This window comes from Hemibagrus wyckioides, linkage group LG25 (genome assembly GCF_019097595.1).
Source record: "Hemibagrus wyckioides isolate EC202008001 linkage group LG25, SWU_Hwy_1.0, whole genome shotgun sequence".
In the NCBI taxonomy this organism is placed as follows: Eukaryota; Metazoa; Chordata; class Actinopteri; order Siluriformes; family Bagridae; genus Hemibagrus; species Hemibagrus wyckioides.
This window is the reverse complement of record NC_080734.1, coordinates 20,377,793-20,519,638: the sequence shown is the minus strand read 5'-3', so window position 1 is coordinate 20,519,638 and position 141,846 is coordinate 20,377,793. Positions and strand designations below refer to the sequence as shown.

The window sequence follows — 141,846 nt, the reverse complement described above, 5'->3', positions numbered from 1 at the left end:
TCTAAACTAGTGCTGTGCAACTGTTTTTTTTTTAATATCTATCTATCTATCTATCTATCTATCTATCTATCTATCTATCTATCTATCTATCTATCTATCTATCTATCTATCTATCTATATATATATATATATATATATATATATATATATATATATATATATATATACCTTGCATGTGAAAGAAAGAAACACAGAAAGACAGAGAAGTGTGTGTGCTGTGTCGTTGTGTGTGAGAGCTGTTGTTCTGGTGGCTGTCTATTTATCTCTGTTGATCTGATACTCCACAGAGGGTCAGTACATCACTTAGCCTACATGACCCATAAACCAGGAAGGTCATGCTACCCCCCCCACCCTCTCTCTCTCTCTCTCTCTTTATCTGTTGTTCTGTATCTATCTCACGCTTTCTTTCTTCTACTGTAAGGTAAGGGAGACCTTGGCAGCCGAGACGGGCTTGAGTGTACGAGTCGTCCAGGTCTGGTTCCAGAACCAAAGAGCCAAGGTAACATGATGCCTGTCATACACACACACACACACACACACACACACACACACACAAACACTCAAAAGCAACATTTAATTTCTCCCTCGCCAGTGAAGAAGTAGTTAGTGTTAATGGATCATTCAGGAAATTGATGACATGCCTGATCTCCTGCATTTCTTTACATGGGAATGTAATTCTACAGGTACATGGTTTCTTGGTTGGACACGTGGTCAAAGTGTAAAGTAAATTCAGCTGAATTGAGAGAATTTGAATTTGAAAACTAAATATGGATTTTTTTTTTTTATTATTAAACTGTAGATGAAGAAACTGGCCAGACGACAGCAGCAGCAGCAGCAGTGTCAGTCCCCTCAGGAGGAGAATGACAGCCAAACACACACCACCGGTATGAACACACACACACACACAGCATTATGGCCTGGATCTTTAAACACTAGAGCTCTGTTGAAACTCGGGGATGTTGATGGTGTAGGACTGTGGGTAAATCCAGGATGTAAAAGTTTGTAGTATGTAAGCTTTCAATTGCCTTTTTAATCCTGATGATACAGCGCCCTCTGCTGGAGGATTTTCGGCCGAGCTGGAGAGCTTGAGCTCATTTTTATCTGCAGCTCAACAGCAGGAAACCCACAGCTTTAAGATGGACCTCAGACAAGGTCTCACACCTCCTCAGATGCCTGGAGATCATATGAACCCATATGGTACTCAAATCCATAGATTTCTGTGTGTACAGACATTGTGTAAATATTGCTCACATTCTTTGTCTAAGCCTTGTTCCTCTCTCTGTAGATGTTACTGATGGTTGGTACACTGACATGGACAGTGACCTGCTTCACCCACACAGAGACTGTCTATCATCTGGGGAGACATCCATCCTGACCCCCATTGACCGACTATATTCCATGCAGGACTCTTATTTTGCCACCTGTGTGTAATAGTGTGTGTGTGTGTGTGTGTTAATAGTGGCTGTGATTTGGTAACTTCTCTGTCTAATTTATATTTAATCCTGCGATTTCCCTAATTCTTTTGGATCAATAAACTCATTTGAATGAAATAAAAAAATGAGGCCATTGTAGACCAGGTGTGAGGATTTATCTGTGTGGAGTTTCTCTTTCCTCCTGTGGTCACTTAATTCCCTAGATGTGAAATGGGAGAGAGAGAGAGAGAGAGAGAGAGAAAGAAAGAAAGAAAGAAAGAAAGAAAGAAAGAGAGATTGTGTGTGTGTGTGTGTGTGTGTGTGTGTGGGATTTGAAACCCAGTATGTGTTAACTGTTAATAGAAAGTTAGAAAAACATTTGCACATCACTACGACTGACATGACTTTCAAATCAATATTTCTTTATGTACAGAGATATAAACAGTGTTCTCTGTCCCATCAATACTATCCTTTTAATATCATATTTATCAGGAAAACAAAAAAACTAATAGACAATTAGCCAGGTTTAACCTGCACCCCATACTTATAATTAAAAACTGCTGATCCAAATTCTCAGCTGTGTGGCCCTCACATTCCTCAGCTTAACAGGTCAGCATCGAGTAATGGACACAGTGCTTAATAAATGCCACTATTGTGCTCTTTTCATTCACACTTGGGCCAGTTCAAAATTCTTCTGCTTTCTTTTGTATGCCCAGACCACCCAGTAAACTGGAATGTTCTGGATCTGGGAGGAGGGACTAGAACTATGGCTGGTTGGGTTATGGGTTCAGTTCACTGCCATGTCAGGAGAAAATATTTGGCATGCCAATATCGATATGATCTGTGTGGCCATCTTGCCCCAGTGGTGAACCCTCGCTCCTCACAACCCAGAAGCTCACATTTCTTGAGGCTGAAATCAGAGCTTGATATGCAAGAGCTGGTCAAGAACAATCGAACTGTCTGTCACCGAGCGCTTGACCTGCCAAGTGAGAATACAGGACGAAAGCAAAGATGAGCCGAAGTTTAGACATGGATGTGTCATTTTAAAGAAAGACACCAGACTGATGGCTCCAGACTTCTACTCTGAACTCTAATAACTACACACACACACACACACACACACACACACACATTCATTTAATGCTAGTTGCTAAGTCAAATATACGACATAACATACTATTTTACTGTGATTTCCTGAAGTGTTTAAAGAGTTGTTTACGTTCGACTATAACAGCCATTTCTGCTTTTCCAAATATAAAACGACCAAACCAGTAGACCCAGTGATTGTTAGAACCCAGGACTATATTGCACACCTGCTTGCCCGTTCCTTCCAGTCTCTGGTGCATTCCTTGGCATAGGAAGGCCAGTTGGCTTGCTTGTTATGCAAGGCAAAGGAAAAATAATCAAATGGCTATCATGCGGACACAGCAGGCACCAATAGCCTCGTTATTATTCTTATAGCAGCCAAGAGACTTGCAGTCAGCTGATCGGTTATTTATGACTCTGACTGTGCCAGGACAGGCAGCTAACCCTCTGTCTACTAACCGATATAATTGGCATCATGCTGAGAAACTGCAACGACAGATGCATCGGCTTTGTTCAGGAAAACCTTTTTTTTTGCCAAATATTTTGAAACACTGAAGATGTGTTGAGAGCAGCTTAACTGATCTGCTTTTCTTTTGTTGCTCTTTAATTTCTTAATTTGCTGCCTGGGGAATTTGTCCATCACTGAGGATTGAGAGGTTTTCCTTGACATGTGGAGCTGCAAAAGAAATTTTTATGACATATATAAACATTTCTGTTCAAATATCTTGTGCTGCTGCACCAGTCAAGCAATCTAAACTACAAATGAATTACAACTTAATATATCTTTTTATTAATAACTTTTTTATACATCTATAAAAGACTGTAAAAGACTGCTGTATATCACGGTTATTATCTGACTTTAAAAAAAAATCTAAATACAATTTCATTATCAGATCTGTCCATCACCCCACTCCAGAGGAAAAAAGAAACATCCCCAGACCCTTTGACCTCAAGAGTCTCCTACTCAGAGAGCAAGGTGAACGGGCAGAGGTCAGTCTGCGGACAACGAGCAGGCGACGGCGGGCACCGAGCCCGGAGCCAACGGGCTCTGGGCTGCATGCCCACTCTAGGGCGATGGAGTCTGCGGCGAAGATGGAAGAAGCCGTGGGTGTGTGAGCGATCCCACTGTGGGGAGCCACAGCAGGACTCACTCTTTATCCTCCCCAGCAGAGAAATAGAGAGAGTGAGTGAGACAGCAAGGGAGATACCCAGACATTGAGGAATAACACCTACCCAAGTCGCTGGCAGGAGACCAGCCAGAATGCGTCTGCTATTGTTGTATAATATTTGTCTTTAAGAGATATTAGACCTGATGCACATATAACCTGAGTAACAGATGATTTATGAGGACTGACTGAGATAACCCAGCAATTTCACGTTATTCAAACGTGATATAAAGGTAACTTCACTATGAAGGGTCATATATTATTAGTAAATGCTTACATAATGTGTGCACAGGTACACAGTGAACACAGCAGATATTTGACAACATTAGCAGATTATTGGTGCTTTTTTTATTCTTACTTTACTCTCTGTGTTATCTGCTTCTCCTTAATCTCTCTCTGGAGCTCTTCTGGAAATGTTTACAGTAACTCACTGTGTTACATTTGAAGTGTTTGTGAAACACTTATGAAATTGTAATGTATCTGAATATTCAGTTCGCTTCATTTGTGGTAACGTTTCCAAAATATACACAACCTGACAGGCATTTTTCTACATAACTGAGTCGGACTGTCTCAGTACATACCATGTTTTTACCTGAGTAATTTACTGTGCACTATAAACTACATGCAATTAAAAAATAAACAATATGACTATTTAACCTGCACAGAAACATGATGACAACATATAATGACTTGATGAGATAGTTAATGATTTAAGTCTACATATTTCCTGCCATTACCAGTCCGAATTCCTCGAGACAGAGCTGAATGTGAGTTACTGTAACACCTCTGTTAAAGTGACTTACAGACACATCACATTATTTTTTTGTCCCCTAATAGAATAATCATCTTCTTTCTTTCACATAAATATTCTGGCTAAAAAGGTATGTATAGGTGTAGTGATTAAAGCACCACTTGTTAAATTATTATTATTATTATTATTATTATTATTATAAATTAAAATATAATACCTAATCCATTAACATTATGTTACTACCTGTAGAAAAACAGAAAGACACGGTTTCATGGATGACTTTATTTATAAAATCAAAACCTCTGATGAAAATATTGCCCTTTAGTCATATTTCAGATGCACATAAGACAGTCCATCAATTTATCTAATCATTATTACAAAAAATTATGTTTTGTCCTAGTACATAATAAAGAACTGCATGCTTTCCTTAAAATGGTTAAAGGCCTTCAAATGCTGGATTTAGAGCTCCATCCCAGGCTGAGTAATCCGGAGTGAACTTATCTGGAGCAGAGGAAATATACAGATATATGAACAGTTTGTTTCTGTCATGGAAAAATAACATTAAAGGACTGTCTGTGTTCCTTTTCTGAGACCGAAATGTGTAAGAAAAGCACATCTCTTACCCTTGCTGAACTGCCGCACCATCAGCATGACCAATCCCCCCATCAGCAGCAGGCCAAGTGCTGATGCTGCGCCAACTGCACCATAGACAAGAAAGCCAGTGCCTACTGTCATGCCCTCCACTGAAACACACACACAATTCACTTTATTCTTTAGTATCTCTAATCTTTATTATCTCTTATTCGTCATTATCTCTATTATCTAATCACTCAATAATTCATTATATATTAATTTTTCTTTTATATATTTATCTACTCTCTCTCTCTCTCTCTCTCTCTCTCTCTCTCTATATATATATATATATGCTATTTATAATTATAATAGCCTATAGCATAATTATGGCATTTATATACCATAATTATGCTTAGTGAAGCCATTCTCTGGACTGGACAGCAAAGGGCACTGTCGAGCTACAGAGAAGGATGAGCACAAAATTAATGTCAACAAAAAGTGCTCACACAGTCCCAGTTACCAGAAACAAGGGACAAAAAAAGTCTCTAGCCTACCTACATAACAGCTTACCTTAGGGGCGAAATGGCTAATGTCACCTAAAACACCTTTAATCACAAGTGTTTAAGTAGTCTGGACTCTTAACTCTGTTAAAGACAAATCTAGAACTACACGTAGATTACTTTAATAATCTGAAGGAAACATCCAGAAAATCCATTTAAGCAGCTGTGTAACATTAGTCTGAATACAAGAAATTTTCTTCACAATAACATTGATTTTGAATCTCTATGTTATATGTTTGTTTTTTATGTTTCTCTCTCTCTTTACAATATAGTTCAGAATATAGTCATTGTAAATGAGTCTATATCTGCAGTGAAACTAATAAGAAAAAAAATGTAGGTGTTGTACATATATATATATATATATATATATATATATATATATATATATATATATATATATATATATATATATATATATAGGAATATAAACCTCACTGGTTTCCATTGGTGCACCATGCATTTCACACCTTCACACCTAGGTCTTCACTGGTGTCCTTCCTGAATTAATCCACCTCTACAGCATCATGCCATGGCAATAGATACTAATCACCCGTTAAATAACAAAGTAAGAAAGAAATTAGTCTACAGTATTTCACACCTCACAAGGAATAGTCCATTTTATTACGGTTACTTTTCTCAAAAAAGACATTCTTGATGCCGTATGCAGCAAACTGCAATCTCTGGAGGACGCAACATAAAAAAGAAAACCCAGAAAAAAAAAGAAAACCCAAAAGCATAAATGGTTCTTGAAAAAGCTTACCAACTATTTTGAAGAATCAAAAGGATTTTCTTGAAAAGTCCGCCTATAAAATGCATTTGTAAGGATGTCCACGACCAAATCGATTTCCTCTCCTCTGTCAGCCATTGTGAGTTAAAATATATATATATATATTATTTAGTGTGTGCGGGTCGCTGCCTCTGACCACTCCAATTATCCAATCAAAAGACGGGAAATTGGTGATGTAATCCCATGCCTGCTAGATGGCCCCAGTGACGCCAACTCGAAATCTGATTGGTTAATGGAACAGTTTCATTGCCACTTATTTTAAGCTCCGGGCGCCTGCACTATTGATTCTGAAGGCCTTAAGGTCGGGTAACACATGATGTCAGCCACTGGCTGAAATATGATTGGATAAATATTCTTATCATAAATATACACTACTGGAAGCAGCGCAACTGAGAGAGAAGCTATGAAATGTAGAGAATAAACTATTGGGAATAATTTAATACACATTCGTGGAAAAATATATTAAATATATTAAAATGCAAGTCAGAGATTCAGATCACTGCTGTTTAGGCCAGCAGAGACGGCCTTACTGTCCCTGACGGTCCGCCACTGCTGGTTTCTGATTTCCAAATTGTACTCAATGTGTTTCAGAAATAAAAGACTGACATTCCTTCAGCTGGTCAGGATAAAGTTATTTCACAGAATCATTTATTATCAGGCCATGACAAGCTGTATTTGTACCTTTGCAAGTGGGGGTCTTGGGTGTCCACTGTCCAGTGTGATCACACTGAGTTTTATTGGATCCTATGAGTTGAAAGCCCTCATCACAGTTAAACACACAGGTGGACTTGTAGCTGTTGGTGGAGAGGGGATGAGTGCAGTTCATTTTCCCGTCACTGAAGTGAGCAGATAGAGGAGAACACTGTACCGCTGTGGATCCACACACACATACAGTCTATTAATACAAGTCAAGGCAGTGAGGTATGCTTTAATATTCTATTAAAAACACTCTATCTTAAGGCATGTGAAATTAGCCAGGCCTTTAAGGACTTCAGCAGCACTGGTCATGTGTATACCGGGAGCCAGGGTTCCAGACATTGCAGGTAATAGTGTCTTATGAAAGCATATGTTCTGAAGGTATATTGTCTATATGAATTATCTGTCTATTTTGTCATCTGTTTATTGTGGTTTTATTGCATCCCTACTGTGATTTGGCCAACAAACAATTTAAAAGGGGCATGCTGCTGTGCCCCCAATATCTTACAGTGGACTATTTGCACATTATTTGTGTTATTTGTTTGGGAGTGGAGCATGCATGGTCAGCTCTCAAAGGTGCTGGTGGTGTACATTGTGAGAGGTTCTCTATCAGAAAGCTCCGTCTCCACCTGGCTTTATTTCCAGGTCAGGCACCCGCTCCGTGTGGTTTGGGCACAATTTCTGCATTTTACATAGGTGCACAGAGCATGAAGTAATTATGGCCATGTTACACAATGATTAAAAACTGTTTCACAAAAACAGAAGGGGGGGGTGTCTTTCACTTCCTGCTGGAGTTACAGCGATAGAACAAAGACATTTCAGTGATAAATATGCCAATTAAACTGTGCCAGTGATGGTATATTATAATAAAATTTTGTTAAATATAAATATGAATCAGTCTCTGTGCAGGTCAGGGTGTTGTGTGTCCACTGTCCAGTGTGATCATACTGTGCTGATTGTGAGCTTCTCAATAAGCTATTACCTCTAGTGCATTACATTTTATCACGTACAAAATTTGTTTAAACTCTAGCTACTTTACCATGCCACCATTGGTATCTTCAGTGCATCTCACCTCCTGAGGAAAAACTGTACCTTCACATGCTGGTGTTTCTGCTGACCAGTTTCCAGTCTTGAGGCAGGTGAGGTTGTTCTCTCCTCTCAGTTTGTATCCTTCCTCACAGCTCACATCACACGATGAACGGAACGAGAACTTTCCCAGTGGATCAGTACAGTTCATGGTACCCTTCTGAGGCCTCACAACAGGATCACAGGTCACAGCTGGAACAGGAATCATTATAGAGTGTGTGGTGTGAGGTGTGGCACAGATTGTGGTGTAACATATACAGCTTACTGTAATGATGTAAGCTTGATGTAATTGGAACTAATGATGTTAGAGGAACAACTGAACTTACTTAATTCACATTGTAGACCTAATTTTACACCTATATTCTGGTGCTATATTCAGAATTTTGCAGCAGCTACATTGTCACTACAATAACCTTGCTGTAAAGATTTTATTGTAATTTAAAAAATAAACTAATTTTATTTTTATTTTAATATTTTGACTACTATAACACATTTCTTTGGAATTTTTGGTGATGAATGAACTGAATGTAGACAAATCTGATTCTACTGACCCACATGTAACTTGTAGTAAGGGATTGTTGAGTCAAGAAATGAATTGTAGGGATATGGTTTTAAATGCTGGAATGACGGCAGCACCTGGAATTCTGAGCCTACATAGAAAAATTAAGTTGCTGTAAACTGCAATGCTGTACTTTGTACCTTTGCAAGTGGGGGTCTTGGGTGTCCACTGTCCAGTGTGATCACACTGAGTTTTATTGGATCCTATGAGTTGAAAGCCCTCATCACAGTTAAACACACAGGTGGACTTGTAGCTGTTGGTGGAGAGGGGATGAGTGCAGTTCATTTTCCCGTCACTGAAGTGAGCAGATAGAGGAGAACACTGTACCGCTGTGGATCCACACACACATACAGTCTATTAATACAAGTCAAGGCAGTGAGGTATGCTTTAATATTCTATTAAAATCTTACCGGGAAAATCTTTGTTATAGTCGTAACTGGACATTAATCTGTGACATCTGAATCTTAAACAGAGCCCAATTCTAACGGTCAATTCAATGTTAGTGTACCTTGACACACTGGAAGACTGTGGCTCCAGTTCCCCTGTGAGCTACAGTGGGTGTAGTTTGAACCCATCAACAGAAAGCCGACGTCACACTCAAACCCACAAACGGAGCCATAAGCGAATTTTCCCAACGAGTCCGTACAATGCATGGAGCCATGAGGAACAGCATTGAGAGCGCTGCACCTTACAACTTCAATATAAGCACAAAAAGATACTAAAATGCTAACACACATCCTGCTGTTAAATCTAACTTTAAGCAGTAATACATCTTAACTGTAATCATGGACTACATGTATTAACACTGTACCTTCACATGCTGGTGTTTCTGCTGACCAGTTTCCAGTCTTGAGGCAGGTGAGGTTGTTCTCTCCTCTCAGTTTGTATCCTTCCTCACAGCTCATATCACACGATGAACGGAACGAGAACTTTCCCAGTGGATCAGTACAGTTCATGGTACCCTTCTGAGGCCTCACAACAGGATCACAGGTCACAGCTGAACAAAAGCAATGTTAGTTATTAACACACTACATGTGATCAGAATTGCAAAAATCAAAAGCTTTTAACAATCACAAATGATTGTAGAGGAAATAGATGTCGAAATTTTTTAATGTGTAGCTCATATTCAGCTAATATTAAAGGTACGTAAAGACGTAAGTATGGGAAGCATTCAGCTTGTCCAGTGTGTTAGCTGCAGGATGTTTCCTCCGTCATTAGCAGTAATTTTACCTGTGATAAGTGTATTTTTGTTAGCTCTCTGTTGGAGAAGATTGCAGAATTACAGGTGCAAAGGTACCTTTGCATTGTCTTGACTTGTATTAATAGACTGTATGTGTGTGTGGATCCACAGCGGTACAGTGTTCTCCTCTATCTGCTCACTTCAGTGACGGGAAAATGAACTGCACTCATCCCCTCTCCACCAACAGCTACAAGTCCACCTGTGTGTTTAACTGTGATGAGGGCTTTCAACTCATAGGATCCAATAAAACTCAGTGTGATCACACTGGACAGTGGACACCCAAGACCCCCACTTGCAAAGGTACAAATACAGCTTGTCATGGCCTGATAATAAATGATTCTGTGAAATAACTTTATCCTGACCAGCTGAAGGAATGTCAGTCTTTTATTTCTGAAACACATTGAGTACAATTTGGAAATCAGAAACCAGCAGTGGCGGACCGTCAGGGACAGTAAGGCCGTCTCTGCTGGCCTAAACAGCAGTGATCTGAATCTCTGACTTGCATTTTAATATATTTAATATATTTTTCCACGAATGTGTATTAAATTATTCCCAATAGTTTATTCTCTACATTTCATAGCTTTTCTCTCAGTTGCGCTGCTTCCAGTAGTGTATATTTATGACAAGAATATTTATCCAATCATATTTCAGCCAGTGGCTGACATCATGTGTTACCCGACCTTAAGGCCTTCAGAATCAATAGTGCATTTTCCCGTCACTGAAGTGAGCAGATAGAGGAGAACACTGTACCGCTGTGGATCCACACACACATACAGTCTATTAATACAAGTCAAGGCAGTGAGGTATGCTTTAATATTCTATTAAAATCTTACCGGGAAAATCTTTGTTATAGTCGTAACTGGACATTAATCTGTGACATCTGAATCTTAAACAGAGCCCAATTCTAACGGTCAATTCAATGTTAGTGTACCTTGACACACTGGAAGACTGTGGCTCCAGTTCCCCTGTGAGCTACAGTGGGTGTAGTTTGAACCCATCAACAGAAAGCCGACGTCACACTCAAACCCACAAACGGAGCCATAAGCGAATTTTCCCAACGAGTCCGTACAATGCATGGAGCCATGAGGAACAGCATTGAGAGCGCTGCACCTTACAACTTCAATATAAGCACAAAAAGATACTAAAATGCTAACACACATCCTGCTGTTAAATCTAACTTTAAGCAGTAATACATCTTAACTGTAATCATGGACTACATGTATTAACACTGTACCTTCACATGCTGGTGTTTCTGCTGACCAGTTTCCAGTCTTGAGGCAGGTGAGGTTGTTCTCTCCTCTCAGTTTGTATCCTTCCTCACAGCTCACATCACACGATGAACGGAACGAGAACTTTCCCAGTGGATCAGTACAGTTCATGGTACCCTTCTGAGGCCTCACAACAGGATCACAGGTCACAGCTGAACAAAAGCAATGTTAGTTATTAACACACTACATGTGATCAGAATTGCAAAAATCAAAAGCTTTTAACAATCACAAATGATTGTAGAGGAAATAGATGTCGAAATTTTTTAATGTGTAGCTCATATTCAGCTAATATTAAAGGTACGTAAAGATGTAAGTATGGGAAGCATTCAGCTTGTCCAGTGTGTTAGCTGCAGGATGTTTCCTCCGTCATTAGCAGTAATTTTACCTGTGATAAGTGTATTTTTGTTAGCTCTCTGTTGGAGAAGATTGCAGAATTACAGGTGCGCATCCAGACGCTAGAGAGGGTTAGTGATACTAAGAACAGTGTAGTGTCTGTAAGGGAAAGTCTAGATGCATTATGTGGAGTGAGTAGCCCCCCAACTAGGACATTAGAGCCCTCACAGTGGGGTGAATGGGCGATGACTAGGTGGCATAGTCACAAAGCTAATGCTAAGGCTAGCCCATGAGAGTATCACTCCTCTTCAATTCACCTGTCCAAGAGGTTTGCTCTCCTCATTAAAGCACCTGCAGAGAAACCTGAAAGAGCTCTGGTTATATTAGACTCTATCTTAAGGCATGTGAAATTAGCCAGGCCTTTAAGGACTTCAGCAGCACTGGTCATGTGTATACCGGGAGCCAGGGTTCCAGACATTGCAGGTAATAGTGTCTTATGAAAGCATATGTTCTGAAGGTATATTGTCTATATGAATTATCTGTCTATTTTGTCATCTGTTTATTGTGGTTTTATTGCATCCCTACTGTGATTTGGCCAACAAACAATTTAAAAGGGGCATGCTGCTGTGCCCCCAATATCTTACAGTGGACTATTTGCACATTATTTGTGTTATTTGTTTGGGAGTGGAGCATGCATGGTCAGCTCTCAAAGGTGCTGGTGGTGTACATTGTGAGAGGTTCTCTATCAGAAAGCTCCGTCTCCACCTGGCTTTATTTCCAGGTCAGGCACCCGCTCCGTGTGGTTTGGGCACAATTTCTGCATTTTACATAGGTGCACAGAGCATGAAGTAATTATGGCCATGTTACACAATGATTAAAAACTGTTTCACAAAAACAGAAGGGGGGGGTGTCTTTCACTTCCTGCTGGAGTTACAGCGATAGAACAAAGACATTTCAGTGATAAATATGCCAATTAAACTGTGCCAGTGATGGTATATTATAATAAAATTTTGTTAAATATAAATATGAATCAGTCTCTGTGCAGGTCAGGGTGTTGTGTGTCCACTGTCCAGTGTGATCATACTGTGCTGATTGTGAGCTTCTCAATAAGCTATTACCTCTAGTGCATTACATTTTATCACGTACAAAATTTGTTTAAACTCTAGCTACTTTACCATGCCACCATTGGTATCTTCAGTGCATCTCACCTCCTGAGGAAAAACTGTACCTTCACATGCTGGTGTTTCTGCTGACCAGTTTCCAGTCTTGAGGCAGGTGAGGTTGTTCTCTCCTCTCAGTTTGTATCCTTCCTCACAGCTCACATCACACGATGAACGGAACGAGAACTTTCCCAGTGGATCAGTACAGTTCATGGTACCCTTCTGAGGCCTCACAACAGGATCACAGGTCACAGCTGGAACAGGAATCATTATAGAGTGTGTGGTGTGAGGTGTGGCACAGATTGTGGTGTAACAGATACAGCTTACTGTAATGATGTAAGCTTGATGTAATTGGAACTAATGATGTTAGAGGAACAACTGAACTTACTTAATTCACATTGTAGACCTAATTTTACACCTATATTCTGGTGCTATATTCAGAATTTTGCAGCAGCTACATTGTCACTACAATAACCTTGCTGTAAAGATTTTATTGTAATTTAAAAAATAAACTAATTTTATTTTTATTTTAATATTTTGACTACTATAACACATTTCTTTGGAATTTTTGGTGATGAATGAACTGAATGTAGACAAATCTGATTCTACTGACCCACATGTAACTTGTAGTAAGGGATTGTTGAGTCAAGAAATGAATTGTAGGGATATGGTTTTAAATGCTGGAATGACGGCAGCACCTGGAATTCTGAGCCTACATAGAAAAATTAAGTTGCTGTAAACTGCAATGCTGTACTTTGTACCTTTGCAAGTGGGGGTCTTGGGTGTCCACTGTCCAGTGTGATCACACTGAGTTTTATTGGATCCTATGAGTTGAAAGCCCTCATCACAGTTAAACACACAGGTGGACTTGTAGCTGTTGGTGGAGAGGGGATGAGTGCAGTTCATTTTCCCGTCACTGAAGTGAGCAGATAGAGGAGAACACTGTACCGCTGTGGATCCACACACACATACAGTCTATTAATACAAGTCAAGGCAGTGAGGTATGCTTTAATATTCTATTAAAATCTTACCGGGAAAATCTTTGTTATAGTCGTAACTGGACATTAATCTGTGACATCTGAATCTTAAACAGAGCCCAATTCTAACGGTCAATTCAATGTTAGTGTACCTTGACACACTGGAAGACTGTGGCTCCAGTTCCCCTGTGAGCTACAGTGGGTGTAGTTTGAACCCATCAACAGAAAGCCGACGTCACACTCAAACCCACAAACGGAGCCATAAGCGAATTTTCCCAACGAGTCCGTACAATGCATGGAGCCATGAGGAACAGCATTGAGAGCGCTGCACCTTACAACTTCAATATAAGCACAAAAAGATACTAAAATGCTAACACACATCCTGCTGTTAAATCTAACTTTAAGCAGTAATACATCTTAACTGTAATCATGGACTACATGTATTAACACTGTACCTTCACATGCTGGTGTTTCTGCTGACCAGTTTCCAGTCTTGAGGCAGGTGAGGTTGTTCTCTCCTCTCAGTTTGTATCCTTCCTCACAGCTCATATCACACGATGAACGGAACGAGAACTTTCCCAGTGGATCAGTACAGTTCATGGTACCCTTCTGAGGCCTCACAACAGGATCACAGGTCACAGCTGAACAAAAGCAATGTTAGTTATTAACACACTACATGTGATCAGAATTGCAAAAATCAAAAGCTTTTAACAATCACAAATGATTGTAGAGGAAATAGATGTCGAAATTTTTTAATGTGTAGCTCATATTCAGCTAATATTAAAGGTACGTAAAGACGTAAGTATGGGAAGCATTCAGCTTGTCCAGTGTGTTAGCTGCAGGATGTTTCCTCCGTCATTAGCAGTAATTTTACCTGTGATAAGTGTATTTTTGTTAGCTCTCTGTTGGAGAAGATTGCAGAATTACAGGTGCGCATCCAGACGCTAGAGAGGGTTAGTGATACTAAGAACAGTGTAGTGTCTGTAAGGGAAAGTCTAGATGCATTATGTGGAGTGAGTAGCCCCCCAACTAGGACATTAGAGCCCTCACAGTGGGGTGAATGGGCGATGACTAGGTGGCATAGTCACAAAGCTAATGCTAAGGCTAGCCCATGAGAGTATCACTCCTCTTCAATTCACCTGTCCAAGAGGTTTGCTCTCCTCATTAAAGCACCTGCAGAGAAACCTGAAAGAGCTCTGGTTATATTAGACTCTATCTTAAGGCATGTGAAATTAGCCAGGCCTTTAAGGACTTCAGCAGCACTGGTCATGTGTATACCGGGAGCCAGGGTTCCAGACATTGCAGGTAATAGTGTCTTATGAAAGCATATGTTCTGAAGGTATATTGTCTATATGAATTATCTGTCTATTTTGTCATCTGTTTATTGTGGTTTTATTGCATCCCTACTGTGATTTGGCCAACAAACAATTTAAAAGGGGCATGCTGCTGTGCCCCCAATATCTTACAGTGGACTATTTGCACATTATTTGTGTTATTTGTTTGGGAGTGGAGCATGCATGGTCAGCTCTCAAAGGTGCTGGTGGTGTACATTGTGAGAGGTTCTCTATCAGAAAGCTCCGTCTCCACCTGGCTTTATTTCCAGGTCAGGCACCCGCTCCGTGTGGTTTGGGCACAATTTCTGCATTTTACATAGGTGCACAGAGCATGAAGTAATTATGGCCATGTTACACAATGATTAAAAACTGTTTCACAAAAACAGAAGGGGGGGGGTGTCTTCCTGCTGGAGTTACAGCGATAGAACAAAGACATTTCAGTGATAAATATGCCAATTAAACTGTGCCAGTGATGGTATATTATAATAAAATTTTGTTAAATATAAATATGAATCAGTCTCTGTGCAGGTCAGGGTGTTGTGTGTCCACTGTCCAGTGTGATCATACTGTGCTGATTGTGAGCTTCTCAATAAGCTATTACCTCTAGTGCATTACATTTTATCACGTACAAAATTTGTTTAAACTCTAGCTACTTTACCATGCCACCATTGGTATCTTCAGTGCATCTCACCTCCTGAGGAAAAACTGTACCTTCACATGCTGGTGTTTCTGCTGACCAGTTTCCAGTCTTGAGGCAGGTGAGGTTGTTCTCTCCTCTCAGTTTGTATCCTTCCTCACAGCTCACATCACACGATGAACGGAACGAGAACTTTCCCAGTGGATCAGTACAGTTCATGGTACCCTTCTGAGGCCTCACAACAGGATCACAGGTCACAGCTGGAATAAAACAATGACAGCCTAAAATGTAAATTGGATTAAAAAAATTAAATACTTTAATTAACTAGCTATGATCATAAGATCACGACAGATAACTATATGAGATATTAGTTACTTCTGGTTTCCCCACAGCTCTAGTCCTCCAAGCTAACTTTTAGTATTAAATGCAGTGAGAAAGTTAACTAAAGACTATAGACTAAGTTAACAAAGACTATTAGCTAGGTGAGGTCAGTGGGGTTCCCCAGTAACCTAGTGAAAACTCTGACTGAAGACATCTGAAAATACATAATTATTTATTTTTTGACACATATCCTAAATAAAAGTCCTAAATATTCTCGTAATAAATACTTTCACATATTTTGAGGCAACATTGTGAATGACCTTGATATAAAATAAATATTAGTTTTTCTATGTAGGCATGCATGCTATCTTTGGTCATATATTTTTAGTAAAACCGAACATTTCAGTTCATGCAAGTTCATGAAATGAAAGCATTGTCATGTTGTGCAATGTCTTGTTTCACAAAAATAGGAAGGGAGGAGCTTTAACTTCCTCCTGGAGTCACTGCAATAATGCAAAGACATTTATAGAAATAAGCATGTCATTATGTGTGAACCAGAGAAGCTCTTTTGCTTTTTTTAAGAATTTTTTTAAAAGAATTTTTATGAAAATAAAGAATCCATGGATGCTTTAACATGCAAACAGATACATACTGATCTGAATAAGTACCTGTGCAGGTAGGGGTGGTGTGTGTCCACTGTCCAGTTTGATCACACAGGGTTGTGTTTGACCCTCTCAGCTCAAAGCCCTCTTCACAGCTGAACACACACGTAGAGGTGTAGCTGTTTGTACGCAGAGGATGACTGCATGTCATATTCCAACCACTGGTTCTAGTGGTAATTGGAGGACATTCAACAACTATAAATATCAGAAGAAGAAACAAGTTATGAATCACCTATGCAGTGAAGATGTTATACATAGAGATAACAGAAGGACAAACACAGTAGATCATTCCCTGGCACAGGAGAATCACTATCCCATTTCCCTGATGACAAGTGATGTAGTTGTTGTGAACCCTTTTATTATTTAGCCACAAACACAGTGGAAGTGGCAGAAAGAACTGAAATGAAAGTCTCCATAAACATTACACAAAAGTGTGCAGCTTAAAACTATGATTTTCAACCATACCACACTCTACAGCTGCAGAGAGAGAAAGAGACTACAGCATGCAGAACACATACTTCAACACAATCTTGAGGTTTGGAATATTTACAGTACCTTCTTCACAACGGGGTCCCGTGAACCCTGCATTGCACTTGCATGTGTAGTTTCCAATGTTCTCCACACACTCGCCATGCTCACTACATGACCACTCAAAACATGATGCTGCACACAAACACATAACCAAAATATGCTAATAAAAAATCGCTCAAATCAGTAGTGTTTTATTATCTTGTGTGTAAGTAATACAAAAAACGCTTCTGTATTTGGTCAAATCTAATTACCACAAATAAGTACTGTATCACTCATTATATCTTTTCCTTTTACAAAGCTAGTCCTTCACTGGTCATTTAAGTTTAATATCCCATGAGTTTGATCAAATGAAAATGAAGCACTCAAAATTGCTATTAACAACAAAGTAGGATTTCAGGATGTTACAGGTCTTTGAGTACTTTAAGAGCAGCACCAATAAGACAAATCTAAAATTATAAATTCTACCTGTGAAACAAAGCGCTGCTTTCTTTTTGCTGCATCTGTCATCATTCCACATGCCCGAATCCTTGGACCTTTTGATGTAGATCTCCACGCAGTCCTCATTGGTTCCCTGGTCATTTGGTTCTCCTTCAGCCCAGCTGGCTGCCTTGGGTGCCAGGGGCTTCATGGTTCCCACCCACGTCCACTGGCCAGCCAATTTTCTAAGGCCAATCCAGTAGTACGAGCTACGGAAGGGCAACTTCTGGTCCAGGTGCCTGACCTCATCCTTGTTCTGGATGGCCACAATGTCAGTGTGATGCTGCCTGCACCACTGGCGAGCTATTTCCCACTCCATGCTGTTTGTGCTGTAATGGTATGTCCAGGCCTGGACTCCTAAATGGCATGTTGTCAAATTATTAATGAGAAAATTTAATTTACTTACTGATTCAGTAAAGTCTGAATGAACTTTAATAGCATTGCCTTGAGTTTAATTGCTTTCCAAATTTTGAGGCAGAATATAAATATATTTTATAATCTGAAAATATAGATTTTAGATTTTTAGATGACCATTAAGAATTGAAACAAATGGCTTATTGTTGATAGTAAAAACATACCATTATTCACCATGATCATAAGCACTGTCCATCCAAAATACAACCCTATATGCTTCCCCAAGAACATCTAATGGACAAAAGACAAGTTGAAAGAAGTCAAATTGTTAAATTTACTAGGCATAATTGTGTGTCTTTCTGTCACTACTATTAGAAGCTGTCAGTAATAAAGCTTACCTTCTCAGCATCTCCACAGTGAGACTCTTCTCAATCTTCTCAGGTTACAACAGTATATCTGCTTGATTGGGGTTGTACTTGCTGTGCCAACCTGAATTACGCCTATTAGGAAATGATGTAACTCGTGGTGTGAGCTTGGTGCAACCAACCAACCGTCTTAATTATAATGGAAATAAAAATTAAAAAAAAAATCTGCCACTGGCAAAAAGAATGTAAAGTCAAAAATGTACCAGGATGAATGTGATTAGGAGAACAATATTTATTTGGCTGAGGAAAAGCAAGACACAAGTCAGACAGCTGAGATGGGAACTTTCCCAAGTCTTTCACTTTAGACTTTTTCACACACTGCATTACAAAACAGTTGTGATGTTTGGAAGTCGGGTCAAACTTTCAGGTTTAATGGTAAGCCTTGTGTTTATTTTAATGTGATGAGATCTATGGCACACAGACAGCTCAGCAAGCTATTAACATACAGCAGGATTTAAATGTGACATTGAAAAGAGAACCAACTTCATCTGCTGAATCAAGTCAGGAAACATCTATTTTGAGTTAAACCTCTTTCCCTGCAGTGCTGAAGCGTTAGGGACTTTTTTCGGCAAACAAGGAAATGTGAAATGTTTCAGTAGGCTCTTGCTACATAAGAGATATGAAATGCATTTCACGCTAAGATATAGCTGTAAATAATTAGAGCAGTATCTTATATGAGGCTGTATACATGTGTTGTTTTATCTGGGTTCTGTGTTAAAATAGCTGAAGTCTTATCATTTCTGCTTTCCTTCATATTTTTTCAGTTCTTCTTTCCCATTGTTCATGCACAGTTTAGTGCAAATGTAAATTAAAAAAATGTAAATGTAAATTAAAAATACACACACACTATTGATGAACCATGTAATTGATGTGTTGAGCTGGTGGATTTGCGGAATGTCTTGGGTTACAGCAACATGGTATTTGTTTCTTGGGTATCTTGCATTGTGCTTATCTCCTTTATTGAGACACTTGCAGTTATTTTGCTTATCATTCTTTTATTTTTTTTTTTATTATAAATTGAATCTTTTCCATTGCATGTGACTCTCTCTCTTTCAAAAACTACTGGGACAATAGCCTCCCAGACCACCAGAGGGGGTGCTAGCAGGTATATTGCTATACCCTGTGGACTGTCATGTGGTGATGGAGTCCTGTCACCTGGGTCCAGTTTGCTCCTGTGTTGCCTTAGTTATACCTGCCCTCTTTGTCAAGTCATTGTTTGTTGTTGCGTTTGGTTCCTTGAATTTGTGTTAAGTTTTTATCGGTTGTGTCTTTGATTTCAGTGACATTTTCAGGTATTTGTGTTTTGTTTATTTCATGTTATGTTAGTTATATCGTGCAGTTTATGCTATTTTTAGTTAATAAACATGACATCATTCATGTTCTGTGCTATTTTTACTTTCTATGCTTGTTTACTAGTATTTTTTAATTTACTTTCACTCTCTCTGTATTTCTTTGCTCAGACACAGAGGGGTGTTCCTTGTTATTGTAGTTTATAGACACTTTTGTGGTACTGCAAGCCTTGCTTTTTTCTGATAGAGCTGGTTGCCTGTCATTTTGAATGTTTAAGTCTAAAATAAAGGTTCACACTCAGGAGCCGCCATAACCCTGAGCCCACTGATTTTCTGTCTTGGAATTGGAATCTAATCCTGATTGTGGTTCTCCACAGTGGTGGTTTTGACTGCAGCCCTATTTAATGGTCTGTAATGTATTTATTTGTAAGCAAGCTAAATTTGATTCATATGTGCAAATGCAGTACCACTATATATGTATACGACCACAAAAAGGAACATTTAAAACTGGACTCCAGATGTTTGTACAAAGCCTGTGTTTTTTAGATTAAATCCATAGGAGCGTTATCTGATCACATGTTTCAACAGTGAGATTAGACATGAGGAAAATCACTTAAAGCAGTTAACACGCTAAAATCATACATTTCCCTGCATATAAATATAGACTTACAAATAGTGCAGAATCATAAATATTAAATATTACAATATTTACCTTCTTTGTGATTAAATATTTAAACCTTTGTTTATTTCCAATTAAAATAAATCCCAGATTTTCAGTGTACTTTCAGAATTTTGGACGCATTTTTCAATACATTTTGGGGTGTACATAACTGATAACTGTTTGCTGTTGCTTTTGTTAATATTGCCCAGGTTCCTCAGTTCCACACTAATATATCATCAACAGTGGCTGAATTTGTTAACAATTGTTAACATGAGAGAAAGAGACAGATGCAGGCGTGAGGGGGTGGGGGTGGTTGGGGTGGTGGGTGTTTGACTGTTCATGCATTTTCTTGCTCTGTTTTCATTTAACCAAAGCATTTTCCTTGATTTCCAGAAAGTTCTTCAGCTAAATGCTGCTTACATTTGGGCATGTTGAAGTGGCTGGTACAGACAGACACATTAATTTAATTCAAATTAATTTAAGTCAAACAAACAGTTATATTGCCATCTGAATTGTCACACTGATCTCAGTGGGTCCTCCGGTGGTGCATCACCTCCATCATATACTGGATTCATCACCTTCTCTTGATCACTGATGATGTAGAAGAAAATCAGATCAGTTCTACTGCCTTACATTACAGACTGCAGAGGTAGTTTACTTTGAAAGCAGTGTCCTTCTGTCTGTGAGTTACTACTCATTTACTACTGTTACTACTTAATAGCTTATGACTTGTTAAACTTTTTCAACTGGGCCGGGATGGCCAGTGGAATTTGATGGATGCTGAACATGTTTGGATTTTAAAAAACTACTTTTAAGAAAAGTTCTCATTTCAAAATTCAAGCAGAATCTGGATCAAAGAAGCCTAAAGATCTTTTACAAAGACCTTTCATTCATAATATAACGCATAATAGATATGTTGAGTAGTGAACAAACACAGCTGTATTGTGGCCAAAGACTGGGGTGGGGGGTGGGGGGTTACTGTTACAGTTACTGTTCTTCTGCTTTAAAATAAGCTGGGAAATGTAAAGCATGTGAATACAAGCAGCCTTAGTGCCCTGATTAAGGTCCTGATCTCTTATGTGGAAGCACTATGATTAGGAGATTTGTCTCTTTTGCTCACTTCATCGACATGTGACTAAACATGCATGCTTTACATGTGTATTTTATGTAAAGTACAAAGTCAATAGAATTATGATGCAGTCATTAAACAATATCTGGCTTGAATGTTAAGAGCAGTAATATGTTCAGGAACCTGAAAAGTGGGTCATACATATGAGTGTAGAGAACACATCAACCACCAAGAGGGAGCAAAACTGCAAGTTATTCAGAAGGTTAGCAAACTTCATTCAGATATCAGACATATTGTACTGGCAGGTTGATAAAGGAGTACTTGGACTGGATCATTTAAAACAACTATTGCAGTGTGAAGGTCGACCTCTTTACAACACACTATCCAAGACGAGGTACAGATGATAGGCTGGCATACACTAGTAAAACAAATTTGTTGTAGAATTTAGTGCCTCCAACTGACTATGGGAGGCTGGTCCCAACCAGTGTTGTGGATATCTCCATTCTGGATGGTGTGCTTGTTACTACAAACACTTGGCTTACTACAAACACTTACACACACCAAGAAATTGTGGGTTTAGTCCCTGGGAACTTGCCCAGCATACTGTCATGCTCACAATGAATTTTCTGAGTCAGCTAGAGGTGTCTTCAGATTGTTTGCCATGAGAATGCATGAACTAGTCAAAACTGTGAACATGGAATATTACTGACCTCCCAGCGGTTGGGAATGGCCATGACGCTAAGTATTTGATTGCTGATCATAAACATCACCAGATGAGTTGGTGTATGATCAGTCAGACCAAGCATTCATGCCTAAGGAATTAGAGAGCCACCAAAATAACAAACCTATAAAGAAACATGGAGCTCTCTGTCTATCTGCATGACATTTTATAGGCTGAATTTTGCTTCATTACACTTTTTTTAAGTGTTGTAAATTGAGTGAGTCTTCTCCTCAGTCAAGAATAGTATCATCATCATGAATGATCCCCATAGTCAAATAAAAAATGTTATCAGCACTATTCATATGCTCTGTCTATTATAGTCTTGAGAATGCACTATGATATGATGTCTCCACTAGTTCCAAAGGAAACTGGTGATCTGGAAGGTAAGGACATAAACTGGAAGGCTCTTTATGTAATTGTGAGTCTAGAACTACTGTAAGTAGAAGTCTGCCAGGACACAGACAAGAACGTCTAGATGACAAAATGAAAACTTATGTTATTCATAATTAGCCAAAAAAAAAAGTAGCACCTGGGAATACTCCATTTGTTCAGAAGTTCCTTGCATCCTTCCACTTTGTTGAACCATACTGACATAGACTATATGGCAAAAAGTATGTGACCAACACACATGTCTACATGGGTTTTGGTGCCCCTTTCGATTAAATTAAATTCAATTGATTTGTATAGTGCTTTTAACAATGGACATTGTCTCAAAGCAGCTATACAGAATACAGCTTTTTCTCTTATAAACCCTTATAACTCCATTCTTCTGGGAAGGTGTTTCACTTGAATACAGAGATTCACAAATTCACCCACAAGAGCATTAGCTCAGGCACTGATGAGAAGATCTGGCATTCACCTGGCATTCCTATTCATCCCAAAATTATTCAGCGTGGTTGAAGTCAAAACCCACATATAGGTATGATGGTCAGATGTCCACATACTTTTGGTCATATAGCATACAAAACCTTCCATTTTCATCTAAAGCAGATCGATCTAATTCATAACAGAATGGTTCAGAATTTAAAAAAGCACTGATGAAATAAACTTCATATCTTACTTTTGTTTCACTGACTTTTTCCCTATTAAAAAAAATAAAGAGAAAAATAAGATAAAATTAGAACAAGTATAATAAATTATATTTCAGATTCTTAAAGATTCCTGTTGAATTTCAGGAGAGAATAAAATACTCACTCTTTCTGCAGTAGGAACAGCAGAACATACAGCAGCAGATGGTAGAAAGCACTGCACATCCTGACGAAGCCATAAACATGTGTTTGTAACCTGAGAAGACAAAAAGTTCACATCTCTTTTTTTCTCCTATTCCAATCAAGCTCTGTACATTATGTGCATGTACAGTGTGTGTACAATTTAAGAGCTTCAGGTAAAGTTCACATCACAGATGTGATGTGATGAGATCAGAATGGGGTAAAAGTCTGATCTCTGTGACTTTTACTGTGCCATGGGTGTTTGTACCAGAAATTGCAGATCTCCTGTGAATTTCACACACACCAGTCTCTAGACTGTGTAGGTTCCAGTTCATCCCAAAGGTGGGGTGGTGGTAGCTCAAGTGGTTAAGGCTCTGGGTTGCCAAGCTGCACCATTGGGCCTTTGAACCCTCCAGGGGCACTGACCCTGTGCTCTGACCCCAAACCTCCAAGGATGGGATATGCAAAGAAAGAATTTGACTGTGCAGTAATGTATATGTGACAAATAAAGGCTACTTATACTTATTATTCCATGGTGGTGGTTAGGTCAGGGCTCTGTGCAGGACACTTTTCCACACCAACTTTAATACATCATGTCTGTACAGGGATGCTTACTTTGTGCATAATGAAATATTAATATTATAGCATACACGGGCACTCTAGACACTTCTGTGCTTCTAACTTTCTGGTAACAGAAGGCTCCCAGATGGATGTGATGGTCAAGTGTTCTCATTCCTTTGACCACATAATGTATTAAAGTTCAACAGGTTTACCACAACTTTACTGTACATTCCCTTATGAGCCTTGTTTATCACACCCTGCCATCATGCCTCTTCCCTCTGCAATGATTATAAGTCTTTGCTCCTTGGTTTCTTATTTTATAATAATTTCCAGCTTCACCACACTGATTACTGGAACATTTTCAGGTATCTCACCAGTATCTTTCAATTCAATTAAATTTTATTTGTATAGCGCCTTTTACAATGGACATTGTCTCAAAGCAGCTTTACAAAATAAATATATCTCTGCATCTAGATCTTCAATTTCCTCCTCAGTCTATGTTACATAAGCCTATAGCTATAAAATGTCTTGATTATCACGTGTTTTTGAGTTTTCCAAATCTAAATCCTCATGGGGTGATACAGTAGCACTCTGTGCGGGTAGTCTTGTCATGAATGCCAATAAATAAATCCTCATTTAATTTAATCAGCTAATTACTAAGCATTTCAACAGCCAGGTCAACAGCCGAAGTCAGGTGACTTTGTACAAATTTGTGGAAGGAGCAATGCTGAATGAGAAAGTCTGTACAACAGAGTTTATTAAATTTGATCCTGAAGAGCCATCACACTCACAGATTCAAATATTCTTTACTCACAACTTTATCAAGCTGAGCATGAGCTGATTCACATGTAACTTATAGCCAAACAAGACACCCTTATTTATTTATTTTGAACAGTAATATTATTTCTATAAATGTGTGATTACAGGAGAATTCTCACTTGCACACAGAGGTTGGAATCGGCTCCATGAGCCATCAGGCCTGCAGGTATATTCACGTGCTCCGATCAGCAGGTAAGCAGAGGGGCACTGTACTCTGCAGATAGTGTTGTTGCCTCCATAACAGCTCATACTTCCACCATCAGGCACAGTGAGAGGTTTACACCACATGCCTACAGCAACAAACTCCATTTATTATTTGAAGATAAGGTAAATTTATTCAACAAAAAAATAAACTCACACATACCTATCAACTTTCAATTTGAAAATAACTCAACAAATTTTCTCAACAAATTAACATCTGAATAAGTACCTGTGCAGGTAGGGGTGGTGTGTGTCCACTGTCCAGTGTGATCACACACAGTTGTGTTTGACCCTCTCAGCTCAAAGCCCTCTTCACAGCTGAACACACACGTAGAGGTGTAGCTGTTTGATTTCAGGGGATGACTGCAGTTTATTCGAGCATCACTGAGTACAGTGGCAATTGGAGGGCATTGAACAACTGGAAGATAGATAGATAGATAGATAGATAGATAGATAGATAGATAGATAGATAGATAGATAGATAGATAGATAGATATTTTAAATAATGGTATAATATGTAAACTGAATAGAAGTTATTAGTAAAGGCTGGGATGATCTACATTACCGTCCATACACGTGGGTCCAGTGAACCCAGGATTACACTTGCAGGTGTAGTTGCTGATCTCTTCCACACACTCAGCAATCTTGCTGCATGATTTCTCAAAACATGATGCTACACACAAACAGACAAAAGAAAACTTTTTGTTTGAGAAGATGGCTGAATATATCTTAAAACTGATAGAGTTAGTAATTTGAGGACCTTTTCAGCAGGAGCGAAATGATAAGGCAGATCTGTGGGGATCATGGAAGTTACATATGCATTTAATTTACCCCTTCTAAAATCCAAAGGGGAGTTCTGATCCATCTGCCACCAAAATGATACTAAGGTGATTTCCACTGATGGTTAGAATGAGGAAAAAGTGCACAGTTTCAGTTAGAAGTAGTACAGACATCCTGGATTGGAGTAGTACAGACACACCCTGGACTGGAGCAGTACAGACACACCCTGGACTGGAGTAGTACAGACACATCCTGGACTGGAGTAGTACAGACACACCCTCGACTGGAGCAATACAGACACACCCTGGACTGGAGCAGTACAGACACACCCTGGACTGGAGTAGTACAGACACACCCTGGACTGGAGCAGTACAGACACACCCTGGACTGGAGTAGTACAGACACACCCTGGACTGGAGCAGTACAGACACACCCTGGACTGGAGTAGTACAGACACATCCTGGACTGGAGTAGTACAGACACACCCTGGACTGGAGCAATACAGACACACCCTGGACTGGAGCAGTACAGACACACCCTGGACTGGAGTAGTACAGACACACCCTGGAGTGAAATAGCACAGACACCCTGGACTGGAGTAGTACAGACATCCTGGACTGGAGTAGTACAGACATCCTGGACTGGAATAGTACAGACACCCTGGACTGGAGCAGTACAGACACACCCTGGACTGGAGTAGTACAGAAACCCTGGACTGGAGTAGTACAGACACAACCTGGAGTGAAATAGCATAGACACCCTGGACTGGAGAAGTAGAGACACACCCTGGACTGGAGTAGTACAGACACACCCTGGACTGGAGTAGTACAGACACACCCTGGACTGGAGTAGTACAGACATCCTGGAGTGAAATAGCACAGACACCCTGGACTGGAGTAGTACAGACATCCTGGACTGGAGTAGTACAGACACCCTGGACTGGAGTAGTACAGACATCCTGGACTGGAGTAGTACAGACACACCCTGGACTGGAGTAGTACCGACACCCTGTACTGGAGTAGTACAGACATCCTGGACTGGAGTAGTACAGACACACCCTGGACTGGAGTAGTACAGACACACCCTGGACTGGAGCAGTACAGACACACCCTGGAGTGAAATAGCACAGACACACTGATCTGGCGTAGTACAGACACCCTGGACTGGAGTAGTACAGACATACCCTGGACTGGAGTAGTACAGACACCCTGGACTGGAGTAGTACAGACATCCTGGACTAGAGTAGTACAGACACACCCTGGACTGGAGTAGTACAGACACCCTGGACTGGAGTAGTACAGACACCCTGGACTGGAGTAGTACAGACATCCTGGACTGGAGTAGTACAGACACACCCTGGACTGGAGTAGTACAGACACACCCTGGACTGGAGTAGTACAGACACCCTGGACTGGAGCAGTACAGACACACCCTGGACTGGAGCAGTACAGACACACCCTGGACTGGAGTAGTACAGACACACCCTGGACTGGAGTAGTACAGACACCCTGGACTGGAGTAGTACAGACACCCTGGACTGGAGTAGTACAGACACACCCTGGACTGGAGCAGTACAGACACACCCTGGACTGGAGTAGTACAGACACCCTGGACTGGAGCAGTACAGACACACCCTGGACTGGAGTAGTACAGACACCCTGGACTGGAGCAGTACAGACACACCCTGGACTGGAGCAGTACAGACACACCCTGGACTGGAGCAGTACAGACACACCCTGGAGTGAAATAGCACAGACACACTGATTTGGAGTAGTACAGACACCCTGGACTGGAGTAGTACAGACATCCTAGACTGGAGTAGTACAGACACACCCTGGACTGGAGCAGTACAGACACCCTGGACTGGAGTAGTACAGACATCCTGGACTGGAGTAGTACAGACACACCCTGGACTGGAGTAGTACAGACACACCCTGGACTGGAGTAGTACAGACACACCCAGGACTGGAGTAGTACAGACACACCCTGGACTGGAGTAGTACAGACACCCTGGACTGGAGCAGTACAGACACACCCTGGACTGGAGTAGTACAGACACACCCTGGACTGGAGCAGTACAGACACACCCTGGAGTGAAATAGCACAGACACACTGATCTGGAGTAGTACAGACACCCTGGACTGGAGTAGTACAGACATCCTGGACTGGAGTAGTACAGACACCCTGGACTGGAGCAGTACAGACACCCTGGACTGGAGTAGTACAGACATCCTGGACTGGAGTAGTACAGACACACCCTGGACTGGAGTAGTACAGACACACCCTGGAGTGGAGCAGTACAGACACACCCTGGAGTGAAATAGCACAGACACCCTGGACTGGGGTAGTACAGACATCCTGGACTGGAGTAGTACAGACACACCCTGGACTGGAGTAGTACAGACATCCTGGACTGGAGAAGTATAGACACCCTGGACTGGAGTAGTACAGACACCCTGGACTGGAGTAGTACAGACACCCTGGACTGGAGTAGTACAGACACCCTGGAGTGAAATAGCACAGACACCCTGGACTGGAGTAGTACAGACATCCTGGACTGGAGCAGTACAGACACACCCTGGACTGGAGCAGTACAGACACACCCTGGACTGGAGCAGTACAGACATCCTGGACTAGAGTAGTACAGACACACCCTGGACTGGAGTAGTACAGACACACCCTGGACTGGAGTAGTACAGACACACCCTGGACTGGAGTAGTACAGAAAGACCCTGGACTGGAGTAGTACAGACACCCTGGACTGGAGTAGTACAGACATCCTGGACTAGAGTAGTACAGACACACCCTGGACTGGAGCAGTACAGACACACCCTGGACTGGAGCAGTACAGACACACCCTGGACTGGAGTAGTACAGACACACCCTGGACTGGAGTAGTACAGACATCCTGGACTAGAGTAGTACAGACACACCCTGGACTGGAGTAGTACAGACACACCCTGGAGTGGAGTAGTACAGACACACCCTGGACTGGAGTAGTACAGACATCCTGGACTGGAGTAGTACAGACATCCTGGACTAGAGTAGTACAGACACACCCTGGACTGGAGTAGTACAGACACACCCTGGACTGGAGTAGTACAGACATCCTGGACTAGAGTAGTACAGACATCCTGGACTAGAGTAGTACAGACACACCCTGGACTGGAGTAGTACAGACATCCTGGACTGGAGTAGTACAGACACCCTGGACTGGAGTAGTACAGACACACCCTGGACTGGAGCAGTACAGACACACCCTGGACTGGAGCAGTACAGACACACCCTGGACTGGAGTAGTACAGACATCCTGGACTAGAGTAGTACAGACACACCCTGAACTGGAGCAGTACAGACACACCCTGGACTGGAGTAGTACAGACATCCTGGACTAGAGTAGTACAGACACACCCTGGACTGGAGTAGTACAGACACACCCTGGACTGGAGTAGTACAGACACACCCTGGACTGGAGTAGTACAGACACACCCTGGACTGGAGTAGTACAGACATCCTGGACTAGAGTAGTACAGACACACCCTGGACTGGAGTAGTACAGACACACCCTCGACTGGAGTAGTACAGACACACCCTGGACTGGAGCAGTACAGACACACCCTGGACTGGAGCAGTACAGACACACCCTGGACTGGAGCAGTACAGACACACCCTGGACTGGAGCAGTACAGACACACCCTGGACAGGAGCAGTACAGACACACCCTGGACTGGAGCAGTACAGACACACCCTGGACTGGAGCAGTACAGACACACCCTGGACTGGAGTAGTACAGACACACCCTGGACTGGAGTAGTACAGACACACCCTGGACTGGAGCAGTACAGACACACCCTGGACTGGAGCAGTACAGACACACCCTGGACTGGAGCAGTACAGACATCCTGGACTAGAGTAGTACAGACACACCCTGGACTGGAGTAGTACAGACATCCTGGACTGGAGTAGTACAGACACACCCTGGACTGGAGTAGTACAGACACCCTGGACTGGAGTAGGACAGACACACCCTGGACTGGAGTAGTACAGACACACCCTGGACTGGAGCAGTACAGACACACCCTGGACTGGAGTAGTACAGACACCCTGGACTGGAGTAGTACAGACACCCTGGACTGGAGTAGTACAGACACACCCTCGACTGGAGCAGTACAGACACACCCTTGACTGGAGCAGTACAGACACACCCTGGACTGGAGCAGTACAGACATCCTGGACTAGAGTAGTACAGACACACCCTGGACTGGAGTAGTACAGACATCCTGGACTGGAGTAGTACAGACACACCCTGGACTGGAGTAGTACAGACACACCCTGGACTGGAGTAGTACAGACACACCCTGGACTGGAGTAGTACAGACACCCTGGACTGGAGTAGTACAGACATCCTGGACTAGAGTAGTACAGACACACCCTGGACTGGAGTAGTACAGACACACCCTCGACTGGAGTAGTACAGACACACCCTCGACTGGAGTAGTACAGACATCCTGGACTAGAGTAGTACAGACACACCCTGGACTGGAGTAGTACAGACACACCCTGGACTGGAGTAGTACAGACACACCCTGGACTGGAGTAGTACAGACACACCCTGGACTGGAGTAGTACAGACACACCCTGGACTGGAGTAGTACAGACATCCTGGACTGGAGCAGTACAGACACACCCTGGACTGGAGTAGTACAGACACCCTGGACTGGAGCAGTACAGACACACCCTGGACTGGAGTAGTACAGACACACCCTGGACTGGAGTAGTACAGACACCCTGGACTGGCGTAGTACAGACATCCTGGACTGGAGCAGTACAGACACACCCTGGACTGGAGCAGTACAGACACACCCTGGACTGGAGCAGTACAGACACACCCTCGACTGGAGCAGTACAGACACACCCTGGACTGGAGTAGTACAGACACACCCTGGACTGGAGTAGTACAGACACACCCTGGACTGGAGCAGTACAGACACACCCTGGACTGGAGCAGTACAGACACACCCTGGACTGGAGCAGTACAGACACCCTGGACTGGAGTAGTACAGACACACCCTGGACTGGAGTAGTACAGACACACCCTGGACTGGAGCAGTACAGACACACCCTGGACTGGAGTAGTACAGACACCCTGGACTGGAGTAGTACAGACATCCTGGACTAGAGTAGTACAGACACACCCTGGACCGGAGTAGTACAGACACACCCTCGACTGGAGCAGTACAGACACACCCTGGACTGGAGCAGTACAGACACACCCTGGACTGGAGCAGTACAGACATCCTGGACTAGAGTAGTACAGACACACCCTGGACTGGAGTAGTACAGACACCCTGGAGTGGAGTAGTACAGACACACCCTGGACTGGAGTAATACAGACACACCCTGGACTGGAGTAGTACAGACACCCTGGACTGGAGTAGTACAGACATCCTGGACTAGAGTAGTACAGACACACCCTGGACTGGAGTAGTACAGACACACCCTCGACTGGAGTAGTACAGACACACCCTCGACTGGAGTAGTACAGACATCCTGGACTAGAGTAGTACAGACACACCCTGGACTGGAGTAGTACAGACATCCTGGACTGGAGTAGTACAGACATCCTGGACTAGAGTAGTACAGACACACCCTGGACTGGAGTAGTACAGACACACCCTGGACTGGAGTAGTACAGACATCCTGGACTAGAGTAGTACAGACATCCTGGACTAGAGTAGTACAGACACACCCTGGACTGGAGTAGTACAGACATCCTGGACTGGAGTAGTACAGACATCCTGGACTGGAGTAGTACAGACACACCCTGGACTGGAGTAGTACAGACACACCCTGGACTGGAGTAGTACAGACACACCCTGGACTGGACTAGTACAGACACACCCTGGACTGGAGCAGTACAGACACACCCTGGACTGGAGCAGTACAGACACACCCTGGACTGGAGCAGTACAGACATCCTGGACTAGAGTAGTACAGACACACCCTGGACTGGAGTAGTACAGACACCCTGGACTGGAGTAGTACAGACACACCCTGGACTGGAGTAGTACAGACACACCCTGGACTGGAGCAGTACAGACACACCCTGGACTGGAGTAGTACAGACACCCTGGACTGGAGTAGTACAGACATCCTGGACTAGAGTAGTACAGACACACCCTGGACTGGAGTAGTACAGACACCCTGGACTGGAGTAGTACAGACATCCTGGACTAGAGTAGTACAGACACACCCTGGACCGGAGTAGTACAGACACACCCTCGACTGGAGCAGTACAGACACACCCTGGACTGGAGCAGTACAGACACACCCTGGACTGGAGCAGTACAGACATCCTGGACTAGAGTAGTACAGACACACCCTGGACTGGAGTAGTACAGACACCCTGGACTGGAGTAGTACAGACACACCCTGGACTGGAGTAGTACAGACACACCCTGGACTGGAGTAGTACAGACACACCCTGGACTGGAGTAGTACAGACACACCCTGGACTGGAGTAGTACAGACACACCCTGGACTGGAGTAGTACAGACACACCCTCGACTGGAGTAGTACAGACACACCCTCGACTGGAGTAGTACAGACATCCTGGACTAGAGTAGTACAGACACACCCTGGACTGGAGTAGTACAGACATCCTGGACTGGAGTAGTACAGACATCCTGGACTGGAGTAGTACAGACACACCCTGGACTGGAGTAGTACAGACACACCCTGGACTGGAGTAGTACAGACACACCCTCGACTGGAGTAGTACAGACATCCTGGACTAGAGTAGTACAGACACACCCTGGACTGGAGTAGTACAGACATCCTGGACTGGAGTAGTACAGACACACCCTGTAGTGAAATAGCACAGGCACCCTGGACTGGAGTAGTACAGACACCCTGGACTGGAGTAGTACAGACACCCTGGACTGGAGTAGTACAGACATCCTGAACTGGAGTAGTACAGACACCCTGGACTGGAGTAGTACAGACATCCTGGACTGGAGCAGTACAGACACACCCTGGACTGGAGTAGTACAGACACCCTGGACTGGAGTAGTACAGACATCCTGGACTGGAGCAGTACAGACACACCCTGGACTGGAGTAGTACAGACACCCTGGACTGGAGTAGTACAGACACACCCTGGACTGGAGTAGTACAGACACACCCTGGACTGGAGCAGTACAGACACCCTGGACTGGAGCAGTACAGACACCCTGGACTGGAGCAGTACAGACACACCCTGGACTGGAGTAGTACAGACACACCCTGGACTGGAGCAGTACAGACACACCCTGGACAGGCACACCTCTAAATACAGTCCATGAGGAGTAGATGTTTGGAGTTTGGAGGGTATGTCTCTGTCTGTCTGTAGGTTATGATGTACAGCATCCAGTATCCCAGCCTCTGCACAGACAAGTGTATGCTTCTCTCACTTATGGTAAAGCTTATGGTCATTCCCTTACACACACACCCCTCTCCCTCTCTCTCTCCCCTCATTTCTCTCTCTCTCTCTCTCTCTCTCTCTCTCCCACCAAGCTGCCACTGCTGGGTCCTGAACACCACTCATCTGCTCAGGTGGATAAATTAGATAAATGTAAATTGCTCTGGATTTGTTAAATGGCAGAAATGTAAATGTAATAGCAGTGAGTGATTAGCTGATGTGTGTTAGCAATGATATCTAGGGAAGCTAGATCTGTACCGTGTATATGTAGAGCAACATGCAACAATCCACAAAAGAGAAAGATACTGAATAAACACTATCCAGGTGATAGGAGATATCCAGGTGTTTCAGATATCCCCTGGTGGTCAGTGAAAAATATTATCTCATGGATACATGCATGTCCTTACCTTTATAACACAAGGCATGCTTCTTTTTTACGCACTTTTCATCATTCCACTTGCCATTGTCTGTCCCACTTTTAATGTATATTTCCACACAGTCCTCATCATGCTTTTTGTTATTGGGTTCATTGCCAGCCCAGAATCCACCACCCTCCAGCTTCTGTTCTGTCCCCTGCCAAGTCCAAAAGCCATTCGTCTTTCTGAGTCCAATCCAGTAGTAGACTTTCAGCTGTGGGAGGTTGTCTTTAAGGTAGTTGTTGTGTTTTTCATTTTGAATAACCATCAGTCCATTGGATTGATTCTCACACCAAGCTTTAGCCTCTATCCAAGTCATCGTCTCATTGGAATATGTGTAGCTCCAGCTCCCGACAGGGACTATTAAGTCAAATGAACAAAGTTCAGATAAGATTCTAATGATTGAGTGTTTAAAAAGTGAGGTACACTAAAAAGTGAGGTACACTAACAAGTGAGGTACACTACCAGTCAAAGGTTTGGACAGATATTTTTAATTCTCTTAAAGATGTTTTAGACATTTTGTTTTAGTGCTAATGATAAGTCGTTTATAAAGTAGTATTTACTTCAAATTAAACTCCAAAACAGTTTAATTTAGAAATTAGAGAATTCGTGCTGAGTTAGGAAAGAGTCAGGAAAGAAAAAATATCCTGAAGCTCTCATGAAGCTGGTTGAAACACTGAAGTCTGTAAAAAAAGAAGCTTCATCTGTAATTCTGTGAAGAATTTAAAATGTAAAACAGTTTGATTTAACACTTTTTACAGACTGCATAATGTGTGTTATAGAAGTAATGTAAATTATTCTAAAATATAGGAAAGGAGCAGAAGTAAGAGAATCCTCAGCAGGTGAGTCCACACATTTTTGGGGTGATGTAAGAACGAGAAACTGAATTTACCAGATGACTTACCAGATGTTAGACTGAAGTACAGCAAAAGTTGTGTTTGTGCATAAAGACTCACGGTGAACATCAGGCCTCCAGCCTAAAGATCAGAACTGTTCAGTAAATCGAGGTGTTTGTAGAAGACACTTGTAATACTTGTTGTTTGGCATTAGACTAAAAGAATAATATAGAAGCACAAAATGTAAAAATCCATACCATGATAAACTCTCCTGCTACCGGAGTCACTCCCAGTAGTCTCGAGTTTATTCCAGCTGTTTGCTCCAGCAGAAGTCCTTCTACCTGCAGACTGCGTCTCTCTCTGACTGCAGGCAGCTTTCAGTGAGTCTTTCTTATGTAGGCTGGCAACTAATGTTAAATGGCAGGATACGCTTTTGTACATGATCACAGTGTAGTCATTATGACCCCATGACCTGGGGGTATCTGTCCTGTCTTTATATTTTATTCGAAAAGTAACCCTGCTGCCCAGTGTAAAGAAGAAATGATGCTGTTCTTTCATTGCTAATATAAATATATTTCATAAAATTCCAGCTTCACAGAAGTACATCAATTCAGAATATAGCCTTCATGTGCTTCATGTAAAATAGGGATAAAATAGTTTAATAATTTAATTTAATAATTTATTCTTATTTCTAGTTATTTAGTTATTTTTTAATTATTTTATTTTTATTTTCATTTTTCCCCTCCCCTTTCTCTGTTTCTCTTCTTTTGTAAAGCTGCTTTGAGAAAATGTTCATTGTAAAAGGCGCTATACAAAATAAATTGAATTGAATTGAATGTGCATGTGACAGTGGCAAGGAAAAACTCCTTAGATGACATGGGGAAGAAACCTTGAAAGGGACCAGACTCAAAAAGGAACCCATCCTCATCTGGGTGAGGGAGATAAAGAGAGAAACACAGATTATTGGGGATGCTTATTGGCACATGTGGTTAAGTACAATATAGCTTCTGTGCAAAGTGCATGAAGGCGACTCTGGAAAGACTCTGGCTATGACAGTATTACTAATAGAAGATTTGGATTCTCTTTTGAGAGATTAAAGGAATCATGCTCACCATAGCAAGAAACCACATTCAATTATCCAGGTAACTACCCAAGGACAGTTTAAAATCTGCACTTCCATCTTAGCATGAGAAATTGTATTGTAACAGCTTGAGACCTTTTTAATTTCTCCAAAAGGATCGATCTGCTTTAAATACATAATGTATATGTCACAGTACATAACGTGATGTATAGAAGTCTTTGTTTTGCATTGGAAACATTCTCACAGCCAGCAACACTGCCCCTGGCCCCGAAAAAATAATTCACCAGCAACATGGATGCAGTATACAGGGGTCACAACCTCTCTCTCAACCTCAGCCACAGTTGCCGGAAAAGGCAAGTCAGACTGGCCTGGTCATCAAAACACACTGAATCAATGTGTTTATACAGTGTTTGGCTCAATGACATACACAAGAGGAAATGGGACAATAAAGTCACTCACACTCTGCGTTTCACTGTGTAAAAAATCCAGATTGTGATCCTTTGCACCACCTTTTAGTTTCCCTTTTTTCTTTTTTTCTTTTTTTGCCACGTCCATGTTGCAGGTAAAAACAGTTTGAAATGCATTTTGTACATCCGGGTGCTTAATAGCCTTGTCATTGTGTCTTTCAGTAGGTTTCTCAAAATTGTGTTGTACTGTGTTAGAATAATAAACACACACTTTCATGGGGTTAGGGCTAGTGGGAAAGTGGACAGGGCACATAAGGGACAGGTACATGTCTTGGATTTAAACCTGTTCTCTATGTTCACTATAGCATTACTTTATACCCAGAGAAACCTTTTTTTCCAATTTCAATTTCAATGATATTTTTAAAAAATATATATTTCAACAAATTTTCTCTCTTTTTTAAAAAAAGAAACACATTTATTATGCTCATTAACATTTATTCACAATTTCTCAGTTCACATTTTAATAGGATGATCTACATTAGCAATAACCACAACACCCTCTGTAAATATATTCACAAATATAAATAATAAAACGGTCAAAATAAATACAGTAAATAACATGTAGCTCTTTGTAAAATTCGTAAGAAGCACAAAGAGCATAGAATAATATGCTCAATAATTTACATAATAAACACTTCCATTAGAAAGTAGACAGTATCATTAATAACTAATAATGACCAGTAACGTCCTTTCTACAGAGGACTGAAGATCAACCTCAGTTCAGTTAACTGGCTCTCCTTTTTAGAGTCATGGCTAGTCCCAGCTTGCACTTAGCGCACAGTGTTAGGTTAAGAACATAATCTTAAGAACATAATCGTAATAATCTGCGTTCTCTATCACTCTCACTACTTCAGCTTGAAGATGAGAATCACTGCTGCTAAGGACGACCCTGCGTGGCTAGTGCAGAGATTAGCGTAGAGACTGCTGTCAGACGGCTGTGGATGGTACCACACACACACACACACACACACACACACACACACACAGATATCCTAAAGATGGCTGTGGATGGTGTCACCTGATCATTCTAAAGAATGTGCCTTATGAAAATGGTTTATATCTCATTCATGATTCATTCTTAAGTAGATATTCTCACGCTGATATTGTAGAAGTAAAGCTCAAACACTGCTCTTTTTTCAAGTATAACTCATTCAATATTTGTATACTTGAGATTTATGCATCTAAATCTAAATCCATAATCGGATTCACTTGCAGCTGCTCTGTGACAATGTAAAGTGAATTGAACCAGGAGTGCATTCATTCACTCTATAGTGGAAACTGCTGTGTCCACAGTGCAGGATCAACAGAGACCTGTGTGAAGAAATGAAAAAGAATGATTGTATTGAATTTTTCATTATTATTTTTAATTGATTTTGAAACAGATTTTGTAACAGAATCCAATTTTAGATTGTGACAAGCACAGTTAGTTCTCTGGGTCTTATTATTGTTACAGAAAAAAGATTATAAACTCACCTAGATATAGTTAGTAGTCATTTTTTGTCTAGATGAGACTGTCAGTGCTGGATTTGTATACCTGGGGTGGCACTTCAATGTCTGAGTTACTGAAAAAAAAATACACATAAGACAAGTCAGCCTCACAACCTAACCAGATGAAGATAAATATCGTGTAAATATTGTGTAAAACATTGTGTAAAACATTGTAGAATCAAATCTTACCTGAGGTCAAACTTCTTAGCTGTAATTAAACACAGAAAAAAATATATAAGCAGTAGTTTATGATAATAAAACCTAATAAAATTGATTTCATATTAATGTAAAAAGCTTTGATGTAAATATAAGAATGTAGGGAAAGATTTAAAAAATCCTTTATATATATATATATATATATATATATATATATATATATATATATGTAGAAATTAATCCTTTCTTTTATTTACCTTTCAATTTTCGGAGTCTCTTAATTATCCAGAAAACAAGAGCAAGGCTGGAAAATGCAGTAGTGCCTCCTAAACCCATGGTCAGGCCAGATACCCATGATAAGGTGGACGCAGGATGAGCTGGTGGAAATGAAGATAGTAAAAAGAATAGACGGAAGTGAAGATTAGCATGGGCTTCCTGGTCTCAGCAAACTGTTGTGTTTTAGACCGTTTATTTTACTTTTACTTCAGCTAGACTGTATATGTTTATATTTCTCTCAGTGAGAGGTTCAGCCTGATTTTTACCTTGGCACTTAGGCACTTCTTCAGTCCAGTTGCCATTAAGGCTGCAGAACACCATCTGGTGACCATGAAGCTGATAGCCATCAAGACAGCTAAAGGAACAGGAAGTGTTGAAGAGAGGCTCCGAAGAACAGTTGATGAGGCCATTGTTTGGCGTCTGGAGGTGAGGGCATCTCACTTCTGTGTAGAAGAAAGATAAGAAAAAACATTTCAACATGCACGCCCTGAACTGTTGAATATGTTCAATGTACTGTGCATACATGTAAAAAATAAATATACTTCGTATGAACATATACATTGGTATTTTAAATATTTAGATTGTCTAGATTATGGTGACTAGCGTCAGTCCTGTAGGTTGTATCTAAAAAAAGATACCCAATCCAACTGCATTTCATTAATAGGCTATTAGCGCCGGACCTCTGAAGATAAATTAATGGTCTTTGGGTTAGGTATCATACCTGTGCAGCTGGGGATGTTCGTACTCCATTCTCCGGTCTCTGTACACTTGATGCTTGATGCTCCCTCCAGGTTGAAGCCCTCACTACAAGTGAAGCTGCAGATAGAGCCTTTACTGAGAGTCTGGTCTGTACAGGACACACTGCCTTTCTGTGGAGTCTGGAGCACGGGGCACTGAACAGCTGCAGATTAAACACAAGCAGGAGTTGGTTTACTCCACTGTGTTTTAACTAATGTGAACATAAATGAACACTGAAAATGCAAAGAAAAGATCTATGTCCTGTTTCTGACCTCTACAGGACGGTGTCTCCTGGTTCCACTGAGCAGTTTTGGTGCATATGAGCTCTGATGCTCCCAGAAGTCGAAACCCGACATTACAGCTGAATGTGCACCTGCTCCCATAACTATCACCACTGCAGCTCATTCCCCCATCCACTGGCTCCTCAAGAGCTGGACAGCGGACTGCTGTGAGGGACATATAGAATGGTCAAGCCAACATTCACTTATTAAAGACACTCTTGTCAGAAACAGCAGTGCATTCTGTGTAAGCAATTTATTCAGCATCAAATCAAGTACCTGTGCAGCTGGGGATGTTTGTACTCCATTCTCCGGTCTCTGTACACTTGATGCTTGATGCTCCCTCCAGGTTGAAGCCCTCACTACAAGTGAAGCTGCAGATAGAGCCTTTACTGAGAGTCTGGTCTGTACAGGACACACTGCCTTTCTGTGGAGTCTGGAGCACGGGGCACTGAACAGCTGCAGATTAAACACAAGCAGGAGTTGGTTTACTCCACTGTGTTTTAACTAATGTGAACATAAATAAACACTGAAAATGCAAAGAAAAGATCTCTGTCCTGTTTCTGACCTCTACAGGACGGTGTCTCCTGGTTCCACTGAGCAGTTTTGGTGCATATGAGCTCTGATGCTCCCAGCAGTCGAAACCCGACATTACAGCTGAATGTGCACCTGCTCCCATAACTATCACCACTGCAGCTCATTCCCCCATCCACTGGCTCCTCAAGAGCTGGACAGCGGACTGCTGTGAGGGACATATAGAATGGTCAAGCCAACATTCACTTATTAAAGACACTTTAGCCAGAAACAGCAGTGAATTCTGTTTATTCAGCACAAAGTTACTGCATTAAACTCTTTAGCAAAAGAAGTTTTATTGTTTCTGCAGTGGGATTTACTGACATTGTTTACTTCTAGCCTCTTCTTACCTTCACAGTTGGGCTGTGAATCATTCCACTGTCCAGAGACGTCACACATCAGCAAGCTGTAGCTGGAACCTGTTAGTGTATACCCTTCTTCACAGCTAAACCTACAGGATGACTGATAGCTGAAGGTTTCTATCGGATGACTGCACTCTATGGTTCCATGAAGTGGCATATTTAGACTGGAGCACTGGACTACTACAAAAACAAGGATAAAAAACAATACAGGTGAGCACAAATTGTTTAATCTAAATACAAATGTTTAAACAGGTGTGGTATCAGAGCTACTTACGCTCACAGGTAGGGGGTTTGTTGGACCATGCTCGAGTACCGCCACATTGTGTTGTAATCGCTCCAACTAAATTGTAGCCTTCATCACAGGAATACTCGCATTTGGATTTGTATGAGAAATCTCCATTAGGATGGTGGCACTGAACGCTGCCATGTTCAGGATCAGAGATTTCCTTTGCTTCACATTTCACAACTGAAAATCAGGTTTCAAGCTTAGTAAATTCTCATTATTATATCTCATATCAACATAAAACATGACAGGATGACATTTAGGATGATAAGACCTTTACTAAAGTACAGTTTCTACATGGTGGTAGATGCTCAGTAATCACAGTACTCACACTACATACTGATATTACTTAGATATCTGGTTTATGGTAAGCCATGTAAGTCTAATTGCTAATTGTCTGTATCACTTTAAACAGATAAATGAAACACCATAAGTAAGAACAATAACACATTTATTTTGTTACTTACTGTGTTCACACTTGTCTCCATAAAAACCTTCAAAACAGTTACACCTGTGGCTGTTGATGGTCTCAACACACTCCCCTTGAAAACTACAGGAGTCTTCCTTACAGGATGCTGAAGGAGAGAGAAAAATATTTGCCCCTTTTACACAAAACCTAGACAGAATCATTTTCTTGTTATGTACATATGCCAAAAATCCATGCTAAGTACAAGTAAATTATTAGCAATCAATCATTTTAATTCTCTCATATTCAGTTGAAGTACACCACGTTCTGAACAATAAATCAGACCAGTATTTTGACCTATAACAAGATGTTTTTTTCATTAATGGGTTTTTTTCAGTGATCACATACCAGTGTAACATAGTGCAGTCTTTTCCTTTCGGCAGGACTCATCATTCCACTTGCCGTTGTCCTCTCCTCTCTTTATGTAGATCTCCACACAGTCCTCGTTGTTGCGTCCGTTATTCGGCTCCCCTGTGGCCCAGTTCTCAGCCTCTGCTGTCAGCTGCTTCTTGGTTCCGACCCAGGTCCAGGTATTGTTGATTTTGCGAATACCGATCCAGTAGTATCCTGTCTTCCTGGGGAGCTCGTTATTGAGGTATTCAATTTCACCATGGTTTTGAATTGCCACCATGTCTGTGTAGTGCTCCTGACACCAATCACGGGCTCTTGTCCAGGTCATGGTAGAGTCTGAGAAATTGTACGACCAGCCATCAACTCCTGGCTGCTGATACAGCACTGTGTTAGGAAGCAAAGACATTTATTGCACACCCTTGATTTATAAGCTGCTACTCTAATACATGTGGTGGTAATGTTCTTTTAAGGAATGAATAAATTTCTTACTTGACAGGAGAAGGATGAAAAATATAGAGATTGTGGACATATGAGTTTTGCAGAAATCCTGTAAAATTGAATAAAGACTTTAATGAGATTGCCTGGTTCTATTGGCAGGTAATTTTGCTCATTTAAGCATTTATTCCTAGAAATATTCAACATTATCTGCCAACAGAATATGCAAATCTAAGGCTTGCAATGGCTGACATTATTTACATAATTTAATAGCAGGTTGAATAATATTATAATAAATATTAAATATTTGCGCTCACTTTTAAGATAATTTAATAACTTTTGCATTGTATTGTCATTTAAACAGTCACTTACAAGAACACATAGAAAACATTTACAATTTAAAGATCATTATATCAGTGATGAAAAAGATCCCTTGCACTTACCATTGTAATTCTCTGGGTGCAATCCTTTGAGGTAAAGTCGCAATATCAGGATAGGATGAATGTCTTGATCAGACAGTTATGGGGTTATGAGTTCAGAGCTGCTGCGAGGGGCATTTATTTAGGTGACCACCTCTATAACGCCCACCTAGACCACGTCCCGGAATCTTGAGACAACATGGAAATACCCTTCTTCTCACTTTCCATATTTCCCCAATGCACTTGGACAGGAAGCATGCCAGGAAGTTTGCTTTTCCCTTTCTATGGAAATAAAGTCAAAAGGGCATCATCACACTATTTTCTGTCTAGGGAAATTCCTGCGTGAAAAACAATGGATTCTTGTAAAAGCAGTGTATTCCCCTCTGAAAGTGTTAGAGGCCTATTATTTTCTTTCATTTTAATACTCTGAAGACAACAGAGTTCGAGATCAAAAGATGAACAAGATGATAGATCACAATTTCAGATTTCATTTCCTGATTTAAATGGAGATGTTTGAACCCACTTTTCCAAGTGAACACTTGCAACCTTGCTTTACCTTCACATTACACTGACCAGGTGTGAGTCTGAACTTACAACTCTAGCTTAACTTACAGGAGGATGGATGGATGGATGGATGGATGGATAGATGGATAGATAGATAGACAGACAGACAGATAGACAGACAGACAGACAGACAGACAGATAGATAGATAGATAGATAGATAGATAGATAGATAGATAGATAGATAGATAGATAGATAGATAGATAGATAGATAGATAGATATCTTTAGATCTATAGATAGTCTTTATTGTCCTTGCACAGAGTACAACAAAATTAAGTGTCTTATGGTGTAAAACAAGTGAATAAAGAAAAAAATTAAGAATGAAAATAAAAAAGGAGTACAAATATTGAACAACCAGATCAGACTGTTCAACTGAGATATAAAGAAATAGCAGCTAGTCATTGCACTTAACAATAATTGTTATAATATTGTTCAAATAAAATTGTTAAAAAGTATTGTAAAAAAAAATTGTTAAAATTAAAAATATATGAAATACGTTGTCACCCATGATGCAGAATGCTAGTTCATGCTTTTGTTGATGTCACAGGTTGGATTAGTGTCCTAACTAGAACCAGAAGATTTGAACAGGTCACTCCCATCTTATCGTCACTGCATCGGCTCCCATTTCACATTGATTATAAAACACTATTACCAAGGGTGTAACTTTGGTTTGCAAAGTGGGGGTGGGGGGGCACAAAATGGGGGAAAATGTTTTTTATTTTAATCCCATTACCTGCATTTGTATACATTTAGGGGGTATGGTGATACAAAATGCAGAAAATAATGAAGTTGATTATAAAGATAAATTCTGTCAAAAAGAATAGTAGGCTACTAAACTGTCTATATAAAAAATATACTTTCTTTATTGTTTAATAGGGCCGATCACCAAGACCTGAGAGAATCATTTATAAAGTCAAAAATGTTCACCATTAATGTTTTGTGTGTGAATAAATTTTAAATAATGTGAGACACAATGTCCACTGTTACACAAACTTTTATTTTAAACTGACCGCTGTTCCTGAAAATGTAAAATAAATGACTTGTACAGGATGTCTGTCAGAGACACACCCACCAAACCACAGGGGTTTAGAATAGAATCAACAATCAATCAAGTGTGTGTGTGTGTGTGTGTGTGTTACAGAACTATTGTGTAATTTCAGGTGCAGATAGACAGCAGCAACATTCATATGGAATTATATGAATGTTGATCATTACTTTAATAATTGTCTTTCATGCATAAACAGCCACCATCAGTTAATGAACAAATTAAAATATTTATATTCTTGCTGCTAAATTTCTGTGCAGCACAAATACCTAAATTAGTGTAAAATAAAAAAATGTTATGCCTCCAACACTGTATTATAGCAGGGTAGGAATAATGATCTGTAATCGTTACTTCTGTAATAAAAAAGGATGGGAAAATTGATAATACAATAGATACACTAATATTTGGTACACAGGATGCAAGATTCTCACACAATCTCACAAACATAACAAAAAAAATATAAAAATATATAAAGAACATTTTTCATTGTCCTCCATCTGTCCATTCAATCCCATCTGTCCATGTGTCCTAACTCTCCACCTCATCTGTCCTCTGATATGAAAGCCACTGAGTTATGATCATACTGAGTCTAACATTAAACTAACATCCAGAGTCTGCTGGTCCCACAGAGCTTTTGCTGTTGCTGCTTCTGGCATTTCATCTCTGTCTGTGCCTCAACTGCCATACCTGTCTCTCTCTCTCTCTCTCTCTCTCTCTCCCTTTAAAGCTACACATGCTACACATGCCCTGAGCTCCCAGTGTTCTAAATTCCCAGTGTGACCGCTTCTTCTTTCCGGACCTGCCTGTCCATCCTGATGCCCTACTTCTGGGTTCTGTGTTGTTCACTGCAGCTGGAGATGGCTCCATGTGTACAGCTTGGACACCGATGGGATGGATAGAAGCACTTGGAGACTATGGTGCCAGCTTTGAACTGTTGTTGTGGTGGACTTCATCCACCATTCAATTAGTGTTAAATCTCTTAAGAACTCACAAATTATGCTGACCTATAAGTTGCTCAAAAGCTCTTGGTTGCACACCTCCACTTGGCTTTATCCAGACAGAACATTATATATAATCACACTGTCTGGTTTCACCCATGAGGATGGGTTCCCTTTTAAGGTTGGTTCCTCTCAAGGTTTCTTCCTCCCCTTAGGGATAAATCTTTTATTTTATCAAATGCAACTTTCATTCTATATTTCTATTCTTTCTGTGAAGCTGCTTTGAGACAATGTCCACTGTTAAAAGCGCTATACAAATAAAATAAAATTTAATTGAATTATTCATCTTACAGTTCATTCTTATTGGCAACTGATGTTTGCTTATTATTTGCATTAAATAAAAAAAAAACACAGTAGAATATTTTAAGTGTTCAGACTTCACATCAGACCCCTGATGTTTCAGATTTAACAAATGTCATAAATTATATTAGATGCTTTATTCTGCTCCCTTTGTGTTTTCTTTCTGCTGCTTTCCTTTGACACTTTTACTGTCATTTCTATTTTACACACATTGCTCAGTTTTTGGTTTTGTTGATCTTCAAATATTTCTGGTTAAGCATTCTGTCCTGCAAACACTGATAGCTCACTTATATCTAATGTTATTCCTCAGAAGCAGTGTTTAATAATGATAAGCCTCTGGAAATGATTCAACATTATAATAAAACTATGACTCAAAAATGTTGTAGTCTTTAGTCGCTGATAGTGGCCTGTCAAGCTATAAATAATTGTAATGTATTCATTACAGAAGACCAGGATATGAAGCATTGATCACTGAACATATTTTCTCTGTTTCTGTGCATGTGTTTCTTACCACTTGCTCTAACGTAGAACACTGAAGAGCATAAATACTAATAGCCTAGCATTATTAAAAATACCACTTTGCTACCTTCGGTGTCTCAGGGTGTAGGTCCCTGACCGTACAGCATATACATAAATACTATAAGCAACTCTGCTGGGAAAAAAGCAGGATGTGAGTAAGGGTAAGAGCATTCCTGGAATTACATACACAGACCCAGTTATGAAGAAACCAACACACCAAGCAGACTTGGAGTTGACTCCTCTAAAACAAACACAAAGTCACAGATATGCCTTAATTGTGTGAGCTTTTTTTAGGAGGGTGCAAAGTCACCTCAGTGAAAGATGTTTGACCCGCATCACCGGTCTTCTCACTAGAGGAAGACCTTTTCCCACTCACATCTTTGTTTCTATCTGACCAAGAGTTCAGCAAGTTTGACTCACACACACTTCCTCTTATTGAGAACACATATCCAGTTAAATGTGCAGCAAGCCAGACGGGCTAATTTAAGTATTTCTACAACTGTTGATCTTATAGAAATTTAACACACAGACGTTTACTCAGAATGGTGCAACAAATAAAAAAACACCCAGTGAAATGACACCCAGAAGTTCTGCAGAGAGAATCATGTAGATGACAGAAAGGAGAACAGAGAATGACCAGGTCAGTCTGAGACGACAGTCTAAGATCCCGTCATGGCTACAATTCACCATCATCTAAATGACTGCATAACTGTGTTTTTCATTAGTCTTCCCTGTCACCGGATCTGAATCTGCTGCTGTCACCTTACCACCCTCGCAAGTCGCTCAGGTTTGCTGACTGATGTGGTTGGACGCTTTATGTCCCGGGAAGCCTTCATGTCCGTCACCTTCTGGCTCTCCCTTTTAGTTATGCTGTCATAGCTAGTCTTGCCGGAGTCCCTGCCTGCACTTTACACATAATCTACATTGTCTTTAAACTTCACATGATCAGAATCATACTTAATATCTTTCTCTCTCTGTCTTTCTCTGTTGAGCTATCCACCCCACTCCTGAGCTCCCACTGTTTGCCAGTTTCCAGTGTGACCACTGCCTCTACCCCTGGTCGGAGTCTTGTCGCTTGGTGGTGCCCACTGATGCTGTGGATGGTTCTGTGTGGACAGCCTGTGGCCCAGGAGACAGCCATGGACAGAGCCACTTGGGGATTTTCACACTGTCACAGATCTGCCATTACATCTCTCAGCATGTAACAGCAAAGAATTAGTGTCTATAATGACCTCAGAAACTACACTGTCCTAATAGTTCCTCATGGGCCATTGATTGCTGTTATAGAAAGGACATTAATCAGTTACAGTTACATTATTTACTGTTTAAGTCACCCAAATGAGGATGAGGTTCCCTTCTGAGCCTGGTTCTTCCTCAGATCATCTCAGGGTGTATTTCCTTGCCATTGTCACCTCAGGCTTCTCATTAGGGATAAAATAGTTTAATAATTTAATTTAATAAATTTTTCTCCCTCTCTCTTTTCTCTGTTTCTCTTCTTTTGTAAAGCTGCTTTGAGACAATGTCCATTGTGAAATGTGCTATACAAATAAATTCAACTGAAATTGAAAAAATTTAATTGTTGAATTGAAAAAATGAACACTGAAGCCATGGTTTAAATTCACATTTTGAAGCATCACACTTATAAACAGCATATAAAACATTTAAGTGGGCAAGATTGTGTGTTGTGTGCTTAGAAAACTGAAAGACAATATTTGCAGATGGATGTGGATTTCACCTACAGGTCAAGCCAGTAACATCTTCAAGTGCACATGCAGCCAAAAACTCAAAAAGGTGCAAGTTAATACAGCTAAAGGTTTTACTTTTTTCTACTATGGACAGTTTAGGTTTTATTACGGTTGATTTAAATGACTATAATTTTTTGCAGGAAATTTAAATAGATATACTATTAATAACAGGTATGGTAAGACAGAGCCAGAGTGTCAGGCACCACTAAGATTCCAGAGTGGAAAAAGGTGGAAGTGGGAAAGTCCTCAGTGGAAAGTTTGGAGAGGAAACTGACGAAAGCAGAGACGCTAATCAGAGACTGAATTTCCTGACATAAACATAGCTCCAGTTTTTATATAGATTAAAATTAGCCTTTGTTAATCATCAAAAATGTACTGAAAAATGTAAGATGGTTTCAGTCAGGAACTTTTACATGAAAAATAAAAGGCAGTGTATAATTAAAAAACAAAAAGGAAAAAAGTTTCTGCTAAATATTATACATTTGTCATAATTTTAAATTAGATATGATTATCTGATTGCTTCTTTGATTTATATGACTTCTTAATAGATTGCTAGATGACAGAAAATGTTGCTTTTAAGACTATATTTGGTATAGTTTGGTTTCAGTATTTTAGTATCAGAACTGCAGAAGTAAAACCACCACTTTAGCTGAAATTTAGCTGAAAGGCATATGAGGTAAAGGTGTAGACATTTTCTTGTACAAAATAAAATTTCTTACATTTCCTCTTTTATATGCTACATACACTCTGTGTCTCTTAAAAACTTTGGAAGACTTTGCTTTCTGAATCTTGTGTCTTTGAGTTTCATTCAGCAAACCTCTCTCAGCCCTGGTCCTGAGGTGACAGCAGAGGAGAGAACCAGCCTTGATCTTAACACGAGGACTAACCTCAATACAACACAAGCTTAATGAACAGAAGAATTAACAGACGAATTAGTCTGCAAATGAAACCCTTCATAACACAAAATACAAGAAAAGGATTGAATGTAAATATTCAGTGTCATGCTCCCTGTGAATATCAGTCTGTTTATATGCAGACAATATCATCATTTTTCTTTATCTGATCTAAATATTGCCTTCAAAATCTTCTGTTTTTTATATATATATATATATATATATATATATATATATATATATATTATAGGTTTTATAACAACAGCAAAAAAGAACATGCCAAAAAAAGTAAATGACATTAAATGCCTAAATAAAATACAAAAGAAAAAGTCAAATCACAAACAGGGGAGCCGAGAAAGTAACCTCTCTGGTTTGTGACCCATCTCAAACTGCTTACCTTTAATTTTGAGTAGCATATTAATTCTTCTTCTTCTTTTGGCTTTTCCGAATCATCTCTCTCCACCCATCACTCCCAAAGAGAACCTCAACATCTTCAGCTCTGCTACCTCCAGCTCTGACTCCTGTCTCTTCCTCAGTGACACTGCCTCTAAACCATACAGCATAGCTGGTCTTACCACTGACTGAGAATTGACTGAGATTTAGATTTAGCCTATAGGCCTGCTCCCTAATTGGAAGCAGGGCTTCAATTACCCCGCAATACTGCCTTAAAGGTCTCCCATAGAATAGAGTCAGACACGTCAACTTTATCATTCAAGAAACTGCTTGATGTGAGATGAAATGTACGTCTGAAATTGTTCATTGACACAGACAGTTTAAACCCCATAGTAAGCGAGCTGTGGTCAGAAATTATGATATTATTATACTTAGTCTGAGTTACATTTTGGGATAAGTTAAGAGTCAGCAAGAAAATAGCTGATTCTAGTGTATGATTTGTGTACAAATGAAAAAAGGAGTAATCTCTATTGGATGGGTGTTGCAATCTCCAAATGTTTACTAAATTCAAAGACTTTTATAAATGGTTTATGGTACTAGCTGAGCACTAAATATGAGGAACATGTGTAGAGGAGCGGTCCAAATAAGCATCAAGATAACAGTTAAAACCGCCACCAATTATTAAGTTAGTAGAACTGTGGTCTGGAAGCAAGTCAAAAACCTTTCATAATAAAGTCAGGATCGTCAAAATTTGGACCTTATATATTCACACATCATAGGAAACTAATATGACCTGACACTATAATGTATCTTCCAGAAGGATCAGACAAACTAAATGGGATAGATTTTTGAAAGAAAGTGGCAACGCCACTAGCTTTTGAGGAAAAAGAGGACTGATATACTTGTGATATCCAGTTAGATCTAAGGTGTCTGTCGTTTTAATATGAGTCTCTTGCAAGAATATATCAGCAGAAAGGGACTTAAGATGTGCAAATACCTTACCTCTCTTAATCTGGTGTCCCATACCCCTAACGTTCCATGTAACAAGTGTGACATGATTCCCCCCAACAGAACTATGTGCATCAACCTTTATCATAGATGTTGAATACTAGCTTTAATAGATTACAGAAGGCAACCAAAAAAAAATACCTGTAATATAATTTAAATAAATTGCAAAACATAAGTACATTTTAATACGATCATTTAGACTAAATGCGGGGACAAACGGTATAAAGTAATTTAAGAAGATAGCTCGATATTCAGTAAGTTCCGCCTCCTCTTCATTTTCATTGGTTCACTGAACAGTCAATCAAAATACTTCTTCGCCTTAAGAGTCGTGAGCCTGAAATAACCCTCAGGTCCACCGCAGACATGGCTGACAGCTTGAGTAAAGTCCCCGAGGTGGAGATCGACTCGGAGGGGAAATTTAAATACATTTTAGTGAGACTAAAGGTTAAAGGTGGAACCGACCACAAAGACATAGTGAGAGGCACAAAGACTGCTGAGTACCACAGTAAGTTCATGAGACGAGGCTGAGCAGGAGCTGCTGTGTAGGGTTGCTGTAACATGAGCGCAGGGTCACGCTTTCCGGAGTCAGAGCTCAGTCCGTGAGTCCAGACCGCGGCTATCATAACGGACACACGTGGGTCCGCGCATACTATTGCTCGGAGCTGCGCGCGCTCACAAAACGTTTCTGACCTCGTGATACACTGCACTTAGGCTATGGCACAGTATCACGAACCAGCCATGTATTTTATCCGAAACGCGACAGGACTCTCAAACTAACGCTCACTTTACTCATTTTCCCCCGCGAGCACTGTGAATGATCATTTAACTTTAACTTCAACTGCAGAACAGGATGTGTACATCCGGTCAGCTGGCCGTCACGTGACGCGCACACTTTAAACTACAACTTTACTAGTTAAACTAGTTAACTATCCTAGCTTGCTAACTAGATTACATTTACTCTTGTAAGTAGTACCGATTAAATAAATATTGGTTATGTCTGAAAATGTAGTGCAGTGAAAATAACGTGTATTGTGTCTCGTAAAATGTTTTTCTTTTGCCTTTTGTCTATCCCAAACGAACCTTCTCTGACCCCGCCGTCCACCACGGACACAAACAAACAAACATCTAAACATTAATAATTGCAGTTACATCCAACCGTCAACAGCTTCTGATATTTTTTTTTGTCGTAATGTAAAAGTGAGATGTTTATGTGATATAATGACAACTGGTACGTGATGAACATGTCTGACCACGCCCCCTTCTCCTCAATTTCACGTGTTGTACTTTTAGTCAGTTAGGGAGCGTTGGGGGAAACGATAGGATGCTGACTTATCACAAGGCTAGTACTAACTCGGGACTTGTAAAATTAGTCCCAAAATATGAAGAACAGTTCACAGCACAGCCCAAATACCCTTTATGCGCTTGTTCTGAGGCTGCTGTGTGCTACCTCAAAAACATGCTTGAGGGCCTCAGGAGCCATTAAATCTGTTAAATTGACATTACTAGTCTAGAGAAAATACTAACTTGTATGAGACACATGCTTTTTGTCCCTAAAGAAAGTGTCATTCTTAAGGCCAGACTGGTGCTATATTGTTTGCTATGTGTTTGTGGAACCAGACCTCAGCTGAGCTTTATAGCAGATGCTGATTTATTATAAACTAAACACAGTAGGCAGTTTAATAATTTAGTGGCTTCAGAAAGTACTGAGACTCCTTCAGTTTTTGCACACTTAGATGTTATCTAAAATAGATTCAAATTATGTCTAAACTAAAACATGTTTTTTGTCATTTTTGCAAATGTATTAAACTGAAATTATGTAAGTACTCAGACCTGCAGGCGCTCTGAATTCAGCTCAGGTGCATCCTGTTTGCTGCAGATGACTATCTAATGGTGATACATGGTGGGGCGGCATCGTGCTAGCACGCTATAGGGTGATACCCAGCAGTGGGGATGTTGAGACTGTTCAGAATCAAGGAAAGGATAAATGTAAGCAAATGCAGCATAAAGTGGCCAGCAAGTGTACACAATATTTACATTTCTGGCATTTGGCAGATGCTCTTATCAGAGCATGCAATGTAACACTATCTAGTAAATATCACCCTGTGTTTTAACTACATTCAAACTTTTTGCCATAATATAGCCATTGAAGCTAACATGGCATTAAAAAAAATCAATTAATCTATCAGAGCATGCTCAGAGTGACAAACAAAAGTCTGTCAGTGATTGTATTAACACTGGTAAAATTGGTCATAGACTTAGTGTACCATCAGCCTAAAAACTGTGTTAGGAGGATTATTTTTCAAAATGCTTACAATACATAAAACAAAGAGTGAAAATAAGCGCTGGTTTAAATGTGTCAGGAAGTGGTAGGTCTTCACCTGTTGTTTGAAGCCAATAAGTAAGCTGTTCAAACATCAGGAGAAGATCATTCCACCACCTTGATGCCAGAACAGGGAAGAGTCTAGGTGTAGACCCTGAGAGATGGTGGGAGCAGTCCAGCAGTGCTAGTGGATCTGAGACAGAGAGAGGTGCAGTGCCAGGAGTAACTTTCAGCAAGCTCCTGTACGTATACTAGTATTTCAATGTCACTGCAATACCATCAAAATAATATCTGATTAGAACTGAAGGAAGGGGAATAGAGGTTACCAGATGGTGTGTATCAAAAGCTGGGATTGTAGGCAGTAATCATATACATACTATACATGTTTATAGGTTTGCTAAAATAATGTCATGAATATAGTAATAGGTTTGGGTGGATGTTGGTTCTAACCTTATAAAGCTTTTGAAAAAAAAAATATATATAAAGACCATATGTGAGTTCTTTTCTCCCATTTTAGATCACATCTTTGAAAAGTTGAGTCCTGCTATGGATGGTCTAGGTCTGGAGTGTACCTGCCTTGGTGGGGGAAAGATAGAGCACGACAGCGACAAGAAGAAACTAAGAGTGTTTGGAGAGTCTACGGTAACGATACAAGACTTCATTATTATCAGCAGTTAAAAAAGGTTTCAGAGTTAAAAAGCCTGAAAATGTGTTCTCATATGTAGTATTAATATGATATATGTATTTTAGGGCTATGGAAAGGCTGATCATGCTGTGACCGTGGAAAAACTGAGAGCTGTCTTCAAAGACTACGAGATCACGATAGAATGAATGAATAAAAGGAAAAAATGGCAGTAAGATTTGTTTGAAATCTATGTACAAATAGCTGTCTTTCAGTATTGACACTGGTACATGTGGTCATTTCTAAAGGAAACATTTTCTCAGCTCATGGCAAATAAATATACTAAAACTACATATTGCACTGGATCTGAGTTCAGCTCTACTCTTCCTTCAGTCCTCTGAGATTTTAACAATGCGAGATGAAGTTTATAAAGGAAGTGAATGTTTGCTGTGTACTGTGAAACACACATCCTGGCTCCATCACAGAATGTGCCTGTCTGCTTCGAGGCAAAAAATAGTACAGATGCAAACAGAGTATTGTAGATTTTTTTCCCTAAAAAATAATTCTTGTTTTTCATTTTTTTTTTCACTTCATTATATAGGGTTGCAGTTTCACAATAAAGGTAGAAAAGGTTCTGACATGATTTATCTTGGTTTCATTTTTATTTACATCACATAAACCTGCCATTTTAACAGGGGTGTGTAGAATTGTTTTATTCACTGCATCATGTTGCTTTTAGGTCACTTCAGTACAAAAATGTTCAAATGATTACACACTTTCACTCTGGACACATCACATAGATTAGAGGAGAACATGTGGCTAGTTACATGAAAGGCCTGCAAGTTCCTTTTCCTTTCTTCTTCTCGTGTGCCAACACTTCTGGGAACAATAAAAAGACTGTGAAGGCGCCAGACATTAGCTTGATCCGATCTTATCAGCTTTATAGCCATGAGTAAACTGCATTGTTTTCCCATAACAAGAGTTTTATTATCATAGTTCATTAAACTGACTTCAAGAAAAAATCACAAATGCATTAATTTGAAAATACTGTTTTAGGTCATGCTGTCACTCAGTTTTTAGTTCATTAGGTTTATTATGGTTTACTGATACGACTTAGAGGAATGTACTGAAATTTATTTTCCTCTAAGTTCTGTGAAAAAAGGCAAATCCAAATATGCTGCATGGTTCTTATCAAATGAAATAAAAAAAGTCTATACTGAATAAAAAATAACTTTAAAGAGCAGTAAAAAAGTAAAATAAAGTAAATCCAACTAATATACCATGTTCTTTGCCATTTCTACAGAATTCCTACTCAGTTACAGCCTCAATGATGTGAAAATGTGGTTTTTTAATCTATTTCTGGTGTACTTTTATATAGAGGGATAAAAAAGATGGTCTATAATTTATTGACAAATTTCTCTGCAACATTTTTTACATGAATGTAAATCTGAAATCTGCTTTTTTTTCTTGAGACACTAATGTAAAAAAAAAGTTGCTAGAAATTTTTGTTCAGTATTTTACATGGAGAGGTCCGGTCTTTGACTCCTCTTCCTCAAATGAGCTTCTTTACTTACAGAAACATTTTACTGACTCTGTTCCCGTAAGTGCATTGATAATCACAGGAAGCTTTTAATGTTCCAGTGGAAGCTACAGGAAGCTTATATTTATGAATCTGTGATTGCTTCCACACCTCACCTACTGGAATTGAAGGGGTTTTCTCTGTTCAACAGGATCTTTATTGCAATCACACAGAAACAGCTTGGTTTTGGCCTTGAAAATGGCCTTGCAAATCTTGTTGCAAATTTATTAAAAATAAAAAATGAAAAAATCACATGTACATAAGTATTCACAGCCTTTGCCCTGGTACTCAAAATTAAGCTCAGGTGCTTCCTGTTTCTACTGATCAAGTTTCTACAACTTGGCCAGAGTCCATCCGTCCATGAATCGATAAATCCTAGGAATTGTCTGTAGATCTCCGAGACAGGATTGTATGGAGGCACAGATCTGGGGAAGAATACAGAAACATTTCTGTAGAATTGAAGGTCCCAGTGAGCACAGTGGCCTTCATCATCTTTAAAGCATATAAAGTAAAAATAAATAAAATAAAAAAATAAAGCATCTTGAATCTTTAATCATCTGTAAATGGAAAAAAGTTTGGAACTACCAGGACTCTCCTTAGAGGAGGCCATCCGGCCAAACCGAGTGATCGGGGGAGAAGGGTCTTAGTCAGGGAGGTGAGCAAGAACCAGATGGTCACTCTGAAAGAGCTTCAGTGTTTCTCTGTGGAGAGAGGAGAACCTTCCAGAAGAACAACCATCTCTGCAGCACTCCACCAATCAGGCCTGTATGGTAGAGTGGACAGACAAGCCACTCCTCAGTAAAAGGCACCTGAAGGACTCACAGACAGAGAGAAATAAAATTCTCTGGTCTGATGAAACAAAGATTGAACTCTTTGGCCTGAATGGCAAGTGTCAGGCACCGGTCATCACGTGGCCAATACCATCCCTACAGTGAAGCATGGTGGTGGCAGCATCACGCTGTGGAGATGTCTTTCAGTGGGAGACTGGTCAAGATGGAGGGAAAGATTAATGCAGAAATGTACAGAGACATTCTTGATGAAAACCTGCTCCAGAGGGCTTTTGACCACAGACAGGGTCAACGGTTCATCTTCCAACAGGACAACAACCTAAGCATACAGCCAGGATAGCAAAGGAGTGGCTACTGGCTGTAATTGGTGCCAAAGGACCTTCAACAAAGTATTGAGCAAAGGCTGTGATAATTATGTAAAAATGATGTACTCGTTTTTTATTTTTGATAAATTTGCAAAGATCTTAAACAAACGTCTTTCATGCTGTCATTATGGGGTATTGTTTGTAGAATTTTAAGGAAAATGGAGTTTAATATACACTATATTGCCAAAAGTATTCGCTCACCCATCCAAATAATCAGAATCAGGTGTTCCAATCACTTCCATGGACACAGGTGTATAAAATCAAGCACATAGGCATGCAGACTGTTTTTACAAACATTTGTGAAAGAATGGGTCGCTCTCAGGAGCTCAGTGAATTCCAGCGTGGAACTGTGATAGGATGCCACCTGTGCAACAAATCCAGTCGTGAAATTTCCTCGCTCCTAAATATTCCACAGTCAACTGTCAGCTGTATTATAAGAAGTATATAGAATTGTATATATAAGTATATAGAAGTGTTTGGGAACGACAGCAACTCAGCCACGAAGTGGTAGGCCACGTAAACTGACGGAGCGGGGTCAGCGGATGCTGAGGCGCATAGTGCGAAGAGGTCGCCAACTTTCTGCAGAGTCAATCGCTACAGACCTCCAAACTTCATGTGGCCTTCAGATTAGCTCAAGAACAGTGCGCAGAGAGCTTCATGGAATGGGTTTCCATGGCCGAGCAGCTGCATCCAAGCCGCACATCACCAAGTGCAATGCAAAGCGTCGGATGCAGTGGTGTAAAGCACGCCGCCACTGGACTCTAGAGCAGTGGAGACGCGTTCTCTGGAGTGACGAATCGCGCTTCTCCATCTGGCAATCTGATGGACGAGTCTGGGTTTGGCGGTTGCCAGGAGAACGGTACTTGTCTGACTGCATTGTGCCAAGTGTAAAGTTTGGTGGAGGGGGGATTATGGTGTGGGGTTGTTTTTCAGGAGCTGGGCTTGGCCCCTTAGTTCCAGTGAAAGGAACTCTGAATGCTTCAGCATACCAAGACATTTTGGACAATTCCATGCTCCCAACTTTGTGGGAACAGTTTGGAGCTGGCCCCTTCCTCTTCCAACATGACTGTGCACCAGTGACCAAAACAAGGTCCATAAAGACATGGATGACAGAGTCTGGTGTGGATGAACTTGACTGGCCTGCACAGAGTCCTGACCTCAACCCCATAGAACACCTTTGGGATGAATTAGAGTGGAGACTGAGAGCCAGGCCTTCTCGTCCAACATCAGTGTGTGACCTCACAAATGCGCTTCTGGAAGAATGGTCAAAAATTCCCATAAACACACTCCTAAACCTTGTGGACAGCCTTCCCAGAAGAGTTGAAGCTGTTATAGCTGCAAAGGGTGGACCGACGTCATATTGAACCCTATGGATTAGGAATGGGATGTCACTTAAGTTCATATGCGAGTCAAGGCAGGTGAGCGAATACTTTTGGCAATATAGTGTATATTGGAATAAGGCTGTAACATAAAAAAATGTGAAATGTGAATGTGAATACTTTCCAGATGTTTAACAGGAGAAAATTATTTATTGATATTTGATCTTACACATAAGGGAAAATGGCCAGGTTTTACTGCTAGCAGGTACAGGCCATGAGCTCCAGATCTATCTTTATAAAAAAAGGGGGTTGTGATTTCAGTGACCGTAGCTAGGGTCTGCTTGTAGATTGGAAGAATCGATCGAATCAGATGATGTTTTTCTAATGTCCAGCTTTCCCACACTCAGTGCCCAGTGTCAAAACCCTGTTCTTGGCTGAAAGGTGTGGGACCTGATGTGGTCTTCTGCTATGCATTCTGGGATGCTTTTTTGCACTTCATTGTTATAAAGAGTGATTTTGTGAGTTCCTGTAGAATTCCTGTCAGTTCAAACCTGGTTCTTTTATGACCTTTCAACAAAAAAAGTGTTCAACCTGCAAAAGTGCTGCTCAGTGCATCTTTTTGTTTGTTTTATGTGACATTCTGTGTAAACTCTGAGGACTGATGTGTATGAAGATCTCCAGCCATTCTGGCAACAATAATCATGCTATGTTTACTCACAGATATCACACTTTTCCCCATTCTGATGTTTAATGTGAACATTAACTGAAGCTCTTGGCCTGGATCTGTATGATTATATGCAGTGATGCTGAAACAGAGTAGTGACATAGCCAGAGACTTCTGTTGTAATCAGAGAATACAGAAGTAACGTCTGCTATTTGGGCAACTGATAACGCTGATTCCAAACACTGAACACTTCTGGCACTGAACCCCCCTCATTTCAGTGCTTCCTAAACACTCACTGGTAGGTTGATGAAATTTCAGCATGTTTTTCTTTACATTTTAACACATGAAATGACCTCTCATGAATCTAGTCAATAGTGGTATTTTATGTAGCCTGCTTTAGTTAATGTTTGTCTTTAGTTAATAGCTAGTCAGATCCTTAGATTCTAATTATAGTTAGATAGCATGAGCAAGGCTTCACTAGCTACCATGCCCTGATATCAGTTGGCTTATATTTACCTCAAAGAAACAAAAAGAAATCATTAATGGGTGATAATATCAACAGCATAAACCTTCATTTAAAGGATTTTTTGCAGGACTATTCAGCTGTATCAGGTTTTTCAGCTGCATATATGCTTATAGGCTTCACAGAAATACCGAAATTGTATTTTGTGAGAAGAGTGCATTATACAACAACAACAACAACAACAATCCAGATAAGCTCTCTTCCACATTTTGCCAAATATGTAAATAATGTGCGTGGGAATTTATACATCTTTGTTTTCAGATGCAGTGTACTGAACAGAAATCATGCCAGTGTCCAAATATGTATGATTCTAACTGTGTACTTTCACTTTTGTAAACTCTACTTCATTAAAATCTTTGGGAAACATTAGATTCACATTTAATCTGTCCTTAAGTGTATCAACCTTAACACAGCACTGCCAGACTGCCACTGGTGGGCCCTTGAGCAAGGTGCCCACGCTGCATCATGGCTGACCCTGTGCTCTGACCCCAAGCCCCAAAGATGGGATATGCGAAGAAAGAATTTCGGTGTGCTGTAACGTATATGTGACAAATAATCACAACTTATACATACTTATAAATAATTATCATGCAGATTTAGAAGAATCTACTAATGTTTATTTCACATATACACTTGTATGTGGCTTTTTATTTAGCGATTTACAAACAGAGAAACAATTATGATAATGTATATATCAACTTAGAAAGTCTCTCTCTCTCTCTGTGTGTGTCTCTCTCTCTCTCTCTCTCTCTGTTTGTGTGTCTCTCTCTCTCTCTCTCCCCATCTCTCTCTTCCTCTCTCTCTGTCTGTCTCTCTCTTCCTCTCTCTCTGTCTGTCTCTCTCTTCCTCTCTCTCTGTCTGTCTCTCTCTTCCTCTCTCTCCGTCTCTCTCTATCTTCCTCTCTCTCTGTCTGTCTGTCTCTCTCTCTCTTCCTCTCTCTCTGTCTGTCTCTCTCTCTTCCTCTCTGTCTGTCTGTCTGTCTGTCTCTCTCTCTCTCTCTGTCTGTCTCTCTCTCTCTCTCTCTCTCTCTCTCTTCCTCTCTCTCTGTCTGTCTGTCTGTCTCTCTCTCTTCCTCTCTCTCTGTCTGTGTCTGTCTGTCTGTCTGTCTGTCTGTCTCTCTCTCTCCGTCTCTCTCTCTCTCTCTCTCTCTCACACACACACACACACACACACACACACACAGCTGTTTTTTAGAACTTAAAACCTTCTGACCAATTGCAGACGCGCGCTGCACTGACGTCACTCCAAACGCGGAGCGCGCAATTTTTGAGCCGTACCATTTTGCCATTTTGTCATTTTGTTCGCGAAGTGAAATATATGGCTAGACAGACTCCAGCCATTGCAGTGCTGATTTGTAGAATGTCACGTAATATTTTACGATACACTCGAGTTACATTTGAAAATCTTTCACGAAATAGCATGTCACACATCACCCCCCCGCATGACAGCTTGAATGGGCTCGCCCGTAGTACTGAGAACAGAAGAGGTGAATTTAAACACAGAGCGGGTCCGGTTCATGTGTACAGATTGTATTTTACTGATTTTTGTATTTTATTGATGTTTGTGCAAATTTCTTTTTTGCCGGCTCCTGTAATATTTTGATGGTAAGTATAACATGTTATTTCAGCGGTTGTGAGTTTAGAGCCCGGTTGTGAATGAGTAGGTAGAGTGTGTGTTGTTTAGCTAGCCTTTAGCACTCCCTCTGCTCTGTCTGACCACAGTGACCTCTCTCAGCACTGCTGATTCACGGCTCTGGACATGTCTCAGGCGACCCTGCTGGAGGAGGTGCTACACTGGACTCCGGAGACATGTCGACAACAACTGAAAGTGGTCCTGCCCAAACTGGTCATATCCTTTACCACTACTTTATTTACCGCACATAATCAGACACCAGACAGATACACGGCTGTATTAGAGCCGTAACGGTACCATGAGTCTTCATCTCGGACAGGTCACCCTGCAGAATCATCACTGATCATCATCAATAGATTATCTGTAGTGTAAATAACATCATGAATATTCAGGGGATGTGTTAGCTTAGTGGGTAAGGCAGTGGGTCACTGTGATTTAATCCCAGGTCCACCAATCTGTCACTGCTGGGCCCCTGAGCAAGGCCCCCTGAGCAAGGCCCTTAACCCGTAAATGCTCAGTTGTATGAGGATGAGGTTCCCTTCTGAGCCTGGTTCCTCTCAAAGTTTCTTCCTCATATCATCACAGGAGTTTTTCCTTGCCACCATCACCACAGGCTTGCTCATTAGGGATATATATATATACACTATATTGCCAAAAGTATTTGCTCACCTGCCTTGACTCGCATATGAACTTAAGTGACATCCCATTCCTAATCCATAGGGTTCAATATGACGTCGGTCCACCCTTTGCAGCTATAACAGCTTCAACTCTTCTGGGAAGGCTGTCCACAAGGTTTAGGAGTGTGTTTATGGGAATTTTTGACCATTCTTCCAGAAGCGCATTTGTGAGGTCACACACTGATGTTGGACGAGAAGGCCTGGCTCTCAGTCTCCGCTCTAATTCATCCCAAAGGTGTTCTATGGGGTTGAGGTCAGGACTCTGTGCAGGCCAGTCAAGTTCATCCACACCAGACTCTGTCATCCATGTCTTTATGGACCATGCTTTGGTCACTGGTGCACAGTCATGTTGGAAGAGGAAGGGGCCAGCTCCAAACTGTTCCCACAAAGTTGGGAGCATGGAATTGTCCAAAATGTCTTGGTATGCTGAAGCATTCAGAGTTCCTTTCACTGGAACTAAGGGGCCAAGCCCAGCTCCTGAAAAACAACCCCACACCATAATCCCCCCTCCACCAAACTTTACACTTGGCACAATGCAGTCAGACAAGTACCGTTCTCCTGGCAACCGCCAAACCCAGACTCGTCCATCAGATTGCCAGATGGAGAAGCGCGATTGGTCACTCCAGAGAACGCGTCTCCACTGCTCTAGAGTCCAGTGGCGGCGTGCTTTACACCACTGCATCCGACGCTTTGCATTGCACTTGGTGATGTATGGCTTGGATGCAGCTGCTCGGCCATGGAAACCCATTCCATGAAGCTCTCTGCGCACTGTTCTTGAGCTAATCTGAAGGCCACATGAAGTTTGGAGGTCTGTAGTGATTGACTCTGCAGAAAGTTGGCGACCTCTTCGCACTATGCGCCTCAGCATCCGCTGACCCCGCTCCGTCAGTTTACGTGGCCTACCACTTCGTGGCTGAGTTGCTGTCGTTCCCAAACACTTCCACGTTCTTATAATACAGCTGACAGTTGACTGTGGAATATTTAGGAGCGAGGAAACTTCACGACTGGATTTGTTGCACAGGTGGCATCCTATCACAGTTCCACGCTGGAATTCACTGAGCTCCTGAGAGCGACCCATTCTTTCACAAATGTTTGTAAAAACAGTCTGCATGCCTAGGTGCTTGATTTTATACACCTGTGACCATGGAAGTGATTGGAACACCTGATTCTGATTATTTGGATGGGTGAGCGAATACTTTTGGCAATATAGTGTATATATATATAATCTCCCCCCTTTCTGTTTCTCTACTTTTGTGTAAAGCTGGTTTGAGATGATGTCCATTGTAAAAGGTGCTATATAATTTATAAAGAATAAATAAATTAAATAAACAATTAAATAAATTGAATGAATTGTATAAAATGTGATAAAAACCTAAGGGTGTGTAAGTAGAATATTTATCAGTAAGTAGAATATTTATCCTAAAATGCTGCCTGAGATGATGTATAAATCCAAACCAAACCACCTCTGGAAAACAACTAAACCCTCTTCTTCGTAACAGCTTCTCCTGCTGTTACACCCCTAAATCATCTCATTATTTATTATTAAGTGTTTTTCAAACCATATTTACTGCTCAGAAAGACATAACTGATGTTTAGGTCAGCATATAAACACGTCCAGTAAATTAGTCCTATAAATAATGATAGTAATTGAGTGTTTACTATTATTTGTTTTCACTGACATCACTGTGACTTATGCAACTACCCACAATGCACTGTGAGTAACTCATTGGTTGACAGGATAGCAGATAGGCCATCTGACCTGAAATTCAAAACATTTCCTTCAGAAAATCCAATTTGGTAATTTAAAACACAACATGACATACTCATAAAAATGTCCTTTATTCACCTCCTTCACCCCGGGTGACAAATTAGCTCCATGTTCTTCGACAAGTGCTGAAAAACCAAAATGTTTTGAACAGATCCCACTTCTCTCAAATTGTGATATCCTTATGATTAATGACAGCCTTCCATAACCTGCATAACCTTTCTTCAGATAATATCTGCGACTCAGGGCCCTGATTCAGAATAACTTTCACAACCTTGCTTCCTTCACCAGATTGATTGTCTGGCACGATGTGGCGGTCTTCATACAGAGATGTGCCATTGATGTAGGCAATCATAATGATGGACAGCAATGTACACACGTTTCTTTTGAAAACAAAGGACTAACCGTTATAACAATTATAATGTAATCATTTTAACTTTGGACCCCATGCCTAATTTAACACTCTACTGCCGTCACAAACTTTTTTTAAGCACAATTCACGCTAAGAAGACACACCTTGACTTCCTTGACTGTTGTACTCCATTCATTGTAACACTGATAGCTGGAACGAACACATCAGTAAGTCTTTTAGCTAATTGTGGTGGTTTTTGTTATTTTATTCTGTGTATCACTGTGTCAGGTCGTATTGATTATATGGTTTATATTTACAGATGTTCTGCAGATTATTGTTGACATGTTTCTACCTCATCTGCCTCTGCCAGAACTTGAGGAAGAATGTTTCTCTAAAATATTTCCTAAGGTGAGGTCTCTGATGTACAGCCACCTGAATCTGTGTGTTATTACACATGATTATGGACATGTTTTAATCTTTCTATGTGGACATGTCATGCATCCTTGGCTGCAGGTGGAGGTGATGTTTACTGGCCTTTTGGAAGAGATTGCCAAGCAGATTGGAGACCTGTCTAGCCAGAACACAGAGCTACACGCTTTCCTCAGGAATATTTTGCAGGTTCTCTGAATAACATTTCTTAGAGCTCATTTGTTAGTGTTGAATATTACTAGGATTTGTCATGCTTGCTGGAAAGCATGGTTGGAATTGTCTGGGCATAACAGTATTTATCGCCTCTTCTAGTGTTCACTGTAGACAGATAGAATACAGGCTATGTACCATAGCATCTTATTCACTTGTGGTGCAGGTTATGTTGTTAATGATGGGAAATTAAGCTCCATGTAATGTTTATGTATGTAGATGATGGTGAAGACATTGGAAGCTCTGTCTGCTTGTGTGCGTCACGTGTGCACTCTTGATGAGGCGACCTCCCTGGACTCCATTCGCTCTTTGCCCTCTTGTGTCCTCCACATCTTAAAGGACACTTTCCAGCACTGCAAGGTATGTCTTCTTTATATCTTTACACACTATGCACTTCTTCTGTGGAAATACCCAGCCATCAGTTTGAGTATTATTGATTCTAAAGAGAATTGTTAATGCTTTTGTAGATCTAATTAAGAAGCCTCTTGAGAATTTGTAGTACTGTTGTAACCTGTCATTTAAGTTTACATTCACATTTTTGGCATTTGGCCCTTTGACACCCTTTTCCAGCGACTTACACGTTTCTCATTTTCTAATACAACTGAGCATTTGAGGGTTAAGGGCCTTTTTTAGGGGCCCAGCAGTGGCAGCTTGGTGGACCTGGGAACTCACAGCCTTTGGATCAGTAGTACAACACCTTAACCCCTAAGCTACCATGTCCCAAGTTCATAGATAAGATGCCTGAAGATAAATTCATTTTTCATGCTGCGTTCGTCTTCCCTTGGAAATGGGAATTCTACACGTGTAATGAGAGAATTTTCAGCTAACTGTAATGAGTAATGTATTCTTTCCTTGTCAGAACAGTGACCTGTAGCGAATATATAAATATATAAATAATGTCGGTGAGTGGACTTGCTGAACTCTGCGGAATTCAGAGTTCAGGAGACCACCTCAAGCAGGAATTCTGCACTGGCTTTTCATGGTCTGAATTTGGGAATTCTGAGTTAGGGCCTCTAGCTGAATTGCAGCATAAGTCAAGATCATTCAAAGTAAAATACATTGAAAACATAAAGTATCACCATAGAAACTGACATTTTGCAGACACCTGTTGTTAAAGGTGCATTGTGTATGATTGTCTACAACTGACTGCATTGTGGTCTGTAGGATAGTGAGGTTGTGTACGGCGGCAGACTGTCACTTGTGGGAGATCTGCTCCAGAGTCTGTTCAGAGAAGCCTACTCCCTCCAGAAGTACCTGATGGAGCTGCTGGAGAAGATCAGCCTGGAGAACAGTGCCTCTGAAGAAGAAATATCTGATCTCGTTACAGGTGTCTCCATCAGAGTTTTCTGGAGTTCTGGATCTCCTTATCTGTGTTTTTTGGGGAATAAACATTGATTTATACATTTCTTACAGCAATACAGTGAAATCTTTGTTTTCTTGTGCAGTGATCCACAGTTTGCTGGACATATGCTCAGTTATATCCAATCTGGATATTGCCCTGCATGCTAACACATGGAAATTCATCATCAAGTGAGTAAAACCTACCTGAATCACTACTTCTACTTATTTTGTTCCTTCTGTCATTTTTGACCTATTTAAATGAATTGATTACAATCATAATTTGTTTTAAATAAAAATAATCATATGGTGCCTTGATGCTGATCAGTGTAGCATTCCTAAACAAACTGAAAGAGAGAAAACTCCATTATTTTGGATTATGCTCCCTCTTAAATCTGAAACTTGGTATGTGTTTTTTAAATGAGAAATCTTTAGTGTTTCGTGTCTTTCCTGTCACTGTAGATCCATTCTCTTTGCTGTTCCTGCTTCCTTTGGCTTCAGTTACACGGCATTAAATACAAAACCACGCCCCTCTCAGCCACGCCCAGTCAACTCTACCAGTTATTCATGGCACTCACCTGTTGCTCATCAACTGCTTAGTTCCTGTGTAAATGTCCCGCAGTTTATAATTCACATTGCTCACATTACAGGATGATGTAATACATTAGAAGGATAAAATCTAGTCCATACTCCATTACAGGAGGTGTAGAGCTACAGACTGTCATATAGAGCTAATACGACAGACTAAATGGATTGGTTATCCAAAACTTCTTGAACTTTCATTACTAAACCTGTTTTTTTTATCTGTAGTCTCCAGCCAGCTCTACCTCCATAATCATTTACCTGAAGTGTGACAGTGGGGCACTGAATATGATGAAGTTTTATTAGTAATGTATGTTGTATGTTTGTGTTTATTTAGTTTTCCCATATCGGTGTGAAATGAGTATTATAGCATTGAAACAATTTGCTCTACCAACAATTTGCTCTACCCCTTCAGGCTGCACCGTCACAACATCTGTCTAGATCCTGAATTAGTGTGTGTAGTGCACAGCATATAGAGTGTGGTTTTGGAACTTCAGTGGATTTCTCTGGATTTCCTGATCCACTTGTAGGTGAAAGAAAATGGACACAAAATGTAAAATAAAGGTGCTGTTACAGGCCAACTCAAATCTGATGTCCCTCTGAAGCAGCTGGTGTGAAATAAAACTTGTTTACACAATGTCTGGTGTGAATTGACCCTGAATACTCAGTCATTTTAAAAACATTTATTATGATGTATGTATCATGGTCCTCTATCCCAGGGCCTGGCCTTTGATAGGAATAATAATTGTGTGTCATTTTTTTTAAACCCATATAGAAGGCAGTCTCCTAAATGATTTGCTTTAATACCTAACAAGAAGCCTTTCTCGCTGTGATACTGTGATACCAAGTATTTATTAAGCTCTTTGTTTCTAGGCAAAGTGTGAAGTACCAGACTCTGGTGGAGGAGCGTTTGCGACATGGTGACCTCGTTACTTTTTTGTGTGAGGACCTGCTGGCTTCAGTAAGGAACTCTCTGGAGATGGCTGAGCAGATGCAGCAGTCAGATCTAAAGGTACAGCACATTTGGTATTATCCACAAGTCAAATGATCAACAATACAAATACAATACAAAATCAGAGAGACACACAAGTCCACAGCAAGAACATTTAAGGAATATGTCTGAACTAACTGTAGAATGCAGTAGTGCTGATTAGTTTTGTCTATGAAAACACACACACAGTGTCCATACTGCAACACACACACACACAGTGTCTATACTGTAACACACATCACACTATATTGTGTGAGAAGTTGTGTGTGTGTGAACTAAACCATATGTTTATTTTTTTAACTTTCTGAAAGGAAATAGTGCAGTGTCCTGGATACAAGGCCTTCCAAAAAACCACAAAGATGTGCAGGTTTTTTGCCAACACATTGGTCCATTACATAAAGGTACCAGACAATTCTCTATATTTTATCATAAATTTTGAACTCAAATGAACCTGTAGGAACTCGTAATAACCTGGTGTGTATACCCTTTTACAATTGGGGGTGTGGTTCAGTTCAGAATGAACCAATCACATTCAGTCTCATGTTCTAAAGTATTTATCATCCAGCTGTCATCAATGATCTGATTCTGATTAACCCCAAATTAAGGTCAGCAGATTCTGTAAGATTTTATTCACATCATCTTGGTTTCGTCTGACCTCTTCCACAGTCTGCAAAGATCAGGAGAGGTGTGTAAAACATTAGATGTATCATGGAACACTGTAAATGCTCATAAAGCAAATGAAGCAGCACAGTGACTTCACCATGAGCAGGGCATTACTCCAACATTTATAATAGGACAAGAACTTACCGGAGAGACTGCCCAGTGACCTACAGCAACATTAAAGGAGCTGCAGGAACTTCTGACCCGTACTGACTCCTCTCTGTATGTGACCACAATCTCTCATATTCTTCACCGGCCATGGGCTAGGACGACTAGACTGAAGCTCTTTCTCCAAAAAAAAACATCCACTCTCATCTAAATCTCCCCAAACCATGTGGTAAAATGTTCTGGTCTGATGAGACCAATTCCCAAAGGTGTGTTTGGTAAAAAGTAGATCATGAAAAGAACACCATACCTACAACACCATACCTACAGTGCAGCATGGTGGTGGAGGCATCACGCTTTAGAGCTGCTCTTCTTCTGATAGAAATCAGGCTGGAGGAAATCATGAATAGCTACAAATGTAAAACCTTCAGATGTCAAAATGAGCTTGACCTTTCAGCACCACAGTGACCCAAAGCACACGTTCACATCCAGACTGGAAAACTTCATCAAAAAAATATCATTGTTCAGGATATTCTCGTAATCTGATGGATACTTGTACAAACAGGTTATTGTTCCTTAGTGAAAATGTTTCTTATTCTGTTTTTTACTTAAGTCACATTGAGGGTGGAAAATAGTCTGACTTGATCTTGATCTTAGTTTTAATTTTTTACTATACAGAAAATGCCATTTTAACAGGGTTGATTTGTGTAGAGTTTTTTATATCCATTATATATTTTTGCTTTATTTTGACAGGAATTCAATCCATTTCTGTCAAAGTTCTGTAGTCATTTTCACCGGCTGTATCTTCAAGTTCTCAGGTAATCTCAGCATTATTAGTATTATCATTATTATGCAGGCCATTTGCTGTGTAAATCTGTTCAGTCAATTATTTATTTATTTATTTGCCAATTGCATTAATTTTCAGTATTAACCTATTCAGTCTTGCTCTCTCTCTCGCTCTCTCTCTCTCGTTTCCATCCCCAGTAAATTTCCTCCTTGTGCCTCAGCCCTGTCTGTGCCTGTTGGCGTGGCTGAAGAGCTGAGCCATGTTGTTTTGATTCCTATGGATGCTATGTTGACACAGCTTTTACCCATGAGGCCGTTTGCCGAGTGTGTTCTGACCCCGGACCAGAGTAAGGCCACAGCAGTCCCCTGTCAAAACTTACCTTAACTGTGCATCAGCACTGGATCCTGCAGCTCAGCTATAATTATTATGAGTTATTTGGTGTCATTTGAATGGGATCAGGAAAAGGAGCATGCCAGCGGAAAATGATTTGTGAATAGCTTGTGGAGAGACAAGGTCTCTGGTCGTTAATATGAAGTAATTCCTGTCAGTCAAGGACACACACTGCCCTTGTGTGTGTATATAAGTGTCAGAGATATTTTACTTGTTTGTGAGAAACTCCACTGGTCAGCCTTGACCATTCACTAAACACACATCCTGTGCTTTTTCTCTTGGGACAGTAATCATCTAGTCATAATCTCTCTACTATTGTATTATTATGTATTTTTTATTACTACATGTTATAAATGACATTGTGTTCGAGTGAATTCTGCTCATTTTGTTGTGGAGGAACAGGTTATGGTGTAGCTGACAGTATTTGGTGAATGATTTTTGTTTTGCTGTGTGTTTAGAGTCCAGTTCGGAGCTGGTTCTGCCACAGTGTCTCCTGCTGGTGAACGTGTTGGGGAAGCTCTGCACTCAGACAGATGAGACTTTGTGTCTCTGGTATGATGGCAGTCAGTTCTCAGAGGAAACAAACAGGTCTGCTATTAACATTTAATGTTTGTTGAAAAAACATTTGTTAGATTCATTTTAAATTCATTTAAAATGTTCTCATCTTATACTTTAAATGAAAGAGACTGAAGGAGAGAGACACACTGTTTATTAAACCTTACATGCAAAATCTTTTTTTGTTGCTGATTTTGGTGAAGGAATAATTTAATATTTTTTACTAGACACCTTTTCAACACAGTTGGCCAGAGGTCAAACGACGGCAGTATATCTACAGTATACAGTGAGGGGGAAAATAATTATCTGATCCCCTGCTGATTTTGTACATTTGCCCACTGTTTATTTTTTATTTTAACAGTGAGAGACAGAATAACAAAAAAAAAAATCCAGAAAAACACATTTCAAAAAAAGTTATACATTGATTTGCATTTTAATGAGTGAAATAAGTATTCGATCCCCAATCAAATTTCTGCCTTCCAGGTGTCTTTCATACAGGTAACAAGCTGAGATTAGGCACAGTCTCTTAAAGGGAGTGATCCAAATGTCAGCTTGTTACCTGTATAAAAGACACCTGTCCACAGAAGCAATCAATCAGATTCCAAACTCTCCATCATGGCCAAGACCAAAGAGCTGTCCAAGGATGTCAGGGACAAGATTGTAGACCTACACAAGGCTGGAATGGACTACAAGACCATCGCCAAGCAGCTTGGTGAGAAGGTGACAACAGTTGGTGCGATTATTCCCAAATGGAAGAAACTAAAAATAACTGGGGTCTGGGGCTCCATACAGAATCTCACCTCGTGGAGTTTCAGTGATCATGAGAATGGTGAGGAATCAGCCCAGAATTACACGGGAGGATCTTGTCAATGATCTCCAGGCAGCTGGGACCACAGTCACCAAGAAAACAATTGGTAACACACTTCGCCATGAAGGACTGAAATCCTGCAGCGCTCGTAAGGACCGTAAGGTCCCCCTTCTCAAGAAAGCACATGTACAGGCCTGTCTGAAGTTTGCCAGTGAACATCTGAGTGATTCAGCAGAGAACTGGGTGAAAGTGTTGTGGTCAGGTGAGACCAAATTCGAGCTCTTGCTAAGGGGACAGGACAACTGCACTGCATCAAAGGGATGATGGACGGTGCCATGGGCACTGAAAATGGGTCGTGGATGGGTATTCCAGCCTGAGAATGATCTAAAACGCATGGCCAAGGCAACAAATGAGTGGCTCAAGAAGAAGCACATTAAGGTCCTGGAGTGGCCTAGCCAGTCTCCAGATCTTAATCCCAGAGAAAATCTCTTGAGGGAGCTGAAGGTTCGAGCTACCACACATAAGCCTCGAAACCTTAATGATTTGGAGAGGATCTGTGAAGAGGAATGGGACAAAATCCCTCCTGAGATGTGTGCAAACCTGATGGCCAACTACAAGAAACGTCTGACCTCTGTGTTTTGCCACCAAGCACCAAGTCATGTTTTGTGAAGGGGTCAAATACTTATTTCACTCATTAAAATGCAAATCAATTCATAACTTTGTTGTTCTTTGTGAGTGGACAAATGTACAAAATCAGCAGGGGATCAAATAATTTTTCCCTCACTGTATCTGTTGAATCAGCTTATGGCATTGTAGCATATAGAGTCAGGCCCAAAGAATTCAGACAGTGTCACAAGTTTGGTAATTCTGCCTTTGCACACCACACAATGGATTTGGAGTGATGAAGATGTGATTGAAGTGTAGATTTCCAGCTTTCATTTGAGGGATTTAACAAAAATATTGCATCACTTAGAGTTGGAAAGGATTTTTTTTTTTTTTTATCTTTTTATTTAATTAAAAAAAAAACTATAACACAGTAATACAGTGTTAAACAATAAGATTATACATACATATTGTGGTGGCAAGTCTGCACTCTGACTTGAAATGATTAACAAAGCAAAGAGATAAAGGAATTTTTATTTTGCCGCAGCAAAAGGCATCTCAAACACAGTGCAATAAGATTACACAGCGGAGAGGTGAGGCCCGCTTTCACGGGTCCCCCCTTATATAGCACTTTTAGGTGCATCCTAAACTAAATGTATATATGATCTCACTTCCATAAAAGGAGCTAGAGCATATAGAAAGACAAGATATACAATGTTCTTGCATTCCACGACTAGAGTCGCTCCTGGCACTGACAGCCGCCTGGTTAACATCTTCCCCTCCACAGACACACACACGCAGAGTTCCTAAAGGGTTACTTGTTAATCTATGTTACTTGTTAAAATTTCCACTACAGTATATACACACACTTGCATATAAAGAAAAAAAAAGGAAAAGAGGAAAAGAAAACGGAGAAATTTCTCAGCCTATCATGAACCGCTCGATCCAATTATTTACCCCTCTGCCCGAACTATCTTGTATTAAATCTTTAACCCAGCCGTTCAGTGAGAAGGAAATGTTTATTCAAATTTTCCCTTAAATATAATCTCTTGTACCCTGGTTGGAAGATGCTCCAAGACAGGCCCCCATAACTCTTCAAACAAGGTATTGTCTCCCCCAAGCACAGCAGTTAGTCTCTCTCTCAAAGGCAAAATTCTCTATAAGATCTCTCTATACCAAAGGGTGAGTGATAGAGGCCTAGGGTGACACCACTCAATAAGAATTCATCATGGGTTCATGGGTTAAGTTACCTTTGTTATCCTTAAGAGAAGAAATCATGCTCACCTCACTTTTACCCTAGCCAAGCATGCCAACAAGCAGCCTGGCTTATTGCAGTGTTCGTATAGCCTCTGCCTTGCAAAAAACCACAAGGTCTCTGCCTTTCTAGACAGAATATGATCCAAGGCTGACCTAGCTGCATCCGATTCCTTCTGCAAGCTGCGAGAGGGGAAGCTGGAAAACTTATTCTCTAAATCCCGAACAGATTTATGACCTGATAAAGCACATATGCCTAAAGCACAATCCTTCATTCTATCTAACATCTGACCAGACATGAATATATAGTCTATTCTAGAGGACATCTTATGTGGGTGTGAGTAAAATGTAAAGTCTCTGACTTTAGGGTTTATAATTCTCCTTGACATCAAGCAGGCCCAAATCTGCACAAAACTTGTCTATCTAGTAGCCTGTGTTGAGGCTGTAGTATGTTTAGGTGGGTTAAGGTCTAAACCAGGATCAAGCACACAGTTAAAGTCTCCACCAATAGTCATGTGGTTAACAGGAAATGCCGAAATACTAGAGAGGTTAATTCCAAAAAAAAAAAGTAGGTTCAAATACATTAGGAGCATACACACTTCTGATAAGGACCCTCTCGCCAAACAACTGGCCAAGAATAAGAATGTAACAGCTGCCTTGATCTTTAATCATATCCTCAAACCTAAAATACAATTTCTTATGAACCAAGACAGCTACTCCTCTACTGTGAGAATTAAAAGGTGAACTGAAAACTTGGCCCATCCATCCTCCTCTAAGCTTCAAATGCTCTGTATCAGTCAAGTGAGTTTCCTGTAATATAGCAATCTGAGCTTGTTCCCTTTTGAGGTATGTTATTTTCTGTCTTTTAATTACATGGTTAATGTTGGAAACGTTTTTATATACTCCCTCCATTTTCACAGACTCTGAAGTAGTTGGACAAACTAATATAATTATAAACCTACTGATTGTTTTTAATACTTGGATGCAGTTCCTTTGCTGTCAGCGACCTCTTTTCAGATGCTTTACCAAGTCTTTACTGCAGCAGCCTTCAGTTGTTGCTTGTTTGTGCTTTGCTTGTTTTCAGCCTTCCGTTTTATCTTTAGTAAGTGAAAATGGAGCTCGGTCAGATTGAGGTCAGGTGACTCAGTCATTTAAGACCATTCCATTTCTTTGCTTTAAGAAGCTCTTGGGTTGCTTTTGGGTCATTATCCTTCTGTCCTGTTCTAATCTGAGCAGAAAGTTTAGCTCTGTAAACTTCCGACTTCATCCTGCTGCTTCTATCAGCACTCATCATCAGTACACACCACTGACCAGTTAGACTGGCCATGCCACAACACTGCCTTCACCATGTCTGATAGATGATGCTCTGTGCTTTGGATCATGAGCCCTTCTTTTCCTTCATCTCTCCTCATCATTCTGCTACACGTTCAGCTTGGATTCATCTGTCCAAAGAATCAGGTTCCAGAACTGGGCAGCCTTTTATAGATGTTTTCTAGAGAAATCTAATCTGGACTTCCTGCTCTTGTCTTAGCAGTGGTTTGTATCTTGAGGTAAACTCTCTGTATATACATTCATCAAGGTTTCTCTTTATTGTAGACTTTGATGATTACACTCCTCCTTGAGTGTTCTTGAAAGGGCTAGATGGTGTGAAGGGGTTTTTCATAACCAAGGAAAGAATTCTTTACTCGTCTTCAGTGGTGTCCAGAGCTTTTGGTGTTGCTGAACACACCAGTGCATTCCTTCCCTTTAAAAATGTACCAGATTTTTGATGTTAAAGTTTCTGCTATCTCCCTGATCAGCCTAAGGATAGCCTTCTTCAACTTCAACACCTTTTTGGACCACATATTAAAAGTTCAAATTCAACACATGAAATCAAGTCCAGATCTTTTATCTCCTTAATTCGTCACAAAGAAACAGGCCACACCAGGCAATAGAACAAAATGACACCTCGTCCAATTACTTTTGAGCCTGTGAAAATGGAGAGAAAAAAAATCTGTAATTGTTAAATGTTTAATGCTATATTTTTTGTTAAACCACTTGAAATAAAGCTGAATATCTGCACTTCAATCACATCTCAATTACTACTTTTCAAAATTACATTGTGTCATTGTCCAAATACTTATGAACTATATATTAAAACTCAAAAGTATAAAACCATATTATAAACATTTATACATTTTTACTTTTCTGAACTGTGTGACTTTGTTGCAATGATCAGGAAATGTTCTGAAGATGTCAGGAGTATCCACACAGTGAGGTTTACTCTGAAAGCTCTTACTGTTCTATAAGACCGTGTCATGCACTGCTTTACAGACAGCTGTTATTTTTTTAAAATCATTTTAAACTCAGTTGTGTTTGTCCTTAAACGTCAGTGTAGTGTTATTGGGTGCTTTTGATTTGTTATTTTGAACACATTGGCCAATTTGGTAGCCGTCATGCTGCAGGAGAGACACACAGGTGACTAACGTGGATAGAAAAAGTACTCCAGCTAACTATATGCTCTTGTTTCCTGTTTCCCCTTCCTTGCCATCAATTCTTTAGGCTGTCCATATTTGAAGTGGTTTTTCTGAATTTTCGTCAGTGCCTGGTAGAGAGGACTGTTCCTGTACGGTTACCTGGGGTGATGATCCATGGCCAAGCTCAGGGCACAGTGAGCCTGCACCATCATGTGTGTGTGCATCTGTGTGGCTGTGTGGCAGCTCTACCTGCGCGACACTTCCCCAAGCTGGTTAGTATAGTACTGCACTGTAGCTGGTACCTGTTACTGGATTTCAAGGGTCTTGAAAAGATTTGTGTGCTTCTAAGATCCACCTTTCATTTCTTCTGATGTCTTTTCCTGTTGTGGATGCTTTCCAACATAGATAAGACACACCTGTATATAATGTAATGGAGCAGGGGCATCCAAGCCATGAACCATCACTATACAGGAGCAGGGTTGGGCATCTAGGATCTACTGTGTGAACAGAAATGGATGTACACTATATTGCCAACAGTTTTGGGACACCCCTCCAAATCATTGAAGTCAGGTGTGGCAATCACTTCCATGACCACAGGTATATAAAATCAAGCACCTAAGCATTCAGACTGCTTCTACAAACATTTGTGAAAGAATGTCTCGCTCTCAGGAGCTCAGTGTATTCAAGCGTGGTACCGTGATAGGTTTCCACCTGTGCAATAAGTCCATTCATGACATTTCCACACTACTAAATATTCCACAGTCAAGTGGTATTATAACAAAGTGGAAGCAATTGGGAACAACAGCAACTCAGAAACAAAGTGGTAGGCCATGTAAAATCACAGAGCGGGGTCAGCGCACACAGTGCACAGAAATGGCCAACTTTCTGCAGAGTCAGTGGCTACAGACCTCCAAACTTCATGTGGAGGGGGGATTATGGTGTGGGCTTGTTTTTCACGGGTTGGGCTCGGCTCCTTAGTTGCAGTGAAAGGAACTCTTAATGCTTCAGCTTCATACCAAGACATTTTGGACAATTTCATGCTCTTTGTGGGAACAGTTTGGGGATGACCCCTTCCTGTTCCAACATGACTGCACACCAGTGACCAAAGCAAGGTCCATAAAGACATGGATGAGTGAGTTTGGTCTGGAGGAACTTCAGAGTCCTGACCTCAACCCCATAGAACACCTTTGGGATGAATTAGAGCGGAGACTGCGAGCCAGACCTTCTCGTCCATCATCAGTGCCTGACCTCACAAATACGCTTCTAGAGGAACGGTCAAAAATTCCCATAAACACACTAAACCTTGTGGAAAGCCTTCCCAGAAGAGTTGAAGCTGTTATAGCTGCAAAGAGCGGGACAACTCCATATTACACTCTACAGATTAAGAATGGGATGTCATTTAAAGTTCATGTGCATGTAAAGGCAGGCATCCCAAAACTTTTGTCAATATAGTGTACATCAAATACTTGTGCACGTAGTAATATGTAGTCTTTCTGTTATTTTTAGGAGCGGTCATTGTTAGGTGCTGTGCTACAGTCAGACACCCAGACAGCCCTATTAGCCACTGACGTCTGGTGCTTCCTGGCACGGTGAGTGTCACTCATGGTGAGAGCACATGGCCAGCAGTGGCTGCAAACTTTCCATGACTCAGTGAGTCAGCTACACCAATTGTCAAAAGTTATTCACATGCTATTCATAGGAAAACAACTTAAAACGAAACCAAAAGGTTTTTCCCTAAAACTCTTGATTAGTTGATTAGCAAAACCGGTATAAAATACAATTTCTAAAAAAAATGGCCCTGATTATTTAAATCATATAGTCTAAGACCATGGCTTTGTGCTCATGGAGTAGGAATTGATATGTTGATTACAGGAGACATGTCAAGCCAAGTTAATAAATCTCTGTTCCTGAAGTATAATCACACAAATAAGTTTTCTAGCTTTCAAAATTAGAGTGCAAATCATAGTCTTGTGTGTGTGTGTGTGTGTTTATATCTGAGTGATCCTCTGACTCTTTCTTCCTCTTTGTGTGTGTGTAGATACAGTACAGCTGAGTTGTGTTTGCATCACGTTCTCCTTACAGCTCACCTGGTGAGTGCAGGCAGTTGAATGACCTTTCTTTCTCTGCTCCCAAAGTGATTTTGGAAATCTCTCCTGGGAGTGATAGGATTAAGCTCTCTGTTTCACTAACACCCCAACAGAGGCGACAATTGGTGTCAAATCTGTTTTGGGAATTGGACACCTGTCTGTGTAAGATCATGCTATTCTTACCTGTAGTGTTTGACCTGGATGCTTTATATGTTAGGTGTGTATTTCCCACATTACCAAGAAAGAGCTAAAATAAGGGAATGTAAGGGAATGATCAGTGCTGTACAGTTATTTCAGCATTATTGTTATTTCAGCAATCGTTAATTAAATTGTGCTTTTTAATACTTGTTTAAAAATCTGCAGCTAATTACTACCTGAAGTCTGAAACCCAGACACTACAGTAATGTCTCCTCATGCCATTACTGTCTATAGCTTAGATATCATAACCCAGGCTATAATTTGAGGTGGTATCGTTCGTCCATCCATCCGTCCATCCGTCTTTCTCCAGGAGTGAGCACCCCAGCATATTCAGTTTAATGCTCAAAGATATAGAGAAAACCCAGTTATGAAATAAGAATATAGCAGCATGAGTTTGTAAAATTGCATCTGAGTATCTGGAACAATAACACACAGCACTGTCCAGCAGTTTTAGCTGAGTTAAAATTTAATCATACATCAGGACTATGACCATATGATAACAATGATAATAAATTGATATTCAGGTCCTAACAGCTGAAGACATAATTGAAGAGGGTGTACTGTCTTGTTTAACTAAGTTTTAACAGCAGATATTTCATGTAGGAAGAAGCAGTTTTATTTTTGTACCTTGCTTTTGTCTCATAGCAACTGTTATTTACAATATTTGTAATATTTATAATATAGTGAGCAATTTTTCTGTTCTTGTAGATAAGGTCATGCCCATGTGAGAACTATCAGCTGACTCATTTGGGTTTGCTGCTAAGGCGCCTTCTCTTTCTTATGACTCCAAACCACCAGGTCAGACACACACACACACACACACAGTGCAGTGCTCATGAACTAGGACATTTGATACAGATTTATTAATGTAGTTAGTGCTAATAGATAGTGCAACCTTTTGTGTTCTGTGACTTCCATGTGACATTGTTACTGTTTCCTGTGTGTGTCTGTGTGTGTGTGTGTGTGTGTGTGTGTCCGCTTGCTTTTCTCTTAGTTGGAGTTTGTTGAACGATTCTTGCCATCTAAGGATGAGAACTTGTGTGTGTGGAGTCCAGTTTTGCTCAGCAGTCTGTGCTTGGATGTGAGTGCTCGTGTGCAGAGGGAAGTATTGAGCAGTGCTAAAGCTTCTGTTGATGCTTGGCACGCTGCAGGCTACAGGCTGGGGAACATACCCACATTGGTGAGGACCTCACTTAACAAATCTGTCTCTCAGTTGAGCGAGGGGGAAAACAGCATGTGATAAAGTTTCCCTTCTTTGTTTTGCATAGACACATACACAACTCCTCCTAACTCACTCTGTTCCCAGATTATTGAGCTTCAAATGGCAGTGACTCTGGGGTTTTAGGTGTTTTTTGCCCTGTGGGCCACTCATACACAGCTAGGAAAATTCAACAGGATATCTGTCAGCACAAGTTTCTAAAAACACTGGGACATATTTTGGGCAAGGCTACAGTATTGTGTTCATTATACTTAAACTGGCCCTGAACAAACTTTGATAAAATGATTAAATAGAAATCCAAAACAGTTTAGCACTCGCTTACTTTTATAAGTGGGTGACCATGAGAAAATCAGGGATGTTATTTTTTTTTAATCACTTAAGATACTTCAGTCATGCACAATAGAACACTTACTCATAAATAATCAAAGTGGTCTTTTCCTGTCCCTCTTCAGTGGTGGTGTATGACGCACTTACTAATAGCTGACACACAAACTAATAGTCTACATCATTTGCATGTATTTATTAATTAAATGCATACATGCTAAATATTTCAACTTTTAAGTGCATGTGTGTGTAAGTGTAGGGATAAACCACACAAGAATATTGAAGATAAAAGTAAATAATGTATAAAGTGCAGTGTCTGAGGTTTAGTTTTGATTTGAGGACATTTTCACCCAAGTCAGGTCAAAGTTGTAGGAATTACAACTTCCTTTTTATATGTGGTCCTCTCAAAAGTATTTGGATAATTGGCTGCTTACATGTTCAGTGGCCAGGTGTGTTTTATTCCCTCATTATCAAGAAAAGCTCTAGATTTTAAGCAGAGGAAAAGCTCTAGATTTTAAGCAGATGAAAAGCTCTAGATTTTAAGCAGATGAAAAGCTCTAGATTTTAAGCAGAGGAAAAGCTCTAGATTTTAAGCAGATGAAAAGCTCTAGCATTAACATTAACATTTATTGCTTTTAACATCAAAAGAGCTGCCAGTGAATTAAACCATTATTAATCTATAAAATCAAAACAACACACCATTAGTTGTGGCCAAATTAACTTAAAATAATTTGTTTCAAAAGTCTCAGAAGACCACTGAGGTAGAGGATGGAAGAATTCTTTCTCGGGTGAAGGTCATAACAGTTGGCCATAACAGATGAACAGGTAGGATTATCTGTCAACATTCGAAAGAAGACAGGAAAAAAAGATTAGAATAAAAGGAAAAAACAGGAGTGCCAGATTCTGGACAAGCATCCTATGAACAGATGAGACAAGGATGAACTTGTGCCAGAATGATGAGATGAGAAGAGTATGAGGAAGGGAAGGAACTGCTCATGGTCAGAAGCAGACCACCTCATGCTGTACTGTTGTTGTGTATAACTGACAGGGGAACTGGTTCACTTCTATTTATTGATATTGTGACTGGTGATAAAAGCAGCAGGATGAATTTTGAAGTGTCTAGAGCGATATTATCTGCTCACATTTAGCCAAAAACTCACTGGACTCAAAGCTTACTTCAAAAGCCACCCTGCAATGAAGTGGAACTTTCTGCAGTGGCCAAGACAGTCACCTGACCTGAATCCAATTGAACTGCGTTTCACTTGCTGATGACGAAACTAAAGGCAAAATCATTTTGGCTGCATCTGTGATGGACAGATTCTTTTATTCAGCATTTAGGCTCCTGAGCAGTGTGATAAAAAAGTGCTTGTTGTATTGTCCAGAGAACGTAATTCTGAATCCTGAAAATGCCTCACTGGTGCCTTTGGTGGCCAGGAGCTTCTGGGTGGGAGGGGCAAATTCTCACTCCCCTGTCACTAGCCAGTCATGGGCTGATGTATGCTAGGAAAGGCCAAATAGCACTTTCTGAGTATGTTCTATAACATCATTTCCTAATTATCAAAAAGAAAATGTGAATACTATATGCCTCAGTGTTGCCTGTGTAAATAAATGTATGTTTTGTCGCTCTTATTCTCTTTTCTCCTTGGTTCAGAACAAAGCACTGAGCTGTTTATTGTTGATGGTTCGAGGAGAGCCCCAGCAGGTCGAGGGTATGACCGCTTCACTAGACATTGTTCATCGGCTGTGGAATTGCATGGATGCTGCCCAGGTTAAAGAGAAAACCCTCTTGTTTTTATCATGTTTTGTACTTTTTGTATCTGCTAAATGTAAAAGTTTGGAAGTTCAACCTCCCTGATTTAAAAAAAATAGCCACAACAGACCTTCAGTGATAATTCAAGGCTGTGGCCAAAATTGCTTAATGAACACCAAGTAGCCATGTAGTAGACCATGTCTGTCTGATGAAGCCACCAATGGTGCATGGCCTTTCATGCCTTTCTAATGCTGAAAAATGCTAACTAGGCCAGTAACTTTAGCTAGCTTACAAAACTACAGTGTAGAGAACAAAAACAGTCAGTTTTTGGTTATAGCGATGTGGTTGTTTTTTTTTTTTTTTTTTTTTTTCTCCAGCATGTTATGAGCCACAGTATTAGCACATTAGCTAAAATACAATTTGGGATGCCCCAGTGACACACACATGCCTGATATACACTGCTCAAAAAAAATTAAAGGAACATTTAGAAAACGCCTCAGATCTCAATGAGGAAAAATATCATGCTGGATATCTATACTGATCTGGACTGGGTAATGTGTTAGGAATGAAAAGATGCCACATCGTTTGATGGAAAATTATCAACCTACAGAGGGCTTAATTCAAAGACAACCCAAAAATCAAAGTAAAAAACTACATTTTGCTTAAATTTCATTGCAGCAACTCAAAATGGTACTCAGTAGTTTGTATGACCCCCACATGCTTGTATGCATGCCTGACATCAGGGCATGCTTCTGATGGGAAGACGGATGGTGTCCTGGGGTATTTCCTCCCAGATCTGGGCCAGGGCATCACTGAGCGCCTGGACAGTCTGAGGTGCAACCTGGCAGCTTCGGATGAACCGAAACATAATGTCCCAGAGATGTTCTGTTGGATTTAGGGCATTCATTGGTATCAATTCCTTCATCCTCCAGGAACTACCTGCATACTCTCAGCACATGAGGCTGGGCATTGTTGTGCACCAGGAGGAACCCAGGACCCACTGAACCAGTGTAGGGTCTGACAATGGGTCCAAGAGTTTCATCCCGATACCTAATGGCAGTCAGGGTGCCATTGTCTAGCCTGTAGAGGTCTGTGCATCCCTCCATGGATATGCCTCCCCAGACCTTCACTGATCCATCCAAACCTGTCATGCAGAATGATGTTACAGGCAGCATAATGTTCTCCACAGCTTCTCCAGACCCTTTCATGTCTGTCACGTGTGCTCAGGGTGAACCTGCTCTCATCTGTGAAAAGCTAAGGGGGCCAGTTGCAGACCTGCTAATTCTGGTGTTCAATGGCAAATCCCAATCGAGCTCCACATTGCTGGGCAGTGAACACAGGGCCCACTAGAGGACGTTGGGCCCTCAGGCCACCCTCATGAAGTCAGACATTCACACCAGTGGCCTGCTGGGGGTCATTTTGTAGGGCTCTGGCAGTGCTCATACTGTTCCTCGTTGTACAAAGGAGCAGATACCGGTCCTGCTGATGGGTTAAGGACCTTCTACGGCCCTGTCTCCTGGAATCTCCTCCATTCTCTTGAGACTGCTGGGAGACACAGCAAACCTTCTGGCCTTCTGGCAATGACACGTATTGATGTTCCATCCTGGAGGAGTTGGACTGCCTGTGTAACCTCTGTATGATACCTCCAGGTATCACCTCATGCTACCAGTAGTGACACTGACCCTGATCAAATGCAATATTAGTGAAAAACAGTCAGGAAAGATGAGTAGAGAAAAAAACTGTCAGTGACCTCCACCTGTAAAACCATTCCTGTTTTAGGGGTCATCTCAATGTTGCCCATCTAGTGCACCTGTTGTTAATTTCACACCGACTGAAACTGATTAACAACCCCCTGCTACTTAACTGACCAGATCAATATCCTAGGAGCTTAACTTACTTGATGCTATACTTTGATTAAAAAGTGTTTCATTCATTTTTTTTGAGCAGTATATAAAAATATTGAATAAATATTGAGAAAAAAACTAACTCCTTCAGAAGTTCTTTTTATTTTCTTTAATCTATACAGTGTGTGTGTATAATATGTCTAAACGTTATGATGTCTGCTGAATTGGTGTGTGATGCATGCATTTAAGTCTTGAACAGAATTGTTAGTGACCTACAGCAGCTCAGGACGATGATATGTGATTTATTTGATATTAGACATGTTTTAGACATTAATATGAGACATTCTTGATATATTAGACGTTTTCTTCCAACTAAAAACAAATAAATCGTGAAGCTGTCTTGTGTAGGTTCAGACCCATCCCTCTCTTCAGTGTACCTTGAGGCTGCTTCTGTCCATTTCAGCCAAGTTGATTAAAAGTATAGACCCACAGGCTATAGTTCAGGTAACAGTTTCATCATTCTGTCTCAATTCTTTTTCCACATTTTTCCTTTTATTAGCTTCATGTTGCATGTATCTTTTCCACTGTAACTCGTGCACATGTCATGTTTTTTATGTATTTTAGGCCTTTTCCTGTCTCATTGGCCTGAACCTGCAGAACTGCAGTGATGACCTGGTGCTAGCTGCTTTGGAGTATTTGGCCTCCATGGGGAAAATATTTGTTCCTTCTGATATTCAGGTAACACTCGCTTTTGTGGTCAGGACCTTTTGTCCTTTTATTAACTAGGCAGAATTTGCTATTTTTATTTTCAGTGTGTTATTAAAATATTCCCTGAGCTCCCTCTTTCCATGCAAATATTCTCAGTTTATTCTTGGTTATCTCTGTCGATCCATAACATTCATGTGAACGCAGTAAAGCTGTAACGCCTGATTTTTCTGTATGAGTGTGTTTGCTTGTTGTGTGTAGTTTCAGGTGCTGCCCCGCCTCAGCTGTCTGTTCAGCGCTCTACTGATTCATGAGTCTTGGTTGCTCTGTCAGCACACACTGGAAGCCTTTGCCACTTTTGCTGAGGTTAGACTCTCTTAATAGTATGATAAATATAGCTGTCCTTAATTTTTAAAACAATGTTAAACATTAAAATAGTTTTTAAACACTCATCTGATGCTTTTCCTTCTATTTAAAGGCCACCAGTCATGAAGAGATCATCTCTCAAAGTCTGAGCACAGAGGAGACCAAGAACAAAGTGGTGAACTTCCTCAGTAAAGTATGTGACATGTGGCTGCTCGTCTGGCAGCATATCGTTTGAGACTGAATGTGCTGTAAATGAATATTAATGCATGATTATCTCTACAGGTCATCACATCCCAGCAGGCTGCAGGGACCAGCATGGAGAGACTGAGGACTGAGGCACATGTCATTGAAAGACACAATGAGAGACTGGAGAAAAGGGAAAAGACACCTGCAGAAACACCTGTTGCTGAGGTGATAAGTGCTTTATATTTATATACACACCTTAAACCCTCACACAGTTCGTAAAGCTGAGGTGTTGGATATCTTGGTCCATTTGAAACACTGTACTGTTTGTCACTGACACAGACTACATGCTGAATTCCAACTTCTTTTCTCCATCAGCCATGTGCCAAGCGTCCACGCCAGGAGACCTGTAAAGAAGAGGAGTATGAGCGCTACCTCCAGGCAGCAGAAAGTGCTCTGAGAGCACTGTGGGGTACTTGGGGTACAGCTGAATTGCCTCCACTGTGGGTCACATCACGACTGCAAGCCTTACAAACACTGGTGACACAAATGATCAGTAACAAGCCCCATGCACCCTGATAAAACAGTGCAGCACAGCAGGCCATCCTGTTTCTCACAGTCCCAACTGTTTTTGCTGAATTTGTTCCGCTGTAATGAAAACAAGGTAATTTCAGCCAAGAGCACTTTTTTTTTTTTTTTACTATGAACTTCTGTATAATCTTTGTATATTATTTGTTCATTAAATGTATTTCACTTGATGCTCTTTCCACTGGTCTCTGAACATAATCTCTGATTATCTCATGGTTTGGTTTGTGAGCACAATGCTCACTCCTCTTCTTGGTAGGAATCTGGACAGAGTTAATATTGTGGAAAAACAACAGTTGACAAAATAAAACCATAAAACCTCTTTTTTTATTTCATCAGCATCTGACAATACAAATAAATATGTTTCTCTTTCACTTGAGCAAAACCCCAGCACTAAAACAAAATAATAAAATGTCTGTGTGTACTCTATATAAACAATATACTATACAGATATGTCTGTGTTGAAACTGCCTCTCCTATAAGGCTCCTTGTAAGACAAGCAGAACTAAGATCCACTGATGGCACAAATAAAACCCCTAAACTGAAGACAAATGCAGCACAGGGACATCCAGTGAAAATGCCTTCAGCATTCAGCTGGATGCTACATTGTTGTCAGGATTTGGCAAAGAGCTACACAGAGAGGTTCCCCAAAAGACTATGAGAGGCAAATAGACCAAGACACAAATACTTCATCATTAATAGTTTCATTCTTGGTGCAGATCAGAGAGACCAGTCTCAAACATCTCAGCCCTGACTGCAAATCGCATGATACACTATTTAATGCCTGATTTTTATCAAATTAGAGCCGTTCATTACTAACATGATTGTATTCATTCTCAAGATTATAGCATGCCAGTTATTACATCAAGGTGTTGGTTGTCGATTAATAAACCATGGATACCACAGACAGACGAGAGATCACATCCTGTAGAATAAATTACACTCATATCTTCCATTATGGCTTGGTTGCTCTCTTATGCAATTAAAATAAGAGCTGGAAAAAGTAACCCTAATAGAACGATGCAGTGTAAAGTGATAGATTTAGAATACCCATAAATGCAATGCTGTCCAAATTAGTAGCACTAAAGCTACAGTTCTGTACTTACACTAGTGTTAAGAGGCACTTCAACTGCCTACAATGCTCACAATGGTTTCCAAATCATATATTTTTACATATGTACTGTCTTAGAAAATGACTCCTTGTGCACAGCCTTTGGTTGACCATTCCAGTGATCATGACCAGTTGTTCTCGTCTTCCCAGTTGATATCACTGTCACCCCAGCCCTCCGCATCGGTCTGTGAAAGACAAGCAGGCCAGATTAATCACCTCAGATCCATTCAAGATTCATCAACAAAGATTTTGCTTTCAGCTGAGAGTACTGTGCTTTTAAATGTGTTACACAGATGGACTGGTCAAAACTGATGCAGTGTAACTGACCCCTTGTCATGTCCTTGCCGAATCGGAGCTTTCAGATCAGTCAGTGATTCGTATTTATTAGCAATATTATTGCCAAATATCTCAAAAAAAAAAAGTAGGACTGCAGAAACAGACATGTATAATTGGACCATCTGATGTTTATATCAGACTCAAATTGACTCAAACAGCGCCACACTGTGGATACTTGTGGTAATTTGTTGAGTTTTGTTGCATTACATTCCTTTTGTAGTCAGAAATCTGACTGGTTTGGTACCTTGTAAATTTTTTGTGAAAGTTGCATGTGAATAATCTGTTGTTCACAGAGCTGTTGAAATACAATTATCCCTACTCACTCATTAGGAATACAATAGTTACTTTAAACTCTTTTTACTTTAAACAATTTTTTTCTCCTTCTCTGTTTCTATACTTCTGTAAAGCTGCTTTGAGACTATGTTTATTTCTCATGGTCAGTTCCTAGAACAGTGACTGGATGTGACTGAAATGAAGCTCACCTCAGTCATGTCTACAGCAGCAAACTTGGCTGTCAGATCCAGTGTAGTGTCTGGTTCAGTGTGAGATACTGTTGGATGTCTTTCAGGCTTGCTGAATGAAGTCCCTATGGGTAAGAACATGCTAGCTGAAGACAGTTTTATGTCTGGTACCATGTCAGCGAAGAGGTCCAGCTCTGGATCTCTGTCTGGTTTCTTTTTCACCTCAATGGTGAACTCTTCTCCCAGTCCTCCAGCTCCTGCACTCCTGTATCCATTTTTAGGTTTGGCTTCTGTAGCTAAACCTCGTTTGCTGGGCCTGATATCTTTCATGCTCTGCTCCCAGTTTGTATCTGAAGACACACTTTTCTGCTCAGAAGCAATTTTTACTGAAGCAGTGCTCAGTTTGAGTGCTTTAGACTCTCCGGCAGGTCTAGAAGGTGGTACAGATACAGGAGATACAGGTCCTATGGCACCGTCACCTATGGGTTTTGACGACAGGACTGGCTGAGGTGTAGTAGTGGTAGTGGATTGTGTGGAGATGACCTCAGAATCTTCAAAATCGTCCCAGGGTTCCTCCTCATTATATTCAGCAGCGGCTGGTAATTCTGAGTCACTGTCTGCAGGCTGTATGCTAATTTGTACAGGCTGGTATTTGACAGATTTCTCCCCCGCGTCCTCCCAGTCGGGCCAGTCCTCGTCTGATCTATCTGTTCTGATGCTATTCTCTCCCTCTTTCTCTTGGCTAAAGCCATTCAAGGGAAGAGCTTCATTTCTGTGCAGTGCTGCAAAAAAAATCAGACATTAAACATAATTACTACGTTACGGAAACTATAGGGATATTTTTTTTTTATTAGCTAGAGGCTCCGGGCCAATATGCAGAAAACATCTCTATGTAAAACACTGTTCTGTCCGAGACCAGTCATGCTGGAGCTGTTCATGGTCAGATCTCTTCCTATGAGATGTTTAGCACAGACTCCCCCATTCCTCTGCCTTACCTGTCTTTGATGTAGAGGGCAGCAGGGCAGCAACATCTCTTCTGACCAACTGGAGAGAGTTCAGCTTCTCCAGAACAAGCTCTCCTCCTTCCAAGCGCTTAGGCAACAGACTTGCAACCTTGGAGGGTTGAAAACTGTGAGGCAAAGATGCTCCAGCAATATGAACCGGTGAGTCTACACACGAAAACCAGAAGTAACTACACAAGAAGTAACCAGAAGAGTGGACTTATGCTGAAACTGAGCAATGCAGAGGTTTTGACCAAGCAACAGAAGCAAAAAAGTCCAAACACACATCGGCTGTACATGGAGTGCATACTGTATATAACATTGTAATATTTCAGATACACACATACATATAAATTGATGTAACTGCCATTGAGATTAATTAGTGGGAAAAAGTGGGAAATAGAAAACTAATAAATAAGTGAGAAAAAGAGAGAAACTAACTTTCAGGTGTAACTTCTGTGGACTTGCTGAAGTTTGGTGTGGTACGTTTGAAGACTTTGGTCCTCTCGCCTCCCACCACCACCTGAGCTCCCAGTAACGGCACCAGGAATGCCAGGCTTTGCAGCGTCATGGCAACCAGAGTGTCATTGGTGTCTCTCATTCCTAGCAACACCTGTAATTTTTATTAGAGTTATAAACCACTTTCAAAACCAGTTTTAAACAGGGATAGGGGACAGGGAGAGGGACAGGGAGAGGGACAGGGAGAGGGGTCACATTTCAAAAACCACCAAAATGATTTCTAATGCTGTCTGACGTTTCCTGTATATAGAGTAACTGTGTTTTTGTTATTCACCCAATGTCTGTTATATTCCAGTCTCAGGACACCATGGCAGTGGAAACAGATGCAGTTCAACACGTTCCCAGCTTGTTATTCTCACTACAGCATGATTTGTTTATTAATCTATAAAATCATCAACACACATTCAATTCATCAGGTTTATTCATTCATTAAAATGTAGTAAATATGTCTAGCTTTATCCCTGCTGTTTATTTGGGTAATGTTTCTTACTCTGTGAGATTATATGGAGAAATGATATTTTCATATTTACCTGAGGTAGGATCTGGTTCTTGAGCTCGTCATGTGAGAAGAACTCGGCATATATGTGGATGTTGGAGAGCAGCACCATGCGGACATGCTCCTCGTTCACTTTAAAGAGCTTCAGGAGCTGCGGCACCACGTATCTCCGGTACAGAGGCACCGACAGCAGACACTCCTCCTCCACTCGTACAGCAGGATCTGTAACACAGCCACAGGATCAGAGAGACTTGGGTAATACCTGTTCAATTCGCTTCTGCATTTAGAATGTGACTTTTAGATCTCAGTGCAGCTGTTGATGTTGCTGGTCAAAAAACACGTTTTTTAGTCCGGACCGTTTCAGGGTAGACGTGTCATGTGGCCCATAAAAAAAAAAAAAAAGAGGTGAGTGTCACTGTTTTAATCATTTTACACTCCGGTTTGAGTCACTCTCCTTTAATGACTCTTACAAATTAGAATTCTTATTAGGGTTGAAATTCTAATGAATTAATCAACTATAAGCCTCTGAACAGAGCTCTTTCATACCCTTTTTGGGCTGTAACAGATGGGGCAGGAAGCTTTTCACAGCAGTGGGTTCAGCAAACACCAGAGAATTTAAAAGTTTAGGAGCCAGACGAGCAGCAATTAGTTCTTCAGGAAGGCTGTGAACTCGGTCCAGCAGAAATCTGGAGAAAAAGACATGGAGGTATATAGAGCATGTGTTTATTATAGTGTGTTATACCCTAAACATAAAGATGTATAAATAAAAAAAAAGCAGAGCAGCACAAAGTCTTACTTAAAAAACTCGTGCTTTTCCTCCTCGGATTTTAAAGTTAAACTCTTCAGAAAGTTCGTGATGTCCAGAAAGTCATTCCTACTGAGATCAATAAAAGAAATAAAAAAGATCAAAGATTCATAAAAAGATCAATAAAAATGTTCTGAACATTTATCTATTTAATAATTCCAGCTGTGAAGATATCCAATTAATACAAAAATGTTTAGTGGTATTAGAACACGCTAGAAATGCTTTGTGCTAAAAGTCACATAGTTCACACACCTGAAAAACTCATGAGTCAGTAGACTGCTGAGAGGCGGCCGCACCGTGGGGTCAGAGGTTAACAGGCTGACCTGCAGTGTGCTCCTCAGACTCTCCAGCAGCTCGTCTGACACTGAGACATGGACAGACAGAGGTCAGCGAGGCACGCAGACAAAAAAATAAAAAAATAAAAATAATGAATGACGAAGGGGAGGATGAGAGAAAGATGAGAACATGTTGGATGGATACAGCATAACCATGAGGAAATGGAAAAATCCTGACGCTACAGTGGAACAACATGACTCAGTGTACAGAGAACAAATAAGAACATTATAGACTGGAGCATATGTCTAAAAAAATATTTAGTAAAATTATTGTGGTGTAAATATGCAGAAAATAAAGAGTAAAGAAGACCTTCACTGACTGTAGTTTAGTGAAACTGTGCTGTTTTTGCGATTATCCTACAGCATTTAATCACACTGAACCCCTGGAGGACAGGTTTCAGACACACAGCTCACTGCAGCTGCAGAATTAAGAACATCACTAACCGTAACTGTTCAGCAAGGGGATGAGAGCCTCCACCAGCACGCCAAAAGAGAACGCATCCCGTGCGTGGGCATGTTTTTCGGGAAGCGTTTTGAATCCACTGAGCTACAGAAAGAAAAAAAAAACAAATGTTTTTTTGTGACTAAGTCACTGAACCATAACAACATTTGAGGTAACGGAAAATTCTATAACATCAACTGAGTCTCACCTTCTCCTCAGGAGGCATGGCGCTGCTCTCTCTCACTGCCTGAACACTGGACAGAAACTGGAACCACACACAGAGTTCAACATTCTATAAAAGCTCATGCCTACAGAATTGTATTTGAAACCTCACGCGATACTGAATCTATAATGTTTGTCTCTGAGACGTGAGAAGGAGATGTGAGCTCATTTGGTCACGTCTTACCTCTGGTGTTGCTTCGGAAAATTTGCAAACCGTTTCCATCCCACCGAGCTTCCAGTGTCCATCATCACTAACGAATACAGACGACATGCACACATTGTTGTGGGTTGATTTTCCCTGAGGACACACAGGCAGGTGAGAAATATCACTACAACACTAGAACATCTAAAACACAGCTCCTCTGTGAATCCCCGAGTCTACGTGCCCTGAAGCCCAGTGGTTTGCTCTGTGCGCTCTAGCTTCCAGCTTTACACCAAAGGTCCAGGATGAACAAGCTCTAGCTTTAGTTTCAGGATTTCTATCATCCTCTAGAGTGTGTGGTGTCTGTCATTAATAAACACGAGTAGTCTGACTCTCCAAGCAGAAGATCATCCACACACTTTTTCCTGTAATGTGACCTGAGCTGACTCAGCACTAACGCCTCTAAACAACACACTTCTATTGTTTTGTTTTTTTTTAAAGACAAAAACAATTTCAGTTTTTCACAAAGCGCAGTTCATGGAAAAGAAAGTTTGGTGCTTAAAAATTTCTGAACCCTTTAAAAATTCTTGGATTTTTGTATGAATAATGACCCAAAACATCTCTCACTCTGGTTACAGTAAATGTTCAGAAGTCCATCAGCAGAACACTGAACAACAATGCTGTGTGTATCAGGGTTATAAGGAGAAAGCCACTGCTCTCCATAAAGAACTCTGCTGTCCATCTGCAAGACCACATGGACCAGACAGAAGTATACTGGTAAATGTTTTGTGGAGAGATGAGACCAAGAACTTTCTGGTTAATTTAATAAGTATTATGTTTGAAGAAATACAGCATAACTATCCTCTTCCATCAGTGAAGCATGGTGGTGGTAGTATCAAGGTTTGGGCTTGTTTTGCTTCATCTGTGCCAAGACGGCTTGCCATCACTGATGATACAATGAATTCAGAATGTTACCAGTGAAAGGAAAATATCTGTGGATTGAACCTCGAGAGAGATTGGTCATGCAGCAAGACAATGACCTCAAGCACACAAGTTGTTCTAGATAACAATGATTAAAGAGGAACAAAGTAAATGTTTTGGAATGACCAAGTCAAAGTCCTGACCTTAATCTAATAGAAATGTTGCAAATCTAATATAAATAATTTCATATAAAATGTTGCAAGAACCTGAAGCATGTGGTTCATGTGCGGAAAGCCACCAACATCCCAGAGCTGAAGCTGCTCTGTACTGAAGGATTGGGTCAAATTCCTCCAAGCCGAAGTGCAGGACTGACCAACTGAAACACTTACCTACTTAGAAAGTATTTACATATTTACATCTAACTTTTCATATTAGTTTCAGGTAAATTTGTGTGTGTAAAAGGCGAGACCTAAAACCACAACTGAATTCCCATGACCTTCAGTCCCTCAGATGGCAAGGATGTTAAAAAAAAAAAAAAAAAACACCATGTTTCAGTGACTGAGATCATCACATGGGTTTGTGAATAATTTAAAGCATAGTCTATGAACTCCATTTTTCTCAAAAAAACAAGTTTGGACTCAACTACATCCAGCGGAAACCACATGTCTACAACATCCAGAACGGTCTCGTCTCAGGCTCGAGCTCGTCTGAAACAACTGAGGCTCAGCGTGTTGTGGTCTGACGAGTCGACCTTTCAGATGTTCAGTAACAAGATTATCAACCAAAAAGTGAGGTCATGTACTGAAGCCTGGTGTGCAGTCAGCATGAGAAAAACATTTGTTTTTAAAAAATTCACTAATACATCTCATATATTATATACACTCATCAGCCATAACATTATGACCACCCGCTTAATATTGTGTAAGTCCCCCTTTTGCTGTCAAAACAGCCCTGACACGTGGAGACTCCACTAGATCTCTGAAGGTGTTCTGTGGTATCTGGCACCAAGATGTTAGCAGTTCTATGGGCCCCACCTGTCATCTCATAATCTTAAAAGATACTTACAGTTCTTAAAGGACTTACAGGACCAAAAGGATACTTTTGATAGATACTGACCACTGCAGACCGGGAACACCCCACAAGAGCTGCAGTTTTGGAGATGCTCTGATCCAGTGGTCTAGCCATCACAATTTGGCCCTTCGCCAAACTCAAAGCTCAAATCCTTACACTTGTCCATTTTTCCTGCTTCTAACATCAACTTTAAGGACAAAATGTTCACTTGCTGCCTAATATATCCCACCTACTAACAGGTACCAATATGAGGAGATACTCAGTCTTATTCACTTCACCTGTCAGTGGTCATAATGTTATGCCTGACTGATATAAAACGGATACAGAATCTGCTTTACCTGTGCACCGGCTTAGTGCTCATTCTCAGTGAAAGCACTCTAACCCTGCTCTTACCCTGTCATGGAGGAAGACCAGAGCCTGCAGAAGATCATAGACGCCAGCGCAGATCTCCTCAGGTGTGAGACTGTCCAGCAGCAGCTCCAGAGGCTGCACCCTCTCCGTCACCAGGTGTATGCCTCCATCCTGCACGGAGCACGACAGGAAGCGCAGCAAACACGGATGTCTCAGAGTTTTCAGGTGCTAAATGGGAATAGAGCACTGGTTCGTTTATGCTGGGCAACCTTTATATACATATAAAACATCTAAAGTGCACACATACCATTCAACAGCATTCATTACAAGGCTGTGAACACATCTGATTGTAAAACTAAAGCCGAGTGGTCACTAATATCGGAAAACACGCTGCTTCTAGACAAGATGCAGCACTCAAGCTCCTGAATACAAGAGCTTTCTTTCAGCATATGTACTGCTGGCACCAACGTTCTTATAGGAGTGGTTTAGGTGGAAATGAAATTTACACAAACTTTCCACTTCAAATGCAGTCACTAAGTTATAGCTGCTGTCGCTTTACACTACAGCTGTCAGATTAGTGCTGAAGAACTTATGACCACCAATTTACACCATGATGCTCAAATAGCTGATTAACATCATTAACTGCATGAAAGCAGTCCCTTTGAAATGTGTGTGTGTGTGTGTGTGTGTGATGAAACGGACATTAATTTGGTTTAGTTTTCTTAATCTGAAGTAGAAAACGTTGTGAAGGTTGTCTGATCAGCTGTAGTGTAGTACGTGATGTTTCAAGTTTTTCTCCAAAACCATTTCTAAAGTATTTTAACCACTGAACCTTGGCAGCTTTGTTGACTTTGTCTTCACTGCCCTGCTTGTAGACGAACACAGAGGCTGGTTTTCCATCCTGCAGCACAGCAGAGTACATGGTGAGGCCTGAAGGTAGCGTGACTGATGGCTGTTCGAGCACACAGCCTCTCAGCCCACTGCTCTCCGCTCCCATGCTGACTCCCTCAGGTCAGCCACACACACACTGATGGGACAGAAAACACACAGGACCAGGGTGAAGAGCTCACATCTTCACATCACTTGCTTTGAGACACAAGAGTGTGTTATTAATATATAAAGCACTTTAAATCTTCAACATAAATATGACTTTTACCAAAAATAATGTGGAAAAGTATTTTATTTATTTTCTAACACTGCCATGGAGTCTTCATCTCCCGTAAAGAGACGAGTGGAGAAAAGATGGAGTGATGACACTAAAGAAATAAACATTCTACTGACATGAAAGCTGTTAATCAGAGTGAGTGTGTGTGTGTTTGTTTATAGTGCTAAGTGTGTTAATGCAGTACTGTGTGTGTGTGTGTAGTGCTAAGTGTGTTAATGCAGTACTGTGTGTGTGTGTGTGTGTGTAGTGCTAAGTGTGTTAATGCAGTACTGTGTGTGTGTGTAGTGCTAAGTGTGTTAATGCAGTACTGTGTGTGTGTGTGTAGTGCTAAGTGTGTTAATGCAGTACTGTGTGTGTGTGTGTGTGTGTAGTGCTAAGTGTGTTAATGCAGTACTGTGTGTGTGTGTAGTGCTAAGTGTGTTAATGCAGTACTGTGTGTGTGTGTGTGTGTGTAGTGCTAAGTGTGTTAATGCAGTACTGTGTGTGTGTAGTGCTAAGTGTGTTAATGCAGTACTGTGTGTGTGTGTGTAGTGCTAAGTGTGTTAATGCAGTACTGTGTGTGTGTGTAGTGCTAAGTGTGTTAATGCAGTACTGTGTGTGTGTGTAGTGCTAAGTGTGTTAATGCAGTACTGTGTGTGTGTAGTGCTAAGTGTGTTAATGCAGTACTGTGTGTGTGTGTGTGTAGTGCTAAGTGTGTTAATGCAGTACTGTGTGTGTGTGTAGTGCTAAGTGTGTTAATGCAGTACTGTGTGTGTGTGTGTGTAGTGCTAAGTGTGTTAATGCAGTACTGTGTGTGTGTGTGTAGTGCTAAGTGTGTTAATGCAGTACTGTGTGTGTGTGTGTGTGTAGTGCTAAGTGTGTTAATGCAGTACTGTGTGTGTGTGTAGTGCTAAGTGTGTTAATGCAGTACTGTGTGTGTGTGTAGTGCTAAGTGTGTTAATGCAGTACTGTGTGTGTGTGTGTAGTGCTAAGTGTGTTAATGCAGTACTGTGTGTGTGTGTGTGTGTAGTGCTAAGTGTGTTAATGCAGTACTGTGTGTGTGTGTAGTGCTAAGTGTGTTAATGCAGTACTGTGTGTGTGTGTGTAGTGCTAAGTGTGTTAATGCAGTACTGTGTGTGTGTGTGTGTGTAGTGCTAAGTGTGTTAATGCAGTACTGTGTGTGTGTGTGTGTGTAGTGCTAAGTGTGTTAATGCAGTACTGTGTGTGTGTGTGTAGTGCTAAGTGTGTTAATGCAGTACTGTGTGTGTGTGTGTGTGTAGTGCTAAGTGTGTTAATGCAGTACTGTGTGTGTGTGTAGTGCTAAGTGTGTTAATGCAGTACTGTGTGTGTGTGTAGTGCTAAGTGTGTTAATGCAGTACTGTGTGTGTGTGTGTAGTGCTAAGTGTGTTAATGCAGTACTGTGTGTGTGTGTGTGTGTAGTGCTAAGTGTGTTAATGCAGTACTGTGTGTGTGTGTAGTGCTAAGTGTGTTAATGCAGTACTGTGTGTGTGTGTGTGTAGTGCTAAGTGTGTTAATGCAGTACTGTGTGTGTGTGTGTGTGTAGTGCTAAGTGTGTTAATGCAGTACTGTGTGTGTGTGTAGTGCTAAGTGTGTTAATGCAGTACTGTGTGTGTGTGTAGTGCTAAGTGTGTTAATGCAGTACTGTGTGTGTGTGTGTAGTGCTAAGTGTGTTAATGCAGTACTGTGTGTGTGTGTGTAGTGCTAAGTGTGTTAATGCAGTACTGTGTGTGTGTGTGTGTGTAGTGCTAAGTGTGTTAATGCAGTACTGTGTGTGTGTGTGTGTGTAGTGCTAAGTGTGTTAATGCAGTACTGTGTGTGTGTGTAGTGCTAAGTGTGTTAATGCAGTACTGTGTGTGTGTGTGTAGTGCTAAGTGTGTTAATGCAGTACTGTGTGTGTGTGTGTAGTGCTAAGTGTGTTAATGCAGTACTGTGTGTGTGTGTAGTGCTAAGTGTGTTAATGCAGTACTGTGTGTGTGTGTGTAGTGCTAAGTGTGTTAATGCAGTACTGTGTGTGTGTGTGTAGTGCTAAGTGTGTTAATGCAGTACTGTGTGTGTGTGTGTGTAGTGCTAAGTGTGTTAATGCAGTACTGTGTGTGTGTGTGTGTGTGTGTAGTGCTAAGTGTGTTAATGCAGTACTGTGTGTGTGTGTGTAGTGCTAAGTGTGTTAATGCAGTACTGTGTGTGTGTGTGTGTAGTGCTAAGTGTGTTAATGCAGTACTGTGTGTGTGTGTGTGTAGTGCTAAGTGTGTTAATGCAGTACTGTGTGTGTGTGTGTGTGTAGTGCTAAGTGTGTTAATGCAGTACTGTGTGTGTGTGTGTAGTGCTAAGTGTGTTAATGCAGTACTGTGTGTGTGTGTGTGTGTAGTGCTAAGTGTGTTAATGCAGTACTGTGTGTGTGTGTGTGTGTGTGTGTAGTGCTAAGTGTGTTAATGCAGTACTGTGTGTGTGTGTGTGTAGTGCTAAGTGTGTTAATGCAGTACTGTGTGTGTGTGTAGTGCTAAGTGTGTTAATGCAGTACTGTGTGTGTGTGTGTAGTGCTAAGTGTGTTAATGCAGTACTGTGTGTGTGTGTGTAGTGCTAAGTGTGTTAATGCAGTACTGTGTGTGTGTGTGTAGTGCTAAGTGTGTTAATGCAGTACTGTGTGTGTGTGTGTGTGTAGTGCTAAGTGTGTTAATGCAGTACTGTGTGTGTGTGTGTAGTGCTAAGTGTGTTAATGCAGTACTGTGTGTGTGTGTGTAGTGCTAAGTGTGTTAATGCAGTACTGTGTGTGTGTGTGTAGTGCTAAGTGTGTTAATGCAGTACTGTGTGTGTGTGTGTGTGTGTAGTGCTAAGTGTGTTAATGCAGTACTGTGTGTGTGTGTGTAGTGCTAAGTGTGTTAATGCAGTACTGTGTGTGTGTGTGTAGTGCTAAGTGTGTTAATGCAGTACTGTGTGTGTGTGTAGTGCTAAGTGTGTTAATGCAGTACTGTGTGTGTGTGTGTGTAGTGCTAAGTGTGTTAATGCAGTACTGTGTGTGTGTGTGTGTGTAGTGCTAAGTGTGTTAATGCAGTACTGTGTGTGTGTGTAGTGCTAAGTGTGTTAATGCAGTACTGTGTGTGTGTGTAGTGCTAAGTGTGTTAATGCAGTACTGTGTGTGTGTGTGTAGTGCTAAGTGTGTTAATGCAGTACTGTGTGTGTGTGTAGTGCTAAGTGTGTTAATGCAGTACTGTGTGTGTGTGTAGTGCTAAGTGTGTTAATGCAGTACTGTGTGTGTGTGTAGTGCTAAGTGTGTTAATGCAGTACTGTGTGTGTGTGTGTAGTGCTAAGTGTGTTAATGCAGTACTGTGTGTGTGTGTAGTGCTAAGTGTGTTAATGCAGTACTGTGTGTGTGTGTAGTGCTAAGTGTGTTAATGCAGTACTGTGTGTGTGTGTGTAGTGCTAAGTGTGTTAATGCAGTACTGTGTGTGTGTGTAGTGCTAAGTGTGTTAATGCAGTACTGTGTGTGTGTGTAGTGCTAAGTGTGTTAATGCAGTACTGTGTGTGTGTGTAGTGCTAAGTGTGTTAATGCAGTACTGTGTGTGTGTAGTGCTAAGTGTGTTAATGCAGTACTGTGTGTGTGTGTAGTGCTAAGTGTGTTAATGCAGTACTGTGTGTGTGTGTGTGTGTAGTGCTAAGTGTGTTAATGCAGTACTGTGTGTGTGTGTAGTGCTAAGTGTGTTAATGCAGTACTGTGTGTGTGTGTGTAGTGCTAAGTGTGTTAATGCAGTACTGTGTGTGTGTGTAGTGCTAAGTGTGTTAATGCAGTACTGTGTGTGTGTGTGTAGTGCTAAGTGTGTTAATGCAGTACTGTGTGTGTGTGTGTAGTGCTAAGTGTGTTAATGCAGTACTGTGTGTGTGTGTAGTGCTAAGTGTGTTAATGCAGTACTGTGTGTGTGTGTGTGTAGTGCTAAGTGTGTTAATGCAGTACTGTGTGTGTGTGTGTAGTGCTAAGTGTGTTAATGCAGTACTGTGTGTGTGTGTGTGTAGTGCTAAGTGTGTTAATGCAGTACTGTGTGTGTGTGTAGTGCTAAGTGTGTTAATGCAGTACTGTGTGTGTGTGTGTAGTGCTAAGTGTGTTAATGCAGTACTGTGTGTGTGTGTGTAGTGCTAAGTGTGTTAATGCAGTACTGTGTGTGTGTGTAGTGCTAAGTGTGTTAATGCAGTACTGTGTGTGTGTGTGTAGTGCTAAGTGTGTTAATGCAGTACTGTGTGTGTGTGTGTGTGTAGTGCTAAGTGTGTTAATGCAGTACTGTGTGTGTGTGTAGTGCTAAGTGTGTTAATGCAGTACTGTGTGTGTGTGTAGTGCTAAGTGTGTTAATGCAGTACTGTGTGTGTGTGTGTAGTGCTAAGTGTGTTAATGCAGTACTGTGTGTGTGTGTGTGTAGTGCTAAGTGTGTTAATGCAGTACTGTGTGTGTGTGTAGTGCTAAGTGTGTTAATGCAGTACTGTGTGTGTGTGTAGTGCTAAGTGTGTTAATGCAGTACTGTGTGTGTGTGTGTAGTGCTAAGTGTGTTAATGCAGTACTGTGTGTGTGTGTAGTGCTAAGTGTGTTAATGCAGTACTGTGTGTGTGTGTGTAGTGCTAAGTGTGTTAATGCAGTACTGTGTGTGTGTGTAGTGCTAAGTGTGTTAATGCAGTACTGTGTGTGTGTGTAGTGCTAAGTGTGTTAATGCAGTACTGTGTGTGTGTGTGTAGTGCTAAGTGTGTTAATGCAGTACTGTGTGTGTGTGTGTAGTGCTAAGTGTGTTAATGCAGTACTGTGTGTGTGTGTGTGTAGTGCTAAGTGTGTTAATGCAGTACTGTGTGTGTGTGTAGTGCTAAGTGTGTTAATGCAGTACTGTGTGTGTGTGTGTAGTGCTAAGTGTGTTAATGCAGTACTGTGTGTGTGTGTGTAGTGCTAAGTGTGTTAATGCAGTACTGTGTGTGTGTGTGTAGTGCTAAGTGTGTTAATGCAGTACTGTGTGTGTGTGTGTAGTGCTAAGTGTGTTAATGCAGTACTGTGTGTGTGTGTGTAGTGCTAAGTGTGTTAATGCAGTACTGTGTGTGTGTGTGTAGTGCTAAGTGTGTTAATGCAGTACTGTGTGTGTGTGTGTAGTGCTAAGTGTGTTAATGCAGTACTGTGTGTGTGTGTGTAGTGCTAAGTGTGTTAATGCAGTACTGTGTGTGTGTGTGTAGTGCTAAGTGTGTTAATGCAGTACTGTGTGTGTGTGTGTAGTGCTAAGTGTGTTAATGCAGTACTGTGTGTGTGTGTGTAGTGCTAAGTGTGTTAATGCAGTACTGTGTGTGTGTGTGTAGTGCTAAGTGTGTTAATGCAGTACTGTGTGTGTGTGTGTAGTGCTAAGTGTGTTAATGCAGTACTGTGTGTGTGTGTGTAGTGCTAAGTGTGTTAATGCAGTACTGTGTGTGTGTGTAGTGCTAAGTGTGTTAATGCAGTACTGTGTGTGTGTGTAGTGCTAAGTGTGTTAATGCAGTACTGTGTGTGTGTGTAGTGCTAAGTGTGTTAATGCAGTACTGTGTGTGTGTGTAGTGCTAAGTGTGTTAATGCAGTACTGTGTGTGTGTGTGTAGTGCTAAGTGTGTTAATGCAGTACTGTGTGTGTGTGTGTAGTGCTAAGTGTGTTAATGCAGTACTGTGTGTGTGTAGTGCTAAGTGTGTTAATGCAGTACTGTGTGTGTGTGTGTAGTGCTAAGTGTGTTAATGCAGTACTGTGTGTGTGTGTAGTGCTAAGTGTGTTAATGCAGTACTGTGTGTGTGTGTAGTGCTAAGTGTGTTAATGCAGTACTGTGTGTGTGTGTGTAGTGCTAAGTGTGTTAATGCAGTACTGTGTGTGTGTGTAGTGCTAAGTGTGTTAATGCAGTACTGTGTGTGTGTGTAGTGCTAAGTGTGTTAATGCAGTACTGTGTGTGTGTGTAGTGCTAAGTGTGTTAATGCAGTACTGTGTGTGTGTGTAGTGCTAAGTGTGTTAATGCAGTACTGTGTGTGTGTGTAGTGCTAAGTGTGTTAATGCAGTACTGTGTGTGTGTGTAGTGCTAAGTGTGTTAATGCAGTACTGTGTGTGTGTGTAGTGCTAAGTGTGTTAATGCAGTACTGTGTGTGTGTGTAGTGCTAAGTGTGTTAATGCAGTACTGTGTGTGTGTGTAGTGCTAAGTGTGTTAATGCAGTACTGTGTGTGTGTGTAGTGCTAAGTGTGTTAATGCAGTACTGTGTGTGTGTGTAGTGCTAAGTGTGTTAATGCAGTACTGTGTGTGTGTGTAGTGCTAAGTGTGTTAATGCAGTACTGTGTGTGTGTGTAGTGCTAAGTGTGTTAATGCAGTACTGTGTGTGTGTGTGTAGTGCTAAGTGTGTTAATGCAGTACTGTGTGTGTGTGTAGTGCTAAGTGTGTTAATGCAGTACTGTGTGTGTGTGTGTAGTGCTAAGTGTGTTAATGCAGTACTGTGTGTGTGTGTAGTGCTAAGTGTGTTAATGCAGTACTGTGTGTGTGTGTGTAGTGCTAAGTGTGTTAATGCAGTACTGTGTGTGTGTGTAGTGCTAAGTGTGTTAATGCAGTACTGTGTGTGTGTGTGTAGTGCTAAGTGTGTTAATGCAGTACTGTGTGTGTGTGTGTAGTGCTAAGTGTGTTAATGCAGTACTGTGTGTGTGTGTGTAGTGCTAAGTGTGTTAATGCAGTACTGTGTGTGTGTGTAGTGCTAAGTGTGTTAATGCAGTACTGTGTGTGTGTGTAGTGCTAAGTGTGTTAATGCAGTACTGTGTGTGTGTGTGTAGTGCTAAGTGTGTTAATGCAGTACTGTGTGTGTGTGTAGTGCTAAGTGTGTTAATGCAGTACTGTGTGTGTGTAGTGCTAAGTGTGTTAATGCAGTACTGTGTGTGTGTGTGTAGTGCTAAGTGTGTTAATGCAGTACTGTGTGTGTGTGTAGTGCTAAGTGTGTTAATGCAGTACTGTGTGTGTGTAGTGCTAAGTGTGTTAATGCAGTACTGTGTGTGTGTGTAGTGCTAAGTGTGTTAATGCAGTACTGTGTGTGTGTAGTGCTAAGTGTGTTAATGCAGTACTGTGTGTGTGTGTGTGTGTGTGTGTAGTGCTAAGTGTGTTAATGCAGTACTGTGTGTGTGTAGTGCTAAGTGTGTTAATGCAGTACTGTGTGTGTGTGTGTGTGTAGTGCTAAGTGTGTTAATGCAGTACTGTGTGTGTGTAGTGCTAAGTGTGTTAATGCAGTACTGTGTGTGTGTGTGTGTAGTGCTAAGTGTGTTAATGCAGTACTGTGTGTGTGTGTAGTGCTAAGTGTGTTAATGCAGTACTGTGTGTGTGTGTGTAGTGCTAAGTGTGTTAATGCAGTACTGTGTGTGTGTGTAGTGCTAAGTGTGTTAATGCAGTACTGTGTGTGTGTGTGTAGTGCTAAGTGTGTTAATGCAGTACTGTGTGTGTGTGTAGTGCTAAGTGTGTTAATGCAGTACTGTGTGTGTGTAGTGCTAAGTGTGTTAATGCAGTACTGTGTGTGTGTGTGTAGTGCTAAGTGTGTTAATGCAGTACTGTGTGTGTGTGTAGTGCTAAGTGTGTTAATGCAGTACTGTGTGTGTGTGTAGTGCTAAGTGTGTTAATGCAGTACTGTGTGTGTGTGTGTAGTGCTAAGTGTGTTAATGCAGTACTGTGTGTGTGTGTGTAGTGCTAAGTGTGTTAATGCAGTACTGTGTGTGTGTGTAGTGCTAAGTGTGTTAATGCAGTACTGTGTGTGTGTGTGTAGTGCTAAGTGTGTTAATGCAGTACTGTGTGTGTGTGTGTGTAGTGCTAAGTGTGTTAATGCAGTACTGTGTGTGTGTGTAGTGCTAAGTGTGTTAATGCAGTACTGTGTGTGTGTAGTGCTAAGTGTGTTAATGCAGTACTGTGTGTGTGTGTGTGTAGTGCTAAGTGTGTTAATGCAGTACTGTGTGTGTGTGTGTAGTGCTAAGTGTGTTAATGCAGTACTGTGTGTGTGTGTAGTGCTAAGTGTGTTAATGCAGTACTGTGTGTGTGTGTAGTGCTAAGTGTGTTAATGCAGTACTGTGTGTGTGTGTGTAGTGCTAAGTGTGTTAATGCAGTACTGTGTGTGTGTGTAGTGCTAAGTGTGTTAATGCAGTACTGTGTGTGTGTGTGTAGTGCTAAGTGTGTTAATGCAGTACTGTGTGTGTGTGTGTAGTGCTAAGTGTGTTAATGCAGTACTGTGTGTGTGTGTGTAGTGCTAAGTGTGTTAATGCAGTACTGTGTGTGTGTGTGTAGTGCTAAGTGTGTTAATGCAGTACTGTGTGTGTGTGTAGTGCTAAGTGTGTTAATGCAGTACTGTGTGTGTGTGTGTAGTGCTAAGTGTGTTAATGCAGTACTGTGTGTGTGTGTGTGTGTAGTGCTAAGTGTGTTAATGCAGTACTGTGTGTGTGTGTAGTGCTAAGTGTGTTAATGCAGTACTGTGTGTGTGTGTAGTGCTAAGTGTGTTAATGCAGTACTGTGTGTGTGTGTGTGTGTAGTGCTAAGTGTGTTAATGCAGTACTGTGTGTGTGTGTAGTGCTAAGTGTGTTAATGCAGTACTGTGTGTGTGTGTAGTGCTAAGTGTGTTAATGCAGTACTGTGTGTGTGTGTAGTGCTAAGTGTGTTAATGCAGTACTGTGTGTGTGTGTGTGTGTGTGTGTAGTGCTAAGTGTGTTAATGCAGTACTGTGTGTGTGTGTGTGTGTGTAGTGCTAAGTGTGTTAATGCAGTACTGTGTGTGTGTGTAGTGCTAAGTGTGTTAATGCAGTACTGTGTGTGTGTGTGTGTGTAGTGCTAAGTGTGTGTGTGTGTGTGTTTAGTGCTAAGTGTGTTAATGCAGTACTGTGTGTGTGTGTGTGTGTGTGTGTAGTGCTAAGTGTGTTAATGCAGTACTGTGTGTGTGTGTGTGTGTGTAGTGCTAAGTGTGTTAATGCAGTACTGTGTGTGTGTGTAGTGCTAAGTGTGTTAATGCAGTACTGTGTGTGTGTGTGTGTGTGTGTGTAGTGCTAAGTGTGTGTGTGTGTGTGTTTAGTGCTAAGTGTGTTAATGCAGTACTGTGTGTGTGTGTGTGTGTGTGTAGTGCTAAGTGTGTGTGTTTGTGTGTGTAGTGCTAAGTGTGTTAATGCAGTACTGTGTGTGTGTGTGTGTGTGTAGTGCTAAGTGTGTTAATGCAGTTCTGTGTGTGTGTGTAGTGCTACGTGTGTGTGTGTGTGTGTGTGTGTGTGTGTACTACCCGGATATGTCCTAATACAACACATCTGACTGGGTTAGTCTAGCTAACAGATTAGCCTAGCTAGCTCTACCTACCTGTATGCCCAGTTCACCTCCACACCTCAAAGCTAGTTAGCTACTCGGCTAAGAAAATTGTTTAGCGCATATCTAACACTTCTCCACACAGCGCTTCCTTTACAAAGACATCTGGCAAATCATCTGGACCGTCAATAATACCGATTTCATCAAAAACCGTACACTCTCCACACCACCATGTACTTCCTGTTTCCCAACCGTGAACCCAGGTTCAGTCACAAATCTCTGAATGTTACCTTACATTAGCGCTACAGACAGGACACAGAGCCGGAGAGTTGTACCCTATGTAGTGCACTATATTACTGATTACAAGTCATTTGATACTCACCCACGGTTAGGACGAGACCAAGTATTTCTGTGTTACGGGGGTTATATGTTTAAATACTACAATCGGTGACATTTTGAATATAACTACGAATATATTTTTGTTAATGTTCCCACTTCAAGAACTCATTTTCAATAAATAATAATCTTATTTTACTTGCTTTACATTTAAGCGGTTTTTAAAGGTGGATTTATATGTGTACTCTCAAATGACGAGAATGGTTCACACCGTGGTGGTCCGAGCAGGGGACAGGTTGATCAGCACACGCTGCTTACAGTGTGAACCCAGAGGCGTGATTATTCTGATCTGTTTATATTTATATTGATTACAGTAAACACTGGGCACAAACGTTCCAGGGTTAGTCAACGTGTCCACTGTGGCCTGTATATATCCCCAAAGGTGGTAGGTGTCTTCTATTAAGGACACCTACAAAGTGACAGTTTGGAGGAAAATCATCAACTAGCACTTTTCCAATCTTACACATTTATACACATTTATACATGACATAATACTCCTCTCTGAGGAGGGACACCCCATACAAGGTCCTGGAGACCCAAGGCTCATGCGTGTGTGTGTGTGGTGTGTGGGGGGGGACTGAAGGTTAACCTCAAAATCCCACAAAACAGCACAAATGATTGTAAAAGTTCATGCTGGATCAGATAGGAAGGTGTGAGATCTCTGATCTTAATGCTGATGAGAGGTTTACGTCTTTGCAGGGGTGTCAAACCAGATCCACAAAGGGCCAGTGTGGGAGAAGGTTTTCATTCCAACCGAGCAGAAGCCACACCTGAGTCTACTGAAAGCCAAGATTAGTTGATTAAACAGGTGGAATCAGGTTTGGCTTCTGCTCGGTTGGAATGAAAACCTGCACCCACACGGCCCTTTGTGGATCCGGTTGTGCTATGTCCTATGGGCTCTATATTTCTGTTCTCAAAGTCTTCTTTAAAGGGTGGAGGTCACTGACTGTTGTTTTTTAGTTTTCTCACAATGTTTCTGTCATCAGGTGTGGTTGATTTTCTTGACTGACCTGTTTGGTGTCTGTTGCTCAGTACTCCAGTGGTTCCTTTCTTTTACAGGACATCCAAAACTGCTGCACTGATTTTACCCCAGGGGTCAATCATTGATGTGACTGCTGATGAATTTGACAATAAACCTGAGAAACACAAAAAGGCACAAAACAGAGAAACAGAGATGTTCTCCTTACTAACTTAATCAAGAATCAGAGTAGGGTGTCTGTGTGTGTGTGTGTTATATTAAAAATATAATACTTAATATTAAAATATTTCTTTTCAAATTATTTTTCATTTTGTATTGTGTTACCTCAAGGCAAAGAAAAACCTTTAAAACTCCACTCTGCATAACCATCACCTTAAACACGCTGATTTAACAAGATTAAATACAAAGTGGAATGTCTCACAAATGCATTGTTTATTTTAATCATTCCTGCCATTGTACATTGACGATCATCATCATCATCATCAACATCATCATCATCATCATCATCATCATCACTCTCATATTCCTCTCTGTAGAGTTCATCATCCTGTTCATCACCTCATGCCACCTCGTTCTCACAGGGAGTGAAACGAGCTTCATCTCTGACACACTGGAGTCATGTGTAAACGTGTGAGGTGTGGATTGCGTATCATTCTGACAATAATATATCAGAGCTGAATATCAGTCATATCAATACACACTGTTAGGTTATGTGCCTGGCTATGATGTAAAAACCTTCAGATCGTCTTGTACTCTATCTTACACAGACCTCTAACAGTATTGTTCTAGTTATTCTAGTCAGTCATTCTGAGTGATTCCAGTAATCCCAGAGCAGCATGCACTTTCAATAACCAGTCTTCCCAACAAAAACATGGAGGAAATTTTGAACTAGATGAAAAATGACTGGAAGATTAGTTGCTGCAGTGGACCACATGACCATCTCAGTAATAAACACAAATGACAATGATGAATACATTTATTTAAATCCTCAGTAGGAACAGTATGATGCTGCTTCTGACTTGGGGATTAGGGATAAATACAAATTTACTTTAAACTTTGTCTTTTTTTCAGTATTTTTAAATTCTGTATAATTAAACTTAATTAGACTTAAAACTTAAAATAAAATAAATTAAAATAAAATTGTTTTGAATTGAATTCTGAAGTCTGTATTTATTTGTATAGACCTCAGATATATATATATATATATATTTATATATATATATGTGTGTGTGTGGGTGTTAAGTAGAAATGACAAAATCGGGGTAAAATCCAGGATAAGGCGTGTTAACCTCTAGGTCTGGACATTTTGTAACAGTGAGAGAAATGTTCCTTCAGCTCTCTCTCTCTCTCTCTCTCTCTCTCTCTCTCTGTAAATAACTGTTTTTTTAAACTGCACTCTAGCCTTTACTCAGAGAGGGAGAGGGTGGAAACCCTGATGTTTTTCCCACACTGCCAGACGCTTACAAATCTCACAGTTTTGATCTAAGAGACCGGAAGTGACCGCCCAACACCTCCGCTTCCAGCATCTATAAAATCAGAGCCACTTCACACACACTCTCACACACACACACACACACACACACATACATACCCACGGACATTCTCACAGACGCTGAGAGCTCACACATCAGCTCGTACTCCAGGTAAGGCACAAATACACTGCTGTGAGTTTGACTTTTGTTGAGCTCTTTTGAGAATGACTGACCGTCTTCATGAATCCTGTCAGGTTCCTGTCGAGATGAGGAGCTCCGTGTGTCTCCTCCTGCTCTCAGCGTATGTCCTGTTCACATGCTCCTCAGCACAGAGTGAGTACAAATATATGTGAAATATTGTGATGAAATCTGTGTGAGAGTCAGATGCAGGCTGCATGAAGTCTATAAATGAGTTGAATCAAGCTCCTATGGTTTCTCTCCTACCTTTCTGTAGTTCGATACTTTAGTTCATTTTTCCTCTAACTAGTTTGTGTTAATTGTCATTGAGGGTAAGTTTCTGATCCCTGGATGCTGCAGAAGTGACACTACTACACTCACACCAGCACTACACAAACACACTAACATTTCAACACAACACATTTTTAATAAGAAAATATTGATTTAGGTTTTTAGTTGTTGGAAATCAGTGACTCAGCAGTTTGGGGCCCATCCAGGTTTATTTAACCACCTGACACCAGAACCTCAGCCATGATGCATGTCACCCAAATGGCCAGTGCTAGAGGATATAATAATAGTAATAGTAATAATAATAATAATAATAATAATAATAATAATAATACTCAGAGCAGTGACAGATCCTATCCACTGGACAGCGTAGATAAATTTGTGCACAGCAGCAGATGCTACAGAGTCAGCACATGCCAACAAAAAGCAGCTTTATGGACTGTTTACCTGATAATGACATCATTCAGGGCTGTTCGGAACATTTTACTTAATATTGTGCAATTTTTACAATCAGGACAGATGAACCTGAATTATTTTAATTATTAATGAGTTTAAAGTATCCTGAAAAATCTGAGACACACCTGATCACATCACACATGTTACAGCAGGATGCTGATGAACATCTCATCTCATGTTATTTTGCAGAAAGCTGCAGTGGCCGATGTGGAGAAGCGTATATCCGAGGCAATGCGTGTCAGTGTGATTACGAGTGTCTCTCACACAACGAGTGCTGCAGAAACTATGAATCTGTTTGCACTGAAAGTAAGTGTCCTCTGTGCTCTACTAGCCATGTGTCTTTAAATCTTACTGCATGAGATGAAGGGCATGGTGCTTATGGGTAAACTTTACAGGAAGTTTGTCAGAGTTCCTAGACTTAACATCTACAACCGGAGCTCCTGCTTTTAATTATTTAAAAAAATCTGGTTTAAGCCTCAATTAAGGTGTGTTTTTTTCAATGCTGAAAATTTAGCATCCATGAGTTTACTAGATATGCTAAATTTTTTAATGGACGAGTTAAGATTCAGTATTTAATAGAAACAATGTAGAAAATTTATTTTAATATTCCAGTTATGCTTGTGTAGAAATGGTCTGTGTTACAGGACTATACTGGTAATGCATAATCCCTACATTTAACTGTATGTGTAAAGTCATCAGAAGCAATCTCTATTCCATCAGCACTCATAAAAACACCACATCTGAATAAAATCTAGTTTGTAGGTAAGTAATCACATTGCTGGAATTGGAGTAAAAATCAAAACGCTGTAAGAACCAGAGAAAAATCACTTGGCAGTGGGGTGTGAGTGATAAGAGGAGTGTGTGTTGTGCTGCAGGAGGCTCCTGTAAAGGCCGATGTGGTGAGCGTTTTAAGCGAGGGAGACAGTGTCACTGTGATATCGAGTGTGTTAAATACAGACAGTGCTGTCCAGACTATGAGACCCAGTGCACCACTGAGGGTAAGTTCACAATTTCTTCTTATTCTCAAACTTCTTGGAATTGCAGTATACAGCGTCTTTCACAGTTATCGCCTAAAATGGGCAAACATTTTTTAAAACTTTTTTAAACAATATTTTAAGATTTCCTTCTTCAGTTCAGACCATGGGTTTCAAATGTGAAGACATTTATTTAGTTTGTCTGTAATCATGTGATCACTGAATTGCCATGCTGTAATTACTCCATGGTTTCCTGTATGAATGAATGATAGATTCCTCAGTGGAAGAAGAATACAGTGAGTTTGAGGTCACCACTCCTCTGTATGACATGGCAACTGAAGGTAATATTTACTTTTCTTTTTAAAAAGTATTTTGTGTGATTATTTCATGACTATTTTCGGGAAAGGTATAAAACGTTGAGCAAATTGAGCCACTTGAATGAGTATAAAATGTTTAATGGCCACCAGTGTGAACAAAGACTATCAAATAAAACATACAGTTTGCTAAGATGGTTTAAATATACTAGAGGATTAGAGGAATGACTTGAGAACTGAGGATTGAGATTACTCCAGCAGAAAACATTAGTTTCCATTTACAGTGTTATCATCACTGAATGGAACAGAGAAAAGAAATGGTTGATTGTGCACAACTTCAGTGTACAACTTAAATGGAGTAAACAATTTTTTGTTAGTTGAACAGTTTGTACAGGTTACAGGTTACTCTTTCCATTAGCTAATCATTTCTCCACACAGACATTGTGTGCTTCATGCTGCCACTTCCTTACAAAATACTTCTGCAAGGCTCTGGACCTTTTTCCACACTATTTCCTACACATATTCATATTCTCCTGAAGGAGACAGGAATAAGAAGTCACATGATGCCATAAGTTCATAAATAAAGCTAGAGAATCACTAAAGACATAATTACTGAAGATCCAGTCTATGGCCTGAGACCAGTGTGGATTTGAACATTTTTGGACAGATTTGATCCTAGATTAACCAAGTCATAGAAGCTAATATATGATGTTGACTTGAAGGTGAAGGCTGGCATATGTAGTGGGTTAGACTTGACCTTCTCATAGAGAAGAGATACATAACAGAAAAAGCACATACCTTTGCTTGGCACATGGCTGAAGTTTGTTGAGTGAAGCTTTCCACATTTCTGTTCTGAACTCCTCTGCTAGGAGAGAGAGGAGCGTTTTATTTACATGACCTTTCTGAGGAAAAGATTTGCTACTAATCTGCACAGATTCAGAAAGCCCAAGCAGGTAAAACTGTGGTCAAATTGTGGACAAGACCGTGTCTGGTGTAGAGTTTATCTACTCCCAGTGCAGCCCCAACCGACTCTACATAGGTGATGAAGAGATCTAATCCCTTTGCTTGGTCTTCAGAAGGAATTGCTGTAACCTTAGACTTGTTCGAGGCTAAAATGCTGCCTTACACTTGAGAGTGCTAACATCTCTTGGGTATTTTGTAGAACTGTGATGGCATCCTTCTTTGTAAGGATAAATCATCACCATCAAAGTTTCTCTCGACAAACTGCCTGGCCTTTTTCCCATATTCTCTCCCCTTCAGAGGCAGCTCTGCTGAGACCTGTATGGTGCCTGCATGAGAAGGATCAATGCTAAACAAATGGATCTGCATCTACTGCATCCATGTATTTTCATTGCCATTGTTGTGTATAGTAAGTTCAGGTGAATTCTATAGTCTTCCCTTGCCAGGATTCAATCCTTCCTGAAGCACAGTATTATTAGACTATTATTCAAGTAGACCAAGGTTCATGTTGGGTCCTGATAGAAAGATATCATTTAAGGAAGCACCTTGGTGTTGTGCACTTGAATCAAAAACTACCCTCAGTATATAATTAGGTTTATGAGGGTGATATGCTCCAAAGATAAATGAATAATTAAATAAGTAAATGCCAACATTCTTCATCATCCTGTATGAGTGGGCTAGCATTGCCTGTCTGTTCTCATATCTCGCTCGTGAAAGCTATGAATCGAATGTCTTGGACTGTGGCAAGGGCAGATGGGTCATTTGTAGGACCATGATGCTCTCTAGCACCTTTCTACCACATTGTATACATTGCACTGAAAAGGTTAGTGTACAGGTGTTCCTAATAACGTGTGTGAGGAAGTGTATACAGTCAGAGCAGTAGAGCTCTTGATTATGCTGATCGGTCTGTCATGTTTCCTTTGCTCTTCCCCTGTATTAGCTGAAAGCGGTAACAAGCCTTCTCCCTATGACACTCCTGAGCTTTTGGACCCATTTCAAAATCAAGTGGCACCACTTCCTTACCCGTATGATTTCGGAACAGTGCCAAGTGAGAAAATAAAATCAAGCACACTTTCCTTTTCAGTATGCTTCTTCTAGTTAATTTAACTCTAACTGTGCTATTCCTTCCAGGTATAATCGGTTCTCCTTTGCCTGACAATGACCCTGAAAAATCTCAGGATAGCTCTGAACCTGAGCAGCTTTCTCCTGACAACTCAGCTCCTAATATTCCTCCAACATCAACTATGCTGGCTGTCACCCAGCAACCATCAGAACAGTACACAACTACCACAAGCCCCTCAGACATCACACCTGCATCCAAACACACTGACCCGAATGCAGAACCAAAAATCACGGAAGCACATGATAATCCTGAAATACCTCCTTCTAATTCAACTGTCAATCCTCAGTCTGACTCTGAACTGGATCGACTTCCTGAACTAGATCGACTTCCTGATCTGGATCAACTTTCTGAACTGGATCAACTTCCTGAAGAGGATCAACTTTCTGAACAGGATCGACTTCCTAACAATGCATCAGTTCCCACTGTTCCTCCTAATCTGGCTTCAACTAAACCAAATTCCACACCAATGTCTAACCAAAGTGCTACACAAAACTCTGAGAGTACCTCAGAGCCCAAACCCACACCTTCAGACCTTAAGCCTTCTACTCCTGTTCAATCAGATGATAAACTTGATCCAGAGGTAAGTCTGGAGAATCAGACAGATGCTCAGTTGGAACCCAGTAAAAACACAACCCCAGGAACCCTGGAAATCGAGAAAATGGTCTCGACAGACAAACCTAACATTGAGAAAATGACAGAATCACAAAATGAAAACTTGGATATAAACAACATTCTTTCTACAAAGCATTCTCCAACTTACCCTGCCTTAATAGAAACAACCCCTGCTTCCAACATAGCTATCCCTTCTCCAACTAAAGTGCAAGAAAAACCCACTAAACCTATAGACACTAACAACAATCTTCAGGACCTTCAGGATTATCAAGCAGGTAAGGATGCAAGATTTCCTTTACATTTCCTCAGTATACACTGTGCCAACAATGTTTGTGTCATTTCTTAAGAACCACAAGCATGACGTACATCACGGTCACTACGTTTCTCAAATGTCTGTAACATTTAAAATGAAAAATGTATTAGTGGCTATTTCATGAACATCATTTCAAATGAGAGCACTTATACACTTTAAATACCAAGACACAATTTACACAGTGCATATATCATATATGTCTTCAGATTTGTGCCCTCTTTTTCACAGATGCCAACAGTGACTCTAATCTCTGCAGTGGTCGTCCAGTTAATGGCTTGACTACGCTTAGGAATGGCACTATTGTGGTTTTCCGAGGTCAGTACAAAATGTCCACTTGATTTCGAGCAAAGATTTGAATTTTCTTAGAACATTGTTGTGTATAATGCAGGTCTTTAGCCTAGTTTTGTCCCTAAGCCAGTTTTAAAATGTAGCCCAGTCATTTCTGGGTGATGTAGAGCACTAAGCTCAGTGGTACAGTTGGTACAGCGGTGATGCCTCACACCTCCAGGGTTCTTGGTTGAATCCTGAGGTCAGGTTCTCTGTTTCTTCCACACCTCCCAGAAACATGCTTTTAAATGTTCTGCTGCTAGTCTAAAGTGAATTAGTGTGTGAATGTGCATTTGCGTTGTGGCCTGCAATGAACTGGCAACCCAAATGAGTTTTATTCTCTCACCTTGAGCCCAGTTTTCCTGGGATTGGCTCCACAGTGACCTTGACCAGGATGAAGAAGCAAGAAGTTGAATGAATATATTTATTTATTATTCATTCTACTATTTATGGACAGCTTGAATTCATGTAAAGGCTGAACATAATTTATTCATAATAATAGTATACTGCCAAGGAATTGTGTGTGCTGAGGTCATGTATGCCCCCCTCCCCCCACTATCGCATACTAGGCCACTACTTTTGGATGCTGGACTCTAGACGAAAAGCTGGACCTGCTCATTTGATCACAGACTTTTGGGGAGTCCCTTCACCCATTGACACAGTCTTCACACGCTGTAACTGCCACAGCAAGACCTACATCTTCAGGGTACTTTTACTAATAATCATTAAAGTGTTAATCATATACAGTTCATTCCACAGATTTGTTGTTATGTGTTCATCATGTTTGTGTCCCGCAGGGGGATAAATACTGGAGGTTTGAAAATGACGTCATGGATGCCGGCTTTCCCAAACCCATCAGTGAGGGCTTCGGGGTTAAGGATCACATCGTGGCAGCTTTATCCATGCCTCAGTACAGGAGCAGGACGGAGTCTGTGTTGTTCTTTAAAAAAGGTTTAAACAGCATGATCTTGCTTTAACTCCATCAGTGTTCTGAAATATTCTCCTCCATGTACTGAGAATATTTATAACAATAACAGATCTGCCAACCTCATAGAGGAGTAATGAGTACAGTTTTCAGTTTCAGCTGCGTTTTTGTGAGAGAATAGTGTTTATTTTAGTTTCAGCTAATATCAGTGAACAAAATACCTGTGAAACAATTTCAGATCCAAAAAATGAGTTTTTTTTTTTACAGTGCTAACTCTGGTGAAGTGTTAAAATGTGGAGTTTCTGTGCTGAATGTGAAGGTTGGCAGGTCTGCATTAAATACAAATCTGAAGATTTAATTCATCTCTGGAAAGCTTTGAAATATTCTGCAGCTAGTTATGTGGCTTTCCAAACTTCTCATGAAGATGTACTGTCTGCAGGTGGACTGGCTCAGAGATACAGCTACTACAACACACCTAACTGTGGCAGCAAGGCAGCTGCAGTCATAGTAAAGAGGAGATTCAGAAAGGCAGCAGGTAACAACCTTAAATACAGAAATGTTTTTCTCAGCACAAGTTCTTTGCAGTGGGGGATGTGGGGAGGTGGTTAAAGCCAGTTGTGGGCGAGTGAGTGGGTAAACTTTGTGTAGATAAACCCTAGTGTAAACGTAACACAGAGATAAGACTCCACTCTGTGGCTTGCCAGTCAGTGAAGTAATCCAGTAACACCATGACACACACTCAATAGAACAGAACATTATTCCAGTCAACTGACCTCACACACTGACGGGAAGAATGACTCAAACCTTGAATTTATGCCTGAACAAAATACACAAGCTGAAAAAAACTGAGGATCAATTTTGTTTCTCTCTCTTGTGATGTTCTCTCTTTCAGACCCTGCTCTTGGTCCACAGATCGACATTAGGAAGATGTGGGTAGGCTTCCCACCCATGGTGACATCAGCCGTGTCAGTCCACACTACAGGAGGAGATGGATACAAATACTACATGTTCTCCCCGAGTGAGTACATTACACAAACTGGCTCCAAAGTTTGTGAGACAACAAACTATTCAGGGAATGAAAGTTGTGAGGAAATGAAGACTATTTGCTACAAAACCCTATGAAATCATTTAATATAGCTAGGTTTGGTTTGAAGAACATCTCTGTAGTCATCTAACAATTCTTATAAGGAGCTTATAAGTGTGCTGTATAACGACAACAGCAAATCATTCACAACTGTGAAGAAATGAACAAGAGCTTCTCTCCAACATGATACAAAGGTCTTAGGACAGAAGTCATAGCTCTGGTTGTTGAAAATCTAGTTTGATCTCATGTCTAGCTGGGGTCTTAAACACACCAGGGTGGGGTCGGAAAGTTGGCAGCTTCTTTAATCCTCACAGACTAGACACTAGTTATGAGGCCTGAGGTCATGGCACATGATTATACACTCTGGTAATGTCATCATTAACAAAACAACCATCACACTTTAACTCCTCAGAAATGTTCGGTCACTACAAAGAAGTGGTTTACACCAAATTCCCCACAGAATTTCTTTAAAAATAATAATAATAAAGGCTTAACAGTACTGTACATTTCAGATCCCTACATGAGAACACTGATGTTCAGACATATCTTATAGAAATTTTGCTTTTTTTTCCAGCCAAGTACTACAGTTTAAAGATGGAAGGCGACACTCCGGTCATTCTCACTCCTAAAGCTGGCCCAGAAAAGCAAAAATCAGCCAAAAGTTGGTTCAGATGCCAAGAGACAAGCAAGATGTAGAACATACTGTGCCATTTAAAATGAGGACTGTGTGCACCAACCTTTTTATTATAGAATTGAATTATTGCTGTAAAACACTGAGGGTGTGTTCACAGTGAGACTCTTTCAAAGTTTAATGCTTTATTTACCCGACCAATCAAGTCACAGTTTATAGGGCATATGAGAAAAAAACAGACTGAATAATGATATTTATGACATCCTAATAAACTAATATTTATTACAGATAGTAATAAATTTAAGCAAGAAGCAAGTCAGACTAGTTAGATACTGACTAGGACTGGCAAGATTGTGGTATGATGTGTGAAAAGTGCCTCTTTTTTTGATTATATCTGCAGCATGTTTCCTATTCATTGAGTTTTCTGCCTTGTGTAAAGGCAGCTTAAAAAAATAAATAAAAATCATTTTGTACCAAAATTTCTTTATTATATCCACATAAAATATAGCAACGCTTTAGGGTCAGCATAAATGCTTAAATGAAACACAAATGGTTGAAAAATCTGAACTTGAGAATGATCACAGCTCTAGTAGAACAGCGTGTCGACAGTGATGGAGTAACAACTGGAACATCTCAGGATTCATCTGGCAAAGCGCCTTCGCACTCCCATAACTCCTGATCCATCTGACGTAAGAAACAGGATGAAGCACTGTGACTCTGCTGTTCACACGATGTCCAGTAAATGCTTTTTAATACTTTCTCAATTATTTCTAATAAAATTGCACCAATGTTCATCTTGTTCTGTTCTTGTGGTTATGGATGTCTGTGTGTATCATGGTAAAGAAATAAGTTCTAATATACCTCTCTTAACGAAACCTCTGGTGGCGCGTCCTCGAGTCCACTGCCTGCCCGATCCTGTTCGGACTTTGGGTGGCTGAGTGCTGCTTGTGTCTGAGAATGAATGAAAAGAAAGGGGGAGAAGTGGGGGAGGAGTGCTTTAACATCACCACAAACTTTGTGAGAAAGCAGTGGTTAAAGCTGGACATCTCAATGAAAATTTTATATATTTACTTATAAAACACACACACACACACACACACACTTAAACTTCAACATGGGTATTAGTAATTAAAGTTTCTGTATTCGGGGGGGGATGAGTAGCAGTAAAATTTAGGATTTCACATGGCTGAACTGCGTAACGTGTGTGTGTGTGTGCGCGCGTGTGTGTGTGTACCTGCGGAGCTGGATGAGGGCTCCTGGCTGGTTGAGGGGAGACTGGCATCATCAGAAGGTTGAGCTGGCTCTTCAGCATCAGTCTGAGAAGACGACTCCAGTGCTACCTCTGTACTGCTTCTAAAAACACATTTCTCACACTCACTTCATCTCAAGCCAACATCTACACTGTTCTAATAAACAGAGCAAGATACCCAATACTCTCCAGTTCTACAGAGTTACAAATGCACCACAGCATTCTATAAAAATGGTGCAGTAAAAAGTTTTTTCAGCAAAGAAAATGAAGGAATTCTTGCTTGTGGTACTCACACAGACATTACAAGGATTAAAATGCTAGAACCATTCTTACAAAAAAAACAAACAAACAAAAAAAAACATGAAAAATAACCAAAATACAGTGACTAAAGTACAAGCTCACCCATCTTCCCCTGCTTCAAGCAGGACATCTTGCTCTTCAGCTGTACTGGGACCAGTCACAACACACACACTCGGTGTGGATGTGCTTACTGTTGGCACAGACTGGGAGGCGTGTTCAGACACTTCTGAGGGGTGTGTCTCTGAGAATGCAGTCACTGATGAGCAGAAAATGATGAGCATCAGTAATAATATAGAATGAAACATGAAGAGCTATAAGGAACCCCATGAATAATAAGAGAATCAACTATTAAAACACAGCTGGATCTTTTAATTGGGTGACACCATGGCTTTAGGAATGTCTTCCTGGACAGGTGAAAACAGTGTGTGTGTGTGTGTGTGCTTTGTTGGAGCACATACCCGGAGCAGCCACCTGGAGAGGGGTGGTGGGTACACTACGTCCCCCTGGCGAGTCTTCATGAGTGGGCAGAAACATGGGACTGTCATACATACCAAGCCCTGCAGAGCACACACAGGCACACCATGAACACACATACACCGCAATGCATGTGACATGGCTGGGCTTTATTATCGGCTTTAGATTATTATTATTATTCCATGTCATATCATCTGTAATCTGTTCTAAGTCAATAGCAGAACAGGTAGTGAGGTGAGAAGAGAATGAGGATAAAACAGCTTTTTTTTTTTTAAGGGTGGGGTATTCTAGTATTTTAATTTTAATACACAGCACCTTATGTTTCAGCTTGCTGGGTTTAATGTCACTCATTAGTCTCACTATTCTTTTTGTTAAAGGTGTGATTTATAGCGAGCTGACGGGGAGGATTCAGTGAGGACACACTACCTCCTTGTGAAGCCAGTTGGTCCAGATCTGCATTAGAAGAGCTGGTCTGTGGGACGTCATCAGAGAGGCCAAAGCCAAAACGCAGCACACCTGTTACCTGGGGAGAACTTGCACAAGACCAGAACTTGTGATCAACATCCCTCACTTCAACACAAACTGCTGAAAAAACTCCAACATTATCTGTGGCTAGTTATGAAATACAGATGATCTTAAGAGAAGCCTAATGTTCTTCATACAGTCAAATCTAGTTTTAGAATTTGAATTTGTCTCCATGTTAAATACTAATACTCACTGGAGAGCTTCACTGAAGCAGTCTGTGCGATGGGAAACAGCCAGTGTGGGGGTGCTGGGGACCATGCGGTCATCCTCCTCATAGAAGGGCTGTTGAGGCTGCTGGAAGTGCAGGAGGAGGAATTAAGAGCAGAGTGAAATCATGGAGATGAACAAAAGCTGAAAAAGCAGATTATAAACAAAGTCTGGAGAACTCACTGTGCTACCGGACACCCCTGAGGTCAGCTGAAGTCCTCGTCCGACAGGCTGCCGTCTCGCAGGGATACGCTGACAAAAACATTCACCTTACTGTCACATTCATTACTGTGGTTTTCATCTACAGGTTTAGTCGGACAGACCCGTACACAATTCTTATTAAATAAATGAAGACAAATGAAATCTGCATTCAAACTAATAAAAAAAATATGACTTGTAAATACCTGAACTTGAGAGGGTTGAGCTAGCTCCTGTATGGGCGGAGCCAGAATGCTGAGTCGAGGAGGCAGCGATTGCTGTGGTCTCCGTGGGGACGGTGGAGGACGGGGCGCAGAACTGGTGATTGGTTCAGGGGAGAACGCCACTACAGAGCTGGATACTGAGGGGATGGAAAAGAAGCTCTAGGATGAACATCATACTTAGCAAAGCTCTAGAGATTTCATATTACATCAGAAAAAGACCAAAGGGACAAATCAGAGCATTAAGTTTTGAATGCAGTAAAAGTGGGTTATGGTATCTTACAGGGGATGGAGACAGCCATGTTCTGGGTGGAGTCTGTTGCACCGAGACTTTCCTCATTTTCAGTACCTGGATCAGCAGCATCAGGGCTCTAAAGGAAATCAGGAGTGGCAAGTGTTGAAAGAAATGATTGATTCTTCTGTATTGGGGTTGGGGGATGAGATAAACCTGTCTGGTGCACCAAAGTGTTTATACCTCTGTATTATCACCCTCATAGGCCTCACTGGGATCTCCATTGCCACTCCCCTCGTTGCTATCCTCTCCTTCCACCCCAATCCCACCCTCATCATCATCCTCCTCCTCATCATCATCATCATCCTCCTCTTCCTCAAATTCCTGAAAACATGAAAACAACGACTCAAGTTATAAACATTCAACTAAGACTTGTGAAGCTCAACAGAAGCAAATTACTTCCTCAAAAGCAGGAAGTAAACTAAACATTTTGGACATACAGTGCACCATAAAGGACAACAACCATTTAGCTGCCATAAAGCTATTACAGCAAGTGTTCAGTACAGGTAATAATACTATAGTTTATATAAAGTAATAAAATAACGTTACCTGCTCCTCTTCATCCGTCTCCTCCTCCTGCTCTTCCTCACTTTCTGAGTCACTGACAATGACGATTACTGGTTCTTGCTCTTCCTGACTGTGTGAATCAGACACCTGGGAAAGGAGAAATTCTACATGTACAGACTGAGATGCCCCGGACTCCTCATCTACCTCGTCCAGGGTGGGGTAGTTTTCCAGCTCCTACAAATGAATACAGCAAATGTCTCAGTGTGTTTGGGTATATGATAGGGTTAATGACATGTGACAGTCTGATAAATGCCAGTATTGTTGTAGTCTGCAGTACTGTAACAGTATTAGTGGACTGAAATGTTCTTACAACATCATTATTAATCCCTTGTTAATAATACCCAAGCTTACATCAACAGCATCAGCTGCTTCCTGGCTGCCTCCTGGTACAACACTCTCAGCTTCAGTGCTGTCCTCAAGCATCCCCATCTAAATACAAACATTATCGGCTGAAACAGGAACAGCTCTAATCTCAATAGCTCTCGTATGTAGGTCCAATTGTTCATCTACTTGTATTTTAGGTTGAAGTCTCACCTCCAGCCCCACTCTCTGCATACGGAGCTTCTTGGAGATGGGAGGTTCAGTGGGCTCCTCCTGAGGCTCCAGGTCAACTGTAATGTTTTCCAGCTCCTCCTCTCGAGGCCGCTTAGTTAAGGTGCTTCCAGGTGTCGCTGAAACTGCAGAGTAAAGGTCATGTTAATGTACCTGCTAAAGTCCAGAAAAGACAATGGGAAGATCATTAACACAGAGGTCATTAATACAACCTCTAACAGGTTTAACTTTAATAGAGCGTGAGTTTGTACACATATAATGCCTTTGATATCAGAGATTGATATGAGAGTTTAAATGATAGTTAATTTGTGCCAAACCATCCTCATATTCACTTTTATTATTCTAGTTAGGCTAAAATTTGTGTACTTGAACACTATTTTTCACAGACAGACAGATTTGGGTAGATGAATTCTATTTATAGAATAATTTTAGCATTAGTTCATTGTTCATAATCATTAGACATTGGGATCATCTACAAGATCACCTGTTCCAAAAACAGCTGTGGATGTGGACGGTCTCTCCATTTGGGAAGTGCTGGGTGTAGCCTCCATCATCATAGGAGCAGAGGCAGGCTCCTGACTTGCAGGCTCAGTGGGTGGTAAGCTCTGCTGCTGTGTGGGCTGGACGAATGCAGTGGTCTGGCTCTGCTGGACACTTAGCATGGGTTGAGCCAGCGTGGTCTGAATATTGGGGCTGGTGGAACGCACAGAACCAGTGGTGCTTCCAAACACAGGCACGTGGTCCAGTGGTGCCTCTGATGACAGAGCTGGGAAACAGCAACAGGAGATCAGAAAATAAAATCTCTATGCAGCAAACAGCCTTATATTTCAGTTGTACACATGCATTCTTATTACTTCCTTTAAATGGATGTATAATCTCAAAAGCTCAGGGGCCTAGTATAAGCCTTCACTATTCACATGCTGTTAGAGTGGAAGCAGGGTTAGGCACACATTGTGTATAACCTCAACACGTACCTTCCTGGCTCTCCTGCTGGGTGGTGGGCATCACTGTAGCAGTAGGAGTGGGTGTGGGCACTGCAGCAGGGGTGATCATTGGTTTTATACTGGCCCTTGGTGTGGGCTTGTTTCCTGGAATGGCTGGGGGCTTGCTGGGGGTTGCCACCAGGGGAGTGGGTTTTATATTAGCTGTGGGGGGCTCAGAGGTGCTTGCACTAAAGAAACAAAGTATGTGCAAAAATCAAAAAATTAATAATAGTAAATGCTTCACACTTAACTGATTAACAGCAACAAGAAGAGCATGAATACACTAGTCTGTCTAGTGTAACAGACCTGCCCCTTTCAGCCACTGGTGTGGATTTTAGTGAAATCTGCCTCTGTTCTGTAGTCCTCTGCTGCTCCTGAGTCTGGGAACACACCACACTGATCAGTACTGAGCATTGCTGAGAGAAAAAGTAGTGGCTAAAAGCCTATTAAACAGATCAAATGCACTGCACTGTTACATCTACAACAGTTTAAACCAATAAAAATGTTTACCTTGCTGGGGCCTTGCTCCAGTGGCTCATCTCTCTGCTCGACATGTCTCTCCTGCTGCTCACGCAGGTCCCGTAGCTCTCGCAGCTCCTTCTCCTGCCGGCTCAGGCGGCCCTCATACTGTGAGCGTAGGGCATTTATGCGCACCTCCAGCTCCTCACGCTGCTGCTTCAGCTCCTCGTTCTCCTTCACCAACTGACCCTTTACATCTGCACAAGGAAGGAGAAATGTTTAACAATACACAGTCCACTCTATACCATTAAATTGTTAATTAAAACACACCTTAGACAAGAGCAGAAAATGCCTCGAAGGTCTTACCCACAAGGTGGTTGATTTTCTGTTTTGCCCCTAGAATTGCCTTCCTGGTCCGTTCCTCCTTTTCAGCCAGCTGCTGCCGGAGCCGGTCTTCCTGGGCTGACTTTTCCACCAGCTCTTGGCGCAGGCGTGTTAGCTCACCCTGCAGATGGGATACCTGCTCCTGTGCGTTACGTGTTTCTGTTTCACGCTCCCCTACAGTCTGCAGACAGACAACACATCCACTTAAGCACAGAGCTCACCAAATTAATCCCGGAGTACTAAAGCCTAGTGCCATAGCTGGTGAGGTGTGAAACAAACAAGCACATGGAGCATGTATTTGAATGTGATAAACTACTAGTTAGTGACAGACCAATTTTAGTTGAATTGTTAATGTTAAAAAATGACCGTGCTTTGTAAAGCACGATGGAAGAAAAGCCCCATGAGCCCAGAACTGTAATTCCATCTGCCTCCAGAGTCTTCCTCTGCACCCACACACTCTGGGTTCTACGTTTTGTATTTTTATTCAGTTGGACAATTACTAATAATTGTGGGATTACTAGAACTCATGGCAAAAAGTAAAGTAAACTTAAAAAAAAAAGAAAAAAAGAATTAAATTAAATTATCATAAAAATCATGATATTGCATTACAATAATAAAAATTGCTGAAATTACTAGTGGGAAACAATAGACTCACCTTGTTTAAGGTTTCCAGTTGGCCCTCCAGCTCCCGAGTCTTGGTCTCTGATTGGCTGAGGGAATCTCTGAGGCTTTGTAGCTCCTGAGCCGAAGCCTGCTGAGCCTCCTGGTCTTGGACTGGGGCAGAGGCAGCAGCTGCCATCATCTATGCAAAGAAAACATGATAGCATCTATATCTGAACCACACAAACTGATTCCTTAATCACTTCTTAGGATGGCCTGTGCTAGGGCCATAGCTTATAGCTAGGTCATAGCTTTAATATTAAAAATCATAAACAAACACACACAAAAACACTTGCCTTGTCGTGTTCAATTTTAAGCTCCTCATATTGGGTTTTATAGCGGCGCCCAAGCTTCTTGACCTGTGTGATGGTCTTCAGCTTCTCCTGGATGTCCAGAGTCTTGACCTCTAGATCTTTTTTCAGGCCCTCCCTTTCCCCGGTCACCTTGCCAAGATTGTCTCGCAGGTTCTGCACCTGAGACTGCAGCATGGTGACCGAACTACTGCTCCTGCAGAGGAAGAGAAATAAACTTGGACATGAAAAGCACAGTCAGCCAAATCCTACTGTTTCTCTATTGGGACAATGTTTACTTTGGAAGTGGGAGAAACGGCTTTCTACTGCTGTAAATCATTTCTGGTTCATGGCTGAATAATGAAGTGTTTTTGTAAACCTGGCTGCCTCTGCTTTAAGCCGACTGGTTTCCTCAGCGAGTTGCTGGATGCGTTTGAGATGGGCTTCTTTCTCCGAGTGCAGGCGTTTATACTCTTCTGGGTCTGTGTCCTTCTGCTGGCTCACCAGGACCTACACACACACACACACAATCAACATTACAGTACAGTAAGTTTCTCTTCAGCATGGTTCTCAGAGAAGGCATGAAAACGTATTCCATATATATTGGGAACATAACCAGAACATGATTTGAGGTTGATGAATGTTACTTCGTTTAATGCTGAATGAGTGAAAATTTGTCTGTCACTTTCAATTTAATCCAATTTAAATGTGGGGTTTTTTTTGTTTTCAATAGCAGATGCATGTGATGGTGACGATTTAAACAGAACTGCAGTGCATTTTTTTGTCAAAAAAAAAAGGCTTCTGTCTGCGTCCACATCTATTTCTGTATTTCTGTACCAAACAGCATCGTAATCCAGCCACTGGTTGGGGTGCTGACCTGAGTCCGTGCTTTCCAACGCTTGATTTCCTCTTCCAGAAGTTTCTTCTCAGCCTGTAGCATGCCGCTCTTCTCACTCAGCTCGGCATTGGACTCCTGCATGGGCAAGATTTCTGACTGCAGCTTGCTCACCTGAGAAAGACGAGTAACAAACCATGTCCATTACCTCACACCTATGCTGAAACATACCTGATCAGTAATCACAAAAATCTATAACAGTCCTTCCCAAACAAGTGGTGTGTTTCAGGATAGTAAAAAAGACCAAAATGGCACACTGTTCATTAAAGGTGGCTTGTTTGCATGAGACTGTCAGTAACAGAAAACTAACACACAAAATATTATGTCTAGTATTCATTTTTAAAATGAATTAATGAAAATACTCACGGTCCAACAGATTATTCAAGCGACTCCACATGTGGGTCAATAGTTTGGTAAACAATTTAAACATCAATCTGTTTTGTTTTACCTTCGCTTGAGTCTGCTGCAGCTCCTGCTCCAGTCTTTCCTTCTCATCCCGCAGCATCTTATTAGTCTCCACCAGGACGTTCATGGTCTCAGTCTTCTTCATCAGCTCATCATGTTGGGACAAGGTTTTTGCAGTCACCTTTAAAGAGTGGAAGATGTAAGACAACAAGGTCTGCAGAAAAGTGCAAAAGCTTTAACTTGAATAAAAATTGCCATACCTGCATCCTTTCTCTCTCAGCATTAAGCGAGTCCTGGACCTCCTTCAGTTCTCGCTCCAGGTGCTCCACTCGCAGTCTGTGCCTCAGACTCTCTCCCTGAGCCACCTCAAAACGCGACTCTGCTATCTCTTTCTCCCGACGAACAAACCTTTATGTACCCACAGCAGAGTTAATATAGCAAATGGGGGAAAAATTATTAATAGAAAAAAAAAAAAAAAAAAAAAAAAAAAAAAGTTTATATATATATATATATATATATATATATATATAATTTTAAATGAATGAATTGAAATGGAACCTGAGGATCTCAAGGAGCTGCTCCTGAGACTTCCCCTCCTCCGTGAGAGAAACGTTCAGCGAGCTATCTCCGGCTGTCTGCTGCAGCTGGGTTGCCATCTTTCCACTCATGGCTTGAATCTGCTCGTGTAGGAGCTCGTTCTGCTTCTGCAACTCCTGACAGCGTGACTCTATATTAGTCTGCTCCTCCTGGGAGACAGAAAGAAAAACAGACCACAGGAAGTAAAATGTTTTAGTTAATTCAAGTAAAAATATAAATAAATAAATAAAACAGTACTCTGTTGCTCTCTCATATATGAGAATACATGATGTGTAATTTTCCCAGTGATGATCGTATTGCTGAAACATACTTTGAGGATCTTTTCCTGCTCCTCCCAGGAAACTCGGGCCTCAAACAGCTGTGTGCTGACAGTCTGGATCTTTTCTTCAAGCTGCTGCCGGAGCTGTGAGGCATGTTGGGCCTGGGCTTTGGCTGCCTGCAGAGCCTCCACGTCGGCTGCATGCAACAGCATCTCCTGCTCGTACTTATCCTGGGCCTCTGTGGCGAGACGTGCCTGCTCTTGGCTGTCCAGCACAGCCTGCTGCTCTTGAGCGGCTGCCATAGCTGCCTTCTGCAACAATTCCTGATGCTCGGCCTGCAGGTGGCTCAGGTTCCGCTGCAGCTCGCTCACCTGAAACCAGGAACGAATTACGCTTTAAAATATAAAATATATATATGCACACACACACACACAAATGATAATGATACTAGATGCTTAGACATACAGCACATACAGCTCAGTTGGTCCTTTGTTTTAATACAATTGCCCTAAGATCATTTTTTGAAGTACAATGCAAGAACTGCACCTGCTGCTCAATGGCTGCCACAGCTTTCTGTTTCTCTTCCTGTATTTCATTTTTCTCCTTCTCAACTTCTAGAAGCTTCTTTTCCAGTTGCTGAAGCTGCTCATGAGCCTCTGAAACCTGGCTTTCAACTGATGTCTTCACCTGTTCGGTAACCTGAAAGAGAAACCGCAAATCAGCAAAAGTGTTTAACTCCTACTAAAATGTAGTTTTACTCATCCAAAGTATTAATTATATTTAAAAAGACCAAATCACCTGTTTCTCTTTCTCCAGGGCCTCCTCCAGGCTCAGGCACATGGCTCTGTACTGTTCAAGAGAGGTAGTGGTGCTCTCCAGTCTCTCGGCCAGCTCCTCAGATCTGCTCTTAGCTTCATTCAGACGCTTACGCAGTTCCTCTACATCCTCTTCACCACCCTGCAGCCCTGTGGCAGGTAAGGGATGAGGTAAGATAAGATAGAACTTTATTAATCCTGAAGGACACAATTCAGTCATAGCATTAATAGTACATCGCTTATCCACTGAGGTAAGTCAGCATGATCACATGTTTCTCTCTATTTTACTAATATAGAAGGAAGAAATGATGACGTGTGAGCCTTAAACTAATATTTTACAGAACTGGTCACTGACATTTACGTCAACAGGAAAGTACTAGTTACTGACCCTAGTTAATCAGGAAATAACAAAAAGACTATGTTAATTTTAAACATGCTAAAATACAACAAACCAGTAAAGACTTAAAACACTGGGGGATGACAAACATCACCCAGACTGAGCAGAGAAAGACTTCGGTTTTGATCACACTTTAAAAATTCAGATTTTCCTTTTCTTTCTTCATGTGCTGCTTTGCTCATGATACATCTAAATATTCCATTACTCAGTTCTTTAAAGGGCCACACAGCTAAATGGTCTAAAGTGTATTAATAAATTGTGGATGTTACCTGTGAGGCCTGGGTCAGTGCTGGGTGAGGAAACCCTTCTCTCTCTGGTGTTCAGCTGCTGCTGGAGACTGCTGAGCTCCTGCTGTGTGGTACCGAGCTGCTCTCTGGTCCTTTGGTGCAATGCGCACTGTACCTCCAACTGCTTCTTAGCATCCAAAAGCTGCTTCTGTAAAAAGTAAACCACATTCAGGCTCCCATGAGCTCAAATGAAACTCATCTTTTTATTTCGTTTCAGTGAGATGAAATATTGTGCACTCATTACTGTGGAGTAACGTACAACATAAAGAGGATGTGAACAGAACTACAATAACCTGAATGTTCTTTACTCTAGAAAGGGGACAAAATTGTAATATTAATGATGTGATCTTCAGTGGCACAGAGTTTTTAGTTTAAACTTCTATCCTGTACCTTTATCATGTTTAGACTGTTTTTACTTTGGCTCCATTTCCCATAGTTCTGTTCTACCACAATCTGATAATTCATCTCTACCTGAAGAGACGACGCAGCGGCACTTTAGTCGGTCCAGCTCTCTCATCTAATCATCTCTTTGAGCGAAGTTTACAGATTCTACAGCTTCAGCTTTTACATGAACACCGCAATCATTGGCATTGTTCTCATCATACAGCAGTATTTAACCAAGTCGAGCCGAGTGTCATACCTCAGCACATCTGTGTGGTACAGCTGTATCATATTCTGGTTTGAAGTTAAAGACAGTCCAAAGAAACATTTAAATTAGACAACACATGACCGAATGCAAGAGAGAAGACATAGCGAGCACTTACATCATGATTACGTGCCAGAGCATGTCTCTGCTCCACCTCATGCTCCAGTTTCTTCTGCAGTTGGGAAATCTCACGTTCCTGCTTCTCCACCTGTGCTGTGAGCCGCTGCCGAGTTTCTGTCTCCGCACGCTCCAGTGTGGCCTGAGAGAACATATGGACACCTCAAAACACACCATCTGCTTTGAATGTCGGTGAATGTTGAACAATGCCAATGGCTTCAGTACCTGCATGGATTTAAAATTGGTGAGCAGGAGGTTCTGGTTCCTCTGCTGAGCCAGGATCGACTCTTTCTCCTGGCTCAGACTGGACTCCACCATCTTCAGCATGTCTCTCTCCTTGCGCAGGCTCTCTGCTTGTGACTGAGGGGGCACAACATTATTCATATTTCATTACACAATCCTGAGTACGAACTTCCATACACAGTTTCCAGATTGACTTTATTCGACACACTTTTACTAGGAACAAATTGTAATCAGTTGCATCTGGATCATAGATTCACTAAAATACCAACCTACAAGAATCGAGCCGTGATTGTTATTATATAAAAGTGGTAAGTCTTTCAGCATTTAACTCTTAAGTGTTGCTTTAAAGCATGCTATCTACATTGATTCTACTCATATTTCATCAACATTAATACAAAGTTGATTATATAAGTAGGCGGAGCTTAAACACACTTACTTCAATCATTGACAATTTCTCATTTGCTGCACGCAAGTCTTGTGTGAGTGTGTGGACCATCTGCTCACTCTTCTGCCCCATGGCCGCCTGCTTCTGGGTTTTCTCCCTCAGAGAGGCAATCTCCTTACGGTAACCTTCCACATTATCCTGCAGCATCTCATATCTGGTACACACACACACACTTTTCTATACATCTGTAATAATACGTGTATAGTAAAATACGTGTATAAAGTGAAATACATGGCATATGGAATTAAACCGCATTGATGTATAGTGATGAATTGTTCAAAAAAACGTATTTGTAGACCTCAGAACTCACCGTTTAGAGGCAAACTCCAGCTGAGTGGAAACCTTGGTGTTCTGGGATCTCAGTTCTGACACTTGGTCTTGCAGCTTCTCACACTGCTCAGTCAGAACCTTCTCACGTTCAGCCTTCTCTTTCTTATAGGCTCCAAACACCTCTTGGAGCTAGACACACACCACAACACACAGACACCTCCGAGTTATTCCAAAGTCACAAACATTTACATTCATGCAGAACTGTACCTTTTTTCACACTTATTGCAATGCGAATAAATACAAAGACATCAATCCTTTTATCATATATGTGGGTCGTTTAGCTTCTGACTCATTAACATGTATTGTTGAAGGATTAATCTGTGGGCAAAATGAGCTTTAACTTAACAGCAGAATTGGATGCGGAACAGAGCTGAAGACATTACTGAGCCCAGGGTTGCTGTGATGACATTCTGCAACATGGCAAAAGTTTTCAAACCAAACATTTTTGTTGGTATGAGTGTTTTTGGGTGGAGGAAAAAGGTGGCAATAGCAAAAGAATGTGAGACTCAGGAAGAATGGTTTTCAATGTTTTTGGGTGTTTTATGTTTTTGGGGAAAAAAAATATTGCTACATCCACATTTTTCCAGGATTTTGACAACCAGGCGACACTGCGCTCACTGTACATTAAACTATAAACAATAAAGTGCAGCAAGAGACACAGCATTTGAAAACTCCTGGATAATAATTGTTGTGTTTTTTACATACTGCAGTGGATCTGCTGCTGAAATCCATCTCAAGATTCTTATTTCCAGTTTGCTCATTCAACATCCTATATTTTAATTAAAACATTTTGTACTTCTTATAATGTGGTTCCCTTCTGAGACTGGACAGTTTTCCTGTTGAAATGATCCTATTTTATCTGCCATTACCTCTTCTTCATCAGGTATTTAGACCTAGAAGTAGATTTCTGTAAAGCTGCTTCACTGCAATGTCTGTTGGTAAAAGCACTATAAAATAAAGCTAAACAGAATTACGCCGAACAAAATATTGACATATGTCTGCATACAACTCCTTTAACCTATTCGAAACTGTTTTTTCCTATCTTGTCCAGCAGTTGCCTGCGTGCTCTGTAGTGCACACTGTATTAGAGGGGTCACTCCGCCTGCCTCACCTGTTTCAGGGCAGCCTTGGCCTCCACCGTCTCTGTGGACTCGATTGCTGCGGAGACAAGGCCAGTTGGTGTAGCTGCAGTGGGCGTGGCTGCAGGAGAACGACGGGGTGTGGAGGTGAGGGAGAACTCCTCTGGAGAAGAGCCTAAGGTCCAATCATTACATTAAGAGAAAATTAGTCTAAATTATAAAAGTCTGAATTATAAAAGTCAAGTTTCAGTCAAGCTGCGGTCACCTTGCTGAGGGAAGCTGACGCCTGTAGCCTGGGCAAGCAGGACACGGTACATGTCTCGCTGACGCACAATGGACTCGACCAGCTGCATCTGGTGTGCACGCTGATCACGAAGCTGCTCCAGCTCAATCTGGGCCTTCTCCAAACTATTCTGTAGCTCAGTCTGCCTGCAAATATACACACATAATAATTACTTCACTGATGAGAGTCTTGGTTCCTTTTCAACTTTCTTCTTCTTTAACTATATCCTCTTTAGCTATACTGGCAATTGTGAGTTAAGGCACCATAATGTCTGTAAAAGTTTATTAACAAGGTCTGTATTGTAAAAGTCCTCATAAAAATAAAATACATGTTCATTATGTGTAGTAAATTGCTCTTCTTAAAACCCTAAAAGAAAGAGGTGACTTGTCAGGTAATATTGCTCAACAGTGAGCCACTCACTTGGTGCCTTCAACCTCCATCTCTCCTTTCTCCTGCTCTTCCCCAAGCTCACGCAGGGCCACCAGCAGCCGCTGATTCTGCTGTTGCAGTTCCTCCACGCTGCGGAACGAGACCAGGTGCTGCGATATTACCTCAGACGTACTGCTCACGTCAGCCGAGCACACTTCATCCTCGTCACGGACCACGTGATTCCCACGTGCCTCCTCCAGCTCAACCAGCAACACACGAACCTGAGACACACAGGAAGATGCATTAATCCAATGAGATGCTGGAAATACCAACAGAAAAAAACGTCCAGACATTTTCAGGACTAGCAGCAGAAACAAATGACTGTATTTGTGAGTGAACAATAGAGTGCCATTTACTTCCAGTCTGCAGTCTCGAAGTCTAATTTTGGTTCAACTAAATATCTCTATCTTGACTGTAAGTCAAAACTGGAAGCAGAAACCCTTGTTAATATTTCATCCACTGCTATATATGTTTATTTCGATTTGCACTACCTAAACCGCTGCCACTGTATTTTTGCACTATATATATATGTGTTATTAGTTACCTGGTTTCTCTACAGTTTCTCAAAGTTGTACATCATTTCATTTTGTTTCATTTTACACTAACAGAACAACATCCTGGATTAACTGCACAGAATTAATGCTGAGGGTCTGTTATGGCTTTTCTACAGAATTGTTCTTTGAGGTGAACAAACAGCAACAGAACTCCAGAAAATATTTCTGAAAATAAATTATGGAGATGCAGGAATATAAGTTGTACTGCATCCAGCCACTAGAGGGTCTCAGAGATATTCTGGCTTTTCTTTTCCACTCATTTATACAGCGTTTTGTACAAATGGCTTTTTACTCCAAAAAGCCTCACCTGGTGAGCCATGTCACGCAGCTGCACCTCGAACCTCTGATTGTCTCTTTCCAGGACGGAGGAGTGTTTCTTGGCCTCGTCTGCTTCCTTCTGCAAGCGCTGTACCTCCTGCCACACCAAGACACAGGATTATACAGGGGAAATGAAAGATATTTGAAATATGAAGTTTCTAGAACAGCTACACAACACTCTTACTTTTAAAATATTTCATGTCTATCTCATACACCTAAGTTAAAAAAAGGCATTGCTGCAGATTCTCACTAGTTTTCTCTCTTCTTCCATACCTGCACAGCATGCTCCAGCTTGGCAGACAGACTTGCCACAGATTTCTGTGCACGCTCCAGCTCCTCCCTCTGCCTCTTCAGTACGGGTGCTTTACCCTCAACCTCCTGCACAATGTCGTCCAGGTATTTGTTCACGCGTTTGTTCTCCAGTTTCTCCAGTTGCAGCTGCTCCTGGGACTCCACATATGCTGTGTAGATCTGTAAAGCAAGCATGTGACAATATACACAACATATATAAGAGCTATGTTCATACAGCCTGGTGCCATGCAAAACTCCTGCAACATGAATTTCCATTTCATTCATTACTCAGTTGAACTACAGTAATGTCTGAAAATGCTAATTTTGCTAGTACTATTTGTGTAATGTTAACTGATGGCTATTATTAGCATTAACAATAAAAAAAACAAACAAAAAAAAAAAAAAAACAACCACCAGCTCCTGGATGATGTACCTCTGTGAGCTTCATGCCTGGTCTGATCTTGGTAACTGCTGCTGCAGTGGGAGACATTGTGCTGAGCTGGTCATCTGGGAGAACTGGTGCAGATATGGTGCCAGCTGTTAACATAAAGCATGAATTACTTTACATACACACTTGCTAGTGTAAGCAGAGGAACGCTGCTGACCTCTGCGCGTGGTGTCTGACAGAAGGTCATTGGCGTTGTCCAGTTCTTTCTCGAGGACAGCAATACGCTCCTTCAGTTCGGCCACCTCCTTCTGTTTGCAGCTCTCTGCCTCAGCCAGCTTCATCTCCATAGCTTTGTGAGCTGCCCACAAAACACAGCTCATTGGTCATTCCACAAAATGCCTATTTAAAGATATTCATTCACTAATGACCATTAGCTTCTTTGGAGTGTACAATCAATAGAATCTTTTTTTGTCCATATCTGATCAGTTGTGATCATATTGGGCTAAAACATTCAAAAGCAAACATGCAGCATATTCACTACCATTTTTACAACACAATGAATTGGTTTTAGATGAAAAGCAGTCACAAACAAGTTAATATCATAAATAGACAACAATGAGCCATGACATTAAAGCCACTGACAGTCATGTGGACAACCAGGTCTGTGTGTGTGTCATTTTCCTAGAGTAGAGATGACAAGGATGCACTATGGGAAGAAGGCGAGCTAGCAGAGGCAGTGTGATGCTCTGAGCAATGTTCTGCATTGATGTGGATGTTATTGTGACCATGAGCCACCTACCTGAACACTGTTCCAGATCAAATACACTGCTTCATGGCAAAGATGTTCCCTAATGTCAGTGTCCTCTTTCAGCAGGATGATGTGTCCTGACACACTGCTAACATTGTTCAGGAAATGGTTTGAGGAACATAAAGAGCTCTAGGTGTTGACTTGGCCTCCAAATTCTCCAGATCTCTAGCATCTGATTGATGTGATCAACTTCTAATAATCGTGATCTAACGTTCCAGATACCACAGCACACCTTCAGAGATGGAGATCTTGTGGAGTTCTTGCCTCAACATGTTGGAAGTGTTTTGACGGCACAAGGGGAACTCGCACAATATTAGGCAGGTGGTTTTAATGTTATGGCTGATCAGTGTATGTTTTATTTAAAATAAAATGGACTTCATTTATAATATTATGTGTATTTTGTCCAATTTGAGATAAATAAATCCTTCTATACAATTTTTTTTTTCATTAGAGCCACTTGCATGATTTCTTAGAAACACACATACACACAGCATGTTAATGCTAATCTTGTGTAACAGTAATAGACCAGAGAGTTTCTCTCCTCTCACCATCTCCAGCTTCCTTCAGTAGTTTATGCAGCTCCTCTACGGCTCGGCTCAGCTCTTCACTCTTGGCCTCTGCATCTGCTGCAGCTCCCTGAATAATCACCATCACAACACCCAGGAAAATAACACTCAGCTCTTATTAAATATAAACCCTTTTTTACATGAACATAACCAAAAATAGCCAAGAATACATCACCAATATTCAATGCTGAAATCTGACATTTTATTCAAGTTGAACTTTTCATGTAAAGTTGTATTTAACTTAAAACATGCTGTATTTTTTAAAATATGAGATCATGTTACTGAGAAACATGAGAACTATTCTGAAATGAAAATGTTAGCCTGGCCCACACTCCTACCCAGCATGACAAGTGAGTTACCTTGTACAGGTTAGACAGCTTGATGTTAGCATTGAGCTCATTTTGGAACTTCTCTTCTGAAAGAGCTTGTTGTTCTTTAGCCTAAATGGGAAAAGATGGTGTTAGTCGATGTCCTGCAGTAACTGGTAAGACAGTAAAGTAAAGAAATATCAGCTCACCTCTTTCAGTTTGCTAATCAAGTCCTCAGTTTGCTTCTGAAGGTTTTCGTTGGAGGATTTGAGACTGGCCAGTTGGTCCTGTACTCTGGTACACTATGCAAAAAACACACACAAGCATGTTTCTCACCACTGTTCATTAGGGATTTAATACTTCATACAGAGATCTGTTAAGCTGCTTTGAGGGAAATGTCTAAAAGAGCTATGAAATAACTTGTTTCTCCATTGATGTGCCAAGACTATTACTATTTTTATAAAATTATAAACTGGATTTACAAACGTGATATAGTCACGGTAGAAAAACGTCTTTTCTTAGTCCTCTGTATCAGTGATGCTGTCAGACCTGAAGCCTGAGATATTGTACCTCATCTCCTTTGTTGTTCAGGCTGCACTTCAGCTCTAGAATCTCGCTGCCTTTCTCCCGCGACAGACAGAGAAGCTCCTCACTTTTGGTCTTCAGTTCCTCACTCAGCCAGCTCACCTGCCCCTGGAGCAACTCCTTCTCCTGCTCCAGACGTTTCTCTTTGTACTGCAGACACACAGTTGTAGTGCTGCAGTGAGCTTTCCTTACACAACACTAGGCATTGCAAACTGAAGTGGCAGGTTTACATGAAAAACAGCAAAGCTGTGGATGAACTTATTTTTTAAATTTAGATTAGACACCAAATCACAGATATCCAGGTCGTGTGTTTCTGTGTTGATTCTGACAGTGTACATGTTAAATCTTCGATCTTGGTGTTCTCCCTCTTCACTCTTCCTCCCTAAATACGAAAAATGTGCTTTTATTGGCTCATGTACTGATTATAGTAATGTTCTCTTTACAGATCCAGAGCCAAAGCCCTAAAAAAACCTTTAATACCATCCTACAATCATTCAACTTAAGATATCAAGCAGAGATTCTGGGACACAGACAGAAAGGTGGAAAACAATGCCACCTAGTGGTGAATCCAGAAAAATATTCAACAAGAAGATTAAAAGTTTATTCACAAAACCTCCATGTCTTGTTGAAGTGTACCTTGATTGAGACTTCCAAAGCCTCCAGCTCATCGAGCTTCAAGCGCAACTGCAGATTTGTAGCGTTGACTTCCACCAGCCGATCAGTGAGCCTTTTTAAATCATCTGAAGCAGAAATAAATTCAACAGGGTTAGGGTTACCCCATCAGTTTTCCAGATGCACAATGCATTTAGTGTTTTATAAAACTTACCACTCTGGCCCTCGACCTCTTGTGATGTCCTTTCCAGTGTGCGCACTAGGTCTCGCTTCTCAGCCTCCAGCTCATCCTTTAATTTAGAGAGCTCCTTCTGCACAGTGATACAGAATGGGTGAGTTCATCACACTCCATACACTAGTCAGATCCAGAACCAAGCACACCCACATATTATTATTATTATTATTATTATACACTCTTATTATTTTACCTGCTCTGACTCCAGCTTTGCATACGAGGACTCCTGTTCCTTTGTCTTCTCACGGAGAGATTTCAGCTCTTCGTCTGTAACATAGCAGAACTAGCATCACTAACGCACTGGTTGCAATCAAGATATCTGGGTTTGTGGAATAAAAGTCCTACAGAAGATCAGCAGATCATTTATTCATTTTTTAAAAAGGCACAAAGATTTAAAAGTGCTTACCAAGTGATGTGAACTCTTCCTGGAGTTTCTGATGGTCTTTTGTTATAGACAGACACTGATCCTGGCTCTCTGTGCACCGCTTCTCCAGGTCAGCATACTGTTGCTCTAAACAGAAAAACACAGCCAAAAAAAAGCCCTGTGATACTTGAAAAATCCATCCAAAGCACACGGTGGTGATAAATTATAAAGGCAGAAGTGGGACACATGCTAAACCATAGATTTATACAAAATGAATCCACTTCAAGGTGCAGAGTAACTCCGCTGAGCAGTGTACAATATCACACCACAGGACGTGGATTATTATCAGGGCCGTACGTTACAAATGAAGTATATTAGAGGCGTGAATACTGTGAATACTGTGCTTTAATAGAAAAGCAATCAACATGAGAATGAAGAATTCAAGCTGACTTGTATAAATCATCTCATCCTTCAGTTCATGGTAGGCAATTAAAGACACAGTTACAAAACAACACTAAAGACACATTTTTACTGACACCCCAAAACACCTGAAGAAAGACGCCTGACGTGCTGTAAAATAAAAGCGAGAGGTCGTTTTGCTGGTGAGTATGACGATCATTCAGGAGAGTGTGTGTGTGTGTGTGTGTGTGTGTGTGTCAGTCAACGGGTCACGTGTTTGCTGCTGAACTGAGATATGAAGAGGAAAACACAGCGCAGATAAACAGTGTGATAAACAGGGCACATTACACAGCTGCTCTTTATGATTCAACTAACATATTTCTTTAAATAACTTAAATTTACACGACAAATAAACCCCACACCTCTCGGCGTGTATGGAGCTTTTCATCACACAGACACTGCTGCTGTTATCATTGTACTCTTATTGACTTTAGCTAGCGAGCTAACAGATCAGACCCAGTAAAGCGAGCTAACCACATAAAGCTGGTCAGGAGACACAACCCCTGCTCCTGCTGCTGTGTAAAAAATATGTGAGGAACTTAGACCAGGGCTCTAACCTTTCTGCATGCTAAAAGCTACACTCTCATTCCCCTGAGCTTAGCTGGCTAACTAACCTATTTAACCAGTTAACTCGCCCACTGCCTGTTCAGTGTGAGGAAAGAAGCAGCATATTTACCGCTGTCCACGCGAAGCTGCTCATACTGGGCTTTAAAGTAATCGACCTCACTCTGCTGCTCCGCTAGATATTTCTCCAGTTTCCCCTGCAGTGTTTTGGAGAGTTTAGATAACTCAGTTCGCTCCAGGATCTGCTGCAGCACCGCCGCCATTTTTCGTCTCGTTTGCGCGCAGGCTGCTCTCTTCTTCTGTGGTTTTTACGCCTCGAGTCACGTCCTTCTCGCTGCGTTTAGCGCCATCTTCAGGGTGAGATTTAAACTCTATACACAGTATAACTGTATGGTGGAGTATGGAGCAGCTCTGTGGAGCACAAATATTTATAAATATTAATTTCATATATTACCAGCAGTGGCGGACCGTCAGGGTCAGTAAGTCCTTCTCTGCTGGCCTAAACAGCAGTGATCTGAATCACTGACTTGCATTTTTAATATATTTAATATATTTTTTCATGAATGTGTATTAAATTATTCCCAATAGTTTATTCTCTACATTTCACAGCTTTTCTCTCAGTTGTGCTGCTTCCAGTAGTGGATATTTATGATAAGAGTATTTATCCAATCATATTTCAGACAGTGGCTGACATCATGTGTTACCAGGGTTAAAGAAATCTGTCTTAAGGCCTTCAGAATCAATAGTGCAGGCGCCCGGAGCTTAAAATAAGTGGCAATGAAACTGTTCCATTAACCAATCAGATTTCGAGTTGGCGTCACTGGGGCCATCTAGCAGGCGTACGATTACGTCAGTAATTTCCCGTCCTTTGATTGGATAATTGGAGTAGTCAGAGGCAGCGACCCGCCCATATACATTGTTTCTATATTCACTGCGTCTCATTTCGGATGCCACTGATTACGCACACATTTAATAAAATAGTTTTGGTGTATTTAACACATTTACAGATTTATCTAATTTTTCCCTCCTTTATTTTAACTCCCCAGATGTAGGACTTCTAGGAAATCTGAACCCTACATACACATTCAAATCTCAGAAATAGAGATTTTAATGTGATAATGTAAATTAGGTCAAAGATGATTTTTTCCACATTCTCAGAGGAAAGCAGAGTACATTCAGAGTGGCCGAACTCAGCAGCCGCTCACGCCATGATCACGGTGTGAAGTAAAGAGAGGAGCTGGTCAGTGGAGAAAATAAAAACACATAAGATGAACAGTAATGATGTATGCGCCTCTGCTAGTTTTCTACAGTATTGTTAAGCCCTTGATGTTTAGAATAGGCCTAGTGTTACTGTTTACGTAACATTCTAGCTAGTTATAACTAACAATAACATTATCTAACTGGCGGTAGTTATCAGCTAACAGCCTAAACTATACGATGATTTGGTGTGTTAGAAAGTAAACATAAATCTCTGACACACCAGGGCTAAATCAGAGATTGTGTAGAGTTATAGGATCTGTGGCTAATGTGCTAAATGTGTGCTCTCAGAGATGTAACGTATCTAAGCGATTCTCAGTTTTGCTCTCCTCAGTGAAGCACCCGGTGAGAAACCTGAAAGAGCTCTGGTTATATTAGACTATATCTTAAGGCTTGTGAAATTAGCTAGGCCTTTAGGGGTTCCAGCAGCACTGGTCATGTGCAGACTATTTTGTTACACCTCAAGTAGTAAAAGCAAAAGCAGGGGCAGAGCTTTCTCTTTCAAACCCGCAGTTATGGACCAGGCTTGTTTAGTCAAGCCTTTTTTAAAGGCTTTTAATTTTTTTCTTAGGTAAAGAATCAGATCTGGAAGGTTCTTGGGTATAGAGCGTTTTGGTGAACTGAGATGCTGTCATGCATACACTCTTTGTGAATAGTTTGTGGATGGTGGAGTGTCTGGCATCTTTATGTCTCAGGAAGCTCTCATGTCTGTGTCACTTTCTGTCTCTCCCTTTTAGTTATACTGGACCACTTGCACTCTATGCACAGTACATATCGTACTTAACCATTACATGATAATAAGCATATCTAATAATCTTTCCTGATTTTTATGAACCCTGATCCTCACTGCTTCTACTTTCTGGACCTGCCTGATCCATACTGATGACCGGCTTCTGGTTGGAGTCTTATCACTTGTAGGTTGCTGAGATGCTGAGGATGGCCTCACATGGGCTACCTGGAGATACCTAGATTTATCTCCATAATTCTCCATCAGTCTTCAAATTAACTAGCTAACTCAGACTTCTATTTAACTAGAATGAATCTCCTGGTTACAGAATTGCACTTTTTGTCCATATAGTGTATATGTAATAAAAGGGAAATTATTTTATTATCACATTATCCTGTGTCACACAGATCAGGATAGGTTCCTTTTTGAGTCTGGTTTTTCATTACCTCTGAATTGATTGTTAGGGATATTTATAATAGGAATATTTTAAGTTATAACCTGTTATATCTTGAATTTATATATTTCTGTAAACCTGCTTTGAGGCAATCCCTATTGTTAAAATGCTATAACGATCAGATTGAATTGATTTGAAAAATTGTGGCACATAAGTGTGTCATTTCTCAACTCAACAACTATACGAACTTTGTATACTTCCACATGGCAGACTTCCACCTAATCTGACCAGACTCTATATTAAACTGTGACTGATTGATCAAATGTGTTCAGGAGACACATTTCAATACTGCATGAACATTCAGCATTTCTGACCTAATGTTTCACATGAAGGGGAAGCTTTTATTTAACAAAAGAGTTGAATCCTCAGATGTGTTTAAGTCTAAAAGGTGTGCTTCATTTCTGTATAACAGCACGGGTCAGACACTAGTTCCAGCAGTAACATGAACGATGGTTTATATTCATGTGATCATTATAATTTGCTGTTATGTCTATAGTAACAGCTCAAACACAGGACCTGTATGGAATTCTTAGAAGCAGTTGTCAACAAAGATTACTGCACATCCCCCAAACCCCAGAGTGCCCCGATTTTCCTGATTCCAACACATCTGACTGAACCGAACAGAGAATTCACAGCTTTTCCTGAATGGAAGTGTGGATGTTAGAAAAACACTCAAATGTGCTGGACAGAGGTTACTCCTGGACTAGTTGAGTGTAAGTGTAGTGGCGGAGATTTTAGTTAGGTGGTGCTCTCTAACAACTTAAAGACGTTTGTGATGGCAGACATGACCATTCAGCAAATCAAAATTTTTGGTTGTTTGAACTCTGATATTTATTTAGAACATGCAGACTTTACATTTTATAATTTACTGTAGCATTACAGTGTTTAGAAATTCATTCTATACTATTCTAGAATCACTAATAATACACACTCACTGACCAATTTATTAGGAACACTACTGCAACAGCTCATTCAGGCAATCTGTCAGTCCTGGTGCAGCAGAGCAGACAAATCAAACAAATGCAGATCAAGAGCTTCATGTTCACATTAAATATCAGGACTGGGGGTAATGACTTTGTGACTTTGCATCATGGTTGCTGAGTATTTCCGGAACTGATGATCGTCTCTACATACACAGAATAGTGCAAAAAAAAAATAAAACATCCAGTGGGCAGAAATTGTCTTAGTGATAATAGAGGTCAGGGGGACAGGCAGGAAGTCAATGATAAACTTAAAAAACACATTTTACAAGCCTGTGAGCAGAAAAGCATATCTGAAAGCACAGCATGCTGTCACACCTTGCGCCAACACCGCACCCTCACTTCCGCATTCCAGTCCAGAGCTTGATCTGGCTTACTTCCCTCCTTGCGATAACGCTACTCACCTGTTCCCCATTATTCCCACTCATAGGCAGCTATTTTAACAGCCCTGCTCTCCCTGAATCTTTGCTGGATTATTGCTTGCCTCTAGTGCTTGATTCTCTTATGGTTTCTGTCTTGCTACTCTCGTTTGTGACCTCGCCTTTTTCTCAACTCTCACTCTCGGATTTCCCCTTTTTTGGCTCATCGTCTCTTGCTTCTTGACCTCACTTTTCTCTCGACTTTCGCTCTCGTCTCACCCCTTGGATTTACTGCCTCTATATTTATGTTTTTGTCCATTTTTTCCTGTTTTCTCTACGTGCCCCATCCACATATGGTGGCGAACCCGGAACCTGCCACTCGTTTCTATCTCGGTGCTCCCTGGTCATTGAGCTCCAGGCCTCATTGTTCCCCACTGAACGATCTAAGGTGGCTTTCATCATCACCATTCTCACTGGCAGGGCTCGTGGATGGGCTACTGCCTTATGGGATGTTCAATCTCCATGCTGCGCTGACTTCGCTCATCAGCGAAATGCGCCAAGTGTTTGATCGCTCCCACACAGGACGACAGTCCCTAAAGCTAATCTGTCAGCTTTGTCAAGGTTCACACTCCATGTATGACTACGGCATTGAATTTTGCATTCAAGCCCTGTGCGACACCTTTGTTAACAGTTTGGATGAATATGTTAAGGATGAACTTGTCTCACATGAGTTACCTGAACATTTACTTGACATCATGGATCACGCTGGATGCATAGATCACCACCTCTGACAATGGAGAAGGCCCAGAGAGCACCCTTCCACCTCACCGGAGCCCATGCAGGTGGACTGCACTCATATTTCCCTGGAGGAAGGCCAATGTTGCCTCAGGGATAAAGCATGTTTTTATTGTGGTAAAGGTGGCCACTTCTTGTGGTAAAGGTCGCCAGAACTTCCTTTTAAAAGGGAAACCCCCCGTGTGGTTGTGGGTATTAGGGGGCCTGACTCAAGCTGCACCTTGACAACCCGTTCTTGTCTAGACATTTGCATCCTCCACGACAACAGGATCCAGTCTTCCAAGGCTCTCGTGGAGCTAACCAAAACCTGATCTGGGCCTTCTTGGTGGCCGAACTCAAGCTTCCTACGGTCCCCCTGCAATGCCCTCTCTCCATCCAAGCTCTTAATGGCAGCAGCCTTGAACCCATCACTCACCGCACTGTTCCTGTTAAGTTAAGGGTCTCTGGCAACCACACTGAGATGGTTTCCTTCCTGGTGATGAACAAATCACATGCTCCCATCATCCTTGGACGTCCCTGGCTAATCCGGCACAACCCTCACATTAACTGGATCAGGAATACTTTTTTCTCTCAAAAACCACTTTTCTGCCCCGAAACTTTTGTCGTGGGTTGGAGCCTATTCTGTCTCTCCACCTGCCTTCATTCTGCCACCTTTGACTATGTTCCTCCCACCTCCAAGTAGGAGTTCCCTAACCTAGGTTCCCTGTATTCCCCCTGAATACTCGGCCCAGAGACAGAGGCTATGCAGAAGTACATATCTGAGTCGCTGGCAGCTGGCATAATTTGACCCTCCTTCTCCCCTGCTGGATCAGGGTTTTTTTTTGTCGAGCAACCAAGCAACACTTCCAGTGGAATGCTCAAGCTGCTAAAGTCTTCTCTGAGCTAAAACACAGGTTTTCCTCTGCTCCCATACTTACCATTCCTGATCCCTCTCTCCAGTTTGTCGTCGAGGTTGACGCTTCAGAGACTGGGGTGGGCGCTGTCCTCTCCCAACATAATCCCCGGAACAAGAAGTTACACCCCTTCTTCTCTCACTGACTCGCCCCTACTGAACAGAACTACCATGTTGGGGATTGGGAGCTCCTCACCATCAAATTGGCTTTGGAAGAGTGGAAGCATTGGTTGGAGGGCACCCAAGTCCCCTTTCTAGTCTGGCACACTAACATAACCTGGAGTTTTTCCAAAATAGCCAAGAGACTTAATGCTCACCAAGCGTTGGTCCCTATTCTTGTCGAGGTTCCACTTCACCATCTCCTACCAACCAGGCTCAACGAACACCAAACCGGATGCCCTCTCATGGCAGTTTGCTCCCTCCCCAGAACCTTTTCCCATTAAGACAATCTTGCTGTCTCAGTGCCTAGTGGCAGCCATTGTTCTGGCAATGTTCCCCCTAATCGCCTGTTTGTTCCTGCTTCCATGCGCCCAGAAGTTCTTGAGTGGGGACACAGTTTCAAGCTTTCTTGCCACCCAGGAGGGGCCCGCACTCTCTACCTGATTCAGCAGTGCTTCTGGTGGGCCAACATGAAGGAGGATGTCCACCAGTTTGTGGCTGCTTGTGACGTCTGTGTCAGGAGTCTCCCAACTTGTTCCCCGCAGGCCTCCTCAGACCTCTTCCTGTCCCCAACCATCCTTGGTCCCACATAGTCCTCGATTTTGTCACTGGCCTTCTTGTTTCTGAGGGGAACTATTGCATCATGACAGTGGTGGATCGCTTTTCCAAAGCCACCCACTTCTTTCCCCTACCTCAACTCCCTTCTGCCTTCCAGACAGCAGAGCTCCTGGTGCTTCATGTCTTTCGCCTTCATGGGCTCTCCTCTGATATTGTGTCTGACAGGGGGCCACAGTTCTCTGTCCAATTCTGGAGAGCTTTTTGCCGGCTGGTGGGCGCTTCACCCAGCCTGTCCTCCTGGTATCACCCCAATCCAATGGTCAGGCGGAAAGGACCAACCAGAAACTGGAAACTACCTTTAAGTGCATGGCCTCTTTGGACCCCACGTCATGGTGCAAGTTTCTCCCTTGGGTGGAATATGCTCACAACTCCCTCCAAAATGCTTTCACAGGTCAGTTTTTGTCCGTTCTTCCTGTTTTCTCTCTGTGCCCTTTTTTGGGTTTGTTTTTCTCTTCCTGCTCAGGAGTTTTTGTGAGTTCCTTTTTCCATTTTCCCCCCTAGTGTTTCTATTTTTTGGTCTTTGCCTTTTTCTCTAGTCCCTCTTTGCCGTTTTGTTTTTGGTGCATCTGCCTCTATCATTTCATTAAAGACTCTTTTTACCACATCCGCTGCCTCCCTCTGCATTTGGGTCCACTCAGCCTCACGTTCCCTGACACATGCCAAACCTGAGGATCTGGATTCTGAGGATACACTGGAGACTGAAATGTCTCCTGGTCTTTAATCATAGCCTGTATGATTACACACTTATGTCACTTTTGCTGGGTAAATATCCAACAACATGATCAAGATGAGTTTCAGTGAAGAAATCACACTTAGCAATCAAGCTTTTGGACATGCTTAAGCTGACCGTTGCATTTGTTAATCTGCTTCCTCTCCCAACTTGATCTTTGAAGGATAAATGAGGCTGATGATAAATTAAATGACTTCCAAAGTGTCTCTTATTGAAAGTGAATATCAGGAGACCAGACCAAAAGATGAAACAGAACACACACCGATATATACTTCAGTAACAGATGCCTGTTATTTCCTTATTAAAAACCACCATTGGACACACACACACACACACACACACACACTTACTAGGAAACAAAAAGAGGGTGAACTAAAAAAGACTTCACTTTAAGAAGGCTTGATATTGCACAACATTTTCTAGTACAATAACCCCAGGACTTAAAGCCAACACAAAACAAGAAGTATTGAATCAACGACTTGTTTTTTTATTAATTTATTTTATTTTTAAAGCAGCTCAAAATGAAATCAGTTTAAAGCTCCACAGACCCAGATACAAATCAAGTCCAAAAGAAATGCACTCACTGTAAGTATGCTACACTTTTATACAACTTCTTTTTCCAGTCATGTGTGAAGGAAATAGAAAAAACAGGAAGTAGCACTGCAGCAACCTCCTGGTCCTGGTCTGATCAACATGCTGTTATTTTATATTATATATATATATATATATATTGCAAATCTAACCCAGTAAAATATGCTATTTGGAGTTTGCCACATATATACTTGTATTATTATTTTTCCTGGACCACTGAATCATAGCATGGTTATGTTAGAATTCCCCAATGACAACAGAGCAAACTATCAACCTCAAGGAAATCTCAGCAGCCTCAAATTATGTCTTGCTTTTTATTTTTATTTTACTGTTTTATTGACTTTTATTGACAGAAGTGAAGCTATCCCTATGGAGAGAGAACAGGTGGACATGTTGCATCTTTTGGTCAATGTGATCATTCAATTCAATTTAATTTATTTGTATAGTGCTTTTAACAATGGGCATAGTCTCAAAGCAGCTTTAAGTATAGAAATATAGAAACAGAGAAGGAAAAATATATATAAAGTTTAAATTTAAGTTACTATTTTATCCCTAATGAGAAGCCTATGGCGACGGTGGTGAGGAAAATCTCCCTGTGATGATATGAGACAGAAACCTTGAGAGGAACCAGGCTCAGAAGGGAACCTCATCCTCATTTGGGTGACACTGAACAGTAAATAATGTAACTGTAACTAATTAATGTCCTTTCTACAACAGCAATCAAGGGCTAATGGGGAACTATGAGGTCAGTGTAGTTTCTGAGCTCTGTCCACAGCTGTCTCCTGGTTACAGGCTATCCACACAGATCCATCCACAGCATCAGTGAGCACCACCAAGTGACGAGACTCCGACCAGGGGTAGAGCCAGTAGTCACACTGGAAACTCAGAAGAGTGGGAGCTCAGGAGTGGGATGTATAGCTAATACTTAGTGCTATTTATTCAAAACTTACTAGCCTGCTGACTAATCTGACTAATAAAGAAATGCCACATCGTTTCCAGGGGTTGGAGCAGAGCCAGCATGAAGTAATCTACAGAAACCACAAGTAATCACTAACCATAATGAAGTACAGTAAAGATGACTAGTCATCTCCTACATTACTTGTCTTTCTTATAAAATTCCATGATTTCCCAATCTAAATGCTAAGTTTGAAATCTGGGAAAACCCCAAATGATCAGTCAAACACGGAAATAAACTCTAGAATGATTCTGGAGGAGATATAAAGGAGTTGCATGACCAGTAAAATTAACACTATGCTTCTAAATCCAGCTAACGACACTGAGGTTCTGATTTATAGAATGTCATTTCAGTCTAAATGAAATAAATATTTATATAAATATGGAACAGTAACACTGTCACATGTCACTTTCAGTTTTTATTTCATTACTACAACATTTGTTTCACACTGCCTTCTAACTAGAATCTATTTCAAAATGATCATTCTGCTCTGATCCACTGGTCAACACAAAGGTCAACACAAATGAGGCTGATTTTATGCCGAATGGCTAATGCTTTCTATTGATTATATTTAAATTTATGCATATAGATTATATTATCATCCCTTTTTCTTTTTTTTTCTTCATCAAGACATCAACAATGTCCTTGCTGGAGTCTGGATGACTGATGTACTCCTCTGGAATCTGGAGGTAGAGTGGAGTGGATGAGAAGCCTCCCCACAGGACTCTC

At 41.0% G+C, this 141,846-nt stretch overlaps 9 protein-coding genes across 23 annotated transcripts in view; 4 read left to right on the top strand and 5 right to left on the bottom strand.

The window, feature by feature from the left end:
* Positions 1–1,508, top strand: part of lmx1a (LIM homeobox transcription factor 1, alpha) — a 7,467-nt gene extending 5,959 nt beyond the window's left edge. Inside the window, exons 5-8 of the mRNA XM_058378910.1 lie at positions 422–499; positions 800–884; positions 1,048–1,197; positions 1,286–1,508. Coding sequence (XP_058234893.1) covers positions 422–499; positions 800–884; positions 1,048–1,197; positions 1,286–1,431 — 459 coding nt within the window. The 3' untranslated portion in view covers positions 1,432–1,508. The remainder of the gene's footprint in view (positions 1–421; positions 500–799; positions 885–1,047; positions 1,198–1,285) is intronic.
* Positions 1,509–4,682: 3,174 nt separating this feature from the next.
* Positions 4,683–18,456, bottom strand: selp (selectin P). 9 transcript variants are annotated; one of them, XM_058379301.1, is made up of 19 exons: positions 18,369–18,455; positions 18,195–18,261; positions 17,605–17,973; positions 17,164–17,271; positions 16,615–16,803; positions 15,700–15,906; positions 14,110–14,295; positions 13,807–13,992; positions 13,439–13,627; positions 12,746–12,931; positions 11,151–11,336; positions 10,848–11,033; positions 9,488–9,673; positions 9,185–9,370; positions 8,817–9,005; positions 8,124–8,309; positions 7,017–7,205; positions 5,039–5,158; positions 4,683–4,916 (listed from the first exon to the last, which is right to left on the bottom strand). In XM_058379301.1, exons 2-19 carry the CDS (start codon positions 18,259–18,261, stop codon positions 4,852–4,854), a joined length of 3,180 nt encoding a protein of 1,059 aa, XP_058235284.1. In that variant the 5' UTR covers positions 18,369–18,455; the 3' UTR covers positions 4,683–4,851. The 9 variants fall into 9 exon arrangements, with proteins under 9 accessions (XP_058235284.1, XP_058235285.1, XP_058235290.1 ...); XM_058379302.1 differs by having other exon boundaries at positions 15,700–15,885; XM_058379307.1 differs by lacking the exon at positions 8,817–9,005.
* A 61-nt stretch (positions 18,457–18,517) lies between these two features.
* Positions 18,518–34,775, bottom strand: LOC131346018 (E-selectin-like). The gene is made up of 9 exons (XM_058379314.1): positions 34,673–34,775; positions 34,484–34,556; positions 33,571–33,939; positions 25,490–25,597; positions 25,154–25,342; positions 24,843–25,013; positions 23,330–23,419; positions 23,196–23,217; positions 18,518–20,936 (listed from the first exon to the last, which is right to left on the bottom strand). The coding sequence occupies exons 1-9, from the start codon at positions 34,673–34,675 to the stop codon at positions 20,861–20,863; spliced, it is 1,101 nt and encodes a 366-aa protein (XP_058235297.1). The 5' UTR covers positions 34,676–34,775; the 3' UTR covers positions 18,518–20,860.
* A 2,139-nt stretch (positions 34,776–36,914) lies between these two features.
* On the bottom strand, positions 36,915–41,942 carry sele (selectin E). 3 transcript variants are annotated; one of them, XM_058379311.1, is made up of 15 exons: positions 41,813–41,928; positions 41,424–41,481; positions 40,932–41,318; positions 40,585–40,692; positions 40,109–40,300; positions 39,823–40,014; positions 39,468–39,641; positions 39,179–39,358; positions 38,894–39,067; positions 38,605–38,784; positions 38,150–38,326; positions 37,865–37,984; positions 37,641–37,659; positions 37,437–37,525; positions 36,915–37,274 (listed from the first exon to the last, which is right to left on the bottom strand). In XM_058379311.1, the coding sequence occupies exons 1-14, from the start codon at positions 41,813–41,815 to the stop codon at positions 37,465–37,467; spliced, it is 2,025 nt and encodes a 674-aa protein (XP_058235294.1). In that variant the 5' UTR covers positions 41,816–41,928; the 3' UTR covers positions 36,915–37,274; positions 37,437–37,464. The 3 variants fall into 3 exon arrangements, with proteins under 3 accessions (XP_058235294.1, XP_058235295.1, XP_058235296.1); XM_058379312.1 differs by lacking the exon at positions 41,424–41,481 and having other exon boundaries at positions 41,813–41,905; XM_058379313.1 differs by lacking the exons at positions 38,605–38,784; positions 38,894–39,067 and having other exon boundaries at positions 41,813–41,942.
* Positions 41,943–49,571: 7,629 nt separating this feature from the next.
* Positions 49,572–52,546, top strand: si:dkey-51e6.1. The gene is made up of 3 exons (XM_058378664.1): positions 49,572–49,758; positions 52,091–52,215; positions 52,324–52,546. The coding sequence occupies exons 1-3, from the start codon at positions 49,617–49,619 to the stop codon at positions 52,402–52,404; spliced, it is 348 nt and encodes a 115-aa protein (XP_058234647.1). The 5' UTR covers positions 49,572–49,616; the 3' UTR covers positions 52,405–52,546.
* A 6,331-nt stretch (positions 52,547–58,877) lies between these two features.
* Positions 58,878–82,461, top strand: firrm (fignl1 interacting regulator of recombination and mitosis). Its single transcript, XM_058378970.1, has 25 exons — positions 58,878–59,037; positions 59,155–59,281; positions 62,047–62,086; positions 62,179–62,267; positions 62,373–62,477; positions 62,718–62,858; positions 63,663–63,825; positions 63,944–64,028; positions 65,292–65,430; positions 65,721–65,810; positions 66,928–66,992; positions 67,159–67,307; positions 67,810–67,939; positions 73,113–73,299; positions 74,534–74,616; positions 75,066–75,117; positions 76,021–76,110; positions 76,307–76,492; positions 78,507–78,623; positions 80,858–80,953; positions 81,074–81,187; positions 81,416–81,520; positions 81,633–81,713; positions 81,803–81,931; positions 82,082–82,461. The coding sequence occupies exons 2-25, from the start codon at positions 59,192–59,194 to the stop codon at positions 82,280–82,282; spliced, it is 2,727 nt and encodes a 908-aa protein (XP_058234953.1). The 5' UTR covers positions 58,878–59,037; positions 59,155–59,191; the 3' UTR covers positions 82,283–82,461.
* A 134-nt stretch (positions 82,462–82,595) lies between these two features.
* scyl3 (SCY1-like, kinase-like 3) lies at positions 82,596–101,206 on the bottom strand. Of its 3 annotated transcripts, none has more exons than XM_058378971.1 (14): positions 100,983–101,206; positions 91,334–91,528; positions 90,544–90,729; positions 88,201–88,314; positions 88,003–88,059; positions 87,797–87,899; positions 87,270–87,381; positions 87,009–87,089; positions 86,759–86,898; positions 86,247–86,434; positions 85,639–85,810; positions 85,192–85,365; positions 84,218–84,978; positions 82,596–83,584 (listed from the first exon to the last, which is right to left on the bottom strand). In XM_058378971.1, the coding sequence occupies exons 2-14, from the start codon at positions 91,496–91,498 to the stop codon at positions 83,522–83,524; spliced, it is 2,316 nt and encodes a 771-aa protein (XP_058234954.1). In that variant the 5' UTR covers positions 91,499–91,528; positions 100,983–101,206; the 3' UTR covers positions 82,596–83,521. The 3 variants fall into 3 exon arrangements, with proteins under 3 accessions (XP_058234954.1, XP_058234955.1, XP_058234957.1); XM_058378972.1 differs by having other exon boundaries at positions 87,009–87,086; XM_058378974.1 differs by having other exon boundaries at positions 90,544–90,672.
* Positions 101,207–103,787: 2,581 nt separating this feature from the next.
* prg4b (proteoglycan 4b) lies at positions 103,788–112,753 on the top strand. Its single transcript, XM_058378978.1, has 13 exons — positions 103,788–103,946; positions 104,030–104,108; positions 104,886–105,002; positions 105,572–105,694; positions 105,943–106,011; positions 107,885–107,992; positions 108,076–108,954; positions 109,221–109,307; positions 109,889–110,025; positions 110,117–110,270; positions 110,684–110,779; positions 111,137–111,262; positions 111,903–112,753. Exons 2-13 carry the CDS (start codon positions 104,042–104,044, stop codon positions 112,022–112,024), a joined length of 2,085 nt encoding a protein of 694 aa, XP_058234961.1. The 5' UTR covers positions 103,788–103,946; positions 104,030–104,041; the 3' UTR covers positions 112,025–112,753.
* On the bottom strand, positions 112,505–132,900 carry tprb (translocated promoter region b, nuclear basket protein). Of its 3 annotated transcripts, none has more exons than XM_058378975.1 (50): positions 132,713–132,900; positions 131,620–131,724; positions 131,407–131,480; positions 131,193–131,289; positions 131,003–131,106; positions 130,352–130,516; positions 129,991–130,083; positions 129,833–129,913; positions 129,456–129,543; positions 128,317–128,457; positions 128,145–128,248; positions 127,694–127,891; positions 127,410–127,517; positions 126,540–126,769; positions 126,102–126,265; positions 125,869–126,011; positions 124,738–124,886; positions 124,419–124,581; positions 123,965–124,099; positions 123,741–123,881; positions 122,959–123,124; positions 122,276–122,442; positions 122,024–122,176; positions 121,528–121,848; positions 121,179–121,366; positions 120,881–121,028; positions 120,664–120,801; positions 120,198–120,329; positions 119,700–119,830; positions 119,327–119,537; positions 119,026–119,172; positions 118,353–118,551; positions 118,038–118,243; positions 117,834–117,907; positions 117,519–117,715; positions 117,029–117,310; positions 116,527–116,669; positions 116,344–116,421; positions 115,975–116,166; positions 115,609–115,749; positions 115,417–115,504; positions 115,119–115,273; positions 114,898–114,966; positions 114,701–114,801; positions 114,409–114,515; positions 113,967–114,065; positions 113,611–113,764; positions 113,194–113,312; positions 112,821–112,910; positions 112,505–112,643 (listed from the first exon to the last, which is right to left on the bottom strand). In XM_058378975.1, exons 1-50 carry the CDS (start codon positions 132,861–132,863, stop codon positions 112,600–112,602), a joined length of 7,074 nt encoding a protein of 2,357 aa, XP_058234958.1. In that variant the 5' UTR covers positions 132,864–132,900; the 3' UTR covers positions 112,505–112,599. The 3 variants fall into 3 exon arrangements, with proteins under 3 accessions (XP_058234958.1, XP_058234959.1, XP_058234960.1); XM_058378976.1 differs by having other exon boundaries at positions 114,701–114,798; XM_058378977.1 differs by having other exon boundaries at positions 128,145–128,227.
* Positions 132,901–141,846: the final 8,946 nt, after the last annotated feature.

Excerpts from the sequence above, each read along its gene's own strand:
- selp (XM_058379301.1), bottom strand. The coding sequence starts at position 18,261 with ATGTTCTTGGGGAAGCATATAGGGTTGTATTTTGGATGGACAGTGCTT. Across the intron at positions 17,272-17,604 it reads AGCAGCGCTTTGTTTCACAG|CATCATGTTTTGAGTGGTCA; the intron begins GTAGAATTTATA and ends GTTTGTGTGCAG. Across the intron at positions 9,371-9,487 it reads AGAAACACCAGCATGTGAAG|TTGTAAGGTGCAGCGCTCTC; the intron begins GTACAGTGTTAA and ends CTTATATTGAAG.
- LOC131346018 (XM_058379314.1), bottom strand. Across the intron at positions 33,940-34,483 it reads GTACTTCAGTCTAACATCTG|TCCCTGTCGGGAGCTGGAGC; the intron begins GTAAGTCATCTG and ends TTGACTTAATAG. Across the intron at positions 25,014-25,153 it reads CACCACCCCTACCTGCACAG|GCATGTGGTGTAAACCTCTC; the intron begins GTACTTATTCAG and ends TTGTTGCTGTAG.
- sele (XM_058379311.1), bottom strand. Across the intron at positions 39,068-39,178 it reads AAACATCCCCAGCTGCACAG|CAGTCCGCTGTCCAGCTCTT; the intron begins GTACTTGATTTG and ends TGTCCCTCACAG. Across the intron at positions 37,985-38,149 it reads AGAAGTGCCTAAGTGCCAAG|CTCATCCTGCGTCCACCTTA; the intron begins GTAAAAATCAGG and ends CATTTCCACCAG.
- si:dkey-51e6.1 (XM_058378664.1), top strand. The coding sequence starts at position 49,617 with ATGGCTGACAGCTTGAGTAAAGTCCCCGAGGTGGAGATCGACTCGGAG. Across the intron at positions 49,759-52,090 it reads AAAGACTGCTGAGTACCACA|ATCACATCTTTGAAAAGTTG; the intron begins GTAAGTTCATGA and ends CTCCCATTTTAG. Across the intron at positions 52,216-52,323 it reads GAGTGTTTGGAGAGTCTACG|GGCTATGGAAAGGCTGATCA; the intron begins GTAACGATACAA and ends TATGTATTTTAG.
- firrm (XM_058378970.1), top strand. The coding sequence starts at position 59,192 with ATGTCTCAGGCGACCCTGCTGGAGGAGGTGCTACACTGGACTCCGGAG. Across the intron at positions 62,087-62,178 it reads TAGCTGGAACGAACACATCA|ATGTTCTGCAGATTATTGTT; the intron begins GTAAGTCTTTTA and ends TTATATTTACAG. Across the intron at positions 81,714-81,802 it reads TGGTGAACTTCCTCAGTAAA|GTCATCACATCCCAGCAGGC; the intron begins GTATGTGACATG and ends TTATCTCTACAG.
- scyl3 (XM_058378971.1), bottom strand. The coding sequence starts at position 91,498 with ATGGGAGCGGAGAGCAGTGGGCTGAGAGGCTGTGTGCTCGAACAGCCA. Across the intron at positions 87,382-87,796 it reads CCCCTTGCTGAACAGTTACG|TGTCAGACGAGCTGCTGGAG; the intron begins GTTAGTGATGTT and ends TCCATGTCTCAG. Across the intron at positions 83,585-84,217 it reads CTGCTGTAGACATGACTGAG|ACCGATGCGGAGGGCTGGGG; the intron begins GTGAGCTTCATT and ends TGTCTTTCACAG.
- prg4b (XM_058378978.1), top strand. The coding sequence starts at position 104,042 with ATGAGGAGCTCCGTGTGTCTCCTCCTGCTCTCAGCGTATGTCCTGTTC. Across the intron at positions 109,308-109,888 it reads CACTATTGTGGTTTTCCGAG|GCCACTACTTTTGGATGCTG; the intron begins GTCAGTACAAAA and ends ATCGCATACTAG. Across the intron at positions 111,263-111,902 it reads ATACTACATGTTCTCCCCGA|CCAAGTACTACAGTTTAAAG; the intron begins GTGAGTACATTA and ends TTTTTTTTCCAG.
- tprb (XM_058378975.1), bottom strand. The coding sequence starts at position 132,863 with ATGGCGGCGGTGCTGCAGCAGATCCTGGAGCGAACTGAGTTATCTAAA. Across the intron at positions 120,330-120,663 it reads TGCAGCAGACTCAAGCGAAG|GTGAGCAAGCTGCAGTCAGA; the intron begins GTAAAACAAAAC and ends CGTCTTTCTCAG. Across the intron at positions 117,908-118,037 it reads TGGAGCAAGGCCCCAGCAAG|ACTCAGGAGCAGCAGAGGAC; the intron begins GTAAACATTTTT and ends GTGTGTTCCCAG.